Raw genomic sequence first — 121896 nt, forward strand, 5'->3', positions numbered from 1 at the left:
CCTTAAGTCAATGGGAATGAAGATTGCTTGCTATGGAGAGCTCACTTCTTGGCTTTCTATTCTAACACTGCCCCCAAAGGACACATGGATCACTGCAGTATATGCTGTAACAGTGTGTGCATGAAATGGCAGTTTCCTCAGAATGTGGTTCTGTCAGAAGGCTGAAACTCAGAAGGGACCATCTTTGGGTGATGCTTGCATTGATTGCTGTGTAGTTGTAGCTGTGTGGGTCCCAGGATATTCAGGAGACTGGATGGGTGAGGTAATACATTTTATTGGATCAACACCTCTTCATGAAAGAGGCAAGCTTTTGTGTTTGTGTTACTTACATCTTCCCAATGATGCCTGCTTTACAGGCTTTATGTAGAATCCATGTATAAGGATGGACCTTAACCCCAGAAAGTGGTTCACTGGGGCCCCTTCATGCTTATGTCTACTCTGAAGCAAATTAGCTAGTTGAATGAAAGGTCATATACATCAGGATCTTAGCACAAAACCCTGCCCAGCTTTAGTAGCCAGTTACAATGAAACAACATGGGGTCAGATACCTGTTTTATCTGCCTCTTCCAATGGGAGGGGGAGGGGAGAGAGATCCTTGTCAGTTGATTAGACTGATATTTTCCCATTTGTAATTTAAATGTCAAAACTACACTTAGAACTAGGTATGAGGAATAGCTGTAGGAAAACTGGATTCCACGAGGGGATAACCTAGAAGAGAGGTTTTCTGTGGCAAATGGTCACAAATCCTAAAGCTACAACATACATAAAAACACAGCAGAGGTACTTTCATCTTAAACTGTTGTGCATCCCCTGCTCTGGGGTGACCCCAACGATGACCCTTTGATCTATACTAGCAGAGACTCAAGGACAGGTGAATCTGCCTAACCCTGTCTTCCAAATTATGAATCCCAGCTCCTGGTTGAGAGCCTCTTTCCTTTTTTTCCTATGCTGAGGGTGTTTCAGGGATTGGTGGAGGGTGAGGGGGAAGAGGTCTTCCCCCTCTTTCACTGTAGATATTTGTACGGATCTTTCTAACCTGTGTGTTTTCTATGATTTTTTTTATTATTATTTAAGGTTACCCTCCTCTCCTCCACCCTTTCCTACTGGTATAATTTGTAAATAAAAGGCTTACGGGTATGTTAAAGCAGGGATTGCTGGGTGGTGTAATCTCTGTGGGTTGCTCCTTCCTGGTAGAGAGATGAGTAAGTGCAGACTGCACCTTGCCCTTTCCTAGCTTTTGTGACAAATCAATCTGAAATGATTACATTTCACTCTTCCTGGCAGAGCTCTCCTTTGCACTTACGGGTGGCTAGCAACTTGTCTATTATTCTAGGCAGCTGGTTTTCCTTTCTGTGCCCTCAGAAAAAGTGACCTTGAAGAGGAATTTGTTAGTCAATTGTGACTTTGTAGTAATATCGCCTTTTGACCTAAGTGCTTAGCCAAAATTTGGAATCCTATAAAGTTGTTTCCACAGTGAGAAATCAATACTAGTTATTTCTTTCATGTAATTATTTTTTCCCTCAAATGTACAAAGTCCTGTTTCCTTGAAGACAGGAGGACTCTATACAAGAGCGTTTCTTTGCTCACAGTCCAAGCCTCTTTCAATCAGCACTCACAGCAACAAGTTTTCTTTGTAGGCCTTTTCTTAGGGCCCTGCTTCCCCACTGTTGCTCTGGCTGTATGCTTGGCTTTCTTAGCTGGAGCCTGCCTGTGTCATCTTTATTGCTTCTGCCTCTGTCTCAGGGCTGGCCTATGTTAGAAAATTTAATCAACTCTGCTCTATTGTGAGAAAAATTCACACTCTTGAATAATGTAGTCAAGCTAACCTAGCCCACTATGTGGACAGCCCTAGTTTGATGGATTAATGTGTCTGTCAACCTACCTACCACGTCTCGGGAAGGTGGATTTCCAACAGTGACAGGAAAACTCCTCCTGTCACTGAAGTGCTATGCTTCTAAGTATAGAAACAGCCTCAAATGTACCCCATTCCTTCCTGTGGTCATTACCCAGCTCCAGCATTTGCTGTATAAGTCCCTGATGCACCCCTCAGTCTGTGTGGCATAGCGTACACTTAACCTTACCATGTGGGTCTGTTCTTTTGGCTAGTGCTAAACAGGGGCATTTAATTGCTCCCTTATTCAGCTTTTTTGGAAGGGTGTCTGCTGTACTGGGAGTTTTAACACAGTTTAACCTAACCTGTAACTATTATTGTGTGGGGAAAGCTTGCCTAATATTTCCAACTTTTGACAATGGTTAAGTATATACAGTTGAGGTCATTTGTGTGGCTCAAATCCTATAGCATGATTCAAAATAACACTGTTAAATTTCAGCAGGAGGGAGAGTAGGGGAGGTGTGTCCAAAGCCCTCCCACCGTTTTGCTGCCTGTTCCTCGCTTTCACGTATGAGCATGCTTTGTACTTCAAAGGAGCTTTGGAGGCTTAACTCATGTTTGCAAGGGGCTGTACCACTCTAAGATGAAACCAGGGCCGCTGCCTTTGGAACGGTAGCTGGAGGAGCTGACTTAGCCCCTGGGGCAAGAGCCTGACAAAACATTACAGCCATGCTCACAATGTCATCATGCTGTGATGAGAGAGGCAGAGGCTTTTGCAGAAGGCGAGAAAAATAGTCCCTGACCCTCCACTGCTCTGGGACCTACAGGGGGATGGGTGCCCTGCACGTGGGGGGCGCAGAGGGCTGCCAGCTGATGCAGCTCCCCGCCATGCATGTGCACATACGCCCGCCATGCATGTGCACATACGCCCGCCATGCATGTGCACATACACCCGCCATGCATGCACCCCCCTTCTGCCCGCCAAGCCACGCCCCGTGCCAGGCGGCGAGGAAGAGTCGAGCGGTCCTCCTGGCTGCTGGGCGTCCCCTCGAGCGGAGCGACGCTCGGCTGCCGCGTCGGCCTCTATGGTGGCGCCTCGTTGGTGGCGCCGGCGCTCTGCAGGGCGGAGGGGACTCGATGGTGGCAGGAAGGAAAGGCTGGGGGCGGACGCTCTGGCCGGGATCCGGGGCCGCTCTGGCCGGCGGACTCGCTGGTGTGGAGTCCCGGAAGCTGCGCTCTGGCGGGCCGGGCGCGGGCGGCGGAGAATGGCGGAGAGTCCGGCGGCGGAGGAGGCCGCGAGCGGCGGGGCCCCGGCGGGGGGAGGGGGCGGCGCGGGCGTGTTCATCCCCGCCGAGCTGTGGGCGGCCGGCTTCGGGGCGCCCCCCCTGGGGGCCGGGCCCCCCCCCGGGAGCGGCGGGGCCCCCCTGGCCGGGCTGCCCGCCGCCGGCGCCGCGCTGCTCACGCACTCGGCCTTCTGGGACCCCACGGTGAGCGGCGACTGGGACAGCGAGCGCCCGAGCCCCGCCTGCCTGCTGCGGATCAAGCGGTGAGCGAGCCCCGGGCCTCCCCTTCCCGCTCCCCCCCCCCCGCTGGGGACACCGCCCCCCCTGCCCGCTCCCCCCCTCTGCAGGGGGCACCGACCCCCCCATTGCCCGCTCCCCCCCTCTGCTGGGGGCACCGCCCCCCCCATTGCCCGCTCCCCCCCCCTGTGCTGGGGGCACCGACCGCCCCCCCTTGCCCGCTCACCCCCCACGCTGCTGGGGGCACTGACTGCGGGTCCCCTCCCCCCGCTGTCCTCCCCTTTGCCAGACTCCCTTGCCAGCCTCCCCCCACTGCTGGAGGCACTGACCGCCCCCCTAGCCCGCTCACCCCCCCCCACTGCTGGGGGCTGTGACCGCGGCCCCCACCATGCCATCTTCCAGGGCCTGGTCTGGCTGGGTGTTCTGCTCTGTGTTTTCCTTCCTTTCTCTCAGAAAAGAGCCCCCGGGGGTTCTCTTCCCCCCCCCCCCCAGACCAAACACATGTCCTGGCCCCTCATCTCCCAGCTTCTTTTTGAGTCCGAGGGGTTTGGCCTTGATGTGTCCTGTCCTATTTGCCTCTGTGTGTGTTTGTGGGGTGGGGGGGGGGGGGGGCTCTGTCTACATTTTTGGGTTTTTTTGTTAGTCTCTAAGGTGCTGCAAGACTATTTGTTGGGTTTTTTTTTCTTTTTTGAGGTCAGTTTCAGACTAAATCGGCTGCCCCCTCTGAACCAGACGATAACATTTATGCTTGGGAGAGGATGATCTCTTCCATGTTCCAGGGATGTCAAATGTCGGTTAACTGAATGGTCGAATAACCTCATGGTTACTTAATTATTTTGTAGTGCCCGGGGGTGAGCCAGCAGCCAGTGTGCTCCAGCCTCACTCCAGAGGAGCTGCCTGCTGCTCTGTGCTGCTGCCTCTGAATCAGAAGCAGCAGCAGCATGGGATGCCAGGCAGGAGCTGGTCCGCGAGGGGAATCAGTTTAAAAAGCAGCTCCCCTTGCAGTCTGGCTGCCTGTTGCCCCATGCTGCTGCCTTTGATACAGAGACAGCAGCATAGGGTGGTAGCAGCCCTTGTCGGGTGGGAGGAAGAGGTCTGAGCTTCCAGACCTGGTGTGAGCTGGAACTGCCCGCCCGGCTCCTATTATGCTTTAAATGCAGAGCCACAGCAGGAGTAGGTCCCAGACCCGTTGCAAGCCAGGACTGAGCCGGGCTGCTGGCCAGCCTGCTAAAAAAAAAAAGTACTGGCAAGTTAGGGGGAGGGAGATGTGTGTAGTCTACAGCATTAACCTTATGAGCTTTTGCTTATCAGTTATCTGTGGAACTCTTTGCCAGAGGGTGTGGTGAAGGCCAAGATTTTCACTGAGGCACCTGTGAACCTAGGCATTGGATGCAGTTCTTGATCCACTGGCACTTACAGCTTTCCACAGTGGCGTGTGGCGCTACCTTGCTCATCACCAGTTGGGTCTTGTCCCCAGAGATAGCTGCAGCTCGCTAGGATTCAGGAGGCTTCCCCAATGTTGGGAGAACGTTCAGTGCCTCACAGTGCTCCCGAGTCCCTCTGGCCTTGTTGGCGCACGTCAGCTCGCTGCTCTCGCGTTAGAGCCAGTGCACTAATGCCGCTTTGTAATTTCTAAAGCACCCAGAAGGCTCCCAAAGCGAGCGGTGGGCTGTACAGTCGTGTATCCAGGTCTTGGGTGGAATGTGACAGCTGTTCTGCAGCCATGCTGTACAGCATAGGAAATGAAGCACCCAATGTCTGGGTGGGACTTTCTGGGGAATATAATAGAATAAATTATCCACCACTGAAATGTGGCCACTCATATGGGTCAGCAACTTCTTGCTAAAACTGCCAAAGCCTGTTTCAGTGATCATGTTTATAATTTAAAGAGGGAATTGACAGAAACTCCTCCCTTTGTCCCCGCCTGGTTAAACCATTCTTACTGCTGCCAGTAGTTAAGAAAATGTCTGTTCTGTTGAGTGGCATGAAGTCATATTTTGCCACTTTCATGCAAGGATCTTAAAGCCCATCCGTTGAGTTCAGTCTCACAACTGCATTTTCCCAGGTGCATACAAGAGAGGCAACTTGACTCACCTGAGTGAGCTTGTATCAGACACAAGAGCAGCGTTCTGATCTCCTGATCCTGTCCTCTGTCTCATTATAAGATGATACCTCACCTGACCCTTTCATCTTAAAATCTAGTCTGTCGTGCCAGCTGTTTGCCAGTCAAACCAAAATTCTTTGGGCATCTGCAACTCAAGAGTTTTGTATTGGGTCAATAGGGGAAATGGTTTCTTTTTTGTCTTCCCAGATTGAGTCGTAAAAGGTGTTGATAACTGGCCCACTTCAGCCCCGTTCGTTCATTTGCCTGTGTGATGCTAGCTGAACAATCCTGCTGTCCCCCATCTAGCTGCAGTATTAAAGGATGCATGTAAAAGGATTGTTCCCATTAGCTCTGGCACGCTGATGACCTTTAAAACAATGAACAGTGTGTTACAAGTGCTGGTGTAATTTCAATAGATTCTTCCTCTTCCCGCATCTCAAACCTCCTTGCTTGCCAAATTATTGCAGAGCCTTGTTCTGTTGCCTGTTCCCAAACTGTAACTTCACCATAAGGTGGTACAAACTGTTTCCAATCCAAGCACTAACTTGTTGGATGTTGAGGTTTTCTTATCTCTTAGAAGTTCCATCTGCTTCGTCATACTACCAAAACTTTTGCTCAACTCAGTGTTCTTTACAAACAGGAAGGCTCTTTTTGCGGGGGTGTGCAACTCAGATCAACACTGGGAGGAGCTCTTTCACTGTTTAAGGTGTCATGCTTCTCATTGTCCCCAGCTTGCAAGGAGACACATCTGCTTCTGTCGGTTTTGTAACGTATCGTACGGCTCTTCTCCTGGATCAGCAGGGACAGCTTAGGCAGAAAACAATGAAACAGCAACACAATAAAACAAATGCTTTCAGTAACAAGTTCACTTCTTTTGCACTTTCTCTGACGCACCCAGGCTTTCTCCTGTTCCTACTCTGCTCCTTGGATTGGGCTTGACTCAAAGGGAGATATTAGCTGATTCCTGTTTTCTTTGTTCAGGGATATCATGTCCATTTATAAGGAACCACCGCCTGGAATGTTTGTTGTGCCTGATCCTCATGATATGACTAAGGTAAGCGAATATCCGAAACGGAACCAACTTTTCCCCTTCCATCTTGTTTTGCTGGGTGTGTTAAGATTTAATCTATGCCATTTTTGGGAGAGGAGTGGGAAAGAGTTTCACAGAGCATCCATAAAATGTCATAAAAGAATCATGCATTTTAAATTTCTGGGGGACAATGGGAAAGAATTGGGTTTAAAACTGCAAGAGGCTTTCAAGGACACTGGCTTTAGGAAGTCGTAATCCACGGTTCTGCAGATAAATCCAGTAGCGCCTCAGTGGCCGCTGTAAATTGGTCAGGTGCCAATCCAGCTGGCTTCTCGCAGCCAGTGCTTGAAAGTGATCAGTGGAAATGTTTGAAGAAACAGCTGACTCCACTGTGAGAGCCATTAGATGATGAGAATCTTCCGGCGGAGACGGGGGATGGGAAATGTTCAAACTGGGGAGTGTGGTGGCTGCAGAAGCTTCCGATTAGTGGCTGTATTGGCCATGATTCACATCCAAGCCGATGCAGAGGTGTAATTTGCACTCCTTGTGCTCGCCTGCTTCCCTGCGCCCCAGTGGAGATGCCCTTAATGCATCTCCCAGCCTCCCTGAAACAACCACTCTTTGAGCTGCCCTGTTTTCCTGTGGGGTTTGTGGTGGAGGAGAAGTTGCTGCCACCTTCTCCTGGTCCCAGCTTTCCCCATCTCTCCAACAAACGTTCCACTGCCAGGTTCCACCAGAACTAACCCTTGGCCTAAGCAAGGCCTTTGGGTTTTAAGTTACTGCAGGCAGGAATATCTCAGCATTTTAATTATAACTTCGGCCCAGCGTGATGCTGGATGCTGAAAATCCACAGACGCTTTCCAACAATGCGTGGTATTGTCGATGGTGTCCCAAAGCGTCGTCATATTGGCATTGCACAGCAAATCACAAGGAGCTAAGAAACATTTAAAATTGATCCATTGACCACATTTGGGGGGCGCACGGAAGGAAATAACCTGGTTCCCCTCATAGCCTGAGGGGAGTAGGTTCACCTGTGCGTAATCAGGGCCTTCATAGACCATTTTACAGTGAGGCGAGATTGTGAGCCTGGCCCTAGGTCCTGGCTGAGGAAGGTCAGTGATCAGTTTCAGTACAAATCAGGAACATTATCTTCAAGCCAAGAAAACGCCTCTTGCTGGTTGATTTTCAGAAGTTGGAAAATAACATGGGGTATGTCTACACTACAGCACTAATTCGAATTAACTTAATTTGAATTAGTTAATTCGAACTAAGCTAATTCGAACTAGTGCATCTAGACCTAAAAACTAGTTCAAATTAGCGTTTTGCTAATTCGAACTAGCATGTCCACATTGAGTGGACCCTGAACCGAGGTTAAGGATGGCCGGAAGCAGTGCCGGCAGGGCATCAGGTTAGAACTTAGAGCGTGGAGCTGCTGTCTCAGGCTAGCCAAGGGCTATGCTTAAAGGGTCCCGACCTCCACCCCGGACAGACAGTTCTCAGGGGTTCCCCGCTTGCAAAGCAGTCCTGGCTTGGAGCGTCCTGAGTGCCCACACACGGCACATCACAGCACTCGGCCATCAGCCCGGCTGCACTTGCCGCAGGCTGCCATCCGGGGGGGGGGGGGGGGGGTGTCAATCGGGGGGGCTGCAGGAGAGTTTCCACCCCGAGGAGCCCGCAGAGCCACCCCAGTCCTCCCCATCGGGGGCTCGTACCCCATTCCTCCCTCACCTCCTTCCACTTACCCCTCCCTAGCTCCCCTTCCTGATGTACAAAATAAAGGACACGTGGTCAAAAATAGAAACTCTCTTTATTGAACAACACTGGGGGAGACTGGGAAAAGGAGGTGGGAGAGAGGAAGAGAGAGGGTGGGAGGGGGAGGGCAACTAAAATGATCAGGGGTTTGGAACAGGTCCCATATGAAGATAGGCTAAAGAGACTGGGACTTTTCAGCTTAGAAAAGAGGAGACTGAGGGGGGATATGATAGAGGTCTATAAAAACATGAGTGGTGTGGAGAGGGTGCATAAAGAAAAGTTCTTCATTAGTTCCCATAATAGGAGGACTAGAGGACACCAAAGGAAAGGAATGGGTAGCAGGCTTCAAACTAGTAACAGAAAGTTCTTCTTCACAAAGCAAATAGTCAACCTGTGGAACTCCTTGCTGCAGGAGGCTGTGAAGGCTAGAACTAGAACAGAGTTTAAAGAGAAGTGAGAGAAAGTCATGGAGGTTGGGTCCATGGAGTGCTATTAGCCAGGGGGTAGAAATGGTGTCCCTGGCCTCTGTTTGTGGAAGGCTGGAGATGGATGGCACGAGACAAATGGCTTGGTCATTGTCTTTGGTCCATCCCCTCCAGGGTACCTAGTGTTGGCCGCTGTTGACAGACAGGCTACTGGGCTAGATGGTCTGACCCAGTACGGCCATTCTAAGCTCAGGGTCGGGGGTCTCACTGGACCACCTTGATTTTCATGCAAACCTGCTCCTGGGTGGCCAGGCTGGCAGCTATCCTGCCCTAGACGGCCACTTTCCTGTGCCTAGCGCGGAGGTCGTGGATGAGGTCCACGATGTCCGCACTAGACCAGGTGGGCGCCCGCCTCTTGCGGACCTGGGCAGGCTCCTGGGAGCTGCCAACCTGGTCCCAGGAAGAGGCGGAGGGCTGGGTGGCAGCTGGTGGCTGGCTCAAGCCGTGCCAGGTGCAGGGTCTGCTGGCTGGGTGCTGGCAGGCTTGCACCTGGCACGGGCATCGTAGCCAGCCCATGCCCCTTTAAGGGCTCCGGGGCCAGGAGGGGGGCAGAAGAGTTTCCCTGGTGGTGCCCAGAGTGGCCACCAGGGAAAGCTGGGGAGGGCTAGCCTCCCACTAGTTCGAATGAAGTGGCTACACACCCCTTAATTAGAACTAGTTAATTCGAACTAGATGTTAGTCCTCGTGGAATGAGGTTTACCTAGTTCGAATTAAGCGCTCTGCTAGTTTGAATTAAGTTGGAACTAGCGGAGCGCTAGTGTAGCGCCTAGCAAAGTTAATTCGAACTAACGTCTGTTAGTTCGAATTAACTTTGTAGTGTAGACATACCCGTGTTGAGGGAGGGGGGCAATCAGAGAAAAAGGCAGAGACTCTTTTTTCTTGTTAATCATGTGGGGTCCTTTTTAAAATCCTTGAACATTTGAAAAGCCAAGCTATTACGGCAAAGTGCTGTTTGATTTGTGTTTGGCTGCGCAGATCTGGAGTGGGTGTATGTGAAAGCACGTGAGGGGTGCAGCTGCTGCCGTCCCTTGGTAAATACGGCCAGGTGGGCGCTCCCTGCGCCCAGGTGAGGCAGAGAAATGTGCAGCAGTGGCTATGGGTAGAAGCGAGTCTTGCAGGGAGGGGGAAAGAGTGGGCCGTGCATGATGTGCTGGTGGGAGAAGCCTGGTCGTGAGCTCTGTCGCGATTTCTCGCCTTTGTTCGGTTTTGTTGAGAATTTCACCGTGCTGCGCAATTGTGAAGTGGTGCGCAAGATGGGCTTTTGTTTTGCAGATTCATGCATTGATCACAGGCCCATTTGACACGCCTTATGAAGGGGGGTTCTTCTTGTTCCTGTTTCGCTGTCCTCCAGATTATCCCATCCACCCACCAAGGGTCAAACTGATGACAACGGGGAATAATACAGTGAGGTTTAACCCCAACTTCTACCGCAATGGGAAAGTCTGCCTGAGTATTCTAGGGTAAGAGGAGACTTCGGCTGTTCCAAGGGGAAGCCGGGAGGTTGCTGCAGGCAGTTCTTTACAGTGTGTGTCCCTCTTTGCCTATTTAGGTTCCAATCCTGCAGTGACCTCTGCCTGCACAGATCCTGCATGAAGTTACTAGCAGGACAGAGGCCTTAAAGCTGCCAAAATTGAGCTAAAATGCGGGTCTGACCGTCTTTAACTCCACAAAGCTGCAAATCTGTTCTGTCACCCCACTGTGCCACTTTACCATCTCCCACATCAAGCGTTTTGGCCTAAACTTTGCATTTCTTCTGCTTTTGTGGTTTGAAGCCTGACCCCTATTGTTGTTTGAGTGTAGATTTTTGTGGTTGTAATTTCCTGTGTGTGTGTGGTTCTTACAGAGAAAATAGATATTTAAAAAAAAAGCCACTAAAAACTCCCTTGAAAGCTGTTTAACTGCTTCTCTGCTTCCGCCTGTGACTTGATGCAAAACCATGAGTCGTATAATAATTTCTAGTCACCACTAGACTATTCAAACAGCCGCTCTACGGACACGGGCGCCAACCCTACCTATGTTTAATTTTATGCAACAGTCCCATTAGCTCTGTGTGAAGATCGTGTCTGGATGGTCCCAACCCAGCAAATGCTTCGTCCCTGCAATGACATGTTAACAATGTAAGGGCACAATCTATGAACACCCGTGAGCGCAGTGCAGCTTAGCGTGGAGCCCACACAGGCTGTGGATGCTCTTCGCCTCTCGGGGTTGGATCCTAAATTAGAGCAAAGACAGAGCAACGGTTCGAGGAAGGAAGACTATTGATGTGACGGGAGGAGGTGGGCTTGCCGGGGGAAGCACTTGGTTGGGGAGACCTCCTCAAGCATTTGGGATATTCATGATAGAAGGCATAAAACTGAAAGGGCAGGGAGCTGTAAAACGAAAGGGGTTTGAAAACCTGTCGCGTGCCAGGTGCGTCCCTCTTGAAATGCTGCTGTTCCAGAGTGGGTGGGGAAAGGCTCTGGGACGAAAGGGGTAAGGGAGGCCAACCCAGCGGCCCTCTCCGTAAAGGTATGTGCATCCCTGCAGGTGGCATAGGGACCTGTAGATCTTTGCTGCTACGGAAGGCAGTGTTTCCTAGTGCACAGAGGCCTGAATTCAGATTAGAGATGTGAAATCCTGTTTAATCAGTTAACCAATTAAATGGCATCCTGCCCGTCTGGGCTAGTGCCAAAAACCATGCAAGCAAGATGCATCATTTGAAAGTTTCCTAGAGGAGCTTTTCCCAGCTGTGCTGTTCTTTTCTGTCTGCCAGGCACCTCGGTGCTGGTAGGAAAGGGAAATTTACAAGAATTGAGCCCTAATCCAGGTAGGGGGCACAGCTGGGGGAGAAGAAACCCACCCAATGAGCCTTCTGAGCATGGCCGATGATCGGGGACTCTTCCTGGCTCCTTGTTTCTCTTGCCCACTTCCTCTTCGGGGTAGACACCTTTTAGCTTTTTCTGATTTCCTGCCCTGGGCCATGTCCCACAGAGCGGCAATGGCGACAGGGCAGGTCACTGAGTCGAATCTAGATTTGGGCTTCACAAACGTGTTCTTTCTGAGGTGCTGTAAAAACTCCCGTGACCCACCCATGCCACGATAGCTGCTTTCCTGCATACAAATGCCAGGGCTGGCGTTAGGGGACGGCAAAGCAGGGCCACGAGGGCCCCACAAAGCTTTGTTGCTCCGTCTTAAGCTTGCGATGGCAGGACTCAGGCCTCCAGGCTTCGGCCCCTTGTGCTGGGGCTTTGGCTTTCTGTCCTGGCCCCGAGGAAGTGTAACGCTGGCCCTGCTTTGCCGACTCGTGGCCCCAGAACCCCTGGCTGAGAACCACTCTCCTAGATCTTGTTGTTCCATATGTTCCTGTGTTTATGGTGTTGCAGCACTTGGACTGGTCCTGCTTGGAGCCCAGCACAGAGTATCTCTTCAGTCCTGATCTCCATCCAGTCTCTGATGACGGAGAATCCCTACCACAATGAGCCTGGCTTTGAGCAGGTAAGAGCTCTGATTCTGAAATGCTACGAGCCCAGCTTACTCCAGTTCTGAAATCACTTGACTCCTGTTCCCCTGTGGATTCCATTCTGCAGAGAGACAATTAGTCATCCTGGGGCTATGCAAGTCTTTGGAGCAGCAACGGGGTGACTCCTGCTTTCTCTTCCATGCTCTTGTGTCTGAGTGACTGTGAGACGAGCAAATTGTAACTACACTAAGCCACAAGTTACCCCATGGACAGTAGGCAGGGAGCCGCCTGCTGGATTAGGGATGTTCAAATATGGATCATCAAGTAAACGTGTCACCGTTGAAAATGTCAGTGGTTACGTAGTTACACGCGGTGGACAGGCAGCTTCCTGGGAGGCAAAGCAGGGCCACTGCCTCTGGTACGGAGGCAGCAGTGCGGGAATGGGAGGGGGAGGCGGGAGCCAGTACGTGCGAGGAGCCAGCTTTTAAGCCATCTTCCCTTGTGTAACCGGGAAGGTTAAGAGCTGAGCCCCGGCTCCTCGGTTAACTGTGTACCCGGTTGCACGTTCACATCCCTAGTAGGCATGTGAATTCCCGTTGAATCGGCGAAACACCTTGTTTAACTGGTTAACCGATTAAAGGGGGAGAAATGGGGGGGGTTGGAACGCCCCCCTGCTACAGGCAGGAGCTACTCCAGCATCCTGATCGGTGTAGCCCCTGCCTGCGGGGCTCCTGGGCCCGCTGCATTGGAGCAGCCCCTGTCCGCAGCAGGCCCCCCATGGGGCTGGAGCAGCCCTCTGCCCGTGGTAGGTGGGGAGCTCCTTCAGGCCCACCGGTTAAACCTCCATGTCCCTCCTCCCTGCCTTGCAGAAGGGTTCGAGTGCTTGTAATCCCCTTTTGCGATTTTTGCTAACGGCCGCCAGTCTTCAATCCAGAGCAGGGGTGAAAAAGGCGCGAACGCTCGAGCCCGATCACGTTTTACTTCATGTTCTCAGCAAGGGGGGGGCCTTACGATAAGTGGAAGCATTAAGAAAACGGCCTGTATCTTCAGGGGCTCGGTCTAATTCTGCAAATCTCTCCTGAAAGTCAGCGGCTTCCCTGGGCCTTATTGTTGGGCTCTGTGTGAACCCAGCTGCTCAGATTTCCTGGCCCTCGGGCCGTCTGAGGGAGCCAGACTGTTGTGCTGCCTTTCAGGCTGATCCAAATCCTCAGTGACCTGAGGCCCCTGCTCTGGAGTCCCTTCCCAGCTTTTCAGCATAAGCTAGATCACTGTGTCTGGAGAGCTTGTCGGGGAGCGTGAGAAGGGAAGGGCCCGTCGCACGTCACGGACTCAGTGCCGCTATTTCCACTGACAGGAGAGGCACCCTGGGGATAGTAAGAACTATAACGAGTGCATTCGGCACGAGACCATCCGCGTAGCTGTTTGCGACATGCTGGAAGGAAAGTATCCCTGTCCCGAACCTTTACGGTAGGTAATGGGGGGAGGAGCGAATCTACTGATGGGCCCCCATCTTGCGCTAAATGGTGATAGTCTGATGTAACCGGGCACTTCTGTACACGTCACGGTCCCTGGCAGTGTCTCACGTTGGGCCGGGGACTGGGAACTCTTCATCTTGCGGTGTCTGAGTTCCACCTCCGTTGTGTCACCGTAGGCACTGCCCCGTTCCCCTACTGTCAAATGGGGACGGTGTGTCCCTGTCTTGCATGGGGGAGGACTAATGGTTCCCGGTGTGTAATGAGTCTAATACTCACACAGCATGTGTGCTAGTTCCCTGCCTGGGTTTCCTACTGCACATCCAGTTCCTTCTCTGGCAGGCCCTACCAAATTCACAGTCATGCACAGGGCGTCACAGATGGTGAAATGTGGGGTCCCCCCAGGAAATCTGGCCTTTTGTGAGCTCTTACCCTACACGATATGGATTTCCCAGGGGAGATCAGGGTTTCTCAAATTGGGGGTCCTGACCCAAAAGGGAATTGCAGGGGACCACAAGGTTATTTTTTGGGAGGGGGTCACGGATTCCCACCCTTCTTCATGGCTTTCGGAGTTGGGTGGCCAGAGAGCAGCGGCTGCTGACTAAGGCCATGTCTATACGTCTGGGAAAATCCACACTGCCACAATTGATTTTCCAGAGTTCGATTTAGCCGGTCTAGGTAGATCCGCTAAAGTTAAACTCAGAGGACGTCCCACTTGGCAGGCAGGACTCCTGCATCTGTGAGGAGTAAGGGAAGCCAATGGGAGCGTTTGCTCCTGTTGGCCTCCTGCTGTGGGGATGATACGACAACTCCAGCTACATAATTAACATGGCTGGAATTGCGTATCTCGATGCAACCTTCCCCTTCAGTGTAGACCTGGCCTAGGGCCCCCAGTGCAGAAGGAAGGGTGCTGATACGAGATGAGGGCGTCCTTACTTTTCCGTTGCTGCTAGCAATAGTTCTGCCTTCAGAGCTGGGTTTCTGGCCAGCAGCCGCTGCTCTACAGCTGCCCAACTTGGAAGGCAGTGCTGCTGCTGGCAGCTGCGTGGAAGTAAGGGCAGCAATACCCTACAAGTATCACACCCTGAATTTCAGATTAATATCTGAATTCCTGAAACTTGCCATTTTTAAAATCCTAAGACACTGAAATTGACCAAAATAGACCATGAATTTGGTGCGGCCCTACTTGAATGACTCTCTCTAGCTCCTGGGGTGGTGTGATTCAGTCAGTGTAATGATGCAAGTTAATGTAGACCCCTTGTGCGGGAAGTTCTACTGAGCAGTGAAATGGTTGTCTCGGTTGCTTGGATTGTCCTTATAAGCAGGGCTTGACAAACCGCAGTGAGATCTACTGGCCAGCCCCGCACCGCGCATGCGCCAGACCAGCAATGTGCATGCGTGCAGAGCCGGTGAACGGGGCGAACGGAGTGATGGGCTGAAATCTACTTGCCACGGGCGAGTAGAAATAGCGATTTGTTGAGCCCTGCTTATAAGTGTTGGTGGCATATGCAGTGTGTTGTGGACTAGATGAATGACAAGTTTGCTTAACTGAATGGAGCCACACTTGGCCACCAGGGGATTAGACCAGTGCATAAATGCCCGTTCATCCTGCCTTGACCATGTGCTCTCTCGTGGTGTCCCAGAGGCGTGATGGAGAAGTCCTTCATGGAGTACTTTGACTTCTACGAGGGTGTGTGCAAAGAGAGGCTTCACCTACAAGGACAGACAATGCAGGTAAGCCGCTGGCAACCTGCTTTCCGTGCTACAACTTCATGAGAAGGGTGCAGTTTAATAACCTGTTAGGCTGCAAGAAATAAGTGTTGGTTTGCCAGCTATGTGGTGTATAGTGATGTCTGCTTGATGTTGGCTCATTTTATCCTGGCTACCTTGGGTGAAGGAGATCATCAGCTTGCCTCTTGACATGACTAATTGAGGAGAGAAGAGAAAAGAAACTCCTTGAAGGTTGGAATCTCTTAATTCTCTCCAGACATGTGCTTTGATTTCACATCAGCCATGAAATAAGGCAGTGAGAAATTCCTGGGGCTGTTAATACACTGGTTTCCGCTAATGCAAAGCGTCCGCTTAATTCTTTCTCTGTTGGTGCCAATTGTACTTCATCTGAAAGTTCCCTCTAGAAGCCAGAGTTCAGGGGAGATACACGAGCTTCAGCGTCCTTGTATTTCCTCTCCATGTGTCTGGCTCAGGCCTGGGCAAAATGCAGCTCCTCAAGCCACCGGATCCAGCTTGCAGAGGCAGTGGGGAGCCTCAGGCAGGCTGTGGGGCGCTTTCTCTTTGAGTCCAGAGGGGAGAAGGGGAACATTCGGACACTGCTCCTGCCTCCAGCACAATCCCATTGGCTGGTTTGAGTAACAAGCAGCCACGAAGTACAACCCTCCTGCTCATTTACTCACTCAAGCACATGGCTGAGCAGCCAGAAACATTTTCCAAGCCTTTAGCGGGCAGGCAAGCAGGCTGGTTTGACTGCTGGATGGTAAGTCTCCAGGCCAGAACCTGCCTCTGGCATCCCAGCCCCTCCCTTCCGCAACCCTCTGTCCCCCACTACTGCCCCATTACTGCACATGCACCTATATCCCCTCCCAGATCAGGCAGCCCAATCTTCTGCTCGAGATCACAGTCCACTCCAACCATAGGTCACATCCCAAAACCCTTCACCCCAGTTCCCTACCCTATGTCACAACTGCCTTCCCCCAAACTCCCTCCCAGACTCCATTCTCCCTCCTGCACCCCAGTTCCTTCCCCCAAGTTCCCTTCTGCACCCAACCTCCATCCCAAACCCCGCACCACATCCATTAATACCATAGAATTGTGCGGCCCTCGACCACTTTCCAAAACCTTGGAGTGGGCCCCCATCAGAAATGCTTGCCCACCCCGATCTAGCTTCTGATTCATGCTAAGAGAATAGGAAACTACCCCCACTGTGGCAGTTCCTATGTCCCTGTCAGAGGTTAGCTAGCTGGTGTGTGTTCTCCTAAAATGCCAATGGTGCTCCTAATCTCTCCTTAGGGCGTAGTCACTATGTTCCTTTGATGTGTGTTAAGATGTGTGAGATGTGGGGAAGAGGTTTCTTCCTGCTGGCCAGCTGGTAACTCTTCTAACTTTTATCTTTGCTACTGGAAGTGAAGGATCAAAGGTGCTTTGCGGCAACCCGGTTCCTTGAGATCGTCCAACCTCTTCCATCCCCAGCCAGTACAATGCCTTCAGTTTCCATGAGGGATGTAAAAACCCACTAACATAGTTAACCAGATAAACTGTTTGTTTAACTGGTTAAACGCCACGGTCACGAGGCCAGTTAACTGGTTACTGGGTAAGCAAGCCAATAAGCCTACTGCTTACTGAGTAACCAGTTATAGAATCATAGAATCATAGGACTGGAAGGGACCTCGAGAGGTCATCGAGTCCAGACCCCCACCTTCAAGGCAGGACCAAGCTCCGTCTACACCATCCCTGACAGATGTCTGTCTAACCTGTTCTTAAATATCTCCAGAGAGGGAGATTCCACCACCTTCCTTGGCAATTTATTCCAATATTTGACCACCCTGACAGTTAGGAATTTTTTCCTAATGTCCAATCTAAACCTCCCCTGCTGCACTTTAAGCCCATTACTCCTTGTCCTGTCCTCAGAAACCAAGAGGAACAAATTTTCTCCTTCCTCCCTTGTGACACCCTTTTAGATATTTGAAAACCGCTATCATGTCCCCCCCCTTAATCTTCTTTTTTCCAAACTAAACAAGCCCAGTTCATGAAGCCTGGCTTCATAGGTCATGTTCTCTAGACCTTTAATCATTCTTGTCGCTCTTCTCTGTACCCTTTCCAATTTCTCCACATCTTTCTTGAAATGTGGTGCCCAGAACTGGACACAGTACTCCAGCTGAGGCCTAACTAGTGCAGAGTAGAGCTGCAGAATGACTTCACGAGTTTTGCTTAATCATATTTGCTTTTTTTGCAACAGCATCACACTGTTGACTCATATTCAACTTGTGGTCCACTATGACCCCTAGATCCCTTTCCACCATGCTCCTTCCTAGACAGTCGCTTCCCATCTTGTATGTATGGAACTGATTGTTCCTTCCTAAGTGGAGCACTTTGCATTTCTCTTTATTAAACCTCATCCTGTTTACCTCTGACCATTTCTCTAACTTGCTAAGGTCATTTTGAATTATGTCCCTATCCTCCAAAGAAGTTGCAACCCCACCCAGTTTGGTATCATCTGCAAACTTAATAAGCGTACTCTCTATCCCAATATCTACATCATTGATGAAGATATTGAACAGTACGGGTCCCAAAACAGACCCTTGCGGAACTCCACTTGTTATCCCTTTCCAGCAGGATTTAGCACCGTTAACAACAACTCTCTGACTACGGTTATCCAGCCAATTATGCACCCACCTTATCGTGGCCCTATCTAAGTTATATTTGCCTAGTTTATCAATAAGAATATCATGCGAGACCGTATCAAATGCCTTACTAAAGTCTAGGTATATGACATCCACCGCTTCTCCCTTATCCACAAGGCTCGTTATCCTATCAAAGAAAGCTATCAGATTAGTTTGGCATGACTTGTTCTTCACAAACCCATGCTGGCTGTTCCCTATCACTTTATTACCTTCCAAGTGTTTGCATATGATTTCCTTGATTACCTGCTCCATTATCTTCCCTGGGACAGACGTTAAACTGACCGGTCTGTAGTTTCCTGGGTTGTTCTTATTCCCCTTTTTATAGATAGGCACAATATTTGCCCTTTTCCAGTCTTCTGGAATCTCCCGTCTTCCATGATTTTTCAAAGATCATAGCTAAAGGCTCAGATACCTCCTCTATCAGCTCCTTGAGTATCCTGGGATGCATTTCATCAGGACCTGGTGACTTGCTGACATCTAACTTTCCTAAGTGATTTTTAACTTGTTCTTTGTGTATCCTATCTTCTAAACTTACCCTCTCTCTCCTTGTATTCACTACGTTAGGCACACCTCCAGACTTCTTCAGTTAACCTCTTCCATCCCCAGCCAGTACAATGCTTTCAGGCTTTTCCTAGCACTGCTCCTGAGCCACTCTGTTTTCCCTACTGCCATAAGAACGGCCAGACTGGGTCAGGCCAACGGTCCATCCAGCTCAGTATCCCATCTGCTGACAGTAGCCAATACCAGATGCCCAAGAGGGAGGGAACAAAACAAGGAATCCTCACGTGATCCCTCCCCTGTCACCCATCTCCAGACAAACAGCAGCTAGGGACACCATTCCTACCCATCCTGGCTAATAGCCATTGATGGACCTAACCTCCATGAATCCATCTAGCTCTTTATTGAACCCTGTTAAAGTCCTAGCCTTCACCACATCCTCTGGCAAGGAGTTCCACAAGTTGACTGTGTGCTGAGTGAAGAAAAACTTCCTTTTGTTTGTTTTAAACCTGCTGCCTATTCATTTCATTTGGTGACCCCCTAGTTCTTATGTCGTGGGGACAAGTAAATAACTTTTCCTTACTCACTTTCTCCACACCAGTCATGATTTTTATAGACCTCTATCCTATCCCCCCTTAGCCTCCTCTTTTCTAAGCTGAAAAGTCCCAGTCTTTTCAATCTCTCTTCATATGGGACCTGTTCCAAACCTCTCATCATTTGTGTTGCCCTTTTCTGAACCTTTTCCAATGCCGAGAGATCTGTATTGAGAGCGGCTGATTGCTAAGCTATTTCTGTACAAATGTGAGTTTCTTCTGTTCTAATCAGCCATCTCCCAAATGACTCATTGAAAGATCTCGCCATTGACGGAAGAGGGGGGTGGTTAATTTTACACCTCATGTCGACACGTGCCCTTTATACAGCCCTGTTAGCCATAAAATCGGAGCTCCCCCGGCGTGTCATGGCAGCAGACGGCTTGTGTTTGGATTGAACAGTGCCACCAGCCCACATGGTCTGACCCGCATCAGCTGGAATCTGGAGTACAGTGAGGAGAGGCTGCATTGTAAAGCTACCTGGCTGGAGGGGTTAGTCAGGAAAGGCTCCGATCGCACCCTTCCGTCACCGTTGTGGCCGCTGCGAGGAGCAGAGGCTCCATTTATCGCTGTAGCAGCGAGGAGGTCTGGTCATGGCCCAGACCCGTGTGGTGCTAGGCGCTGTACGGACACACCAGGCTGGTCCTGCAGAGGTAGCCATTGCTGTGCCCATCCAGAACGCCTCATTAGACGAACCATAGGTGAAAGCAAAGGTGTCAGTGTGGTTGTCGGCTTTTCCCTGTGAGTGTAGTGTGTGTGGGGAGGAAAGAAGCTTCCGTCCATTATGGTCCCTTCTGGGCCTGAGAGAAGGAGCTAAGTCTCTCTTGCGTGTTTGCCACTGCCCAGCTGTATGACTAGGCACTATGTGCCTCAGTTTCCCCATTTGTAATCTCTAGCGCTGTGTGAGGTGTCAGTAACTATAGTCCTTGGCTTTCTCTGCTGAGACTCATTCCCTCCTGCCTGGGAGCAGCTCCTCAGTTCTTTGAAACGCTGGTTCAAATCCAGCCAGTGTCCACTCCGCCTTCATCTGCCTGAGGAAGGTCAACATGAGAGCATGCAGTGTGCATTGCCTGGGTGTTTCAGATGAGAGCTTTTGAACAAGCCAAGATCCCCTCTCTCTGCATTGACACCGAAGAGCCCACAATGTGCTTGGCAGAGAACAGGCGTTTAACCAGCGTCTTTGCCAAAACGTCTCCTTGCCCTGCAGCAGGGATGTAAAATCCCCTTTAATTACTAACCAGTTAAGCGTTAAGTGTAACCAGTTAAGGGAATAAAACGGGCCAGGCAGGGGTTGGAGCAGCGGCTCCTCTTGCCATGGTCGGGAGTGCTCTGGCTGGGCTGGAGCTCCTCTGCCCATGGCCTGCTGTGGTTGGGGGCTGGACTGGAAAGCCCGTGCCCATGGCAGGTGGGGCACTGCTCCAGTCCCCACCTGTTAACCCTAACCGGTAAGCCTCCTCCATGAACCGGTTAACCATGGCGGTGGGAGTACTGCAGGGATGTTGGTATGGCCTGGCGTACTTTGTGTCTAAATCTTACTTGTTTCCAACCAGGATCCTTTTGGTGAAAAACGAGGCCACTTTGACTATCAGTCCCTCTTACTCCGTTTGCAAGGCATTCGGCTGAAGGTGCAAGAGAAACACCAGCAGGAGAACGTAGACATAGACTCTGACAGCAGCTCCTCAGAGACAGAGACGGACACTCAAGGGAGCTCCAAAGCTTAGAGGTCTCCAGATACGAGCCCCACACCCCTGGGCTTTTCAGCCTTTGTGCTCTAGAATCCCCCCGACTGACTTGAGCGCCATGCCACTTCCAGCGTGGCTACAGCGAGGGGAGGTCTGTCTCCTTTCATGCTCTGTGGCTACAGAACAAGAGGACTTGATGGTAGACAAAGCCTAGCTAGTAACAAGGCTCCTCTAAAAGGTACTTCCTCTGCTAGAAAGCTGGATCATGTGGCATCAGGCTGTTTTGGAAACGCCTGCACTGGGTTGGTTTTTCTTTCTCTGATTAAAACAATGAGATGTAGAATGCACCTCCGTTTGACAGCTCTTCTGTTCTTGACTCACCAGCATGTGGCCGGCTGTGCTGACCTCTCCGGACCAGAGCTGTAGGAGCACTTTGATGTGGAGTCCCCAATACTAGAAGGCCCACTTGCTGATTGCCCAGGTTTAATGCCTGTCTGGGGGGGAAGGTGGGGCACAGGCCCCTCTGTCCGCTGATGTCTCTTCTAGACACGTTCTAGACAGACCAAAGAGAAACGGGGTAGAATCTAGGCTTTCGAAAGCTGCATCCAGACCTGGGTGGCATTTCCTGGCTGGACTTTAGGTAGGTGAGGGAAAGGGGGGAAATGGACTCAAGCTGCAAAAGCTCATAAATCAAGTGCAGATGCTTTTACCCTGGAAACATTGGAGGGGGGGGGGGGGGAAATCACTGGGGTTTTTTCTTTTGAAAAGTCAAACCCACAATTGAAGGTTGTGGGGCTTTTTTTAAATATGTGGTGTTAAAATATTGTAGGAAATATTCTACTTTAGCTTTTCCAAGTGGAACTGCTCTGCTTCCTTGGCTGCTGTTTTCTTTTCCCGCTAATATTTGATCCAGGAGAAATAAGATGCTAGGATAAGGCATTTCTAAGCAGGAAGCCATTTTCTAACGGAGCTCTCCAGAGAAGGGGAGAAGCAAGTGTCTATAGCAGCAGAACGTTCCCTTGCCAAATGTGACCAGTTGTAAAACTAGTTCCCAACACTTGGATAGTTTTAACAGCAGAGTCTCATGTTGTGCAATTTGTACCTCTTGGCATTGGCAGCCAGGAGAAACCTGCCCTTTACATCAAGGATGTAGTTAAAATAAACTGTGGAGATGAAACACACCCAGATCAAGCAAGCAGATAACAGGCCTGAATTGTTTTTTGATACCACCAAAGGGGGTGATAAACTGCTTTAGGAAGGGCTTAATCTTGTTTTACAAGAGCATTGATTGAAAATTAAGCACGTAGTTGCATGGTATGGTGCACCAACCCCATCCCTCCTCCTTTGCTATAACCCTCCTGCTGATTGCTAGTGTGACATGGAAAGAAGATCCAAGTCAGGTAACTTTTTCGTTTGTTTGTTCTAAGGAGATTCTCTTTCTAGCTCAAATTGCACAGTTATGTCAATGTCCCATGTGCTGGTGAATTATTTTCAATACAGATTGTTTATGTAGAATATCAACTATTGTAAATGTCCAAAGCCTGCATCCTGCAGCGTAAGTAGCTTTGAGAGGTTGAAAGATGGAAACATTCCTGAATTAAAGGTGCCACTTAACAACTTATGAGCCTTTTTAAAAAAAAAACCCTCATCTTGGGCCTGTCACTGGTATGGTTTAGAATGGAACCCTGTTTTCTCTAAAAGAAAACTTACCTAAGACACACCAGCTGGAAGTCCAAGCAGTGTGCTCCTTAATATAAGGTTTTATGGAGGCATATCAGTATGAAAAGTTGAGAGCTATACTACTGTAGCACCTCTGTTTAATCCATTGTAAATCTCACTTTAAAATTAGTTAGAGATGGGCCTCGAATGCCTTCATAAGGCAGAGCTGGTTCCAAAATCTCTTATGTGGTGCATGTGGCATTTCCATCCACACACAAAAATGCCTTACTGTGGACACCATTCACCTAAGCATGTGGCTGTAAAAGAAGTATTAGTTTCATAGCTGTTACCCTTCCTGCAGTTTCTGAATGTTTCCATTTCAAAGTGACAATCCTCAATGACTGCTCTAGGCAGACATGTTTTAGTGACAGAATTTTAGACCTAATGATTTGAAAATATATGCACAAGAGTCACTATAAAATATCTTGTTTATATACAATTGTACATAAGATTTTTTTTGTGCAATAAAGTTTTGTTTTGGCAGAATCCAGACTCTTGTATTTTTCATGGGCAAGTTACAGGACGTTCGAGTGAGACACTTGTATTGATAGTAACTCCCTAAACACTTGGGCAGGGAAGGATCCCTGTTAATGGAGGCTGTTCATATCCACAGCTGATAAGGGGCTGCCCTGGTAAACTATAATGCTGAATCAAAAGAGCAATTTTACCCTTTGAGTCCCATGTGTAGAAAGAGCTGGCTGGTGCAATTTAGGAGGTAAGTTCAAATCATCTCTGCTTGACTAATTCAATGGGTAAACCTAGACACCTGTTTAAACAACTTTATTTCAAGTTCAGTGTCCCTCAGTCGGGAATACAAGCAGCAGATGAACACGTATAGGCACGCACAGCTCAGGGTATGGCCTCCTTTGCTTCCTCTGGCGTGATTTCCTGGGAGTAAAGTTCAGTAAAGAGAGCAGGCAGCCAGTACTGGGCCTCCCCTGGGGCTTGCATGTCGAGCCAGGCCATGCCTTCCTTCAGCAGGTGTTCCTGTTCAAACAGACCAAGGTCTCAGAAGCTGAAGGGAGAAAACAATCTGCAGAAGTGAAACTTGGGGGCGTAAGAACCACTTCTGCATCACAGCTTTAGCCCAGTTCTACTACAGGCCGAAGAAGGAAGAGACTCAGGTTAGCACTAGGAATGTGACAGTGTAACCATTTAGCTGGTTAACCCATGAGCCGGGACTCACTGGTTAACATGCAGCCCCCTTGCTCCTTCTGTATCGGAGGCAGCAGCAGTGGGGGGCAGGTGGGAGCTCATATATGACTAACTACAGATTCACTGCTGGACAGATGCCCCCACACAATGCAGTAAGTGAAGTTTGATGTTCAAAGTGTATTCCGGAGCCATGGGTGCCAGGGAGGACATTTTACAGAATGAAAAAAGATGCTGCAAATTGCAGCCCACATCATACGGTAAGAACAAGCAATGAGGGGGCAGGAGTGAAGAATGTTCTTAACCTCCCCTATGATAAGAAACAAGGGGGGCTGAGGTTGGACTCCAGTAAAAACTTCCTGTCCGGGGTTAAACACTGGGATAAATTGCCTAGGGAGGCTGTGGAATCTGTCACTGGAGATTTAAGAGCAGGTGAGAGACACACCTGTCAGGGACGGTCTAGAACAGTGTTTCCCAATTTTGTTTGGCCACAGAACCCTTTTCAGCTTAAAAGAATTTCAAGGAACCCCTAGGGTTGCCAGGGTAAAATTTGTCAAGCAAAAAAAAAGACACTGTCTCTTTAAGAGGGGGCAGGGGAATGCTGCATTCTTGCAGAACCTTCACTTTCACTTCATGGACCAGATTGGGAAACACTGGTCTAGAATAATACGTGGTTCTGCTGTCAGTACCGGGGCCTGGACTACAGGGCCTCTCTAGTCCTGTGCTATTTCACAGCAGCACCAAAGCTATGTACCTGCAATTAAGGGGATTCTGCTTCAGATCCTGCCTCCACTCAATCCTACAGGGCTGAAGCCCGATTTACTTTTGCCCTCGTTGGGTCTTGCAGAGTGGAGGGGATTATACTGTTTTTACTGTGATGGTGGCAAAGTTCTGACAGTGCAGATACAACCCTAAACCTGCTACAGTGGTGTTTAATCCAAGGTCTGTATACATACCAGCACCTGCTTGGCACGTTCGAGCTCCCACTTTAAACTGGACTTGATCTCACTGATGGTTACATAGCCCTTTTTCTGAAACAAGGAGAAAAGGGTGTTCCGTAGGACTGATTTCAGCACACGGTTAAAGCTCCTTACGATCTGCTAATAAGCGGGACTTCACAACATCCACGTTTTGGAAAGCCAACATGCTCATGTCTATACAAGCTGAGACTCTAGATCCTTGCTTGTATTAGCATTTACTCTTCATGCCCTCTGAGCCAGTCCAAGTGACTCAGTGGTACCCAAGGGTAGCTTGTACTAAAGAACCTCTTGCCACAGTACCTCAGCCAGCTGCAAAACCACCGTGTGATCCATGTTCAGTTCGGCTGGTACAGACTGGATCAGGTATGTCCCACCGACGGGAATGATCCCAAAGCCATTACCCAGAACTTTCAGCTTCTTGATGGCTCGGATGAGATCGTCCCTGAAAAGGCAGAGGGGAGGGAGCATAAGACGTTCAAAGAAAAGCTTCTAGTCTGCTGTTGAACCGGACACTAAGTGAGGTACAGGCTGCCTTTGCTGTGAGTCCAAGATATGTTCCAAAACACTTGGACTTACAGTAAACAACTTAAAGCGGGGAATTTTTTTCCTGGGGCTGACTTTCATTTGCACAATTTTTTGCACAACTTAAGTCCTCCCATTCCCAGCTCTTAACGCATCAGTTCCTACAAGCATCAATGACTTTAGTGGGGATGCACTGTAGCAAATAAGGGACAATAGCTGTACAAGTGGCAAAGTTAAGGGCTGGAAGGCAGAGGCCAATCATGCACATGAAGTGGTTAGTCATTTCTTCTCTTGGGAAACACCTTTGAAAAGTCAGCTGCTCTGTACTTAATTTTTCATTCATATTTACCAAGAAGCTATGGCAACTGAAAAAAGATTGATTCCCTTCCAGTTAAAGTGAGCTCCGATTCCAACAGGCACAGGAGAGAATCACTAAAACTGTTTGCACAAACTCATCCTATGCCAGTCGAGAATACTCACTATGTAAGTCATGTGAACTCAAACTCTAAGTTGCCAAAAAAACAAAACAAAAGAGACCATGTCAGGCCAATGTAGGCCCAGAATTCAGACAATTTTTTGCAAACCCTATCAGCAGAAAGGTCTCCCAACAGAAGAAAATTGAAATAATGGAAGTTCAGTAGAATCTATGATATCTGTTCAAGTAACATTCAGCAGGTTAGGGACACACTAATAAAGGAGAGGAAAGTGAGTATTTTTCACTGTTCAAGTGAATCTGTGGCAAAATATGAATTCCATTGTCATGTTACTTAACAGCTGTTCATATGCTAGCAGTCCTATTAAGTAACTAGCAATGTCAACAGTCAAAAATACGTTTTAAAGTAGTATTCTGTCAAGTACAGACAGACTACATTACGATACAGATTAAGCTAATGTTTCACTTACTAATCTTAATGTTGTAAGACTTCAGTGTATGATTTGCAACTAATATTACTCAGTAATATTAATATCAGTAAGAATACTGATTCTTACTGAGTATCGATGTATTTTGGATGCTGTAATCTAGACGGGGGGGAGGAAGGGGCCAGTAGCATGCTAGGCTCCCCCTCGCTGCCCAGGAGACCTTGGAAACAACAGCAAGAAGAGCAAACATAACAGACTCTCCTGCTGGCCAGTCTGATTTCAGTTTCTCCAGTGGTTCGGAATCAAGTTTCAGTCTAGACACTTTCAAGGCAATGGGAAGAGGGAAAAGACATTACCCCTTTAACTGCAGGAGGCCTCTCACTCTTAACAGGGCCCTGCTTGCAATCTTAATTGTGGACTCACTGCTGACAGCAGCACAACTGTAACTCAAACTGGAGTTGATTGGCAGCAGAACCACCTTCGGGTGCCTGCCTAGATTAGCTGTCACTTTTTATTCATGCTGTTTCCAGACCCCCCGGGTGACAATACAAGTCAGTAAGATCCTCACTGGCTGACGTCCTGGGCAAACTTCCCCCTTCCCTTCAGCACTTGCTGATGAAGTTCTTCCAGTGTTATGAGCCCTAGAGGGAACAAATGAGGGAGGTGACGTTACTACAGAGTGAAGGTGGAGGAGGAAGCTTCCTAGCAGCTCTGGTGGCCCTAGCACTTACCGTTTAGGATGAGTTCTTCCCCAAACGGACTCGCAGACAGACTAGAACATATACACAGATGACCCAGAAACACCCAACTACAAAACAGATTTTTCTTTGTCTATCTAGTTTTTTAAAAAACCCTCCCATCGATTACTAATCCCCCAGTACTTGCTATGAATGTGAGGTTCTGCTACAAGCCCACCGAGCATATTTTATGGCATTGTTAAGTGATATCTTTGCTCTAAAAGGTTTGGGGAGTTTACCTTGTAATAAACAAGCCGCTATTTCGCTATCAAATCCTAACTGTGGCTGCATGCAGGGAGTTTTACTGCATAGTAGCCAGGCAACGTGAACACGATCCCCTCCCCCCGTGCTTACGCTCACCTAGCTACAGCCAGATAAAGAAGCTAGAGAGCCTTGCCACGGACAGATTTTCTAGGAAAACGCAAACGCCGTGTGCGTGAGCTTCCTCGCTGTACACCCCCCACTTTTCCACTGGTGCAGGGAGCAAGCCGGAACCATCGTCTCGGCACTTTTTAAAAGCTGACCAAGGAGACCCTGCACTGAGCATCTCCCCAAGCAGGGCACCACCGGCAGCACCTTGAACATCCAATCGCTGGAAATGGGTGTTTGCGCCTGTGCAAACAGGGCCCTCACCTCCGTTTCTGTGCTTCAGAGCCAGGCAAACTTCAATAATCTGAACGCCCAGCTCATAGTAGAAGTCTCCAACTCCCAGCATCTCTGACCAGAATCCTTTACCAGCTGCAAAGGGCGGGGGGGGGAGGAGGGGGGGGAGAATCAGATTAGGCATCACCACTAAACAGCCAATTCTTCCAAGCTCTTAGCTCCAGAGCCTCAACAGCCCAGAAGAGGTGACTGGGGCTGGACCTATCATCGGGCTAGGGAGAGGAAGGGGGTAACCCCTTTTCCCCGGTGGACAGGCTGGAGACTGGCAGAGCTGTCTGCTGAGTTGCTTGATTGGGGCTTGTTCATGCCCCAGAAGAAGGGCTGGAGGCCTGCTGCTTGCCTCCCATTCCAGAAGGGTAAAACAGCCCATCTGCTTCCAGGCCCTACGAGCCAAACCCCGTCCACTGTACTCAGCCCACCTATCCACTCCAATGAGAGGTTCCCGAGCAAAGACACTACAGCTGGTCTCCAAACGCAACCAGGACGCTCAGCATTAACTTCTCCGGTGTACGTTCCTTACAGGCCAATGGATCCACGCCGATTGTGGCACACATGTCCTGGAACTGGACCCGAAACTGGGGATTTTTACGAATCTCTTGCTTGTGTTTGCTGGCAAATTCTTCCAAGTTGGTCTTAAACATGTCCAGTTGCTTAGACATCTGTGAGCGGCAAGTAAAGAGGAACTGAATGCTTGCTTGGTAACATCAGAGAAAGCCACCAAGTCCATTTCCCCGGCCTTGCTCGGGTCCTGAACTCAATTCATTTTTGTTTTTTTCCATTTAAATCATTGCTCTGGGTGGATATGAGGGGGTCAGGATGCAGGCTGCCCTGGAGGGGGGAGTGAGGGGGGACAGCCCCAGCTCTCTTCCCGCAGCAGCTTGGGGCCAGGTGAGAAGTGCCTCTCCATGGCCACTGCAGCATCAATATGCACAGCTGGGGGAGGGGTGCATGTCCCCCAGCTGAGGCAGGTTCAGGTTCATCTGCCCCCCTGCACTCCCCAGTAGAGTGAGGATGCAGCAAATTAGACACTTTCCCCTCGCTCCCTGACAGAGGGGAACAGCCGGCAACGTCTCCGTACAAATGGGGGGGGAAGAGAGAGAAGCTTCAGTTCCACCCCCCCCCCCATCCCTAAAGGGAACCTCAGAGTAGGAGGCTCCAGGCTGGGGTAGTCCTGGATTGGGGGGATGGCACCCCCAGCCAGCCCCTTTTACCTGCCTGCTTATTCGGTCTTTTTTCTGTATGGATTTAGGAGAACCAATCCCATTCCGGGCACATCCTGTTTCCTTGGCACAAACAAACCCTGACCTTGCTTTAAGTTAGAATAAGAGGAAGCTGCTTGCCGAACTTGGTGGTCCTAGTTCTTCCCGTTCAGGAGAAGTTCTTGAACAAACAGACCCACAGACAGTCACGTTTCTAAAATGTATAGCTAGATTTAAACAATTAGGGACAATAATGGAACAGAGATGGCATGGCATTTACCAGCAGTGGATTTCACCAGGTAAAATCTGGGTTTTTACTGTCCTAGAAAGAAACGAGTTTGTCCCGTTTAAGGCATTTTCTGTTTTGAAACTGTTTCACCACATTATGCTTAGTTCTAGCTACATATTCAAATTGTGGTTAGATAAGACAATGGGTACACAGATTCATTTGAGATTGCACAAATAAAAGTAAAAGCGCAGTGGGTGTAGTGATAATACAGGCAATTGACATAGTGAACATCAAAAGATCTATGTTCATTTTGGTTCCCTCAAGGAAGCTATATATGCAATCACTCATTTCAATATTTTACACCCACACACGCAATTTGAGAGAGTTTGTGCGTCTGTCTGTCCATAAGACCATTTGTTCAAGAACTCCTGTAAATGGTAAGTGCTAGGACGACCAAGTTCGGCAGGAACTTCCTCTTCTCCTAATGTAAAGCCAGGTCAGGGTTTGATTGTGCCAGGACAATGGGACATGCCTGGAATTTGATTGTTTCCCATAAAATGGAAAGGGAGGGACAGTTACACTCCTCAAAGACCACTGGGGGCAGCAAGCATTGCAGCATGACCATAGGGGGCGGCTGCACAAGGAAGAGTGGCCGAGGCAGTCCACGTTGTCAGACATGGGTAAGCGTCCCCCTGACCCTTGGCCACAGCACCGGACGGGGGGAGGGGAAGCTCCACTGGCCAGAGGCCTCCCGCTGCATCCCCCAGAAGCACTGCCAGGGGTGGGCAGCTCCTCCCCAGGAGGAGCTGGGGTGGGGGCAGCTTCAGTGCCATCCTCACCGCACAGACGGCCCCAGTTAGCCCCCTCGATCTCCTAGCCCCCTGCTCTGAGCTCCTAGCCTAAACCCTGCCCCCCAATACCATTCAGCCCCTTCCTGACTCCTGTATCCCCAAACACTCAGCCCTCTGCTAAAGCCCCCCCCCACACACCTTCCAGCCCCCTGCCCTGACTCCTACACCCCACACACCACCAGCCCCTGCCCTGAAGCAGCACTAGGCAAGTCTTCTAATATTATATGGGCAAAGACAATTGCTTAAATGAAAACACCAATAATGCAGAGTTGTATGCTTAATGTTTCAAGCCATCAGAAGCAGGTAGAGTTGCAGTCCACAAGTTCAGGTTCACCTGGTCAGGTACTATTCTGTAGTGGAACAGCTTTGATATAGTGGATCAACAGAGCTTGTAAATGGATAAATCCAAAGTTAGAAAAGGTTTGTTCTGGGCTTGCTAGACACTGATGCCACTATTTTCCCCATTTCCCAGTTTAAACTGGGTTTAATCTGGTATTTATCTGTCCCCAGTCCTAACCAATTTTTCTGCAGGAAATTGCCAGCCCTACACGGGAGACAAGGGGTGGAAATCCAGCTGCAGAGACTGTTGGGGTTGCTTATAGGGATGTGGTCACAGACCTAGAAGGGACCGACTGCCTTACTGGTGCACATAGAAGAGGAAGGCTGTTCTAGACATAGTTATTTTGAAGAATGGCCCTAAAATGTAAGTGGAAGGATTCACAGTGTCCCATGACTTCCAGATTTCCAGCCTGAAAGCAAGTACATTTAACTGGTGCAATACTTGTCTTTATCACCAGTATCACTGCACCAAACCACAGCAACAGATGGATAGTGCCAGTTTCAGAGTATGCTGCAAAATGTGACCTCCCAGCAATGGCTTCTACGCCCTAAACCCAGAGCAGGTGTCTCACCTGAGCCAGCTGGTCTTCAGCCAGAACTGTCCCTCGCTCCTTGTATTTGGCCTAGGAGAGAAAAAAACCCCTAATAACCTTATTTAAAAAACAACAATAGACTAGTAACACCAGACATCTGAAGCAGTGGGCTGTGCCCATGAAAGCCCATGATCCTCTCTACATGTTTTATAGTAATAGAAATGTAGCCGTGTTAGTCTGGTGTAGCTGAAGCAAAATACAGGACTATGTAGCACTTTACAGACTAACAAGATGGTTTATTAGATGATGAGCTTTCGTGGGCCAGACCCACTTCCTCAGATCAAATCTGAGGAAGTGGGTCTGGCCCACGAAAGTTCATCTAATAAACCATCTTGTTAGTCTGTAAAGTGCTACATAGTCCTTTATCTACATGTTTTGTTTGTCTTTAAGGTGCTACCGACGTATTATTGTTTTTTAAGTTTTGCCTGTTACAGACTCACTCTGCTCCCCCTCTGAACCTTATTTAAGTTTTTCCAGACATCTCACGGGGTCTGAGACCACTTCTCTGCAGGACCCCCCACCAGCATCACCCCCCTTGCTGCAACCAGCGGTCCCGGGGCACTTCAGAGACCAATACAAATCTATCCGATCGCGTGAGCTGTCGTGGGCACAACCCACTTCCCCAGAGGCGCCAGAGCAGGAAAACCCATCTCTGCACTAGCTCTGCGGAAGGGAACTAGAAAACCCAGCCCCCGCCCCCTCGCCCCACCAGCCCTGGCTCGGCCGCCCCCGGGGTGAGGGGGCCGCCCCACCCCCAGCTGCTTTGGGAGAAAAGAGCCCGAGGGGGGGAACGCGAAGGGGGGGTGGGGGGGTGAGATTAAGTGGTTCAAAGGGGAACTCGGGCCCAGCTGAGTTTAGGGCGGGGGGGCAGATTCTCAGCACCCCCCCCCCCGCGCAGGAAGAGGCGCCAGGCTGCAGTGGCCAGAGTGGGACTCGGCCCCCGGGGGGGGGTGGGGGGGGCTGGTTCTGCAGGGAGGGGGGCAGGTCCCGGGGGGGGGGAAGGACTCAGGGCCCCCCGGGCGGGATGGGGGGGGGTCTCACCTCCGCCAGCTTCCGCTTGGCGATGGCGCCCGCGCCCACCCCCCGGCGGTGCATCCCGGCGGCGGCTCAGGCTCTGGGGGGGGGGGGACCGGGGGAAGTGGGCACCGGAAACTCCCCGCGTAACGTCATCTCGCGGCGCCGGAAGTGGCTGCTTCTTCCTCTCTAAAGGGGCGGGGCGAGTGATTTCCCCCCCCCCCCACCAGCTAATGCGCCTGCGCCTCCTGGGGGGGGGGGATTGGTTCCCCCTCCCGCGGTTCTAGCTGGGCTAAACCCCCCCGTAATCTGGGGGGAGGGGCCCATAGCTCATCGCCCCCCCAAATCCTGGGGGCTAAACCCCTTGTGCCCCCAGCTCTGGGGGGAGGGGCTCATTCCAATGTGAACCCCCCAGCTCTGGGGGGAGGGGCTCATTCCAATGTGAACCCCCCAGCTCTGGGGGGAGGGGCTCATTCCAATGTGACCCCCCAGCTCTGGGGGGAGGGGCTCATTCCAATGTGAACCCCCCAGCTCTTGGGGGGAGGGGCTCATTCCAGTGTGAACCCCCCAGCTCTGGGGGGAGGGGCTCATTCCAATGTGACCCCCCAGCTCTGGGGGGAGGGGCTCATTCCAATGTGACCCCCCAGCTCTGGGGGGAGGGGCTCATTCCAGTGTGAACCCCCCCAGCTCTTGAGGGGGGGGAGGATTCATTCTCTTCCCCAAATCTTGAGTGTTGGCATCTGATCTCCGCTTCTACCAGACTCCTGGGCCGAGGGGGATAATCCTGTTTGCTCCCCCCCCAAAAAAATCTGAGGGGCCGACTCCCCGGATTCCTCAGAGTCCCATTCTTGGCCAACTTCATTAATTCAATCCATGATTTGCTGTCTTTTTGCACACCAGGCCCCTCTGAGCTATGCGTGACACTGCCTCATTCAGCAAGATCGGGGGTCCGAGATGGTTGCCTCCCCCGATACTTGTTCATGAACCTCCAGGGAAGTCATGCATTAAATAAGTCCTGCCTTATCGCCAATGCTTTTCTGTATTTAAAAGCAACACACAACTGCTCTCTGCTATGTACAGCAGTGTTTCTCAACCTTTTTTTTTTTAATAAAGTACCCCCAGTACCTACAGTTTTCAGGCACACAATTTTTTTTTCTAACATTGCAACACATTTGTTCAAACAACTTAATTGTAGCTGGCTGGGTGATGCAATTTTTAGGTGTAAAAAGTACAAAAATAATAAAGCGTGGTAAAACTTAAAACAAAAATTCAGTGTTCTCCAAATTTCAGTTGTGTTGATGTACCCCCCAGACTTCTCTCAAGTACCCCTAAGGATAGTTGTTGTATCACTGGTTGAGAAACACTGATGTATAGAAGTTCTGCTTTTAGTTGTCCTAACAAGCACTTAAAGCTAGGTTATATGTAATATATATATATTCTAGATTTCTAAGGGTATTAATGCATTAGTCTGTGTCCTTTAGTACTAATTTGTTCTGGTGCCAAAAAGTCCTGTAGCATCTGTGATGGTAGAATTCTAGCCATAGTCATAGGATGATTTGGGGCAAAACTCCAGGACCTCATGCTTTTGGGGGCCCTGCAGTGCCCAGGGAAGTCTAGGGGATTAGTGGAGGGCCTGGTGCTGGCAGCAGGGTGTCGCATTCACCAGTGGTGACAGAAAGTAGAGTGACGCAGCTGGGAGCTGGCATAGCAGAGCGGGTTGGGGCCAGGTCGCTCTGCTTCCCACTGCTGCTGGTGAACTGGGGGCAGGCCTGACCCCTGCTGCCAGTTCCAAGGCCCTGGCTGCATCTCTGGCTGCATCATTCCGGGAAGGGATGGGGAGAGAGAAGGCAGAAGTGGGTCATGGGGAGGGTGCTTTGTCCTGGGTCCTGCACCCTATTAGGAATGGTTCTGATCCTAGTGTGTATGTTACTGGCATATTGGGGCATCACTCAAAGAGGGCAGAGTTAAGGTTGAATTGTGGGATAGTGCATTTGTATTTCCTGTTTTTTCAGATTTAAATGTGCATTCCCGTTACTCATCAATTCCTCGCTTTCAGTATAGACACTCCTGACATTTTGGAAGGGCAAGAACTGTGACTGGGCAATCTCAATTCTTAATGAAGTTTTGGGGCATTGAATTGTAGAAGGAGTCAAGAATAAAAAAATTCCCGGTCTATAGATAAACTCCGCTGACAACCATGCTAGCCAGAGTTAACAGAATTCTTAGTCCCTTTTAGGATTCTTTTGTCCAAATATAATTTGTTTGCGGCCCATGGGTAGGAGCCAAAACAAAAAAGTAGTCAATATAATTGTCTTCTGTTGATACGGTTTTTAGTAGTTAAATTCCTGGACTGTCATTGCTCATTAAAAGCGCTGTTATATGGGTAGAAACTGGGTGAATATTGCATTTAATTAATATCAGCAGAACTGACTTAAATGGGGCCTGTGTGCTGTGTAGTCTTGCTTTAATTTTTGTATTCATGCCCATCAGTGTGAAAGAAGCTATTTGCATATATTTGCATGTCTATGCAACCACACTTAAGATGTGGCCCTCGGCATGTGCTGTGAGTATCATCGTGGCCCCCAAGGCTTCCAAAGTTGAATAGCCCTGTGCTAAAGTGATTTGCCTTCTCCTTAGACCTCCAGCAGATCATAGAATCATAGAACTGGAAAGGACCTCGAGAAGACATCAAGTCCAGTTCTCTGCCCTCACTGCAGGACCAAACATCATCTACTCTTGACCATCCCTGACAGGTGTCTATCTAACCTGCTCTTAAATAACTCCAGTGATGGAGATTTCACAACCTCCGTAGGGCAATTTATCCCAGTGTTTAACCACCCTGACAGGCAGGAAGTTTTTCCTAATGTCCAACCTCAACCTCCCTTGCTGCAGTGTAAGCTCGTTGCTTCTTGTCCTGTCCTCAGAGGTTAAGGAGAATAATTTTCCCCCTCTTCCCCACAAAGTGTGTTCTTTGGTTTATTTCAGTGTTTCTCAAACTGTGCTCCACGGAGCCTCAGGGCTCCACGCGACATCTCCACGGGCTCCGCAAGGTTGACAAACTGGAAACATTGATAGGTACAGCACATACAATCAGTGGACTGCTGGCGCTCTGCATAAATTTTTACGCATGTAAAGGGCTCCGGAGCCCAAAAAGTTTGAGAACCGCTGGTTTATTTCATAAGTCCCCCCTCTAGTGGTGAGCTGATCACACTAGAATCCTGAAACACTGGATTCAGCAAAGCTGGGTTTAATGACTTTGCTGTGTCAGGAGTCCCAGAACAATTGCAGGCAACAGTTTTTATTCCGCAAGGGATTCTAGCACAGGGTTGATTTTGCAATGGACTTTTGGTCTCAGCACTGACCAGCTCCATTGGGATAATGTGTATAGTTGAAAGAGTTTGTGTGTCTGTCTGTCTGGTCAAACACTCCTCCTAACCGGTAAGAGCGAGGACCACCAGATCTGGTCTGCAGCTTCCTCTTGTCATTATGCAAATTAAGCAAGGTCAGGGGTTGGTTGTGCCAGGCCAATGGGACAGGTCTGGAATGGGATCGCTTCTCATCAAACCATACAGAAAAGAGACAGACTCACCAGGCAGGTGAAAGGGGCTGGCTGGGAGTGTGCCCCGCCCCCATCCAGGACTGCCCCTGCTCGGAGCCTCCTACCCCCCAGGCACCCTTTAGGGAGAGGAGAAGGGGCTGAAGCTCCTGCCTCCCCTCCCCACCCCCTTGATTCATACAGGAACATTGTCAGCTGTTCCTCTCCAAGGGGGAGCGAGAGGAAAGTGCCCAGTTTGCTGCATGTGCCCCTCTCCCAGCTGTGCCTGCTGGAGCTGCAGTGGCCATGAAGAGGCCCCCAGCTGCTGCAGTGAGAGAGGGCTGGGGTTGTCGTCCTCTCCCCAGGGCAGCCTGCATCCTGACCCCCTCATCGCCAGCCCCGCCCCAGAGCAAGGATTTACATGAAGCCTGGACATTTTTATCTTATTTTCCAGAAAACAAACATGAATTGAGTTCAGGACCCGAGCCAGGCCCGGGAAATCCGGTAACACGTCTGCGTCCACAAGGTGTGGACAGGCCAGGTTTGTGCTGGGGTTAAACGAGAGGGTTGAACAGAGGGAAGGCCTGGTACCATTTCAGACTCTGCCCGAGGCTCCTGTTAACAGGCGATGCTCACGGTAACAGTTAACCGGTACCTGGGGAGCAGCCGAGTCCCCATGTGGGGCTGTCATTTCCAGCCCCACACAGGCTGGTAACCGGCAGCCCCATGCAGGGCTGGAAGCAGCTGGGCTGGAGTGGCCCCAGCCGTGGCAGAGACGCTCCAACCCGGCTGCAGCTGGGGGGGGGGACCCCACTTTTTAACTGGTTAAACGTAACATTTCACCGGTTAAATAATTGTCAAGGATTTGACATCCCTACTTCGAATCCCTCTGTCTTACAATTTGCCCATCTGCAAAACGAGGCTACATTAATAAATACTCCTGACGTGCTTGCAGAGCCATGCTGGGCAGGACACAGCGGTGGTTTTGTTTTTAATGTCGCCCTATAAAACAGTGGGCCTGCTCTGAGACTGCCTCTTTACTCAGCAGCCGCTTTCTTGCCTCAGTTTCCCCACAAGTGAGGGCTTCCCTATAAGAATTACATCCGGATGAGCATGCCAGTGCCCAGCCTGGGATACTTCAATTTTATTGGTATGGAGTCGCCTTCTGATTCTCAGAGACAGGAGGCTTCACCTTATTCTAACCCCCCGTCTGGAGACAATAGCTGTCTCTCCTTACAGTTCCTCAAGCTCGTCGACTCAGTTCTTCCTTCTAAGCCACAGTGCTCAAAGCTCAGGCATCCCACCGCCCCCTCGCCAGCCGCTCTCTCACCAGCCTTTCCCTCTGGAGACAAACGCCGTCTGTACCCTGCCACCTTTCCCCAGATGGTGCCTTCTCAGGGCTTTCTTTCTGCTGCTTCCCTAGCACATGACTCTGGACACCTCTGATTAGACTCACTGTCCTCCTTTTCTCCTCCCTGTTTTTTGTGTCTCCTCCTTATATAAAGCCCAGGGGCCATCCCTTAACCCCAATTGGGCAGAAGGTAACCAATCAGTGGTAAGAGAGTGGCTCACTCTCTTAAAGGGGTTGCCACTGTGGCATGGATGTATTCCTAGAGATTTCCTCCCGTGACATAATCTTGAATTCAAGATTAATCTTTAATCCCTGGAGACTCCCAGGGCCATCCCAGAGAGGTGGCAACTCTCCCAGACACCCCGGGAGATTTCTGTTAAAAAAACAAAAGAAAACAATCTCCGTCTCATTTCAGCTTCAGACGACCTTCTTTATTGCTTACAGTAGCAGAGCTCCATAGGCACAGCTCTACTGAACTAAGTGGCTACAAAATCCTTCTTTGCTCAACACGACCGTTGTTAGAGCAGGCAGGCAGCTTCTCAGGCGAGTTCTGGGGCTACTGCACCCTGGGAAAACAGAGAATCAGGAGATGTTGCTACATTCAAGCATTTGGGGGGGGCAGGGAGGAGCAATAATTCCCTCGCTGAGCTGCAGGTTGGAATCCATGTGGAGCCCATCAATCTAAACAGCTGTTCTGTGCCATTTTCCCTCCGGGGGTCTCCTAGGTGATATCTGGAAAGAGAGGCCCATTTCCACTGAAATCAATGGACGTTAGGAGCCTTCATAACTTTGGGGAGCGGGGCCCAGGCGTCTGCTGGCTCTGTGTGGAGGGGACCGATCGTCTCGTTCCTGACATGTCAAGTGAAACACGAGATCCAAAATCTGTCCAGTCTAGTAGCCAGCAACAGATGCTTCAGAGGAAGGTGTAAGAACTGCATAGCAGGCAAAGGTGGGATAATCTATCCCCCCCCACACACACACACCTGAGGGGGGTCAAGACTGGAAGCTGTGGGTGGGGGGGTTGCCTGAGTGAGGGTTGGGGGGTGAGGTGGGGAGGGGTCCCATCCTGCACGGACCTTTTCTCTCCCTCCAGACCCCCCCAGCTGCCATGGGCCTTTTCTCTCCCACCCCCCGGCACTGTGGCCAAGGGCTGGGAGGAGGGGAAAAGGGTTGGCACAGGGGGGCAGAGGGGCTCCTTACTCAGTGTGTTAGCAGGCAAGATGGCCAAGCCCCAGCCCTGCTGGCCACTACCTGGGTGGTGTGGCTGCCCACAGTGGTCTCTTGGCATATAGCTCTCCCCTGCGGGCTCGCTGCCCCCAGTGGCCACTCTCATATTGCGTCCCTCCCGTTCCATGTTATGGAACACAGTCTTTTTCTCAGGCCTTCCGGTTGTCCTGGCACAGGCAAGCCCCGACCTTGCTTTACGTTAGGAGAAGAAGAAGCTGCCGACCAGATTGGGCAGCCCTCGCGCTTACCATTTCGGAGGCGTTCTTGAACAAACAGACTCGCAGACAGACACAACCCTCCACAATCTGTCTCTAGAGTTGTATGGGGTGGGGAGGGACGAGGAGAGGCATTACAAACAGGAGGAGAGAGACCAGACACTCACGTCGGTCTGCAGAGGTCGGCAGTCATCAGCCACGCCAGCAGCTCCTGGCTCAGAAGGTCTTTCAAGTGGTCAGATTCTTTGGGCGAAGTAAGGCTGCAACAAAAGTACCTTCGTTACACTTCAATCGAGGAACAGCGCTCATCCGCTTTCCTTTACGGGCAAGCTTTGCGTACAACCCTCTCGGCACAAACAGCAGCTTTTTGTTTTCCTCCTCGTACAGAGAAAGTCGCTCGCTGCAGGGCTACCGGGAGAGGTTTGATCGCCAGCCCTGGAGACTGGAGGCCGACCCAGGACTGGGCAGGAGGGGCCGTGAGCAGAGCTTCCTTCTCACTGCCCCCGCCACTCTTCCTTTTCTGCCCAGCACAGAGTTTGAAGGTGAAGGTGAGATAATTTGCAAAGGAGCCACGTCGCCGTTTGCTTTGCCAGACTGCTGGATAGAGGGGAAAGCCAGTTTATAGAATTCCACTCTATATACAGGGCTGGGCCTAGATCGATGGTGGGCAGCCTGTGGCCACGGGCTGCATGCGGCCCACTGGGGCTGCACCTGCAGCCCACGGCCCCCCTGCCTGCCCTCCACCCCCATGCGCCTCTCACATTTCCTACACCTCCCCATCTCTCCCAGGACTTTCGGAGCATCACAAATGGCCTGATGCACGCTCTGTCTCTGCTCCTGCCCCTCCCTCCCAAAGTGTGAACAGCCCCGAACAGCTGACTTGCAGGACAGAGGGGGAGGAGTGGGGACGGAGTGTGAATCAGGTGATTCGCTCGGGAGGGGGAGGTGTGTGGGGAGGGGGGCAGACTAGGGGGCCATGGGGCACGTCTTCCGGCTGATGACCGCTGACTTCTGAGGTGAAAGAGGGCCACTCATGCCGCCCGCTCACTAGCCTAGGTTGCCCATCGCTGGCCTTGATCAGCCCCCCCAGATATGAAGGGGGAAGTTTAGGGTTGGATTCGAATTTTCCTCTTGTCTAAATTCATCTGCTCTCTGGTTCTAGTTGCTCAAGGACTCTCCGGTCAGGGGCAAGCCTTTCCCTCCCCCTGCATCTCTCTGTGCTCCGCATTATGTCCACCCCCCGCCAGTGCATCCTGCCGGTGGCTCAGGCTCTGGGGGGGCACCAGAAACGCCCCCGCACAACGTCATCTCGCGACGACTAGAAGTGGCTGCTTCTTCCTCCCTAAAGGACTGATCCCCCCTCTCAGGCAAGGACATTCTGATATTTCCAAATATAGCACCTCCCGCCCCCCAATCTCTATTTCAAGGAACTTTTTGACTTTTCCCTTCAATTTGTGAGGAAAGAAAATTTCAGAAGTGTTGGCTGGAACGTCTGGTGAAATGGAAATCCCAAGTTTCAGCCGTCTCTGGTTCTTAACGAAGCTCTGTAATCTGAAAGTCACCTTCAGAGCCACTGGAAATACCACCCTGCCCCGGCGAAACTACCTCCCAGTCAAACAGCTCCCAAGTCGCAGGACTCACCTCTGTTTTCTATTATTGTTTAGAAGCCAGACAAAGAAGTCCTTAGCCCCTTGAGAGGCCAGGTCCAAGCCTTGGCCACCGACAGCCAACATTTGAGGGTCGGCTTCCCTCTTGGATGGATCGATGTCATTCCTGGGAAAGCAAAATCCAAAGAGGACATCAGCTTGGAATTCCACCAGGGTGTGCTAACATGCTTCCTCTCCATGATTTCCAAGTCCCTCTCCATCCCCCTGAATCCACCAGCAGCAGGGCAGTCCAAGAAGACAGTCTGGCATCTACATACCCTCCCCCCATAGGGATAACCTACGTGAATGGCGTAGCTGAAGTTGAAATCCTTACTGTGGTGTCTTCCACATGGTAAGGTTGGTGGGGGCTGCTCTCCCATCGACTTCGGCTACTCTTCTCGTCCCGGAGTTGATGGGAGCGCACTCGGAGGTTGATTTATCAAGTCTAACCAGACATGATAAATCAAGCGTCGGTGGATGTATTGCTGCAGCATCACTCCACTGTCTAGTGTAGACAAGCGCTTCAATAGCAAAGGGGAGAGGTGCTGTGTCCCCGCACCCCCCCCACGGAACAGAAGAATTTCCTGGGGGTTAAGTCCCTAGATCATTTCTGCTGTCTGGATTCTGCTGTCTCCATACGCTTCAATTTGCCTGGCGAGAGCCTGCCGTTTGGACAACATCCACGGCCACGTGTGACTCACTCGCTTTTCTTCTCTCTTCGGGCCAAGAGCCATTCCACAAAGTTCTTCTTGAGCATGTTATCCATGGTCCGGCTGTAATCACTGGCCAGGATGGCCTCGGAGTAGCGCCGCTGGAAGGCCCGGGGGCTGGGACTCTTTGGATTGGCACTGAGAATGGAAGAGAGAGACACAGTCATGGCCAGACCGAGAGAAAATGCTGCAAAAGCCTCTGCTTCCAGCTCCAGGCAAACGCCCCCTCTCAAGGCGGGGTTCTGTGATATTTCGTTACCAGCTCAATAGCGCTAGAGTCAGGATGAGACACCCAGGGCCTGCCCAGCTTAGGGAAGTACATCAGGGCTGGATCCTTGCTTCCTGGCTTTCCTTCTATCCCTCAGGACACAAGTAACGCCTGCTGGTTTCAGTGGGAGTCATTTGTGTCCTAGTACTTTTCAGGAAGAACGGCGTTGCGCAAGAGGGGTTTTCTTGCGCAAGAAGGGGCAGCGTAGACGCTCCTTCTTGCGCAAGAGCCTCTTCTGGAAAAAAAAGGTGGCTCATTAGGTATGCAAATGAGGCTCGGTGATATTCCACGCTTAGCCTCATTTGCATATTACTCGCGCAAGAAGCCGCGAGTGTAGACGTAGCCTAGGTGTGTGGGTTACACCTGGTCATCTCTAAAAGCCACTCTCTCAGTCTGCGCATCTCTGTGTTTTGCCAAGAGACACCCCGTGGGATCAGGCTCAGGATCCAAAGCAGAGCTTGGTGAAATCGCTGGGATGCTAAGGGAGGGCTGGATGAGGTCCAAAGGGGCACAGAAGATGTTTGGTTGCTTACCTGAGGCTGTTCTCCTCCGTCAGAACAAGGCTCAAAGAGGCCAGCAGCAGAGGAAGGACTTTCAAGGACTTCATTGTCTTGGCTTGTTTCTTTAATGACAAACAGAAAGCAGCACCGATGACCAACAAGGGCAGACAGCCAAGTGATCTGCTAACAGGAAATCAAGCTGTGGGCGGGGGGTGGGGGCGGTGCTATTTGTGTGGTTCCTCCCTCCCCGCCTCCGCATATAATTCTAATGCATGAATAAGATCCCTATGCAGGAACCGCCTCTTCACTCCTGAATACAAAGTGACTTTCCCCTAGTGGTCACTCTGCAGTATAACTCTCCCTCCTATCACCCCTCTCCCCCATTCCTGTCCCAATTCCTTAGTTTCAAGTGGCAGGAATTTACCCTGGAAGAGTAAATTTTTATATCATAATCCTCAGTGCCTGGCGGACTGTAAATTCTTGAGGCTAGGGCCTGCTCTGCTCTTCTAACATTAGCTCTGTCTTGCAAAGGTGTGAAATAGTCACACCTTCGAGCAGCAATCCATGCTGACCTAACCTCCTGGCATAGACACGGCTGAGTCACCAGGAGAACCCTTCAGCTGCCACTCTGGAGTTCCTACAACAACAGAAACACCCCGATGGGGCTGTTGCCTGCATCTATGCTACAGGGTTGGAATGGCATGGCTAACGCATCGGAGCTATGGCCCCATAACAAAAACAAACTGAAGGACGCCGTCTTCCATGTTTGCAGAAGGGCTGCACCAAAGCCCAGTGAAACCTGTAGGAGTCTTTCCACTGATTTCACCAGCTTCCTTCCCTAATCTATGGCACTACTGTGGCATCCCAGGAGGAAGATTATTCGATGTAACATTTCTGCAGGATTTATGAGCCCAAACCCAAAGTTCTGTTTCAATCAAGGGGCCTTTTCCCGTTCAGTTGGATGGGACCTTGAACCTATCTATCTATTTTAGAGAGTCTGTGCGTTTGCCTGTCTGCTCGCGAGTCTGTCTGTGAGTCCGTCTGTTCAAGAACTCCTCCCAAACGGTAAGAGCGAGGATCACCAAATTCGGCAGGCAGCTGCCTCTTCTCCTGACTCAAAGCAAGATCTGGATTTGGTTGTGCCAGTACAATGGGTTGTGCCTGGCAGGGGATTGTTTTCTATCACATGGAAAGGGTGGGGGCTGACAGGAGGGACTGTTATACTGCAGAGTGACCACAGGGGGGCAGCCGCACCAGGAAGAGAGTGGCCAGCGGGGGTCAGGGCTGTGAGTATTGCTGGCCTCTGAGGAGCCCAGCTGGCAGTTCTGGCCCTCTGCCCTCCCGGAGGAGCTGGGTGGGGGAAATCAGCAGCTGCAGCACTGAGCCGCCCCCCCCCCAGCCTTAAGCCTCCTGCCCTGAATCCTGCCCCCCCCCGTCCTGAGCCCTCCACACTTCCCAGCTCCTTGACCTGAGAGCCCCAACCTCTGCCCTGACTCCTGCACCCCCACCCCTGCCTGAGCCCTACATACACCACAACCTGCCCTGCGTTCCCCCACCTCCCACCCCCCGCCCTGATTCTTGCACCCCTCACTACCTGCTTTGAGCCCCCCAAGCTCTGCCCTGTCTAGTAAAGACATAAGCCACAGTCAACGGAAGTTAACGGGGAGGCTCTTATCGATTTGAAAGCACGTTGGATCAGACCCCAAGAAGTTACAATCTTTGAGCTGTCGCTAATCCAGATGGCTTTGTCCAGGTTTGAGTTCACCACTCACAGGGCGCTGGGCTACTCTGTATATGGTTTTGAAAAACATTGTCCCGTCTTTTCATTGTATTTCTAGCAAACCACATGGACTCCAGACATTTTGTTGTTCAATATCATGCTCTTCTACAGCCATTTTGGAAGATTTGTGGCTGTGCTGAGTTTTAATATTATTACAGGTCGTCCTCACTTTAAGTCCAAGATACGTTTCAAAAACCATGGACTTACAGCGAAACAACTTTAAGCAGGGAATTTTTTTCCCCACTGCTGACTTCCATTTGCACAATTTTTTTTTTTGCACGACTTAAGAGCGGGGAATGGGAGGACTTATAACGCATCGGTTCCTACAAGCGTCAGTGACTTTAGTGTAGAACAGATGTATACCAGGGCAACTTATAGCAGGGACGCCCTGCTGTATTAACTACAATTAAAAAAGATAATTATTTATCAACACTTAGGTGCCCAGTCCAGCATCATGTTTATACGAGAGTAACTTTACTCACATAAATAATGCTACTTATGTTTTTACATATTTCCAAGATATGGATACTCTTAGGGTACGTCTACACAGCAACGTTATTTCGAAATAACGTAGTCTGCGTCTACACAGCAGGAAGTTATTTCGAAATAATGTCGAAATACTGTCAGGCTAGAGGACTTCTTACCCTGACTCCTGTAACCCTCATTGTATGAGGAGTAAGGGAAGTCGGAGGAAGAGCGCTCTACTTGGAAAGAAGTTCTGTGTAGACGCTCCCCATTTCGAAATACACTATTCGAAGTAAGCTATGCAATTGACGTAGCCCAATTTGTGTAGCTTATTTCAAGTTAAGCCCAGCTGTGCAGGTGCAGCCTTAATTATGATTTTGCAGAAATTGTGAACCTTTTAGATGCCATTTAATGAATGACACGGTTTTCACTTCTGGACAACCATGGCATTTACAAATATTTTTGCAGCCCTTTTCTTAAGTGAAAACTAATCAGATGGAGAGTGGTTAAATCAAAGGGACGGTGTTTAAATCAAAACGTACCAAAGTCGAATGAATCAGTAACCAAATGTTCCATGTTTAACTCAAATATATAGCTACAGAACAACCTTAAATGCTTACATCTGAGACAACAGAAGACAAGTGTTTGCAGAACATGCTAATGAATTACAAAAAGAAGGGACATGAAATGCAAAGTCGAGCAGCGCTAGAATAATTTTAAAAGGCACAAAGCTTAAATAACGGGGGGAGGGGTGTCTTTTTTTGTCATGCTTTTTGTAGCACAGATGAAAGTAGCTAATCTGTGGAAGAACGACTTTTAAAAAAACAACGAACAGTCCCATGGCACCTTAGAGTAACACATAAATAGCTATCTAGTCTCATGAGCTCTTGTGGGCAAAACCCACTTCTTCAGATGAGATAAGCTTCCATAGAGCATGTCTACACTGCGGAGTTACTTCAAAATATCAAGGCGAGTGTCTGCACTGCCAAGCCTGATATTTCGAAATAACAACTTCTGTTTGTGAAGAGGAATACGCTTATTTCGAAATAACCTGGTAGTGTAGGCGTAGCCTAAGGTGCCATAGGCCTAGCTGGGATTTGATTTAGTTGGGTTGGTCCTTCCTTGGGCAGAGGGTTTCACTGGATGACTCTTGAGGTCTCTTCCAGCTCTTTGAGTCTATGATTCTATGCCTACTTGTTGGGGTTTTTTTTTACTTTTTTTTAAAGTTACAGAGTAACACGGCGACCCCTCTGAGACTGTGGAAGAACAGCATCTTACTTAAAAGGTAATTTTTGGTCAAGCTGAGGTAGGGGAGAATTTTACCGTGTATGAAAGAAAAGGAAAGCGTGTCGTAAACCAGCCCCAGGCGTGGTTGTGTGTGCCCGAGCAAGAAGAAACTGGTTTCAACTGTGAAAGGGACTTTATGAAAATAAGCGCGGAGTTGGCACAGTAGTGGGACGATGTTTTAAAGGACGCTGCCGGGTTGGGGAGCGGGTCTGATGCGCCGAGTTCAAATCCCTGTCACTCCCTGCGTAAAAAAAGCTCCGCCTGCCAGCGGCGCTACCTCCTCCAGTCTCTAGTAACTGAACTGGCCTAGGAGGCGATGCTGCTGGGCTGCTCTTCCAGCGCCCACCGGAAGGGCCAGTGATCCGCTTTTCCTCTGTCCAGCGTGGGTGGCCCTGCCAGGAGTAAAATCTCCCACCGACATGCCTCCCGGGGTCACCAGCACACACAAGCCTTCCTGTCGGGGCAAAATGCTGTCCCCAGGGAGACTTTCCCCAGCTCAGACGTTGCGCTGGGGGCCTGCTGGGAGAGGCATTGCCAGGGACAGGAGGTGGCAGGCTAGGACAGCCCGTTAGTGACTCTGGCTAGCCCCACAGGCAGCGCTGGGGAGGCTGCCAAGATCTAGAGCAGGGTTCCCAACCTGGGGTATGCGTACCCCCAGGGGGTATGAGAAGCTTATCAAGGGGATACGGGGAATATTCGGTAAATAACTAGATTATCCTAATTGAAATATTCCAAAAGTAGTCGTGGTGGTGAAAAAAGTTGTGGATTCTAGAGTCTAGAATTTATTTCCTTTCATATTGACTAGAGGATACGGGAAGGTTTACTAAAAGCCAAGGGGCACGGGGACCGAAAAAGGTTGGGAACCCCTGATCTAGAGGCTGCCTGAATTGCACCAGTCGTGGTTTTGGCCCAAACAGCAGCTCGGAATTGGGACACCAAAAGGTCTCCGCTGCCTCCCTCCTCCCTCCCCTCTTCCCAGCCCTCCCTGCAGCGCCTCCGAGAGGCACAGAAGCTGAACTCCTGACAGCTGGCCTTGGCTCTAAATCAGTGATTCCCAAACTTTTCAGCATCACGCGCCCCCCCCCCCCCCAAAACAAAAAAGCTTGTTGAGCAAAATAAAAGGAACTGAGCGGGGCAGCAAATCTTGATGGGGGAGGCTGGGTCGCCTCGTGCCCCCCCGGAATTTCTTCCCGCCCCCCAGTTTGGGAACCCATGCTCTAAATCTACTAGATATTTGAGAGAGTTTGAGAGTGAGTCTGTCTGTCTTGGTTCAAGAACTCTGCCTATGCAGTAAGAGCTAGGACGAGGGATGTGAAATATCGGTTAATTGAATAGTTGAGTATCCTCATGAATTCTTATCGGTTAGTCGACAATTCTATAGTCCGCAAGGGCGGGGCCGGCAGCCACTGTATCAGAGGCACCAGTGTGGGGGGCCAGGCGGGAGCTGGTCCGCAGCAGCGTGGGGTGGCAGCAGCCCCTGTCAACATGAGGGTCTGAGCTCCCAGGCCCAGAGCACGAGCTGGAACTGAGCCGGGCCGCCTGGCTCCTAATACACTTTCAAGGCAGAGCTGCAGCAGGGGTAGGTCCCGGACCCGACCTGAGCCAGGACTGAGCTCGGCTGCTCGCCAGCCCGCTAAAAAATGTCCTGGCAAGAGTGGGGGGAGGGAAATGCGTGTGGTCTATAGCATTAACCTCTACGCTTTTGCTTACTGATTCATCGGTTAACCGACTCCACTATTAGATCCCTAGCTAGGACCACCACATTGGTCTTTTCCTTCTTCTTCCTCTTCTCCTAATGTAAAGCAGGGTCAGGGCTTGGTTGTGCCAGGCCAATGGGACGTGCCTGGAATGGGGTTGCTTCTCAGAAAGCCACACAGAAAAGAGACAGACTCACTAGGCAGGTGCAAGGGGCCAGCTGGGGGCGTGCCCTCCCTCTGGGACTGCCCCATCCCTGAGTCTCCCCCTCTCCTCCCCCGGTGCCTTTGGGGGGGCTGACACCCACACCCACCTCGAGTCGTATAAAGACATTGTCTACGGTTCCCCTTTGTCAGGGCGCGAGGGGAAAGTGCGCGGTTTGCTGCATTCCTCACTCTGGCTGGGGCGAGCAGGGGGGCAGACAAGCAGTGCACTTTGCTCTCGCTCCCTGAGAGGGACAGGAAGGGGACGAGCAACTGCCCTGGTATGAATCTCAGGGCAAGGGCTTCAGTCTCCATGCCCTCCCCAACAACCCAAACTGAGTCTCCTGCCCAGAGCCCCCTCACGCCCAACCTGACTCCTGTACCCTCCCCCCCAGTTCCCTGTCCTCAGCCCCTCCTTAAGGACCTGAGCCATGCCGGGTAAATGTGCCTGTAAGTGACACTGTTCTGTGCAATGCTGCACGGGCATTGTCTGATTCTTCCAAGGTGAACCGAGAGCAAGCGTGAAAAATAGGGAAACTGTTTTTCCGGGGGCTGGGTGGGGAGATAGTTGCCTGTATAAGACAAAGCCCCTGGTCACCCCAGATTCTTCTAATTTCTGCAGAATATTCTATATCACTGCTGCCAGATTTACTAACAAGCTTGGAAGTTTGCTATCATCCCAGGAGATTTTTAACCACTTGTGTACTCTGAGTCTAAACGGGGGAGGTGGATAGGATAGAGGTCTGTAAAATCATTGTGAATAGAGATGTGTTAGTTACCCTTTCCCACAATACGAAACCCTGAGGTCATCCAATGGAACTAACAGGCAGCAGGGTTAATACCAACAAGAGGAAATACTTTTACACACACACACACACATACACACACACACACCACTCCTTTCCCCGCACAATTAACCTGTGGAACTCATTGCCACAGGATGTTGGGATGGTCAAAAGTATATCTGGGTTCCAACAAGAACGAGACATGGTCATGGAGGATCAATCCATCAATGGCTATTAGCCAAGATGATCAGGGATGCAATTCTCTGCTTAAGCTCTCTCAGTGCCAGAGTTGGGTGCAGAGTCTGTCTGAGGTAGATCACTCCAAAAGTGCCCTGTTCTGTCATTGGCCATTGGTCTGACCAGTCAGGCAGCTCGTACGCTCCTGCTCTTTCACCTCCTTCTGCCTGAGAATGTCAAAGTCCTTTGCTGCCATCACACTGTTATTTAGGGTGCGTCTACACAGCACAGGTATTTCAAAATAACAATGCGAGCGTCTGCACAATTCCATTATTTCAAAATAATTTTGAAATAACAGGCGGCTCATTCTGACTTCTGTAAACCTCATTGCACGAGGAATAAGCCTCTTCCGAAGTAGCTACAGGCAGTCCCCGGGTTACGTACAAGATAGGGACTGGAGGTTTGTTCTTAAGTTGAATTTGTACGTAAGTCGGAACTGGTACATATTGTAGGGGAAACTCTAGCCAAACATTTCTCCAGAGCTCAGTTTTATTCTCCCACACCTCACTTCCCTCAGGCCTTTATTCTCAAGCTGAGGTGTCTGCTGAGAAAAGCCGCTCCGCGTCTCCCTGGTCTGCTGGGAGTGGGGGGGGGGGGTGCTAGCTTCGCGTCTCCCTGGTCTGCTGGGGGGAAGCAGCTAGTGCGGGGTTGCCTCACCCCGTTTGTAAGTAGGGATCCGATGTAAGTCGGATCCATGTAACCCGGGGACTGCCTGTATTTCGGAGTAGCGGTCATGGGGATGCTCCACTGCTGCTAGTTTGAAATAGCTCCTCCCCGGGGCCAATCAAAGTAATTCCTCCCCAGTGCCTCCTGGGGCTCTAAATCAAGGTGGCGTGTCCACATTAGGGAAACCTGCCTCGGACTAATTACAAGGCTTCCCTGTCATGTAGACACGCTGTTTTGAAATAAGCTATTTCAGAGTATTTCCTCTGGAATCGCTTATTCCGAAATAAGCGTGCCGTGCCGACGTACCCGTAGAGAAGAGACAACAACAATAAAGGGATCGGTTTTGTGCCTCTTACCTTCCTGGCTGTTGGATGTAGCTCTTTGGTCTCCAGCAGGTTCTGGTCTCAACTAGGAACCTTCAGGCTTTATATACAACAGGTGCAATGGGCCAAAGCTATTACCATGAAATAAACAGGAAACCAGCCAGCTAATTAAACCCAATCAAAGCCACTTAGATCAGCTACATTAGGTCCATTGACCTACCGAGCAGGAAAATACCCTTTTAAATGACGTTTACACTAATGGCAATTAAGCCCGGCTGCATGAGAAAATTAAGACCCAACACACGTTAGGGGTGTAATAGACATGGCATGGAACCTCCTCCGAGATCCTGCTTCGTTGGTCCCGATAACGATGTTATTGAATTCCCCTCACTTCCACTGCCCAATGCTAATGGCAGCCATCAGTCAATCTACAGGCGGATTCTGTTTTCAGTTGCATTGGTACGAAACCAGTGGCTCCGATTGGGTCTCTCCCACCGTGGCCCCGTTACGCTTCTCCGATAGAATCCCTGGGGAATCCACTTGGTTCCCCTGCCTGCTCCAGCCGAGAGGTGCTGCAGGTGCTGTGTGGGCTGTGGGGTGCAGCCAGTGGGCTAGTGCCCATAGAAAAGGGGTGTAGGGGGATCAACGTAGGTTCAGGGGGGTCTAGAACAGTTTGTGCAGCGGGGGAGCTGGGTGCCATTGAACCACACTGCAAACCCTGCCTGTGGTGGATCCCACTTCAAGTCACAGAGCCCTGCAGACCCCTCCCTCCCACGCTGGGATGCCCCCCCAGGGTCCACAGGCCAATCCCCTGCTGTCCGTGGCAACCGCATCGATTCACCCCATTCATAAATATAGCAGATGAGAACCAGGCCTGTTTTCACAGAACCATTGGAAGGCCAGGCTGGAGGGGACCTTGCGAATTCATCGAGTCCAGGATCCTGCGCTGAGGCAGGACCAATGAACCCAGCCCTGACAGGCCATGTAGAGCCCTACATCGAACATTGCGGGCAGCCCCCGCCGGCGCCTGGAACTCCTTGTTCTGCGAGGAGTAAGGGAAGCGGCCTCCCGCGGAGTAGACACCGCGGTGGTTGGATGGCGTACCTTAAGCCAACCTGTCTGGCCTAGTCTAGACCAGGCTGTAGGAGTGTGAAAAATCCACACCCCTGAGCGAGGGAGTTAAGCAGGTGTAACCCCAGTGTAGACAGTGCTAGTTCAACAGTGAAACTCTTCCATCCACCTAGCTAGCACCTCTCAGGGAGGCAGATTAACTGTTCCAATTGGAGAACCCCCCCCCCCCCGTTGCTGTAGCAGGTGTCTACACCAATGTGCTACAATGGCGCAGGGCTGCTGTCGGGTTTCAAGCGTAGACACAATCTTGTCTACACTCAACAGGTTTGCTGATAGTGCTGTAACCGATCCCTCTGCCCCACAGCACAGAGATACAGCATAGCCCAGCAAAAGGGCACTTTTGTCCGGGTAAGGTACCTCCATTCCAGGAATGAAATAACGTCTCCTAACTGAAGCAAAAGACAGGACTATGCAGCACTTTAAAGATGAACAAGCTGGTTTATTAGGGTTTGTTTGTCTTTAAAGTGCTGCATAGTCCTGTCTTTTGTTTCAGCTAGACCAGACTAACACAGCTGCATCTCTGTCACTATCCTAACTGAAGGACACGGTGCCCATATAACTACAGCTACACTAGGGCTTTTACTGGTAGAAAAAAGGTCATTAAAATATGTTTTTTAAAAATCTCCCCCCCCCCCCCCCCGAAAGTAAAATCCTGGCAAAGGCATCTAGTGAAAGCCTTTATTTTCCTTTTACACAAAACAGATTCTGAAGCGCAAGCCAGTAGCTTTTCAAAGCGCTGCTGTGCCCATTCTTAATTAGGTGGGCCCAGAAGGACAGGTTTGAAATGGAGAGATGATAACAGAGTAACAACAGAAAACATTTTGTGAGTCACCCCAGCAGGGTAAGAAACACAACCCCGTTTTGCACTGCCCTGCATCACACTACACCCTTGTCACACCATGCCTGACAATGTCATGGTGTAACATGGATCCGTGCCACTTGGGCTGGTCAAACATTGGAAGCAGGACGAAGGATACGCCTACACAGCAACATTATTTCGAAATAACTCAGTCCGCGTCAACATAGCCGGCAGTTATTTCAGAATAAGGTTGAATACTGTCACGCTGGAGGACTTCTTACTCCAAATCCTGTAACCCTCATTGTACAAGGAGGAAGGGAAGTCGGAGGAAGAGGGCTCTACTTCGAAATGAGTGCTGAGTGGACACCCAATTTCAAAATACGCTACGCAATTGACGTAGCCCAATTTGCGTTGCTTATTTCGAGCTAAACCCTCAAAGGGTGTAGACGCACCCTAAGAAAAATCTGTGTTATCCACCATAAGACAGGAACCGTGACGGTCTCTTCAAATGATTTTGAGCTTCCATAAGACACGTCACCTCTACCTCAGTTTTCCCATCTGCCTAACTTAAAAGAGTGCGAAGATTTTAATCTTTAGCATTTGAGATCCTTAGGTAGAATGGGTGAGAGGAGGGGAAATTATTTATTAACCAAATACTCATGACTTTTAGACTGGCCAGGATTTGAACTAATGACCTAGAACATAAGAGCCTCGTATAGTCCATTATGTCAGCCCCCACCTAAGCAAACCAGCCCTAACCCAGAGAGCAGCTGTAATGGCCTTGTAATAACAATGCAATATAAGAGCAATAAATAGCTGCAAATAAGCAATTTGCGCTCGGCGCACGGTTGCTAATCAATACGCTGGAAGAGTGTCTTTATTACATGTGTTCTAGGAACTGAACTCCCAGCAACTCCGATAGCGTGTTTCTCCAAAGTGCAACACGTTTGTTTTCCCTTCATTAAGTTCCTTGGTATGGCGTGAAGTTAATAAGGTGAAATAAAAATCCATTAAAAATCCATCGAAAAAAACATTAAATAGTGCCCGGCTGTTCTGAGCTATGGCGATTTCAGTGCAATGGGAGCCAGTGGCAGCAGCGAGGGGCAGTGCCTAGGAGGGGTGGAAGGCACAGAGCCAGGTAAGTGCCCCCCAATCACCCTACTGCCCAGATCCCTCATCCCCATCACCCTCTCACACACACCCTCCTGCCGAGACCATGCACCCCTATTCTGCCCCTGCACCACCCAGCCCACCCTCAGCCCCCTGCCCCTGCACCCTCCCTTCTACCCAGACACCCCCACCCTCAGCCTCCTGCCCCTGCACCTTCCCTCCCACCCAGATCCCCACCCTCAGTCTGCTCCTGCACCCTCCCTCCCACCCAGACACCCCCCCTCAGCCCCCTACCCCTGCACCCTCCCTCCCACCCAGACCCCCCCCCCTCAGTCTGCCCTGCACCCACTTTGTCATCATGAGGGGTTGGCTGATGGTCCGCAGAAAGGTCTGTGTTGAGCGGGATGGGCTATGGGCCAAACGTTTGAGAACCGCTGCTCTAAAACTTTACACCTCCGCAGCCCCCTTCAGCTGAGGAGCTGAAATCCTTTGTCACACTTGCAAAGTAGGTCCGCATGAAAGGACGCACCCGGGGAGGGACTCAGGGGACTGTGGCTGAATTCCCTGCCTTGCCCCAGACTCATCGTAATTCGGGAAAGTGGGCAAGTCACCTGCCTTCACGGCGTGATTCACCTGGGCTCCTCTCTGGGTTTTAGCTCAACCCCCTGCACCCAGAGAACCCTCTGAGCTGGGTTTGGCCAGGGGATACTGGTTGCTCCCAGCCTCTGCTTTCACCTGCCCCCTTTGCAGGTAGGACCTGGACTAAAACGCCTGCTGAAAGACCCCACAAAGGGCAAATAAAGTTCACCTGCAACTGATGCAATAGCCTGGGAAAGAATGGCTCCCAGAGACGAACAGGACCTGCCGCAGGGCAGAAGGAAGGAGGATCCAGTAGGGGGGGTAGCACTTGGCCGTGGACACGGTCACATCTTGGCTTGGCTAACCCGGGTACGAGGCAATGCCTAGGATCACTGCAGCCACGGCCTAGGATCACTGCAGCCACGGCCTAGGATCACTGCAGCCACGGCCTAGGATCACTGCAGCCACGGCCTACCCCGGGGGCCACTTTTTCACAAGAGCTCAGCAAATAAGCCCCAGCTGGCTTGGGAGGCCTCCCCTGTTCCAAGCTGAGAGGTCAAATGGCCGATACTTTTGCCTGTCCAGGCACAATTAAAAATTGTGTCGAGCCAGGCAAAACTACGGACCGTTTGACACCCCAGGAAGAGGTGCCTCGTCTCCGGCGCGTGCGTCGAAGCAGAACAGCCGGCTTTGTGGACAAAATGGGTGCGGAAGGGGCCTGCTCTGCCCCCTGGAGAACAGCAGCCTCATTGACCCCCAGCTGCTGCAGTCTGAGTTGACTGGGGCAACTCTGTCCGGGCAGGCAGCAGAAGGCGATGGTTGAAGATCCAGAGGTCCCAGGTCTGATCCCACCAAGGGTGTTGCGTTACCCCTCTGCTGTTGAGACAGTTCCATGCCCAGCCCCGAGGTCCTGCCCCCGCCCCTATGTTTAAAAATCGGCCAAGGAAAGAGTCAAACTTTTCCTGTTTCCGACCATGCTGACCCGGCACCTGACAGTTGACAGTCGCTGTGTCACCCTCTGTGCTAGAGCGACAGCTGCCTTCCTGCCCCGGGGGGCTGGGCTCGGGGAGGCTCAAGGGAGCAGTGTTCCTGGGAGGTGAAACACCCCATATGTCTTTAAGCAACGACATTCCCGCTAGTTGCAAATACGCTTTAGAACCCACAGAGGTCGTCCGTGACCAGCTGTAACGGGTGGGCAAATACCGGCCCGCAGGCTGGCTCTGGCCCGCCAGGGTTAGCTCCCACCACTATATTTACCTGCATGGCCACAGCCAGGTACTAGTGATCGCAGCTCCTATTGGCTGCGGATCGCCGCTCCCGGCCAATGGGAGCTACAGGAAGCGGTGTCCCACTCCGTGGCTCTTCCTGCCACTACCATTGGCCAGGAAAGGGGATCCATGGCCAATAGGAGCTGCAGTTGCCAATTCGTGTGACTGTGCAGGGAGATAGAGCGGTGGTAGCCTGCCAGGGGCTCATCCTGGCAAACCGCTGCTCTGTCATTGCCCACCCCTGAACTAGACTCACCTGCCTAGCGGCTCCAGATTCCTTCATTGCTGAAAATCCAACCACAGCCAAGCTACCTGGACAAATCTAAAAAGCCAGAGGACGACACCCACAAAGACAAAGGCTTCCTCGTCCTCCCTCCATCTTTTTGTCCGGCCCCACCTCTAAGATTGCAGGCTCTCTGGGGCAGGGGGCACCTCTTTGTTCGGGGTTTGTACAATCGCTTGGCACAGCTGGGCCCTAATCCAGGGGCTTTAGAGGGATGCAAAGAAAAAATGAAAAATCAAAGTCATGTCTTCACGGCAAAGGGGGAAAATAAGACATGTTTTTACTTCAAGCCAGCTGCCTTAATCATAGAACCCTACAACTAGAAGGGATCCCGAGGGGTTATTGAGTCCAGTCCCCTGCCCTCACGGCAGGACCAAGCACTGTCTAGATCATCCCTGATAGATATCTATCCAACCTTCTCTTAAATATCTCCAGTGATGGAGATTCCACAACCTCCCTGGGCAATTTATTCCAGTGTCTCACCACCCTGACAGTTAGGAAATTTTTCCTAATGTCCAGCCTCAACCTCCCTTGCTGCAGTTTAAGCCCGTTTCTTCTTGTCTTGTCCTCAGAGGCCAAGGAGAACAATTTTTCTCCCTCCTCCTTGTAACACCTGTTTAGATACTTGAAAGCTCTATCATGTCCCTTCTCTGTCTTCTCCTTTCTAAACCAAACAAGCCCAATTCTTTCAGTCTTCAATCCTAGGTCTAAATATAAACATCAAAGTGGAGACACAACCTGTCATTTTTATCTCAAAAACGAATAGTCCTGTGGCACCTTAGAGACTAACAGAGCCTCCTGAGCTTTCCTGGGCAAAACCCACTTCGTCAGAGGAGTTTCTCAATGTGTCTAGATGACGTATCCTCCAGGAGGTGGCATAGGGTTCACCTGGATTAGGGTCATCAAGGCAAAAACTACCTATGACTTCTCTCCATTTAGATGTTTATTATTTTCTTTCTATTTCTTGCAGTGAAGACCTAATTAGAATGAAAAAGCTAACTGAGCAGGAGAGATTCGATTGGTGGGAGCTTCAGGTAACAAGAGAAAAGAATCAGTCTGGATCCAGTGTGTACATGGCAGGGGCGAGGAAATTAACAGCGCAGCTACACCAGGAAGGAGTTGGGAGCAAGCAGCTGTTGCAGTAAAGTGAGGTTTGTCCAATCTCACATCCTTACTGTCTTTTCCTTTGGGCAAATATTGTTGCCCCAGAACAGATGTAGGGCTGGTCCATAAGACGTATATAATTTATTAAGTGATTCACAATATGAACCAGAGCACAAGGGTCCCATTCTGTGAGAGGTAATAATCGTATGCATGATTAATTATCTTTAAACAAAAATCAAACGGCGTGAGGCAGTGAGCAACTAATTTCCCAATGTTACTGAGAGTTTACAAAGGTAAGGGGGGGGGATATGATGTGATGCTAGAGACTGCTCCCTTGAGTAGAGGATTTGAATTATTACTTCAAAATACAGGGCCTTGTTCTGAATTCGTTTAGGAGCGTAAATCTGGAATAGAGGCATTAGCTTCTGAATGAGTGAGGTGGGAACCTGATCTCACAGATCAGATATTTCCCTTTTAAAAAGCGTATTTTCATGGGAGCTTATAGATACACTCTGGAGAACAACATTTATTTTGTGTTGTGCAACCCATGGCAGGGGTTGGAGGTTTCAAGAGATCCCCTCCTCCTGGAGGTAAGGCCACAGGGAGATCAGCAGGGGCAGAATTCATCCTCCTAAATGCTTTGCAAGCTGTGGAAATGTTGCTTATTCACTGTCTCAAACCCCAATCTTTTCACCACTCATTCAAGTCATGGGTGAGGGAGAAGCCCCTAGAACTACCAATAGAATTTTTCACAGCTGTTGGAGGGGGGAGGGGAAGAAGGAGCTGTGAGAGAGCCCATAACTGATAGGTTAGAACATTCTGCTGTAAAAAAAATAGTAACCTATTAATATGGGCAGAAATGTTAGGAAATATGGTATCTTTTCCTAGTAGCTCTTGAAATACAGACTTCAACTGTATAGTTTTCTACTAAAGACAAGAAAGAAGGGGCTTGCCAAACTAAAACTGAACCAAAGCATGTTTCTGATACATGTGAAATGAAAAAAAGGCATTTTGTTCTGTTTGAATTACAACCTTTCTTTGCAAGTTTGTAAATCCAAACAGAGGCTCACATTGTTTTAGTCCTAGAGAATCAAAAACTGAAACTGACCAGAAACACACCTGAAACTGACCAGTGCAGGCTGAATCACATGCAAAAACTGTAAACAGTTAGGAAGAGAAACACAGATTTAAAAAAAAACCTAACACCTCCCTCTTTATGTTTTAGCAATTCAAGTTGGTGTTAGGAACCCAGGCAAGGTATTTTTTTTTCAGATGTGATTTGGTTTTTAAACCTAAGTCCCTTTCAGGGTTTTGCTTTGTGTTTGACTGAAGCACTTACAAGTTTATAAAATGTTCAGATCCCCAGGGAAGATGCAGCTGTAACTTTTTTCATCTTAAACACTAGATCTCTTTGATGCAGACTTGTTTCCATGTTGAAATTCTCACATATATTCCTGATTTAAGTGTCCTTTCCCAAAAGGAAAGTATATTTCTGATCTTTTGTCCTGAATTGCTGATCCTCTTTTATCTCTGTGCTTTGACCAAAAAATTACTTAAATTAGCAGATTTTAATTAAAAATGTTTAGAGACTCAGAGGATATTACTAGGCTAATTCAGACCTTCATCTGGTGTAAATGCAAACTGCTAATTTAATAATGAGTTTGGATTTCAAACAAATCTCTCAGAATTAGCTTTCAGCAACCAAAACTTCTGAGAGGAGAGCTTCTTTTTCCACTCATGGATATTTTCCATACAACACAAACTTATCAAAATATTGTTAAATTGTGACTCCACTTACAGTAAAATGAAATTCTCCAGTTATAATGGTCCTTACTTCTTTTGTCTTGAGTTTTCACTTATATATTCTACAAGCTCTTGCTTTATATTCAGATCCATCCAAAGAGTTGATTTATAATTGAACTGTTTAATTGTAATCAAATTAAAAATTAAAACCATTACTACTCTTGTGCTTTATATACTGTGTATTTTATGTAAAGCTCTCCACATGTGTTTATTTGGCCCTAGTGATGAAACTCTTTCAAACTGATGCTAACTGAGACTTTTCAAAGTTCTAGGGTGGTTGTTTTTCTTAATCTAAAATGTAATGTTGTATAAACAAGCTTTTTAACTGTGCAAGCAGTTAGAGAAATAAATTCATAGGAGGTTCAAATGAGAATTTGTAGAGGACTATCCATGTTTAACCTGTTCTTGTTTGTTACTAATGTACCAAAGAGATTTCCAACACAGATAATGTATCAGTGTTAATCTGAAGCAGAAAATAATAGACTTTACATGCATCTTTTCATAGTAATCCCACATTGGGGTGCACATCTCCTCCACCCTCCCCAAACACTTGCAAGACTTGATGCCAGGAAACTTTCCTAAAATCTAAGGGAAAAAATTGCTATACTTTTAAAACTCAGTAAGGGTATTTTTTTTTTTTTGCACAAGTGAAAGGGGAAGAATAAAAAGAAAACAAGATGCCAATGATACATTATTAAAATTTATAACATCAGAAACTTTAAGCTGAGAAACTTCCACTCTGACCAATGCCTCAAGCCTATACAAATCTGAAGTGACTTTAAAAATATACACAACCTTGTTTGGGGAAATATTGGAGAAAAGCTACATGCTTAGAAACCTGTCAGAATTCCTAAACTGCTTGAAAACTGTTGCTTACAACATTCATTTCTCAAAGCCTTCCTTCCTGGGTTTTTGGTGCAATTAGTAGGAACAATTAAATTTCCACAAGGAATTGTGTTTCTCTTAGTAGATGATACTTTTTGTGAAACAGTTTCTCCCACAATCAGCTAAAACATGGAAGTTTAACATTGTATGACAGTCTCCTCCTTGAAGTGAATGAATGAAAACCTATTTTCCTCAAGTAGATCAATGATTTAGCCTCCTGGTCTGTTTGCATTCCCTAAATACCTTGCATCTGGAATGCTCCACCAAGGGAAAATCATTTGACTGATATTATTTCTTATTTCAGATCTCAATTAAAGACTTCCCTCTTTGTTTGGATTCTTTTTAAGAGAGGCTTCCTTGATTTCGTTATTTTAAAGAATAATGTTATATGGGGTTGGTCCTCTGGACAGTAATAAACTATGACAAAAGTATTTTGGTCATGTTTTGAAAAAGATCTTTGAACCAAGTAATGGTCAGAACCATTCATTTATTTGACATTTATCTCATTCACATTTCAATATGAGGTTGCAGCAAGGTTTTCAGATATGTTGCAAAGAAGATTTGAAGGACACTTTCTCTATGCTGGTAAGTTTCTTTGCAAATTTCACTGCTCTGCTCTTTTCACCTGTACATGTCAAGCTTAAACAACAATCTAAATGTTTTCATAATAAGCATATGGCCACAGCAATTCCCTTGTAAAGAGTTCTCTGATGATTTTAGTTAGGTTCATTTTTTTAAAAAGCAGTATGCACATTTTTAAAGAAGGGATCTCAGCATTTTTGGTTTAGCTGCAGTGAAGAAGGTGAAATATTGCTGTTGTTTTTTTAAGATTCTAAGACAAAAAGTAATTTACAAATGATTTTTATGATGCTACTAGATATTTGTGACATATAATTCACACATTTTGTTGGAAATAGGAATAAATTACATGCAATAGATTACTGTATCTTGGAGTGATTGAAAGTTTGTTTACTACCAACTTCGTTTTGCTGCTGCTGCTTTGCATTCAAATCTATACTATATAAATCCTATTTTAAACACAAATCAAATAATTTCAAGATGGAAATAGATTGAAAATAATCAAATTAAGCAGCATATATTATAGTAGGGCATGTATCATCCAATGTGTGTCCATAAAAACCCACCATCCTCAACAACAGAAAAAAACAATAACCCCAAAACCCCAAACCCAGTGAGCAGTTATAAGAAATGGTTACCAAAAGAAAAGGAGATGTAATGTATTGTTTGTACCAAAGTTTCTGAGTATCAAGGCAGAGGCAATAGATCTAATTCAGACAACAATCCTTACACAAGGATTTTCCAGATGAGTTTTACTTGATGGGTTAAAATAACTGAAATGTCCATCTACCTTACCAACGTGCTTTTGAAACCCACCCTTAACATAATGAAGTCCATTGTAGCTCCTTCCCCCCGATAGGAAAGAAAACACGTGTCGGTAAATGGGGTGAGGATCTGGTTTAATTCAACGCAAGGGCAGAGCCTTCTCTGCACTCTCGCTGGGAGTTTACACATCATGCGCTGGTGGCGCGGTCTGTTTCCAACAGGGGATATTTTGGGGTGGGGGAGGGGAGGGGGTTGTGTTTAAAGTCCAGCTAACTGCGAAGACCAAGCCGCCGCCGCCGCCGCCTTTGCGGGTCCCGCAGCAGTTCGTGGAGCATTTCAAACCAACACACACACACTCCGCGAGCATGTGGCCAGGGCGGAGTTGCTGGTGCAGACACTTTTCCAAAGGGCCACGCGCTGCTGGGAGCGGTTCTCCGAAGGAAGCGCTCGGTGGCGGGCAGATTTTGCGCACAAGTCCCCGGCCTCCTCCCCTCCCCCTGGGGGGGGGGGTGCGGCGTGGGAGGGAGCTGCCCTGCCTGGGAAGAACCGGCGCCTCTCCCCGGGCAGCGCCTCCGCCGTGGGAAGCGGGGACGGGGCTGTAAATTATTTCGCCGCCTGCTTCCCACCCTCCTTCCTTCCTTCCTCTCCCGGGGTTTTACTGGCCTCCCACCAGGCGATTGTAGGAGCCGAGGGACCCACCCCGCTCAGCCCGCAGCGGCTCTTTCATCCCCCCCCCGACAATGAAGGGAGCGCCCCTCCCACGAGGGGGGGGGTTGTTGTTGTTTTCCTGGCGATCGCTACTACGACGCGCCGGGCTCCCATTCATGAAATCGAACCTCCGCGGCCGGGGAGCGCAGGGACGCCACCTGGAGTCTAGTCCCCCCACTTTGATTTAAAGGGGGCGGGGGGCGCCGCTGTTGCTAGTCTCCACGGCTCCCAAAATGAAAGGGTCCGGAGAAGAAAGGCAGAGACGAGGACAAGCAGGGAAGGTGGGGGGGGGGGGGGGCTTCATGCTAAGCAATTCCCAGCCCCTCCCCCCATGTGGCCAGGATTTGGGGGCGCGGGAATCCCCTTCATGCTAAGCAATTCCCAGCCCTACCCCCCATGTGGCCAGGATTGTGGGGCACAGGGGGACACCCCCTTCATCCTAAGCAATTCCCAGCCCCTCCCCCCATGTGGCCAGGATTGTGGGACGCAGGGGGACACCCCCTTCATGCTAAGCAATTCCCAGCCCCTCCCCCCATGTGGCCAGGATTTGGGGGCGCGGGAATCCCCTTCATGCTCAGCAATTCCCGGCCCCTCCCCCCCCATGTGGTTAGGATTTTGGGTGGGGTCTACACTCTGGCTTCTTGGCAGATCCAAACATGCGCCCTTTTGGAGGGGAGAGGTAGGGGAAGACCATGTGCACTTCTGTCCCTTACTCCCTCCTCCCCCTCCGGTTCTCAACGCCCGCACCCTGCGAAAACCAACGGGGGGCGGGGAAGCGAGAAGCAAGGATTTCATTCACCCTTCTCAGTCGCGGCAACGTGATCTGCCCCCCTGCCTCAACCTAGTTCCTGGAGAATTTCTCCCAGCCCCCTCCCCCCATTCCTCCTTTTGTGGCTTCAGTTCTCCTCCCTTCTCAGTGCTCCTCCAACAGAAGGGGGGGGGCAGGGTTACATCTTCCTGTCCCTCCCAAAGAATCTCTTCTTATCGAGTGGTGTTTAGGGCCCCCCACTGATCCCGGGAGGTGGGTTACCATGCCCACGGAAAGCCCGGGACTCCACGTTTCCCCTTTGATTAAGAAGTTTACACCGGGCAAATCCCATTCAAGCCCTTGGAAGCCATGGGGGGAGGGGAGGGGAAAGGGGCAGCTGTGTGTGTGGGGGGGGGTGATGTTGAGAGAAGACTGAGGGGGGCGAGGAGACGGAGATGAAGTGGGGGGGGTGCCCCCCCCCCCACTCTAAAGCCTACCTTGGGAAATAGTAAATAAAATAGTAAATTTTGTTCTCACCACCCAGGGCCTGCCCAGCCCGCATGCCCCTCCCACTCCAGGGGCCGGGCCTTGGTCCCCACCACGTGGCTTCCTCTTGCAAACATTTTCACTCATTTTTCCAGGTCGATTTTATTTAGAGGCGGGCTCCGAGCGCGACTCGCAGGAGTTGGAGGCTGGAAGGAACCAGCCGCCGCACTTTTCCCCAGCCCGCCATACCAGTTGAACCCACCCCCTGCCCCCATTGTAAGCACGAGGCATCCCACCTCCCCCGGCCCCTCCCTAGAGGACCCCCCCCTGGAAACCAACTCGCCTTCCCAGCTCTTGGGCTCCAGTTTGAACTGGGAACTTTCCCCCTTTTTTGGAAAAAAAAAAGGGCGGGGGGTGGACGTGCCAAACCCGCCCCCCACCAAGAATCCGCAAAGAAAAGTTGGTCCCCCCCCTCCCCAGCCCTCAGAGCCCTCCCTCCCCCTTCCCCTCTTCACACCCACCCACCTACCAGCCACATCGCTGGGGCTCAACCATGAACAAGCTGTACATTGGGAACCTAAACGAAAACGTGACTCCAGCCGATTTGGAGAAAGTCTTCAATGAGCACAAGATCTCCTTCAGTGGCCAGTTTCTGGTGAAATCGGGCTATGCCTTTGTGGATTGCCCCGATGACCAATGGGCCATGAAAGCCATCGAAACTTTTTCTGGTAAGCAGCTTTTCTCCCCCCCCCCCCCCCTTTCCTCCTGGTGCGGCACCACATCTCTTTTAGCCTCCCCCGCCCCGCAGAAATAGCCCCACTCAGGAAAGGGGGGGCTGCTCTTCTAGTCCCCCCCTTCCCTGCTTTCTCCTGCCCCCCACCCCCGTCCATCGCCTTGGTGGACACGCAACTCAGGCATGGCCCTCCCATTTCGCGAGTGGGCCGGATCCTCTGGCGTCTCTCGGGGCCTCCCAACAGCCCAAATAACAAAGCTGCCCCCCCCCCGCAGCGAGTCGCGTGGGGGCCGCGAAGGCCACGCGGGGCCAGCACCCGGGATTCCCCAGCCAAGTCCCTAGTGGGGACCTGAAATCCCCGATTCACCCTCCCTGCCCCCCAAAGAGCTGGGCCGGACCGAGTCTCTCCCCTGCGTTCAATCAGGGAGCCTCTCTTCCTCCCCCCTGCAGCCAGAGCCCCCCACAACCGGGCGGGGGGCCCCCTGAATCCAGCCCCTCGCTTCCCTCCAGCAGCACTGGGCCCTTCGGGGCTTCCCAGCAGCCAGCCCCCGCCCCCCAGCATGGCTCCCCGCAAGGCGTGGGGGGTCGCGATCGGGGTGGGGGTCCCGTCTGCAGCGGGGTGGGGGAGGGGGGCGTTGGACTGAGCCATTTTGATTCGAAGCTGGGGCTTGCTGGGGGCATGTGGGCTGTGGGTAGCGCGGAGGTCGCCATGCTGTTCTCCCCGAGAGAAACTAGGAGGGAAGCAAACACGTTTCTGAGGATGCCAGGCGCGCCCCAATCCAAACCCTCCTGTGCCCCCCAGATGAAAACCAGGGGCAGGGCGGCTCTCCCCGTGGTTTCAGGGCGAAACCCCTTCGTTCCAGGGAGGGACATTTTTTTTTCTCTTGTGTGACACAATTCTGCCCCAGAGAGCTTCCCACACAAAAGCAGCAGCAAAGACTCGAGCTGCCCATTTAATTCTTCCCTTTTGCTGAAGCAGAGACTTCCCTGGTCCAAACACAGCCCGGGGGAGCGAAGGAATCCAAGAGCCCTAGCCCACATTTCCCTCCCCACAAGCCCCTATCCTTCATGCCTTCCCCCCCAGCTTGAAACCAGTTTTGTATTTCACAAAGTGCCCTCGCAGAGGAATCAGAAAATGCAGTTGGTCTGTGTAGGCCACTGGCATTAAAAAAGAGCCATGGGCAAGAATGAGGCCCAAAGCTTTCTGCATCCCACCCTACTTAGATTTTAAAAAAGACACATTTTGTTTTTAGGGAAAGTGGAACTGCATGGAAAACAGCTAGAAATTGAACATTCAGTGCCTAAAAAGCAAAGGTAATACAATGATTTAATTCCTCTTATTTTTTTTCTCGTTGCAAAGATACAGCTAACTTACTGGGAGCTGGGGGAGAGGTTTATCCTCACAATTAGGTGAATGTGAAATTAAATTGAAGAAACAATTATCTCTGCCCAAAGCTAGGCATGAATCCGTTCTGGTGATCCACCTTTACATGTCATCTTTGTCTAAATTAATTTGGAAGTAAGTTTACACACACACACAAACAAAAAAGGAAAAAAAGTAGGTGTGGGCCAAGAGGGTGAATTGCTGAGATCTTGCTAAAGATACTGTGCAGTTCACTGCTCTTTTGTTCACTCCAAAATCCTTTTTTTTAATTTAAAATTTTGAATATTTAAAAAGAAATTGTTTTATTTTTCTAAATGGGAAGGAGGGCTTATTTTCTCATTTTGGGCCAAGGTGTAGTTTAAAGGAATTGAACTGAGGAAAATAGCCCAGTTTCTCAAAGATAATAATTACAGCACAGGGAGAAATCTTCAATTTCCTTTCTCTCGCCTTTAAACATGGAAAAAGTGTCAAGTATAATTTCTTCCAGTAGATTTTTTTTTTCAGAAGCCCACAGACTTCTCCATGCTCTTGGCCTTTTGTCGTTGGTTGCTCGCACGTTGAGCTAACAGTTTATTCTGGTGACCCAGCAGATATTTTGCAACTTAGGGGAGATGCCACATTTAAAAAAAAAAAAAGAAGAAGAAATGTTTTCTAGAAAGGCTGAATTTTCCCTACCCCCAGGAAGCAGGCCAGTGGTCCCCAAATCCAAATAGGCCATGCTGAATTCTAACAGAATCTGTAATATGTCTGGTCCACGTGACTAGGCAGTTACTTCAACAACAGAGCAGAAGGAAGGTGGCTCTTGAAAAAACTAAAATAATGTTTTATGACAGAAAAAAACATACCCGAAGACTCTAGTCTAGTCTGTTTTGTGAGCAAAGGGGTAGGCCTTAATTCTTGCTCTCCCCCTCCCCCCCATTTGTTGGCTTTTTAAAATTACACACCAGTGTGTTCATTGAATTCCAGAGGCTGCAGGGCTGAAAGCAAAGTGTTTAGTCAGATCCAGTAGGTATAGCTCAAACCCCAAAACCGATCTCATAATTTTAATATAAAGCATTTTAGCAGGAATCCCTCCAATTCATGCCTAGGTGATCAATATTGCTTTTTTACCTACAACGTTCCAAAGACTTAGTTGTGGTGTAAATTTCAATGGAATGAAATGTTATTGGAAAGGCAATTACAGGATGAAAGGTAACATTATAAAATCGAAAAAAAAGTCTGATTTTTTTCTTAGCACTGCTAGAAAATCAATAGGTTGTGTAGAACACAGAAGACTTCAGGATATTCCTTAGTTCACTTTCTCCCAATCCTTTTCAGACTTTATTAACAGTATCAAAGTGCAACTCTACTCAATGGGTTGCACAGAACATGGTAGATTTCAAGCTTAGTTCACTTTCTCCTAACCCTTTTCAGACTTTATTAATAATGTCAAAGAGCAGCAATTCTTAAATGTAAACACTTCCTGACAGTGTAATTCAAACAAATTGTGGTTTAAAGTTTATAGTAAGAGGAATCAGACCTAAGGTTAGTTAGCCAATTTTAGTGAGAAACAAGAGAAATAAAATTAATTACATACAGATCCTATATGCCCTAATGTGGTGGTTTTATACACACACACATATATAAATACACACATCATTTGCTTTATTTAAAGCTACAGAAGCCATTTTTTAATGTTGACTTTCTCTTTAAAAGTGCTTAACTTCAAGTAACTTTTATTAGTACAAGATTGGGGTGGTGTTCAATTTAGATACATTCTTCTATCACTTAACTATGGTTTCATAAAGTAACTTTGTCTCAGTTTCCTAAAGTAGACTTGTATTTGTTTTGTTCTAAAAATGGTAGTAAACTTGAAAGTTGTTAAACATAATCTTTGCTAGATGGTGTACTGTATTTTTTTCTCCTTTTAAATAGAGTGATACTATGTTACAGGCTGTGTTTCTGAGTTTGTTCTTCTGGTTGTTTTGAGTTTGGATTTTCCAGTATAAGGAGGTATAGAACAGGAATTAGTTGGCTAAGTGGGATAGGCAATTACTCAATCAGATGTTTTTACTATGATTTCTAAAAATAAAATTAAATAAAACCTGACAAGGTTTAAAAAAATAAATTACATTCACTCATTCACCTTTCTTAGAATTTTAAAAATAAAAGTTGACTTATGGATTGGATATGTTTGATTAGAAACTAAACATAATAATGCTCAATAATACTGAAGGATGTTTTTTGGTAATGAATACATTTGATTAAATTTCATTCAGTGAATGCATCTTTCATGATTGTTTCCTTTCTTTAAAATGTTTTTTCTAGTCTCCCCACTTCTAATATAAATATGAATTAAAATATGCAGAATCAACTAATAGTACACAAGAGAATTGTTGGGATACATTTCGGAGGCAGAAATACAACACAAACACTAATTTATTAAGAGCAATTTTGTGAATGGGTATTACAGTGTTTCTCCAAGCAACATTTCAACTATAAAATATATTAATGCTGATGGGAAAGCATTTTAAATAAGTACTTTTAAAAGATTAGGTTAGAAAGAAAGAAAACTCTCAAATGCTAAATACACAGTGTAATTGTTTGGAGATAATATTTTGAAAATGAAACTTTTATTAAGTTTGTTGTGGTTCAAGTTTCTCTTATTGCTATTCTGTGACTTGACTGAGAAGAAGTTGGCAAAATTAAGAATGATGGTTTAAAAAAACTCTAAAAAATTGAGTGTGTGTGTTGAAATGCTTATTAAAGAAATGATCCCTTCAACAAACAAGTTTTTACCCAAGCCCCCATAAGATTAAGAAATGTTTTAGGGGAGTGTATCTGTCTGAAACTGAAAGGACTTAAGTGGATAGATTTAAAAAAAAATGAATGAATGAAGGGGGAGGGAGGGAGAGAAAGAAAGAATGAAAGAAGTGAATCCATCAAGCAAACATTCCAAATATGAGGAATGTGGAAGTGAGTAGCCCAGAGAGAATGAAACTTAGTAATTGGGGGGAAATAGTGAATATGGCTGATAACAGCCAATACACTTACAAACTGAAAGGATTTGCACAGGTTATTTTTAAGCAAAGGCAACTTGTGACGAACAGAGACAGTTAGAAAAGTTTGTGTCCCCCCCCCCCCCCAAACAGAAGGAGAAAAATGATTAATTATAAGCAGATATTTAGTTGTCTGCTGCATTGCTGTGTCAAATGTTAAGAACTTTGCTGGAGGGGGATTGCATTACCTTTATTTTCCAGTTTTTGTTTCAAGTTAATACCTGTGCAGAAATACTATTTTGTACCCACATGATCCCATTATTAGTGTGTTCATAATGAAATATTTGAAAACTGTGTGTAAGCAGTGAATGGCACTATTTTCTTTTGAAGTATTAGTTGACAAAAATTGCATTTTGTTCACTTCTGATTTCTTGGTTCTACAAAAAGTTAACAGAAAATTTAGGTAGCTTTTTTAATTCAAGAAAACTTTCTTGAATACTGAGACAAATTAAATTTATAATCCACTCTTGAGGTTATTCACCTCCCTCAAATCAGAGGTTAACTTTTTAATGGCTCTGCCTTTCAAAAGAAGTTAGCAGTATTCTTGTTCAGAGCAATTTTTTAATAGTCTGAGTTTTTATTTAAGATCTCCTCTTTGGCTATCTTACTAGGTTCTCTCTGGGCTTAGTATATTTAAAACAGTGATTATTAATACTTAGTTTACAACCTCAACAGTTGTTGTAAATGACCACTGTTGGTGATTTCCAGCCATGAAGAATGGAAATAATTTGTCAGTTCAATGTTTTTCTGAAGTAAGTTTGAAAACTTAGGTTTACAGTTTAAATCACAGGAGATGTGCAGACTTTTAATATAATTGAAAATAAAAGGATAATCTTAACATTCCCCGTTATCTCTCAATCAGAACTATGACTGGCAAGTGTCTACCAGAAGTTGCATCTTAATTGCAAACTTTCTAGCTTCAGCTTTTGAACCAACCAAATAGGAGACCTGTAGATGCCCTTTGTTAGAATTTGATGGTATTTCTTACAGAAGAAGAGCAAATTGGGTTCTTAAGAGAACATCAGTAGTAGTTGCTGGGTCTTAATCAGTTTCTCCGGTGTTGATTGATTCTCCTCTTGCCTTTTAGACACACACCATTTTTAAACTATAAATATTTTTTCTCCCTAAAAAAGTCTCAGCTTTAAAAATTTAGACACACAAGAAGGCATCTATCCGCCTTCTTTCTTCCCCTCCCCCCCATGAGATAGAAATGTTAATGTTTTCCAGAGTGTGCCACCAGGACTTAGGAAAGTTCAGAAAGCAGGAGTGACTGTTGAAAAATAAGATTGAGTTAGTCCAGTGTTTGAAATTCCAGGCTGAAGAAACAGAAAGAGTCCCTTTCTGCAAAGGGATCTGACTCTAGTAGAAATGTACAGGTTTTGCTGACTTAATGAATGGAAGGTACCTTACTCAATGTCAGCGGGTAGAAGGTTTTCAGTCTGCATTATTAATGATGCCATTGATTTAAAAAAACAACCCTAAACCCAGCTTTTGTGGCAACTTGAGGGTTTCTTAGAGATTAGATGTTGCTTTTGCAAACAAGAAAGTGTTAACAAATGTTGATGAAGAAATGATGCGTATAAAACTCTTTTGTGACTACCAAGGGATTCTACAGAGTGTTTCTTTTACACTAAGGAGGGCAGACAAACTGGGATACTGAAGATGTTTAAAAGTGATCAGAAAAGCTGAAATGTCACTGCACGTGAGTTCCTAAAACCTCACAAAAAACCAAACCAAACCTACCCAGAAAGTCATTGATCAGTTCTTTTCTTATTTAGCTGGAGTGATATTTTCAAAAGGGGGTAAGTGACTTGGGAGTCCAGACTCATTTTCAAAAGTGACCTAGACATTTGGTGACCAAGACACTCAAGTCACTTTTGAAAATGAGATGGAAGCTTCTAACTCAGTCAGGGTATGTCTACACTTAAAAAAACACAGTACTTCAGTGTAGGCAACTACTTGTGCTAATGGCAGGGTTTCTCCTGCTGGCATAGGTATTAAATCTCCCTGAGAGGCAGTAGCTAGCTCAAATTCTTCCACTAACCTAGCATTGCCTGCACAGGGATGGAGGTGGATTTTCCACAATCCGAGCAATATTGTTGTACCGCCCTAATGATCTAGTGTAGCCCAACCCTGAGACCTGTTTGGAAGTTCTACCCCATCTTGTCAATGTTCTTTCAATCTCTGGCTATGAGGAATTTACCCTGGAACTGAGATAAAGGGGAATTCCTAGTTTGTGGAAGGAGAAGCAGCAGAAATGGAAGTGTGTAGGCTCAGTGCAGCATTTCGTGTAATGTGTAAGCTCAGGCCCTGGACCAACGAGGGTCAGAGGGACCATGGAGTCTTCTGAACTCTCACTCCACCTGCTTTTGGTTTGAAAATTGTGACCGAGCAGGGAGGGTCTTTCAGAAATGACTGTTGATACAATTAAAAAAAACCCCAAAGAGTCCACATGCAAAGTTTAAACAAGTGTAAAATAAAAAAGCAGACAAGAAGCGTCAGATTTGTCATGTTAGTTAAGACCAGGGGTTCATCTAATCCAGGGACCTGGCTGCTGTGGCAGTACCGGCTGTTTGAGGGGGAGATGTAGATGTAGATATAGATATACAGAAAGTCTTTATGGGCCAATCTGATCAGGGAAAGTTTCTTCCTAATTGTATCTGTTAGAGACTGGATTATGTCCTGAAGCTTGAGGGTTTATATCAACTCCAAACTTTTTTGTTTAATTCGTGCTTTAATTCTGGGTGTTCATGTTATTTTCAAAAGTGTCCAGGTCTCTTTGGGACTCCAGCTAGGAAAACATTTTTCGGATTTAATTCTAGCTGCTTGTTTAACTCTACCACTTCCAAAGTATAGAGGCAAGGATGCAGGCTTGTGCGAGGCGTGTATGCTTTGTTAACAGACTGAATATTGCTGGCAAATATTTCTGAAACTCCTTAGAATAAAGAGTTTTGGTTGGTGAGCACATGGAAGAGAGAAAACTCTCCATGTGTTATATTCATTGATAATATGATCAGCAGTGATAGATTTTTATCATAGCTAGTCAACCCTCATTCACTTTTCAGTAGCACCCTTCCAATGTCTATCAGTCCACGCTTTGAAACTGGATATTTATAAGGGTGAAAGAATGGAAAACATCAATGACTTTTCAGCCAAACAGACTCTGTTAGACACTTCCCTGGTGATGGTGTCCATGAGAAATTTGAAGACTTGCCTCCACGAGAAAGTTATTTGAAAGGGTTACTTTAAATTGATTTAATTAAATCCAGAGCAAACTCTTATTTTGATTGAAAAGTGACTTAATGAAGGTTAGCTTAGACCAGGGTTCCCAAACTTTTTTGGCTGCGGAACCCCTACGGGGTCCTGAAAATTGGGCAGAGCCCTTAAAACAGTGTGGTTTTTAATTCAATAGGTACCCAAATAAAGAGGCACAGTTTTGGAATTCTGTTTTTATTTCTTGCGTGATTCTTATCCATTCTTTTTTCTTCCCCAAGATGGCTAGCAGAGAATTAGTAACAAAATAGCAGGGTCACACAATTGCCATTCATATTTTCTCGTGGAACCCCAGGATCCATGGAGTTCACTTTGGGAAATCAGGGCTTGGCAGACCAATTCCTACTAGTTTAAGATCAATTACTGCATGCTACTCTTAGATGACCACACGGGGCGACCCTACAAAGTGGGCTGGCTGGCTTACCTTGCTTGCTCAGAGCTCTGAGAAATTCCCTGACCCCTGCGCTGTAATTCAGCCAGCCTCAGCCCTGGCACAGATCTCATTAGGTCAACGGAAGAACCTTTTGTTGCAGTGGTGCGGCTGGAGCGGCTTAAATGTAGGTGGAACTGAAGTGAAATGAGCAGTTTTTCTCGGGGCTTGCTAACGCCGGCTGCAGTTTGGTTTGCAGCCAGCCAAACACGTGTTGAAGCAACGAGTAGTTCCACTGACTTAATTGGACTGTTCGTTTGCTCCACGCTAAGCACTTGCTTGCTGTGCTTTGGATTGGGGCCAGACTGCTCAGGCCCTCGCAGGCTGATTGAGTTCGTCCCCTTCCCCCACCTCCTTCCGGGGAGCAATGCCCAGTGGTTCCTCAGGGATCTGTTTGCTCAGACTTTGTCTAGCCTCCTTTTACAGAGTCCCAAAGGATGGGGCAGCTTCTCAGTTTATTATGGGGGAGATTTTTCAAAGGGGCAAGGAGAATCTGGGTACCAAGCACTTTTGAAAATCATACCCTGCCTGCCCAAGTCACTTAGGAGCCTACATCTCATTGAATGCCTATGGGATTTAGGCTCCTAAGTGTCTGTCCCTTTTGAAAGGCAGATTTAGGCTCCTAAGTCAGGTGGGTGCTTTTGACATGTCTAACCCCTCCTATTTGTGCCTTTGAAAATCAGCCCCTGTAGCCTCCTGCTTTTGTGGATGCCCTGAATTTGTCCCTTTTCCAGCTTTCTTTCCAGCCCAACACATGGGGGCTTCCCCAGCTGGTCTTGGAATAAACTCTGAACAGTGGAAGGCATTTTACTGAGATTCTTGGCAGAGGCAAATTGCCCAGGAACCTCCTGATGGTTTGGGGGAAGGGCACAGATAGGACCGGGGCGGTGGAGATGGGCCCTTTCTTTTTCACCTAATTACGGGGCATGTGAACAGGCAGGGGGGCGGAAGATGGAAAAAATTCCCTCTTCGCAGCGAGATGAATGGAAATGATTTTCTAGGGCCTCGGTTATACTGTCGATTTTGTAAACTGCTTTTATATCGTGGGTTCTGCTGCCCGTTTATCTCCTGAGTGAGACTACAAGGGGCTTTGTGAATAACTGTGTCGTTTAGCCCTGCTCAGGCTAGTTTAGTGCAGTGTCTACCTCGACAGGAGCTGGTCTGCACTAATTAGGACAGGTGGGGACTAAGCCACAAATACAAGGATGGGCAATGTTAGGAGGGAAATGCCAGTCTCCGTACACACTTTGCCTCATGATGGCTGCATGGTCCCAGAAGAAGAGGATAAACATTTAATATAGGCCAGATTTGCAGAGTGTTCTGCAATGGAGCAGTCGCCCGGCATACGCACCGAAGTTCCAATCCTGAAATGTGTGGCAATATTAATTAATTACGCAGCTGAGGTTCCTAAGAACCCCAGTCGCAGGCCAGCCTGCCCTGGCCCTAGGTGCTGTACAAATGAGTAAACTCATTGTCTCAACACAGCAAAACCTGTCCCTGCCGGATTAGAGACGTAAACTCCCATTTAATTGGTTAACTGGTTAAACACATAGTTCAACTGGTCAACCGGTTAGAGGAGAGATAGGCAGAGGGGAGGGCGGTCCACCCATTAACTGGCAAGCCTCGATTATTAAGGGTAAGAGATACGGATTAAACATTCACATCCCTATGCCAGATCCTCTAGGTCAGGTCAGACCAAAATAATTTGTAGTGCTATCGTAGACTGGGTCAGGCTTCCTTAAAGTCAAATACTTTTCAGTAGGTGGCTACTGAGCATGCTCAGACTAGCAGTGGTCCAAATATGGCGGAAAAAAAAATCTTGAAAATTATCCAAGTCTTTTCCTGTTTTTTTGGGGGGAGGGGGGGAGAGAATTTGACATTTTTTTAAAAAATTGCCCTGTTCTACTTATAACTAGCTATTTTCCCCTTCAGACTAAGCAATTCAGTAATCCACAATGAGGATTTTCAATGCCAAGTTTCCAACGTCAGCCATCAAAGAAAAGTGTAGTTAATATTGGTGTCGCAGCTCTGAATGTATAGAGAGCTTGTGACAAGCCAGACAAAACCCCCCACATCCCTGGAATTTGTGATCAAGGAAACAAACCACTGATCCGGCACTTTATTTTAGTTCATCCAACCCCCAGATAAATCCTGTCCACCATTTCTCAGAAAATTGGATCAGGTCCTTGTCACAGATGCTTTTTTTAAAAAAATTGCATAATATTTATGCTTTTTTAAAGCAAGATGTTCTGTTTTCCCTTTGCTTCCAGTGAACACCACCCTCAAGTCCTATCTTCTTACAACTCTCTCTCCATCTGAGGAAATCTAGAGTATATATACCTCCTCATTTCCCAGCATGCCTTGCCCCAGCCTGGGACTACAATATGGCCACCAGAAAGGACTACATTTCCCAGCAACCCTATTCCCCTGGTTCTTAAAGGGCCCAGCTGGGCTTAGGTTGTACTTCCATAATGCTGAAGTGTGTAGCCATCAAACTAAATTCAGCAGCATGGTTTCTTTTCAGACAAATCCAACGGCTTCCCTGACACCACTCCTTTCCCTTCAGCGGCTGAATTTCCTGTCTCACAGGAGAGAATCGTCTCCTTTGAAATGGCTGGGGAATTTTAAGTTGAATAGAGCTTTTTTGTTGTTGTTGTTAGGAAGGAAGTGGGGGCTTTGGGGAAGGTGGAAATGGGGGTATATTTCTCAAATCATGACTTAGTAACTTAAAACGAAAGCTGTTTTTCAGTGTTCAATGGAAGCATTTCTTTTAACAAGAATGACTTTTTGACCAAAATGAACATTTTTGTAGAAGATTAGTTGCCGTTGAAAATTTTCACTTTTTAAATGAAAAAAAGTCACACGGTGGGGTGGGGTTTTTTGGATGAATTTTGTCGGTTTTTTTTTTCATTTCCCCTTCCTTTCTCCTATTTTCCTTTCTCCTTTTTTAGTACAAAGCAGGGAGAGGAAGAGGAAGAGGGCCCGCTTTTCCCTCGAGCAGGCGTTGGTGTATTTTCCCCTAAAATTACAAACAAAATGCAACTTTTTCCCTCTTTCATTTGAAAACTTTCATCCTGCTACTCCCATCTCCCTTCCTCCTCCCATCTCTTTTCCGGGGGTGGGACAGAACGAATGAAAAATGTCACATGAAGTGAAAAATGTTCCTGCAATTTGAAAATGTGAAGGGAAACGGCCTAGTTTAATTTTCAGCCCGCTTGGCTTAAAATAGTTACTTCTCGGAGGCATGTTCTAGAACCAGGCCCCCTGGTTTGGGCTCAAACTTTTGTGGTTGAGAGAGAGAGAGAGAGAGACAGACAGACACCCACACGCCCTTGAGCCACACACACCCTTGAGCCTCAGTCTTCGGAAAGTATCAGACGGGTAGCCATGATAGTGTGAATCTGCAAAAACAACAAGAAGTCCTGTGGCACCTTATAGACTAACAAATTTATTGGAGCATAAGCTTTTGTGGGCAAAGACCCACTTTGTCAGATGCATCTGATGAAATGGATCTTTGCCCACGAAAGCTTATGCTCCAATAAATCTAGCCTATAAATAGGGTTGCCAGGTGTCCGGTTTTGAACCGGACAGTCCAGTATTTGAGCTTTCTGTTTGGGAAACAAAATGAGAAAATAGAACTGTCTGGTATTTTTGTGGAAACCACGTGGCAACCCTACCTATAAGGTGCCACCAGCAGCGGATATCGGACGGATATACTTCCTGTTGGCTGTGGCCGTGGCGCATGCGTGAAATTGTGCTGGCCCGGGTCCCACGCTTCAATAGGCCCCGTGCCCTGGACCCCGCAAAACTCTCATCCACCCCTGGGTGCCACAGGACTTCTTGTAGTCTTAGGAAAGGCATCAAGATGGCATCTCAGTAGTATTACTGATTCCTCTTTCCAGTTTCTGTGTCTCCTGGGGTTTGTCTTCGTGCAGTCATTGCGCTAATTTAACTTAAATTGGTTGAAAAACCGATGTAGTTTAAAGTGGTCCAAAACCCTGTGTGGACACTCTGCTTAACTTGCACCTGCACATTTACCTGTGCAAGCTGATCTAACTGATCTGATTTAAGAGTGTCCACACACACAGAGTTGTACCAGATTCACCAAGGAACGATACAATCACAGCTGCACTTCGGTTGATGCAATGCCACGAGTAGGCTAGAAATACCCCCCTCCACTCTCCCAGCTCTCGTGAGCACTTTGCTCCATCTTTCCCCCGTACATAACTCTTGAGGGTCTCTCAATCCACATCAATGGTCTAGAAAATGTTTTGCGTTTCCCCAGGCCCTGGAGTTTGCCATTCTAGTCACCCAGGCTGTGAATTGTGGAGCTATTTTCAGACAGACCAGTCCTCCCTACATTTGGGGTGCTAGGTACCCCCAAGGCAGCTGCGTTTGTGGGATCCCAGGGCTGGTGGCAGCTGGGAACTCACATGAACCCCGCTCCTCCGTTCCCTCCCCCCACCTCCAAATAGGGAACCATAAACCAGAAGCCCGGCCCTGCACCAGCGAATTTCACACGGGCCATCGAACAGCCATGAGGTGGTACCAACTTTTGGCCCTTTCTGTCCTGCGCTGGGTTTCAAACTGGCAGCCCAGGCGATAGCAGAGCTGTCTCCTGCTCCCGGTGCCTTTAAGCCACCCTGCCCCTTTTCCGACATGGGGTTAGAATCTGCATGCTCGCTGTAGCTGGGGCTGCAGTTCCTGGCTTCGGCAGAAAGAGCCTTTCAGTGTGTGGCAAGTTGCCAGCAAATTAGAACTGGCCAATAATGCAAAGTGGGCACCCTGTAGAAACCCATCTATCTTCCCTCCTATTACTTACCGTTAAATTGGCCTTGTCCACAGACACTTGGGATATTGACTTTGGCAGTAACTGTACGTGAGATTATTAGATAGAGCAGTGTTTCTCAACCTTTTTTTATAAAGGAACCCTTAAACAAATTGTAAGTACCCCCAGTACCTACAGTTTTCAGACACACAATTTTTTTCTCTACCATTGCAACACATTTGTTTAAAAAACTTAATCATAGTCCGGCGGACTATGACATTTTTGGGTGTAAAAAGTACAGATATAAAACTCTGTAAAACTTAAAACAAAAATTCAGTTTTCTCCACATTTCAATTGTGTTGACGTACCCCCCAGACTTCTCTCGAGTACCCTTCAGGGTACTCACACGACTAGTTGAGAAACACTGAGATAGAGTTCCTCTCTGGGCAAGTGCAGGATACAATTTCCTGTTAGAGGCAGCATGGGGTTCCTTGTGCTTTTGGAGCATCTTGTATTGGCCACAGTCAGGGACTAGACACTAAGTCAGATGGATTACGGGACTGGGGTAGCAATTCTGATGAGCTACGTTGATGTTAATATTGCATCTTTCATCCCAGGATCCCTACCTGCTTCACAAAGCCTAATGCATTTAGTCTTGCAACCATCTGTCAGGTTAGGAAATAGTTTGTATCTCCATTTTACAGATGGGGAAAACTGAGGCCGGTGATATGATGACCTAACAGAGCTGGGACTGGAACCCAGATCACTCTTTGTCTTCTGGCTGCCCGAGGGCACCTTTTCTTCTGAACTTATCTCAAGAATGGGTAAGGGAAAAACAGGAAGTAATTTAGGTTGTGCCTTTTCCTAAGGGATCTAAAGGACACTGCAGTTTGGATGCCTGAATCTCTTTGTTCCTTTGGAAACAATCTGGGATCGGTCTACCTTGCAAGGGTAGACTGAGCCAGCAAAGTCACTGTGAAAAGCATACACCCCAAGACACCTAGTTTAAGGTGACCTGAGCCCAGTTATAGACAGAGCTGGGTCGAAGGAAGAATTCCTCCACTGACCTAGCTGCCATCTCTTTTGGAAGTGGCATGGTAGCATTTCCAGTGGAGACGTACCCAGAGCCTTGTTCTATTGACCACCAGCTGCGATTCTCTCTCGCCGCAGATCAGCAATCGCTAATCCAAGCACGGGTGCCAGATGCCACGTGCCCGTCCTTTGCCAAGCGGAGGGATGGGAAAAAATGAGTGCGCTGCTGCTTGCTTGCCTGTCAGCAATAATTACAGGCTTGGGCCAGTAGAAATGTGCATGTGTGTGACACACACACACACACACACACACACACACACACACACAGATATGTGCATGTCTGTGTCACACACACACCCCTGCAGCGCCAGATCTCTTCAGCAGGGGTTTGTCTTTGTACCAGTGATGTGCCAAGGACTTAGTTCTATTTTCTTTTTGTGTTTCTCTAGCCTGGCGCTCACTGGTCTGGCCACATCCGTGGTCCGGCAGGATTTGGTTCAGCCGCTGGCCCACTTAGCAAGGACTGTGGCCAGGTTTCCTACAATCTGATAAAGTTTGTTTGCAGCCCCCAGTCCTGGCTCTTTGAGTTCTGCGCTGCTATTTAGCTCTAATCTACCCCTCAATGCCTTCCCAGAGCCCGGCGAGCAGTGGCCATGTTGGTGATGCTGCTAGACGATATTGACCTCCATGGTTTGGCAGATTCTCTGGTTCAGAGGGAGCCGACTAGAGAGGTTCAACCTGTACTTACATCTGAATAGAGCCACTAGCTTTCCTCCTTGGGTTAGCTCCCTCAGCTTCCTCTTTCTTGTACCCCTGCCCGCACTGCTCCGTCAGCCCCCTCTGTTCCCCCCTCTGTTCCGGTTTCCCAGTTATATGCTGGGATGTAGCGTCAGGACCTTGCTGGTTGCTGTGCTTGGGCTGTGGGCGACCCCTACTGGCCTCTGTCTGTGAGTGCTGCCCAGCTGGGGGGGAGGGGGGGCGCCTGGAGGGCCCCCCTGACAGTGACCGAACCGGTTCTACCGGTTAAGGGAAGGGATGGAACAAAGGAAGGTTGTGTTGGGGGAAGGCTGGAATCATGAAGGAGACGGACTAAGGAGGGGGGCTGGGAGTCTAGGGGCTCAGGCGCCCCATCTCAAGGGGGCTGAGGCATCCTGGCCCAGACTCCTGTAGCCACGTCACGTCTAGGCTGGGCTGTATCCTGGCAAAGCAATAAACCCTCAGTTCTACTGGCTGGCGGGGCCTGTTCTTGCTGCTACGGGGGTGCAGGACCAGAGGGACCCCCGACTCGCCGTCACACATGCGCACTCACCCAGCCCGTTACAAGGGTTTGCCGCCTTGGCTCCAGTGGCCACACAGAGGCACTTAGAGCGGGCGGGTTTGCAAAGGGATCCTACAGGGCCTACTGACTCTGTGGGTTTCCGGGGCTGGAACACCCGCGGGGAAAAATTGGTGGGTGCGGCGCAGCTACCAACAAGCAGGCTTCCCCTCTGCCTCCCTCCCACCTGCACCTCTCGCCCACCAATTCCTCCTCTGTCCCCCCAGCGCTCCTGGAATGCTGCGAACAGCTGATTTGGGGCCCTCGGGAACCTCCAGGAGCACCACATGGGACAGACGGTCGCACCTGTTATGCCCAAAGCTGCTTCCCGGGGGCAGTGGAACAGCTGATCAGCTTACAGGGGGAGAAGATGGTTGACATGGGAGTCGAAGTCTAAGGGGATGATAACGGGGGGCAGGGCTCCAGGGCCAGACGTTTGAAGGCGTTTGGAGCTGGATTTGAAATGCCGTCGCGGACCCTCAAGGCCAGTTTCTCACCAGGCTCTCTAGGTGCCTCAACACAAGCCAGGAAATCAGCCCCTGGCATCTCCCCTGTTTCGGTTTTAAGAGCTCAGCACCCAAGCAGCTGCTCTCTCTCAAGGCCCAGCAGGTGCCCAGGTGGACACCGAGTTCTCTTTGCACGCTGGCCCCATGGCTGGCGGAGCCGAGTTTGCGCCCCCAGGGCAAAGACGAGAGCCGGGAGCGAGTTCATAATTGCTCTGGGGCCAGCGCCCCTCCAAAGCGCTCTGAGCCCGTTCCGGAGCCGCGTCGTGGCGCGTTGCTTGGCTGTCTTACGGACGCAGCGTAGCCCTCCCGAAGGCACGGCCTCCATCTAGAGAGCTAGATTGGCCGAGCGAGGTTAACGAGTCTGTTGTGGCCTCCACACTTACAGAGGGGACATGTGCAGGCTGGAGACACCTGCTTATGCAGCTAGAAGTCCTGAGATAGGCACTGACATCCCATTTTGATGGGGCGGGGAGGCTCGACCCCCGATCCAGGCCCCGATCCTCTCCTTGCGTACCCCCACCCCGCCCTGCCTGTTCCCTGCCTTCTCCGCTGAGCGTGCCCTGTCCCCTGTGCCTCCCCATCCGTCCCGGAGCTAGATCGCTGTGATCAGCTGTTCGCAGCACCCCGGAAGTGCTGGCAGGGAGGGAGAGAGGAGGCAAGTGGGAGGGGTGCGGCGGGGGAAAAGCCTTAGCTGCCGGTGACTCACTTTCCCCCATGGTGCTCCAGCCCCGGAACGCCCGCAGCATCGGCGCCGGTGGGTCCTGGCTTCGAACCCCAGTCAAGGAGTGCAGTTTCAGTGGTCGGCCGTGTCCCGAGTGCAAGTGTCTAGTGCGGACAAGGCCTGGGCCGTACCTCCCTCCTGCCCTCTCCGAGAGGCCAGAGGGACGCCGCGGCCGAACCTCTCCTGCGGCAGGCGCTCGTCTGAGGTCTGGCACATGCCTGGCTTTCTGCTACAGCTGGCGTCTCCCTGAGCTCTGCCAAGTCTTTGTGGCTTGCCACAGGTCCATCCCCTTTGGTTCAGTTACACGCCGGCTGTCTGCCAGCACCAGGCTCCCTTCCCTGCCGCCCCAAGCCCTCCTCGCCGGGAGCAGCGCCCAGGGGAAATGCCCAGGGCTTTTGACATTCTCCTCCTTTCGATCGCGCGTTAGCACCCGGCCGCCCCACCCTGCCTCCCGTGCCTTTGGCAGACACGAGGCCGCTCGTTGCTGACACTTCGAGCATTTTTCTTCAGTAGATCACAGAGCAGGTTGGTATCGTCCGCCCTGTTTCTGCAGGTGGGGAAACTGAGGCACACGGCAGGGGAAGTGGCTTGCGCAGGGTCCCCCAGCAGGAGCTAGAAACAGAGCCTGGATCTGGGTCCCAGCCCCACGCTCTCTCCCAGCAACAGTCTTGTTGTGAACTCTTCCCCCACTGCTTTTAGGAGCACTTTGGGAAGGGGCGGCCGTTACTGTGCTACGGGGGCCTGCAGCCTTTTCCCATTTCTGGACCCCGAAAAAAGGCCGGCTGCTGGCACGGTCCCCTTTGGAAATTGGAATCTGCAGGCCCCCGAGTATCCACGGACCACTGTGGAAAACCACGGTCCTTTTGTGGCCCCCTTAGACACAGTCTGCGGCCGCCCCGAGGGGCTGTGGGCCACTGGTTGAAAACCCCTTTCTATTTGAGTTTGTCTGCGAGTGAGTCCGTCTGTCTGCCCAAGAACTTGTAATCGGTAAGAGCTAGTGCCCCCAGGTTCGTGGGCAGCGTCCTCTTACCATACCTGACAGCAGGCGTGTCAAACTGGCGTTTGGGGGGCTGCTTGCGGCCCTATCGAAATTTTTCACAGCCAGCCGGGCCACTCTGCGCCCGCGCTCACGGCTCAGGCGGCAACATCGACTCCGGGACCCAGATATTAGGTTGGGGGCAGCTGGAGGAGCCTGACTATGGGGGAGGAGGGAAGCATTAGGTTGGGGGGGACCTGGCTCTGGGGGAATGGAGGGGGATTGGGTTGCAGTGGGGGTATGGGAGTGCCTGGCACTGGGAGAAAGGAAGGGGTTATTTTGTTAATATTTTGTGTTTTAGTTATTTATTCCCAAATAAAATCACAAAATGTATATTAATTATATCAATAAATATGTCAATTTTTTGCAATTGCATGAATAATTCTATCTTTATGCTCAGGGCTTGACAAACGGTGGCGAAAGCCTCTCGTTAGGCCCGCATTGCGCATGCACGCGCCGCCGGTGAACGGGGCGCTGGGCTGAAATCTACTTGCCACGGATGAGTAGATCAGTAGTTTGTCGAGCTCTGTTTATGCAAAATCTCAAACTTACGAAGTGTCTGAAATTTTCACAGAAGCCTGTTCCATTTGATTAACCATAGTCTATGCTTGTTTTTATTTCAACAAAAGAAGTTATGTATCATACACACAATTTAAAAGACCCTTAAATTTATATTTAAATTACAAATTACGTAAAATTAATTTAAAAATTATTTAATATGAACACATAATTTTACACCTCAAATTATTGTAATATTATAAAATATACCTCCCCCTCCCTCGATGCATAGGACATAAAACGATACAGAAAAGAGACAGAACCACCAGGCAGGCGAAAGGGGCCGGCTGGGGGGTATTCTGCCCCCTCCCCGCCCTGTGAGAGCGTGCTCAGACCTGCCTCCAGGCCCCCGACACAGCCCCCTGACACCAATACCAGTTCTCTAGCTCTGGACGATGTCTCCTAAGTCGACTCCACCCCAGTCACCGGAAGGGGATGGCCTCTTGCCTAGACCATCAGCGTGGTGCAGGGGCAGCCTGCCGGTGGCCGGCGCAGGAACCTTATTGGCACCGGTGGGGTGTGCTGGTCACGGCCATGCCCCCTTCATACCGAGCTCCATGTGGCACTTTCGGAGGCGCCCTTATCGACTAATCGAATAGTGGTTGCAAATTACACCGACTATTCGATTAGCCAATTAATCGAAATTTTACATCCCTAATTTCAACACGTGTGCACCATTTCTATCTGTGATCATCAAACTTCACCAATAAAGCAAGAAAAATGGTGTTTGAGAACTTGGCATTTGCTGTGTGTGTTTGATATGTGATGCGAACAGTGGTTGTAGAACACTAGCTTTCTGAATCCCAGTGCCAACTATCGTTAAATCACAATTATCTGGTCCCCCACCCTCCCACAAGCCCTGGCTACCCCATAATTTCCAACAGCTGTGAACGTTTAAATAAATACAAATATACAATGTTTAAACCCAGAACTTTGCCCAACTGTGAAAAGTAAATTGATAAAAATTGGAGAAAAAAGCTTAACATTAAAAATCAATACTATTGGTCAAAATTTTGTATATATATAAAAAATTCTGCCTAGCCTCATTATATTGTCAACATAAGCCTTATTTTCACCCCGACTCTCTTTTGTTTATTCCCCAAAGTCTCAAATTGAGGGGTTCTGCCACATACCAGTACAACATCTGCTGGTCACGTCACTGCTTTGTGCCTCAGTTTCCCCTTGGTAAAGCAGGGATAGCAATACGCATGTAAGCCGCTCTGAGACAGTGGAGGTGGGCACACTATCCGATAGTTACGTGCCCACTCATACTTGCTGCAAAAACTCTGCACTTGCAAAAACTTGGACCGAAGTGTCATTTCGTGGTTAGGGTGGAAAACCCGGAGTCCCGAGACGTGCGTTCCATTCCAGATGGCTTCCAGATTGCCGGGTGACCCCGGGCCAATCCTTTGAACTTTGCGTCTCTTCTCTTTCCTGTCTGTGACGCGAGGCCAATGAGGATATTTAACCTATGCCTTTGTCGATGGCTGAAAGATCCATAGATGAAAGGGGAGCCAGTTGGAACGTAATGCCTTTTTTTTAACCGTGCTTTTCATTGTGGGGGGGTAGAAACAAGATCCTCTTTCTCCAAACCGCACAGGTCCTCTCCTTGGAGAATCTCTCTGATCTGGGAGCAGTACGGAGCCTTTGACACGCACTTGAGTGGTTCTGAGTCTGTCCAGTAGAGGGCACTGGGAAGAGGGTTGATAACTTTTTATTACAGTTCTCAAATGCAAAGCATAGTAATGAGCATTAAGTTCTCACTGGCCACAGATTTGGGAAACAGGTGGAACTAACCTCGAGCTTTCACTCCATGCCTGGATCTTTAAACAATCTCCAGGCTAGAAATGCCCTGCCTTGTCTCCCCTTGCCCCACCTCCGGAAATTTGCAGAGCACTGGTTCAGGGGTTAGGACACTAGTCTTTGCCCTGGGAAACCTGCGATCGAAACCCCTGCCCTGTGTGGCCTTGAGGAAATTGCTTGGCCAGATGGTGCCGCCGTTCTCTGTAAAATGAGGATACTGTCACCTCCCTAACTCCAATGGGTCAGTGAAGATGAGTATTTTAGAGACCGGGAGGTGCTCTGTTGCTCTGAGAACAGGCCGTAGAAGGACCTAAGGTTGAAAAAAGTTTGCATCTGTGCTGATTAGGCCTCAAATGCAGGATTGTGTCCTGTTCTGGGCATCACATTTCCAGAGAGATGTGGAGACACTGGAGAAGGTCCAGAGAAGAGCAACAAACACGATGAAAGGTCGAGAGAACATGAGCTGGGAGGGAAGACAAAGAATGGGGCTTGTTTAGTTTGGAAAGGAGAAGACTGAGAGGGGACATGAGAGCAGTTTTCAAGTGTCTAAAAGGGTGTTACAAGGAGGCGGGAGAAGAATTGTTCCCCTTGGCCTCTGAGAACAGGCCAAGAAGCAATGGGCTTAAACTGCAGCAAGGGAGGTTTAGGTTGGACATTAGGAAAAACTTCCTGCCTGTCAGGGGGTTAAACACTGGAATAAATTGCCCAGGGGGGTTGTGGAATCTCCATCGCTGGAGATATTGAAGAGCAGGTTGGACAGACGCCTGCCAGGGGTGGTGTAGAAGATGGTGCTTGGTCCTGCCGTGAGGACAGGGGACTGGACGCGATGACTCTCGAGGGCCTTTCCAGCTCTTGTGTTCTGGGATTTGGATTTCATGAACAGGTGGGAGTCAGTGACGCCTCTTTCTGGAGGAGGACGCAGGCGGAGGGCGTTCAGAATGAGCTGCAATCTGCGGCTGGCATTTTATATTTAATACATGATGCAAAATCGGGACGATACAAGAGTGTTGATGAGCAGGGAGGCATTTCTGGGGTTGCTTGGTCCCCTCTCTCCCCCCAGAATATCCCCGCAGCTGTTTTTTTTTTTTTTTTTTTTAAAGCAGCAGCTTATGACAGAGAGTCGAAGGGAGACGCATTTTACCAGGTGGGTTTGCCGCTTGCAGCATAAGGAAGGATTGGAAGTGGGATCTTGCCGTCAGCATAAGACAGATCGCATTGACCGCACCCACCCTGCCCTGCCCTTAGTAGCCGATAGCGTCCCAGGAAACAGAGTGCGAGATGATTTTTTGTGTTACGGTGCTGCTTACTGGTTGCAGCCTCGGTCAGGGCCCTGGCATGCTTGGCGCCGTTCCAGACACACAGGGAGACACATCTCCCTGCCTCCAGCGAGATGAAATTGATCATGACACCTTGCGAGGGTCTCTCAGCCATGCAAAAAGGAAGAGGTTCCAGGAATCGCTGGCTTTGCCCCATCATGAATTGAATGCCGGGGAGCTGCCTTACTCGGAGGTTATTCATTTGGGGTAAAAGCCGGGCTCTCAGCAGAGGGCTGAATGAGCAGCATTGGAACCTCCGCTTCAGTGTTGCGGTGACTGGAGTCCCGCGGTTGGCATTTCCTGCAAGCAGATTCTATTGTGTGTTTCAAAAGAGAGAAAAAAAACCCAGGACTATATAGCACTTTAAAGACTAACAAGATGGTTTATTAGGTGATGAGCTTTCGTGGGCCAGACCCACTTCCTCAGATCAAATAGTGGAAGAAAATTGTCACAACCATAAAATTGTGACAATTTTCTTCCCCTATTTGATCTGCGGAAGTGGGTCTGGCCCACGAAAGCTCATCACCTAATAAACCATCTTGTTAGTCTTTAAAGTGCTACATAGGAGAGTGAGAGTGTGTTATTTATACGCTTGTTTACTTGTTACTTCCCCCATAAGACAGAGCGTTGGAAAGGGACTGGATGTGCATAAGGACATAAGAATGGCTGTATTGGGTCAGACCAACGGTCCATCTAGCCCGATAGTGGCTAATACCAGGTGCCCCAGAGGGAGGGAACACAACAGGGAAGCCTCACGTGAAACCTCCCCTGTCACTCATTTCCAGACAGACAGGCTAGAGATGCCATTGATCAACCTAACCTCCATGAATCTATCTAGTTCTTTTTTTAACCCTGTTAAAAGTCCTAGCCTTCACCACATCCACTGGCAAGGAGTTCCACAGGTTGACAGTGCACTGAGTGAAGAAAAACATCCTTTTGTTTGTTTTAAACCTGCTGCCTATCAATTTCACTTGGTGACCCCTAGTTCTTATATTGTGGGAATAAGTAAATAACTTTTCCTTATTCTCTTTTGCCACACCAGTCATGATTTTATAGACCTCTAGCATACCCCCCCTTAGTCTCCTCTTTTCTAAGCTGAAAAGTCCAAGTCTTTTTAATTTCTCTTCATGTGGGACCTGTTCTAAACCGCTCATCATTTTTGTTGCCCCTTTCTGAACCTTTTCCCATGCCAATAGATCTCTTTTGAGATGAGGTGACCACATCTGTTTGCAGTATTCAAGATGTGGGCGTACTATGGTTTTATACAGCAGGCAAGAAGATAATTTCTGTCTTATTCTCTATCCCTTTTGTAATGATCCCTGGCATCCAGTTTGCTTTTTTGACTGCCGCTGCACACTGTGTGGATGTTTTCAGAGAACTATCCACAAATAGCCGATGGCTATTTTTCCAGCGATGTGGCATGTAGGCCGGTGTTGGGGGAGGTGTTGGAAGGTTTAGACTTGAAGATAACTTGGAAGCTGCAGCTGTCTTAGGCCTAGTCAATGCTACCCGCTTTCCCATCGATCTAAGATACTCAACTTCAGCTACACACATTCTTGGACCTACTTATTGTGGTGCCGTCCATACCGTAAAGTCGGCAGCGGATGCTGTCCCGTCAACCCCACCTGCTCATCTCGTCCTGGTGGAGAACCGGAGTTGATGGGAGAGCACTCAGCAGTTGATTTATTGCATCTAAGCAGAAACGATCAATCGACTGCCAGCGGATTGATTGGAATTCAATGGAAAATGCATAAAAACAGCATTTTCACATTGGTTATGTTAGTTAAATCATCTTTAATGTGCTAGAGAATGTTTTGTATTTAGATGATTTGTATTTAGAACGAATTGGTATAGGAAACAAAGGGAACTGTAAGTGGTGAATTTTGAACTGACTGGCCTGGTCATCGTGTCCTTCAAGGTTTTAGAACTAGTAGATGTTATCCTCGCGCACCCTCATGTTTATTCATAGATTGCAAAAGAGAAACAAGCTTTCCTGCTTTTCAACTTCCAACTGGTGTCTTCACTTTGAATGAACTTAGTCCATTGAGCTGGAGAAGCTCATGAACAGAAATGAAGAAAATATTCTCTCTGCATTGATGAGAAACAGCGGTTAAAGTTAAACAGTTAACCGCTTAAATGAAATGTTTAACGGGTTAATTGTGACCTGGTGGAGCAGGCTGCCTGGCCTGGGTCCTGCTTGTCCCCGCTGGGGCTGTGGGGCTGGAGTTACCTCTGCCGCAGCGAGCTGGGGTACCACCTGCCCCTACCTGGGCCATGGGGCTGGGACCTGGGCCATGGGGCTGCTGCATGGCTGACCCAGGGCCCCACCACCCGGCCCAGTTAACCTAAGGCTTACTGGGTAACCGGTTAATTGCTTACATTCCTACTCGGCACCTGCAGGAGACGTTACTGCTGTCCAACGCTGGTTTAACGCTTCAGCAAACTCTGGTTCCAGGTGCTAAAGCTTTGACTTCTATAAGCTCAGTGGTTTGGCTTTAAAATACCAGCAGTAACATGCATTACTGGAAGATTATTTTCTGTTCATGTAAATGACTCTACTAAATGATAGCGCTGTTAGATTTTAGGCTCTCATAATTCCACAGTGGATTTTAAATAGGGTTTATTTTACAAAGAAAACGTATGTAGTTAATTTTGTATCTACATTTTTAATTTAAATCCAGCGATGATTCTTTTTTCTGTTCTGCAGGACGGTGTGCAAAGCTCTCCAGCAGGTTTTTGGAATGTTTTCATACTTAGCCCGTTTATTCGGCACGGCTCAGGTCCTTCAGGAGGAGCTCAGGGCAGGGGGCTGAGGAAGGAGGGGGCAGGAGTCAGAGTTGGGGGGTGAGGAGGGGTTCTGCTTTGGGGACTGTGTGTGTGTTGGGAGGTGGGCGGGGTTTGGGGGGGCTCGTCCCCTTTCTGTCCCTGTCAGGGAGCAAGAACAAAGTGCACAGCTCGTCTGGCCCCTGCGCTCCCCAGCCGGCGTGGGGAATGCAGCAAACCGGGCACTTTCTCCTCACTCCCGTATGAAAGGGAGCTGCCAGCAACATCCCTATATGAACCTGGGGGGTGGGAAGCTCTGGGCTGGGGCAGTCCCAGATCAGAGGGTGGGGGGGCTTCCCCAGCCAGCCCCTTTCACCTGCCTGGTGAGTCTGTCTCCTTTCTGTGTGGTTTGATGAGAAGCGATCCCATTCCAGGCTCGTCCCATTGGCCTGGCACAACCAGCCCTTTACGTTGCCCTGCGTTCTCAGGGGAAGCTGCCTAGCGAATGGGTGGCCTCGTTCAGGAGGAGTTCTTGAGCAGACAGACACACGCTCTCCATTTGATAGCAGAACGAGCCAACCCGCTGGAACCGGTTCCCTTTGCTCTCTCCCCGTCTGAGCGCTGTTGGTCGACGCGCTCTCGGGGGGAGAACTTAGCTACCGTTCTGCTCGCAAGTCGCCCGGCGTTTCCGACATCGAAGGAAAATAAAATGAAAACACGGAGGGCATCCTTAACCCTTCCCTTCCCGTGCTAGTCAGCAAATCACCTGTTCAGGAGCACGTGGACCTCCGTGGACAAAGCGCGTCGCGTGCTTCCATGCCCCTGCCCCGTCGGCGCCGCATCGGAGCACAACACACAGGGCGAGACAGAAGTGCCGTTCCCCCCGTTTACAGCCGGGGAGGCGAGGCTGGGGTGCGGCCCTCCAGAGCCCGCTGCTCTCTAGCTGTGTGCCTGGACCCGCTGCTGTGCAGTAGAGGTTCCCTGCAGAGTCCGGCAGGTCTGTGGCTGCCCGTTCCATCGCCGTGGAGGTGGACACACATTTTCTATCTAGAACAGGGATGTGAATGGTTCACTGGTAAGCCTCACCCTTAATGGCAGGGGCTGGAGCAGCACCCTTGTCCGTGGCAGGGAGACTGCTCCAGCCTGGGCCCCGACCCACCCCCCTATTGAATCGGTTAACCCGGTCAACATCATGTTTAACCAGTTCACCTGTTAAATGGGATTTGACCCTCGTCACCTAGCGCCCTGCAAATGTAGGGCTATCCCCTTTGTATCCGCCTCTGCGGGTGTGGCTACCCGCAGGGCGCTTTTGCAGACGCGGATGCCAATTTTGTACCCGCGCGGGGCTCTACCCCTGACATGCTTTGGTCTTTGTCCATTTCAAAAGGCAGTCGAAAGAACAGTCAGAAACGTGTAGCATGTGGGCAGCCTCGTGGCTTGGCTCCCCAGCTTACGGAGCACTTGCTGCCCATCTAGTGCCTTAAGTGACTTGCCCAAGGTCAGACAGGAAGTCTGTAGCAGAGCAAGTTGTTGGCTAGTGCCATAACCAATGAAGCATACTTCCTTGTGTTGGAACACGCCGTGCCATCCTATCCAAGCCTAAATTTAAGCAAAAATGTTAAGGGGAGGGGAACACCCCCCACCCCCTCCCGTTCGTAAACATATGACTCTACGTAACAATCTATGCAACAGCAGGCTCGGCTGCTCTGCTCCCTTCTGAGACCTAAACGTCAGGAAACGCACTGAGCCCCTGCATGCGGGGCTCCCCTCAGCTGTTTGGAGCAGCTGTTGTGACGGGTACGGCGTCCAAGTGAGAGGCAGGGACGTAAATTTGGCTCTGAAATAAAAAGATTCTTTTCTATTTTGGGAACTTGACGTTGGGAGGAGCCAAGATGTGACCGGAGAAGGGGCCTGTCCTCACACTGAATGTGGGATTTTAAATTAAAATTTTTTTTTTCTCTTCTACACAAATTCTTATGGTGCAATTGTGCTCCTGGGATCAGCCGGGGGTGGATGAAATTTTAGTTTTCTGTAGAGAGGGGCTCCGGCCGGAGGGCTGGGAACTGAGGTCTGGAATCCCAGCAACACAAGCTTTGAGGGATGAGGAGCAGTAGGTTTCATCTGGGGCCTGTCCCTCATGTCTTTTTAAGATTTTCTATAACATGTCTATTGATGGATCCTTTTTCTGCAAATTATACCTTGGATTTTTAAAAAAGCGTTTAACTGAAAACCAGGATTTCAGCGGGAATAGTCTGAAAATGCAGAAGTGTTCAATAAGTATTTCTCTTCCCTCTTTGCATCATGCGACTTTTTCCACATTTATAGCCTGGGATGATGAAATACTTTCCACCAATAACTCCGGAGGTGGTTAAAGAGCAATTGCTAAAGTCAGACATCTTTCAATCAGCCAGTTCGGGTAAGCTGATGCAAAGTGCTTTAAAAGAGTTGGCTGAGGCACTTTCTAGACTATTAGTTGATTTTTCAATAAGTCTTAGAACCATGGGACTTTCCAGAGGACTTGGAGAGAGAGAATATTGTGCTACTTGTTAAAAATAGTAATGGGATGACATGGGTAATTTTAGCCCTTTCAGCTTGACAGTTATTTTAGGAAAAATGATGGACTGGATGATACTGGAATTAATTAATAAAGAATGAATGGAGAGAAATATGTTGATTGGCATTAACTTATAGGTTTATGGAAAAAAGACCTTGTCAGACCCACATAATGTGTCTAGACTGCAGTTATATCAGAAAAAAGATACGCAAATTGCAAACAGCAATTTGCGTATCTTTTTCCACTTTTTTTTTCGGGAGAGGCTTTTCCAAAATTTGGACCGTCTACACAGGGCCAAATTTCGGAAAAAACTCCTCTTTCGGAACCTCTTTTATTCCTCTCATGGGGAGGAAGACAGGGATGCTGAAAGAACACACGTGCTTTTTGGGAAACTGTTCCAAAAAAAGGACGCATTACTTGGACGCAACGGAGCTTTTATCCCAGAAAAATTCTGCAGTTTATACATAGCCAGAGACCAGATTACAAGTTTGCTTGATAAAGTAGTAGTGTTAGTATAATAAACTATGGGAAGGCATTACACTTGATCCATAACATCAGAACGGCCGTATGGGGTCAGACCAAAGGTCCATATAGCTCAGTGTCCTGTCTGCCAACAGGGGCCAATGCCAGATGCCCAGGAGGGAATGAACAGAACAGGGAATCATCATGTGATCCTTCCCCTATCACCCATTTCCAGCCTCTGACAAACAGAGGCTAGGGACACCATTCCTACTCATCCTGGCTAATAGCCATTGATAGATCTAACCATTATGTAGTTCTTTTTTTGAACCCTGTTGAAGTCCTTGTCTTCACAACATCCTTTGGCAAGGAGTTCCACAGGTTGACTGTGCGCTGTGTGAAGAAAAACGTACGTTGGTTTGTTTTAAACTTGCTACCTATTAATGGTACTGTGTGACATTTTCATTCCAAAACCGGGATGATACGAAATTAACATGGCACCCATTGAAGGCGTTTTAAAAACTCTCTTAACTGATAGGTTTCAACATTTCATTGTACCTGTGGAATTATCGTCAAATGGTTGTGAGAAAGGTCTGACTAGATCAAACGATTGGAAAGTGAAGCTCGACAAATTTAGACCAGGAATAAGACAGACATTTCTGGCAGTGAGTGTAATTAACCATTGGCACGGTTACCAAGATCCTCCCTCAGGAGAAATTTTTAAAGCAAGACCAGCCATTTCCCAAAAAGATCTAGTTAGACAGGAATTCATTCAGGGGAGCACATGGGCTGCGTGAGGGAAGTGGTCAGAAGAGATGATCAAGTGTGGTCCCCTGGCCTTATAATCTACGAGCCTAAAATTGCAAAAGCATCGTCTGGTGCTCTTGTAAGCCACACACTTGACTCTGCCAGCTGGTGGCGGCAAGGCCGCTTACAGAGAGAATAACAAGTGTGCTCTACAGCTTCGCTAAGAACCAGCTGGGTTTTAGCCCGTGGTAGAAGCTCATGTTCTAAACTCCAGAGGTCGCAGGTTTGATTCCGCCTGCAGGTGACCGGGGTCTATCACAGATACTTTATGACTGGGACAGAAATGTCATAAAGAAACCCCTGCCCGCCCCCAGCACTGCTGTCCTGGTGGATGTTCTTGCCTGGTCTTGGCCTGGGACTTTCACCTCTCTACTGCACGGGGTCTCGGCCTGCCAAACGGGACTAAGTGAAGCTGCCTCCCTCACCAAAGACGATGTGGGTCTTGATGAACTGATGCTCAACGAGTGCTTTGGGGGCAAAACCCTGTTGCTGAGCGTTACTCAGCATGGCAGGGAAATCCTCACTTCAGGCAACAACCGGAACTTGAAATGGATTTTCTTCCTCTTTCAGGAGCCGCAAAATTCAGATCAGAAATATCCCGCCCCAGCTACGATGGGAGGTAGGTGAAACAGCCGGGCAGCAGTGCCCCTGACCGATGACCGACAAACACCTAGTCTTTAGAGCCCTGCAGGTCTGCCTTCGAGTTATGGATCACGGGTGGGTGCTGTAATGGAGAGGCGGGAGTGCGTTTGCCTGCACTGTTGCTTTGAAAACCTTTTGGGCTACCCAGCCCTCTGGCCGCGTCACACTCCCGTGTGCCAAAAACTGCCCTCAGCTAGAGTCCCCAAGTCTGCTCCTTATGCAGAGAGGACTTCCCCTTCTGGAGACAACTTCCTCAGCCAGCCTCACCATCTGCTCTCCTTGAGTTCTGCCCTGCGCTGACGGCTGCTCTGGTTTGCAGCTCCCTTTGTAGGCCTTCCTGGCCCCTGATTGGCCAGTTCCTTTGCAGACACTCTTGCCTGGTTGGAGGACCTCTCTATGGTTTCTCTGTCCCACTCTGGGGCAGGGTGTGGCCGGACCACCACATCACTGATGCAGATCCAAATTTTGTATCTACAGCCCTGCAGATGTGCAGGTATCCGTGGACCATGTTTGCAGATTGGATGTGGACACAAAATGTGTGGGCCCCGTTGATCTTGTTTTCGCTAGACTTTTGTATCTCCTGTTCCTTGGGTGGGAGTGAGTCTGATCTCTAGGGTGAGGAACAAACGTTTGCGCCCTGAGACAAAACATGGGGAGTAGCCTTTCTAAACGTGTTAAACTCCTCCCGTCAGCAACCCATCCACTCAAGGTACAAACTTCTCTGGAAGAGTGATCCAAATTGTGCTTGGATCCCCTTGGCTATGGCTTCTTCCCTCTCCACGACGTCCCCAAATCCTGTTTCCCCTGATCAAAGTGTGGGCTGCCTTCGATGCATACGGCTCACTTCACCATATCTGTTGGTCTCACGGTCAATGTTCCCTCTCTTTTTTTTCCATCTGTGGGCAGAATAAATTTTGTTCTGTGCACTGAGGCATGTGCAGATGTGCACCACCAATAGACACACATGCTGCCGGCAGTGAGCACACTGCTAATCAGCTGGGCGGCGTTTAAAGCACTGCGGGGTGATTGCCCACACACTTAGCTTACAAGCCGCCGTTCCTAATGGAAGGTGTCTCAGGTTGGGCAGCAAGAGATGGAGGCACCCAAAATCACTGGCCACGGTTGGCCATGGTGGCTCTTGTACTATGAGCTGGGTGAGCGAGTGGACGCCCCCCCCCCAGACCTTCTTTGTCTTCCCTAGCACTAGGAAGCCCTCACTGAGGCTGGGATACCCTGGTGCTAGGCGCTGTCCCTACTAAACAGACAAGAGGGGGGACGGAGACACAGGGGAAATGACTCAGCCAGGGTCACCCTGCAAGCCAGTGGTAATAGAAATCCAAGTTTTCCAACTCCCAGTGCTGGGTCCTCTCCACAGACCCGCCGTTGTGGGGGGAAGCTGCTCCAGGGCCCGGCAATTCAAAAGGACCTGGGGCGCCGGGCCCTTTCAATCCTTCCCAGGGCCCTGGATGGTGCTGAAGGGTTGGCGGGAGGTTAGCCTGCAGCCCCGCCCCTTCTGCCCAAAGTCCCGCCCCTTCTGTGAGCGCGAAGCCCCCCCGCCTCCCCCCTTACCCAGGGGCCCAGTAATTCTGTCGGCCCTCCTGCCTCTCCACACACGTTACAGAACCGCAAAAGCCATGCTGCCCGGGTCCTAGAAATCGGGTTTGATGGAAGATTTTCCGTTATCGTCCAGCTACGGTTATTTGAACTCCCGTGTAATGTCGTTTCCCCTTTTCTTCCCTAGGTTTTGGATAGTTTGCTAGCTCAGTATGGTACCGTAGAAAACTGTGAACAAGGTAAGAGTGTGTGTGTGTGTGTGTGTGTGTGTGTGTGCGTGCGCGCGCGCACATGCGACTCTGTTCAGTTAGAAGTTGGACCAGACAGGCTCAGATCCAAGGTCCAGCTAGTTGGGTATCTTGTCTGAAAGTGGCCAGTGCCAGATGTTTTTGGGGGGAGAAGGCAGATGTGGGCAACTTGCCCCCGAGGATCAGTCTCACCCTGGTCTCTGACAGCAATTGGCTGGAGTGCTAAAGCAGGGAGTTTACCATCTCTCTTCTCTCCCCCCCCCCCCCCCCCGATGTTTGTTGTAGCTGTGGCTGTTCTTGCTCCTGTACACACACACGCCTCCCCCCTCCCTCCTCCCGGTCCCTTTCTGAACCTTGCCATGTGCCAGCTGTCCCGGCTTGCGCCTGGTCCCAGACTGCTGCGGCTCCGTCTTGTCCATGGAGTACAAGACCCCAGCAGCTCTTTCTGCAAGCAGAGGCCCAGTGGTCTTGGAGCTAGCACAAGTCAGGACTGCTCAGTCCCAACCCCCACTGCCCCAGGCGTTAACCGCCTTATCGACTAATTGAGTAGCCAATGGAAATTCCATCGACCACTCAATTAACTTCCTAACCGCATCGTAACATCCCGACTACTGCGGCTTGAACTAAGCAGTCAGAGGCGTTCGCTGGTTGGCCACGTGGCTCAGAGCCTCCCGGAGACTCAGGCGTTGACGCTAACGGGACTTCGGTGAAGAACTGGGCCTACCCGACTTACACTTATTTACACGATTTAGCGCCGCGAAGGAAACCAGCACCCACCCTGTGTATCACGGCAAGTTGCACTTGCGCTTCCGTCTTCAATCCTGGCAGTCTGGCTCGGAGAGAAGAACAGGGGGGAGGGAGCGTTTCTTACTTTTAAAATACAAGTTGTTTTATTTCAAAAGCTGCCCTCGCACCGACTGCTGAGACCAACCCGCCCTCGTGCACCGCTCCCACTAACTCCCTGTGCTTTGCTCGCAGTGAACACAGACAGCGAGACGGCCGTCGTCAACGTCACCTATTCAAACCGGGAGCAGACCAGACAGTAAGTGAATTAACCTTTCTCTGATGCCCCGTGCCACTCGAAGGGTGGCAAAGGAGGAGTTGCTTTTGTCCAAGCAGAAAGTGTTCCCCGTCCCGCCCCCTCCGTGGCCAACTCAAAAAGCAAGAGTCAGCCTCCCTTCTCCGCACACAGAATCATGAGAGTGGATTAAAAATCACCGCCTCTATCAAAACAATCATATTTTGAGTTCGTTTTCTTTGCCTCTTGGTTTCTGAGCCTTCCGGGGCTCTCGGGTAAGAGGGAAACCCCCTGGGAGAAATGAGTTTTCAGTTGCCCACCCCGGTCCCTAACGAAGCGAAAGCCTTGTCTGCAAACGCACCTTGCTCGTTTTGCACGAGGAGGATTCCGATTCTGCACGGCCCCTAGATGTCATGTGACCCCGCCCAGATTGAATTTCCCTCTTGCCTAGACTCCATGTAGACGTCGAAAGCTTTAAAAGAGACCGATTGAGCCAGACCGTTTAAAGCTGAAACGGGAGGATTTCATAGATCCGTGGTGTCCAACACACTAGCCACATGTGGCTGTTTGGCCGGCTGAATCATAGAACCTCCCAGCTGGAAGGAACCTCAAGAGGTCATCGAATCCAGTGCCCTGCCCTCACGTTAGGCAAGACCAAGGACTGTCTGGATCATCCCTGGCAGGCGTCTGTCCAACCTGCTCTTCAATATCTCCAGTGATGGAGATTCCACAACCTCCCTAGGCAATTTATTCCAGGGTTTGACCACCCGGACAGGTAGAAAGCTTTTCCTAATGTCCAACCTAAACCTCCCTTGCTGCAGTTGAAGCCCATTGCTTCTTGTCCGGTCCTCAGAGGCCAAGGAGAACAATTTTTCTCCCTCCTCCTTGGAACACCCTTTTAGATACTTATGTCCCCTCTCTGTCCTCTCTTTTCTAAACTAAACAAGCTCAGTTCTCTGTCTCCCCACATAGCTCTTGTTCTCCCGACCTTGAATCATTTTTTTGCTCTTCTCTGGACCTTCTCCAATTTCTCCGCGTCTTTCCTGAAATGCGGTGCCCAGCACTGGACACAATCCTCCAGCTGGGGCCTAATCAGCGCAGAGCAGAGCGGAAGAGCGACTCCTCGTGTCTTGCTCACAACACTCCTGTTAATGAGCCTGGCTAGTTCGCTATCGCAGTAGCCGCTCTAGTGGCTGCAGCGTCTGAGCTGCTTGGACGCCATGGTCCTAGATTTAAGGCCCAGAAGGAAGCTTTAGCTCAGCTAGTCAGACCTTCAGTCTAGCGCAGAATGACAGACCTGGTTACCCCTATAAAGAGCAACTAATAACCACTCAGCTGTTGGTGGGGGGAGGAGGCCGTCGGCTCTGGGGCCCAGCGATTCACAGGGGTCCGGAGCTCCCAGCTGCTGACAGTCCGCACCCCGAGCCCTTTAAATCACCACCGGAGCACCACGCCATGTGCTCCGTGCAGCTTTGAGGACGAGGGCGGCACGCTGAGCTTTGGGCAGCAAGGTGGACTGGCTGCCCCCAACCCCCAGCCCCGCCCGTTTCTGCCTGATGCCCCACCCCTTCCAGAAGCACAGAGCCTGGCCCCTTCCTCCCCACACTTTCCCAGGGACCCACGGAGGCTGTTGGCTCCCCGGCCACTAACTTGTGCCTGGCAAAAGCCCATCTTCCATGAAGGCCTCCAGTGGTGCCCGGAGGACATGAACGGATGGAGAAATCGTCCTCCTCCCTTGATAGTGTACCCCCTGGTTAGTCGCTGTCCCTGGTAAACGTCCGTGTGTTGATTTCTAAATTGACTTTGCCCGGCTTTGTGACTTCGCTAGGTCTCGGGACGCCTTTCTCCCCACAAAGGTGCTTCCAGGCTGTAATGGGGTCGCTTCCTTATCTCCTTTCTGATGACCCCTGAGCTCAGTCAGTCTCCCGCGGTTTGGCGCTTAACCTGAGTAAGGAGCCTCCGCCTCTGGGACAGGGTCGTTTAGAGGGGACGTTCCACTTGGGGGAGCCGATAGCAAGCGGGAACCATCGGGACTTGATGTTTTTCCGGAGCTTCCTGTATCAGACAAAGTCCCGAGTGCTGGGACGGCCCTGACAATATCAGGACATCTGGTCAACCCGTGTTTCTCGGGCACAGGCGGATGGAAGGGCTTTTGGGGCTCAGGGGACCGCGTGCGCCGATCTTTGAACCAGCGCTGTCTGGCTGGGGCTGTCTGTGGCTCTTGATTGGGCACGTGGCGCCATCTACTGGTAGCCTTGTGAAACGGCAACCGTCTTAAAAACTAGGCCACCGTTGGTCAGTGGTGGGGGTGGGGTGTGATGCCGGGGTGTGATGCACGGATAAAGCCCTCCAGCCAGAATGTGCCACTTAAAGATCTGCTTCCCCCCTGGCAAATCCATGTGAAGACCTGGCCCGGCTATCCTGTTGCCTTCTGGGCTGTGGGGGGTCTGGTGCCCCAAAGGGTGAAAGTCTGGGCGGGATGCTATGAAGCTTGTGTCGTAATGCACAGCTGGTTGGAACTGCACCGGGGAATAAAGCAGAGCTTGAGCAAGCCCCTTTGGCACAGAGTGATCTCGGAACAGCACGCCTGCCGCAGCTGGGAACAAATGGCCCGGAGAGCCAGGTAAGAGACATGACCAGGGATATTCTCATTTTCTCTCCGCACTAGAGCCATCATGAAACTGAACGGGCACCAGCTGGAAAACCATGCACTGAAAGTCTCCTACATCCCTGACGAGCAGTCGACGCAGGGGCCGGAGAACGGGCGGCGGGGAGGTTTCGGCACCCGGGGGGCCCCCCGGCAGGGCTCGCCCGTCGCTGCAGGGGCGCCCGTAAAGCAGCAGCCGGTGGACATACCGCTCCGCCTCCTGGTGCCCACCCAGTACGTGGGGGCCATCATTGGCAAGGAGGGAGCTACTATCCGCAACATCACCAAGCAGACACAGTCCAAGTAAGTCCCGCCTTCTCCCGCCTGCCTCCATGTCTGTCCATCCCCAGCCCCTAGCCTGGGAGGGGCTGCTTGGCATGTAGGCGTGGGGGAGGAGTTCAGCGTATGGGCCATGTGGGTGCAAGGGGCTGGATTTTTCCTGCGGGAGAAGGGTTGTGATTAAATTATAAGAATTACCCTGGAGCCGCCAGTCCTCCAGTATCCCTACCCTGGGTGTGTCTGTCATGGAGTCACCCAATGAAATGAACAGGCAGCAGGTTTAAAACAAACAAAAGGACGTTTTCCTTCACGCAGCGCATGGTCAACCTGTGGAACTCCTTGCCAGAGGATGTTGTGAAGGCCAGGAATTTAACAGGCTTCAAAAAAGAGCTAGATAGATTCATGGAGATTAGGTCCATCCACGGCTATTGGCCAGGATGGGTAGGGATGGTGCCCGAGACTCTGTTTGTCTGGAAGTGGACAGCCAGGGAGGGATCACGTGAGGATTCCCTGTTCTGTTCCCTCCCTCCGGGGCACCTGGCCTTGGCCACTGTCGGCCGATAGGACACTGGGCTGGATGGGCCTTTGGTCTGACCCAGTGTGGCCGCACTGATGTTCTCGTATCCACTCGTTAGCAAATGGAGATGGGGACCACACGGCTCTCCCTGACACTGCGCCCTGCAGGCGTGGGCTGTGCTGGCTGAACCGTCCCGTTCCTATCTCCTCTCCTAGAACGTACTTTGGTAACGGGCCCCCGCAGTGTTTGGAGACAGCCGGGGTCTCCCGCTTGCAATGCTCGATTTCTAAAGCCAGAGGAGGGACCGTTTGGTTGTCCAGTCGGCTCTCTGGTCGCGGGGCGAGAGCACGGCGCCAGGCTACGCCTGCCTCAGCCCGTTGATTGGGTGTCTTCCAAGAAGACGGCCGGGCTTGAGCTGAAGATGTCAAGGGATGGAGACTCTGTCTCGTCCTCGGTGCTTGGCCAGTGGCCAGCCATCCTCACCCGGTTACAAATCTGAGCCTCACTTCAAGGCGGAATTTGCCCGGCTTTAGCCTCCAGCCATTGGTCCCTATTGGGGCTTTTTCCGAGGGGACCTTGGAGTCCAAGACTTCAGAGTCGAGGTTCTGCCCCAGGCTCTTGGTGCAGGGCAGCCGGTTCCTGGGGGAGTCCTGGGGCACTAGCTTTGCCCACGCACGGGGACTCGAGCCGTTGAAAGGTGACTGAGCAGGATGCCCTGGGGGGGTGTTTCCCTTGTGTGTGTTTTGTGCCCGTGCAGAATTGACGTGCACAGGAAGGAGAATGCAGGGGCAGCGGAGAAAGCCATCAGCGTCCATTCTACCCCCGAGGGCTGCTCGGCCGCCTGCAAGATGATCCTGGAGATTATGCAGAAGGAGGCAAAAGACACCAAGACGTAAGGCTTTCGGCTTTCTCGCTATACGTCTCATTCAGCGGTCCCTTTAATTTTTCCATCCATGTGTGGAATAATTTTTTGTGCACGGAGGCATGTGTACATGTGCACCACCCACAGAGAGAAATAACCTAGCTGTGGGCACTCTGCTAATCTGGAATCTCTCAGCACAGCCTACAGGGAATGCTGGTTTCATCCTGCCTCCGCTCTCTCCTTTGGACTCACCGCACCATTATGTCTTAGTAGCACCACCTGTCAGCTGGGCGCTTGGGCAGCCACTCAGCATAGATTCCAATGCCACCCAGCTGATTAGCAGCGTGCCCGCAGCATGTGGTTCTACTGGTGGTGCACATTGGCACATGCCTCGGTGTGTGTAAAAAATTATTCCGCACATGGATGGAAAAGGTTAGAGGGAAAGTTACCGAGCGGGCGCTGCAGGGCCCAATTGATTAGCTCATTGGACCTTGAAAAGCTTCCGAAGAGGCCTGGCCCAGGAAAGAGGATAACGGCCCAGGACTGGACTTGCCCCTGAGCCCTGCAGCCCTCTTGCTTTTCGGCCCCCACCTGAGATCTGAGGCTGACTCCTCAGCTCACACCTACCCTGATCTGCCCCCTCAGCCAACAGGATGCTGGGGGCGAGGGGGCGGATCCCAGCCTGGTACCACACACCCGCTGGATGTGTTTCCGTGCATGAGAAAACGAACCCCGACCGGAGAGCCGTGGGCTCTGTTCTGCGCTGGGGAAGTGTCGGGGGCCCATGATCCTGTGCCGGACCCCGCCGCCAAGGGTCTGCTCTGTCAGCGCTTTCCACCGCTCTGACATCCCCTCCCCCGCAGCACGTCAAGCCCCCCCCCCCCCCCCCCTTCCCCCGCCTCTCCTCTGGCGGCTTCTCACGGGCGCCCCCCTCTCCCCAGCGCTGACGAGGTGCCCTTGAAGATCCTGGCCCACAATAACTTCGTGGGGCGGCTGATCGGCAAGGAGGGGCGCAACCTGAAGAAGGTGGAGCAGGACACGGAGACGAAAATCACCATCTCGTCGTGAGTGCCCCCTCCCCTCCCCCGAGCGGAGCGGGCGCGGAGGGGAGGGGGCGCCTTGCTCAGAGTCCCCGTCACGTGTCTCCGCACCCGCCGCAGGGCTGCACCCGGAGCCGTCCCAGCTGAGGCGTAAACACCCCCTCCCTAGGGAACCCATCCCAGCGCCCCCCCCCCCCCGAAATCGTTTCTCCTAATCTCCATCCTCGACCTCCCCCGCTCACCTTGACTCCTCCCCCCTGCAGGGGCTGGCGGGTTAACGGGTGGATTTTTCAGGCTGCCTGCGCCAGGAGCCGGTTGGCTTCACCGTGGGGGGACTCGCCCCTTCCCCCGCCCCAGCGCCGTAGCCGGGTCGGCCTAACGCTCAAGTGCAGCCTGGGCCTGGCCGGGAGGGTGTCGGGGAGGCGAGCAGGGCCCGAGGGTGGGGCTGAGAAGGGAACCGCTTCCCTGGGAAGCATGACCCTTAACAGGTGAATGGGTGGGGGTAGGGCGGCCCTTGTGGGGGTGGGGGGGCACTCCAGCCTGGCCATGGCAAGGGGGGGCCCTGCTCTAGCCCAGTGGGGTGGGAATTACCCCCCCCCCGTGAGCCCTTTAATCAGTTAAACGTAACGTGTTAACCAATGAAATGGGGTTTTACAGCCTTAAATGGCGGGGGGGGGGGGCGGGTATCTCTCCTTTCCTGGGGGAGAAGAGGTTGTGAAGCGGACTGTAAACAGCACAGCTGCACTGGGCGGGGGGGGGGGGGCTGCATGGCAGTACCCCCCCGGGAGGAGGCAGTGCTGTGGGGGGGCGGGAGAGTGCCCCGTTACCCAGCCTGCGTTGACATGGCCTGTGTGAGTCCGTGGGCACGTGGCTCCCTTTGCGTGTCTCGGCCTGACGCCCAGGGCCGCGTGTCGGCAGCTCAGCCACTCGCCTTGACGGGCCCCGGGTCAGTGGCGCCCCAGCCGGCCCCGGGGGGAGCACAGGCCGCGTCGGGGCGCTGACGTTCCCCCTCCCTGGGGTGGTTCCCGGCTGCCTCCAGTCTGCAGGACCTGACCCTCTACAACCCCGAGAGGACCATCACGGTGAAGGGCTCCATCGAGAACTGCTGCCGCGCCGAGCAGGAGATCATGAAGAAAGTGCGGGAAGCGTACGAGAACGACGTGGCGGCCATGAGCGTGAGTGCGCAGCAGGCGCCTCCCCCCGGGTCGCTCTGCCCTGGCTGGGGGGCAGCGGGGCTGTGGCCGCGGTGGGGGGGGACACGGAGCCGTGCTGTATGTTGCTCTGGCAGCTTGGTCCCCGGCGGGGCGGTCCATGGAGAGCGGGGGTGGGGAACCTTTCTTGGGTGGGGGGCCGCTGACCCACAGAAATATCAGTCGGGGGCACCCAAGTGAGAAGCAGGAAAAAACCAACCCCTCGCTGACTGAGGAGAAAGACCCGCCCCCTTCCCCTCCCACCCCAGAGCCTGGGGGGCCAGCCTAGGAGTTCTTGTGTGTTCCAGCCCCCGGGAGCAGCAGGGGGGCTGGAGCACCAGCATGGGCTCCCCAATGCTGGGGATGAGCCCTGAGCCCCGGGGGCCGGTTCCTGGCAAGCCAAGGGCCACATCCAGGCTCTGGGCATGAGGTTCCTCACCCCGATGTAGAGACTCACCCCCCTTTAGCCTGGCTCCGTTTATCCAGTGGTGCTCAGGTCCTTAACTCAAAACGTTTGGTTTTCATTTCAGTCCTTGCTCGGGGGTGGGGGGTGGTTCAGTTTGCAGGCTGCCCCGGGGCGGGAGAGGACAACCCCAGCCCCCTCTCACCGCAGCAGCTTGGGGCCAGGTGAGAAGCGCCTCTCCGTGGCCTCTCTGCGGCCGGGGGAAGGGTGCATCCCTCCCCGTGCGAGGACAGACAGACAGACAGACACACTCTCTGAAATACACAGTAGCTAGATGTCCCTTTCTCTGCGCCTGCCGCCCTGCTGGCCCAATGGGGTTATTGCAGTCCTGGTCCCCATGTCTGGCCCCTTGCTGCCCCCTGGTGGTCGGTCTGCAGTGTAACTGTGCCTGCTATCAGACCCCTCCCCATCCATTTTATGAAAAATAATTGAATTCCATACACATCCCACACCCCAGGGAAGCTGCCCACCCAATGTGGCGGTCCTCGCTCTCACCATTTTGGAGGCACTCTTGAACCAGCAGACCCACAGCCGGACAGACTTGCGTTTCGAACGTGGCTAGGAAGAAGGCGGGAAGTCCGGAGTCTGGGGGGCTGTGCGTGGGCCAGATGCTCAGTCCCGGATGCCCACCACCCACCCAGGGGCGCAGCCACACTGACAGCGCCTGGCATGAGGGGTCTCCCATCCCAGTTGGGGGCCGCGGTCGTTGCTGCTGGGATCCAAATCACAACGCGCCCCTGTGTCCCCCTCCCTCTCCCCCCCGGCCGCCTCTTGTTTTCTCAGCTACAGTCTCACCTGATCCCCGGCCTGAACTTGGCTGCAGTCGGGCTCTTCCCGGCTTCCTCCAACGCGGTGCCGCCGCCGCCCAGCAGCGTCTCGGGGGCAGCGCCGTACAACTCCTTCATGGTAGGTCGCTGCCAGCGGCTGGGCCCGATGGGTTTGTTGGGGGTCCTGGGGCGGGACTGGACGCGCTTTGCCTGTCTGCTCCGCACCGATTCCCTGATGGCGCCCTGCGGGCCAGGTCCCGGCCTGGTTCTGCTCTGCAAGAAGAGTCCAGGAAGGACCAGCACCCACGGGTGCCCTCGGCTTCCGGCAGAGAAAGGGTTGTCTGGCCCCAGCTCTTCCGAGGGGCAGATCCCTTGGCCTGGGTGTCTGCGATGCGGTCTCCCCTCTGGTTCTCCTGGAAGGGGCTGGCAGCCCCACCCCCTGCCGGCGGCTCTGTCCCCTGCAGATGCAGCCCCTTGCTGTTGACCATCGTGCGCTGGACCCCCGGTGGTGTCGGTTCGGGGCCTCGGCTCCTTGCCGATGGTCCGTCTGTGCCCGCGCCGTTAGGCAGAGGCAACCCACACGGGTGCGTCCGGTGCCCTTTGCCCCTTAACGGTACCACGGAGCTTTCTGCCGGCAGCCGCCGGAGCAAGAGACGGTGCACGTCTTCATCCCCGCCCAGGCCGTCGGCGCCATCATCGGCAAGAAAGGGCAGCACATCAAGCAGCTCTCCAGATTCGCCAGCGCCTCCATCAAGGTAGCCTTGCCCAGGCCGCTGCGCCGCCGCCACGCGGGGGGTTTCCTGCGGCACGTAAAACGCTGCCGGCCACAGAGCCGGGGGTCGGGGGAGCCCCATGGGCCCCGCCACGGGGGAGCGCCCTTGGAGAGCTGGCGGGAAAACCAGCGGGGCCGGCTGCCCTGGGAAGGCTTCTCCCCAGGACGGAGGCGACTCCCTGGTGCTCTCGTGTTCCATCCTCACGGCCCTGGGGCGCTGCTGAGGTCATCGGCACCGGAGCCAATTCCTGCAGGTTGAACCTCTCTAGGCCGGCACCCTGGGGACCTGGCCGGTGCCGAACCAGAGAATTTGCCGGACCACGGAGGTCAATATTGTCCGGCAGCATCTCCAACACAGCCACCGCTTGCTGGGCTCTTGAAAGGCCTTGAGGGGTAGAGTAGAGCTAAATAGCAGTGCAGAACCCTGAGAGCCAGGCCTGGGGGCTGTAAACACACTTTATGGGGCGGCCGGAAACTGGGGCGGCCGGAAACTTGGCCACCCCTGTGCTGCGTGGGCAAGCGGCTGACTCCCGTGACGCCGGACCACGGATGTTGCCGGACCAGAGCGTGCCGGGCTAGAGGTTCAACCTGGACCAGCACCCGTGGTTTCTGCCCTGCGTCTGCTAGGAACGGGGCTGAGGCCCGACAGACTCGTTGCACCAGGGGGCCGGGGGACAGGGCTTGTTTGGCCCCTGCAGTGACGCTTTGCAGCCCGTTCGTGCAGCAGCCCTGCCTGGGGTGAACAGAATTCCCAGGTCGGAGGGGTGTTTCCAAAGGACTTTTCACGGCAGCTTTCTGCCCTGGGAGCGGGTTAACTGCGGAGACGATTCTGCCCAGGACTCTGCCTGTCCCAGTCGTGCAGATTTAATAGCGGGGGAGAGGGGTGGATTGGGGAGCTCAGAGCCGGCCGCGCCCTCGGGCTGGTTCTGCGTAATGCCGTGGGAAGGGTCGACTCACAAGAGCAGGCGGCGGACGCTTGCTGCCCCCTGCCTCTGTCCTCCAGCTGCCTTTCCTCTCCCTTTCAGATCGCGCCTCCCGAGACCCCGGATTCCAAAGTGCGCATGGTTATCATCACTGGGCCGCCGGAAGCCCAGTTCAAGGTTCCTTCCTCCGTTACGCCTCCCCCCCCCCCCCCCGCCCCAGGGCTCGTCTGCATGGGCACGGTAGCCTCGGGGGTCGCTGCCTTGGTGCAGACCCTAGTGCACGTGCCACCTGCCCCACAGCAGCCGTGCAGCTTGCACGCACTCAAGGGGTGGGCTCTACCACCGCACTGCGGGGCTCTGATCCCAGCGCGAGCCAGGCTGGCATCCGGCGATGGACACGCGATAGTCCCACCCCACGGGGCAGAGTTAGTTAGTTATTGAGCAGGTCGTATAAAGCGTTTTCCTTGGAGGTAGCGTGGTCCAGGGGTTAGAGCTTAGGTGTGGCAGTCAGCGGTCCCGGGGGGTCTATTCCTGCTAACTTGCTATTTGACCATGGGCAAGTCACTTAATCTCTTTGGGCCCTTTTGCCTTATGGCAAAAGTTCTATCAATCTGGATAGGGTCCCATTATTCTTGTTAATTAAGGATTAATCAGCCTCAGGGGTTGATTTTTTTTCCCCAAAGGTACAGCAAGGAGCTAGCCCGTGGTGCCTTTCCCAAATACCCCATAAGTGTCTGGATGCTCCGATCCAGACTGGGATGGCCTTGAGCTAGGTGCTTTATAAACACAAAAGTAACCTAGTTGCAGGCCCCAAAGATCTTACAATCTGCAAGCAGTGTACAGGAGGGGCATGTGTGGGTGACTTTGGGGGACCCAAGGAAGATGGGACCGGTGACCCCTGTGTGCTTGTGCGGCCACTCAGGAGAAATTTGAATGCTGCCCAGCTGGTTAGCAGAGTACCCACAGTTTTGTGTTCCTATTGGTGGTGCACATGCCTCAGTGCACAGACAAAAATTTATTCCACACGGGATGGACCAGATTAGAGGGAACTTTGGGCAGGACTGGGTGTTGTAGTTTGCTTTGAACAAAGCCCCGTGAGCAGCCGTTTCTTCTGTGAGATCTCTGTCTTACGAAGAGGAGAGTAACCAAAATGATCAGCGGTTGAACCAACCTGACCCCCCGTGGAAAGGTTAAGAGGAAGGGGGACTGAGGACAGTCTTCAGAGGGGGGGAAGGTTTGTTACCAAGAGGACTGGGATCTATTGGTCTCTGTCCAGGCGTGACCTGCAGCAAGGCAGCTGTGGGGTGGACCCGAGGGACCTTTCTAACTGTAAGGACAGTGAAGCTCCGGGCGAGGGGGAGAAGTCGGGGTGGGCGTACCGCATGGTGCCAGCTCTGGGCAGAGCTCTGAGTGCGGGCGGCAGGGGCTCCCTGGGGGCGGGGCTGGGAGCCGGTGCATGTAGGCTGGTCCCTGGCACGCACCGGCCCCTGGCTGCTGGCTGTGGGCCGGGCTCGGCCGTATACACGGGGCGCAGATCATCACTGCGGCGCCTCCTGCTGGTAGCTCCAGGGAGTTCGCTCTTTTGTCAGTAGGGCGCCGCCTCCTCGCTGGTGTCTCCCATGCCCCCGCCTCGCTCCCCGTCCTCATCAGCTCACTCCAGTGGCCCCTCGCCCGCCTCCCGGGGGCTGTCGGCCCCCTCAGACTAGCCCCTCCCCTCAGGGACCAGCCGCAGCCCACCCGCCACTAGAGACTAGACACAGTGCAAGGGGGGGACCAGGCCTGCCCCCCACTGTGGGTCCCGAGCTAGGGACCCTCTGGCAGCAGCCTTGTTCCACCTCTTGTTCCCGGGGCCACTTCCCCGGTGACCCTTTGCAGCTTCCTGGCCTTGTCACAAGGCCACAGTCTGGCAGGGATCAGGGTCCTCCCTCTTTACCTTCCCCCCCGCCCCCCGAGCCTGCCTAGCCCTGCTCCCCCAAAGGTGCCTCTCCAGGAACCAGGTCCTGCCCCTTCCCTAGTCAGGGCTGAACTGCCTCTTCTTTGCTGGGCAGCTCCTTTTATACAGGGCTGCTCCTCTAAGCCCTTCTCTGATTGGCTGGGGCTCTGAAGCCTGCTTTCACCCTTCTCGGCCACTATGGGGCAGTCAAGGGCTTATACTTGACAATTTCCAGCATCCCTTTCTCCCTAGTCCCACCCGGCCAGAGATGGCTAATCGTGTAACGCTAGAACTTTTACTTTTTAAAACCCTTTTTACATCCCTGCTCCTGAGTGAAGCGCCAAGCGCGGCTCGCCCTCCCATCGGCACCGGTCCCCATGGTATCCGGGCAGCTTTGTTATTGTGTTTCTTGGGGCCTTTTTTGTGTTGTGGCTTGTCTCCCCGTGGCTCGTCTAGCAATCGCGCAAGGAGATCGGCTCTCGGGTCGGGCTCCGGAGAAGCGTTCACCGGGATCCAGTGCTCTCGTGCGGCGCTTACCTGCTTCCCCCGCCCCCTCTTGCAGGCACAAGGACGCATTTACGGCAAACTCAAGGAGGAAAACTTTTTTGGGCCGAAGGAAGAAGTAAAGCTGGAGACGCACATCCGGGTCCCGGCCTCGGCCGCCGGGAGAGTAATCGGCAAAGGAGGCAAAACTGTAAGTGAGAGCCCGGCGAGAGAATCGGGGCTGCCTGGAGAGGGGGAGAGGGTGGCAGTTTTTGAGGATTAGCGAGGAAGAAGCCATCCGGGGACATTAAGGGGGGGAGCTGGGAGGCAAAACTGGGTGGGTGGATCTTTGCTGGGGCTTCTGTCTTCCAGCTTCTCGGATTGCTCTCCTCCTGCAAATGCCAGCTCCTTCCTTGGCCCAGCCGGGGTGGAAGACAGGAGGGTCAGGTTGGGGCAAGGAGGAAGGGGCTGGTAACCCACAAGAGATGGGACCCCGGGCAGGGCCAAGGAGTACATGGAGTTTTCGTAAGTTTCAAGGGTCAGTTGCGGCCCCCGAGAGGTGGGCAGCTCCGGAGCCGAGGAGGGAGGAGGCGAGATGGCTTTTTAGCATTGGTTTTGGCCGAATGGAGAAATGCAAAACCCGGGGACCGGTCGGCGGGTTGGTTACGATTCTTCTGCCTGACGTGGCGCCGTGGGCTCTGCCGCCCCCCTGCAGGTCAACGAACTGCAGAACCTGACGGCCGCCGAGGTGGTGGTGCCGCGGGACCAGACGCCCGATGAGAACGAGCAAGTCATTGTAAAAATCATTGGACACTTCTACGCCAGCCAGGTAGGGCGCGCGGGGTCACCCCTCCGCGGGGCGTGTGCTGGGAGGGAGGAGGGGCTGCCGGAGGCTGATGGCAACCTACCCATGCTGCTAGCCAGCAGTTGTATGTTTGTACGTTCGCCATCCCTGGGGGAGAGGATGGGACCCTACATAGTCTGGAGAAAGGGGGCAAAATTTGCAGATGATACCAAACTGCTCAAGAGAGTTAAGTCCAAAACAGCCAGGCAAGAGCTTCAAAAGGCTCTCGCCGAATTAAGTGACCAGGCAACTAATTGGCAGATGAATTTTACTGTTGATAAATGCAAAGTGATTCACATTGGAAAACATCATCCCAGCTATCCATACAATATGATGGGGACTCATTTGGCTACAACTACTCAAGGGCAAGATCTTGGCCTCACCGTGGAGAGGTCCCTGAAAACATCCACTCCGTGTGCAGCGGCCGCCACAAAAGCAAACAGAATGTGAGGAATCATTAAGAAAGGGATCGAGACTAAGACAGAGAATCTTTTACTACCTCGGTTTAAATCCCCGGGGTGCCCACAGATGTGGTGACCTCACCTCAAAACAGATCTCGTAGCACCGGAAAAAGTTTCAAAAATAGCAACAAAAATGCTGAGGGGTTTGGAACAGGTGCCATATAAGAGAGATGAAAAAGACTTTTCAGCTTAAAAAAGAGGAGAGTGAGGGAGGATATGCTAGAAGTCTATCAAATCATGACTGGTGTGGAGAAAGTGAATAAGGAAAAGTTATTGGCTTGTTCCTGTAACACAAGAACGAGGAGTCACCCAATGAATTTAATAGGTAGCTGGGTTAATACTAACAAAAAGACATTTTTTCTTCATGCATCATTGCACAGTCAACCTGTGGAACTCCTTGCCAGAAGATGTTGTGGAGACCAGGGTTCACAAAAGAGCTAGATAAATTCATTGAGGATGGGTCCATCAATGGCTATTAGCCAGGATGGGTAGAAATTGTGTTCCTGGCCTCCGTTTGTCGGGCTGGGAATGGGCGATAGGGGAGGGATCACGTGAGGATTCCCGGTTCTGTTCATTCCCTCTGGCGCACCTGGTACTGGCCACTGTGGGCAGACAGGACCCTGGGCGAGATGGACCTTTGGTCTGACCCAGCCTGGCTGCTCTTATGTTCTACAAATGAAGTGACCTATCACCAGTAGAGGGAACCTCTGAGCCTCAAGAGAGACTAAGACCAGAAGAGACAAATTCCCAAGGAAATGAATTGAGTCGTCATCACCTTCACAGGACCCCTCAGTTCTCGTTCTTTCTCTGTCACTCACTCCCTGTGTGACCTTGGCAGGTCACCTCCCCGCTATGTGCCTCAGTTTCCCCGTCTGTAAAACAGCACTCACGAGCGCGCGGGGCAAAGTGTTTCGAGGCTTCGCTCAGGAAAGGTTGCGAGGTGCTTTTGAGCTGGAGGGAAAAGGCAAGAATTCTTGTGCAGTTTGTTATTTAATATTTGTATTCAGCAAGAACCCAGAGGGTCTGGTCAGCCTCGAGGTCCCCTTTTCCGAGCACTGAGCCCTACATGGTCTCCACTCCCAAGAGCTAGAGATCTAGGAAATGCGCATTTCCGCAGTACTCCCTTGGCTTGAGTGCCTTGCTTGAAAACGCCCCTCGGTAAGATCCCACCGATAACGCATGCGGGAAAGCAGAATGGTTTGCCAGGTCCCGGTGGGACAGCGGCAGAGAGGGTCCCCTTACATTTCAAGCTCTCATTTCTCCTCTCTCCCTAGAACACCGTCCCGGCCCTCCTCTTAGCACAGCGGTAGCAGCCAGGACCGGCGCCCCGTTGTGCTAGGTCAGGGGTGCGCAATCATTTTTGACCGAGGGCCACTTTACAAATTTTTTAGGTGGCCCTGGGTCACCCCAAAGGGGTGGGGCCTAGGGCAAAAGGGGCGGGGCCAGGATACTTCTGTGCTCCCCCGCCCACAGACCCTGATTGGCCAGAGGATGGGGGAGCACATGAAGTCTTTCCTCTCGCCTCCCCTGGCACCTAGAGAGAACTGTCAACTGTTTGAAACAGCTGGGGCTCGTCGTCGACTCCGAGAAACGTAGGAGCCGCAAGAGGTCATCTGGTCCGTCCCTCTGCACGGGGGCAGGATCTCCTAATGCCCAGTCCCGTGTTCTCACCGCTAGGCCGCGCTGCCTGTTGCTAACTCGGCCGCGGCTTTTCTTCCTCCAGATGGCGCAGCGCAAGATCCGCGATATCCTGGCGCAGGTGAAACAGCAGCACCAGAAGGGACAGGGCGGCCAGACGCAAGCGCGAAGGAAATAAGAGGCGCCCGCGTGCGACGGCCGTGACACATAGTGGAAACCGAATGAGTCGATGCCGGGCTTAAGAGTGACTGGGAATCAGTTACCGTAGACAGATGTGCAACTTCCCCTTCCCGGGTTGAGATTAAAAGGCAGTTTGATTGGCTCCCCCCCAAATCGATCCATTAGCTCAATACGCCGCCAAGCCTGCTTAAATGAAGCGACCCATGCTGGGGGGGGTACCACCCCCAATCCGCCCCCCTCCCCTGCTGCTGTGATTGGCCATTGCCTAGCAACGGCGCTTCCCCCATTCCGTGCTGCAGTGAATCCAGTGCGCAGTCATCGTGCTTGGAAACCCCTCCCCCGCACTGCAGCCGATGCAGCAGTGATGCTCATTTAAGTAGATTTTGGCGGACTGCCCCCCTCTTCCCCCCCCCCCCCCAAAAAAATTCCTAGAGCAAAGCAAAGCAACCCCCCTCAGTGCTGGTTTTAGAAATCCGCCCTGACAGGATGGTTCCCGTGCCCAGGCGCAGTGAGATCCTGCCTGGGCGAAGGTTTAGAGGCAAATGGACTCAGATAAGCCGGAGCCCTCCCCGGATCCGTCTGAGAACGTGAGGGAGGAGAGAGCTCTCTCTTCCTCGTGCACCACGCTCCGGGCGACGCGTTGGCAAAGCCTTCTCAGCCCCGAGAGCAGGTGTATATTCCAGGATGGATTTTTTTTAAAGGAAGCCTATGAAATGATGGCAGAATTGGGGAGAATTAGCCCCGGCTCATCGAACAGTAGCCTTCCTGGAGGGGAGGCCCTGGGAACAACCACGCACAATGCCGCATCCTCCCAAGCGACACTGTTTGCCCCAATCAAATCACCTGAGGAAGAGAAGTTTTGATCCTTCCCTCCCCTGCCCCCGCCAAAAATTTGCTTTGTAGGAAACATGATTCAACATTCCTCCATGTCCAAACCGCAGTTGATTATTAAAAGCCAAAGGGATTTTCAACCCACCCTGAGCGTGACCAACTGCAGGCAGGATTTCACATCTCTCCAGGGGCCAAAAACCGGGGCACGCCTTCAGAAGGGAACGGACAGGCTCCTGCCTGGGCGGCGGTATAGAATCATAGAACACTAGGACTGGAAGGGACCTCGAGAGTCATCGAGTCCAGTCCCCTGCCCTCATGGCAGGACCAAATACTGTCTAGACCATCCCTGATAGACATTTATCTAACCTGCTCTTCAATATCTCCAGAGATGGGGATTCCACAACCTCCCTGGGCAATTTATTCCAGTGTTTAACCACCCTGACAGTTAGGAACTTTTCCTAATGTCCAACCTAAACCTCCCTGGCTGCAGTTTAAGCCCATTACTGCTTGTCCTGTCCTCAGAGGCCAAGATGAACAAGTTTTCTCCTTCCTCCTATTGATTGGGGGAGAGGCTGCTGGGGAACGCCGACCGGCAGAACCGAACTGGGCACCCCTGGAGCTTAGTGCATGAGCTTGGGCTAAAAGCCAGCTGCCTCTCAGCTGAGGCTGTCGCGCTCCCTCACTTTCTCTCTCTGTAAGGGGTCTCAGGGCCACTCCATGGGACAGTGTGTCTCACGAGCACACCATGCCCTGCACTAGGACAGGACACCTGGGTTCCATTCCCCACCCTGCCAGTGACACTGGACAAGAGTGCGTGCCTCAGTTTCCCCGGGTGCCAAAGCCTCCCCATCTAGCTCTGGTCTACACTAGGGAGTTATTTCAAAACAAGCGGAGCATCCACATGACCAAGCCCGTTACTTCGAAGTAAGAACTCCTGCTTTCCACAGGGAATAACGCTGGTTTTGAAATCGTGACTTCGAAAAAGCAGTCGTGTGGACGCTCCGCTGCTTCTATTTCGAAATGACTCCCCAGAGTCATTCAGAATAATTCCTCCCCAGGGCTTCCTGGGGCTCTCCGTTGCGGTAGCGCGTCCACATTAAGGGAGCCGGCCTCGGACTCATTTGGAGCCTTCCCTGCCGTGTGGACGTGTCATTTCGAAAAAGTTCTTTCGGGGTTGTTATTTCGAAATAAGTCCTTTTGAAATGATTTCCTAGTGTGGGCCAGGGCCTACCAATGGGGACATGATGCTTCCTTCCTTTTGTAAAAGCTTTGCGATGTACTGATGATACAAGCCAGCTGTTGCTAGTATCATTGTCAGACACCTGCTCACATCACTGCAGGCAGCAGGCACCCCATGGCCGGTGAGCGCCCATTCCCCCTGGCCTCCGAAAACTGCCGCCTAAACAGAAAAGGCTAGACCAGTGTTTCTCACCCTTTTTTTTTATAAAAAAATTCTAAGTACCCCCAGTATCTAGTTTTCAGACATACACAACTTATTTTTACCATTGCAATACATGTGTTTCAACAACCTAGTCATAGCCGGGCAGGCGATGAAATTTTGGGGTGTAAAAAGTACAAGAATAATAAAGTGCTGTAAAACTTCAAACAAAAATTCAGTTTTCTCCAAATGTCAGTTGTTGATGTCGCCCCTAGACTTCCCAAGTGCCCCTAAGGGTACTCGTACCACTGGCTGAGAAACACTGGGCTAGACTCTTTGAAAACGCAATCCCGAGCCATGTAAACTCTCCCCGGGGGTTATCTGTCTTTGCCTTTCCCTTTATTCTCTCTAGGGGACGGGGGAATTCCTGCAATTTGGCACAGGGGGAAAAAAAAATTAAACCCACAAGCAAAACTTTTCTGCAGTAAAAATGCCTTGTTTCCATGAGACAAAACCAAATATCGAGGTCGAAAGAATGTAATATGGTTCCTGAATCCAGTCACTCTTATGTGGGATTTTTATATTTTAAATGATGTTTTAATGGTTTGTTTATATGAGCATTTGGAAGGGACAGTAACTGCTGCGATGACATCACAGCGAGGTCTCGTCCCCCTTGGAACGGCTCCCTCCAGCTGTCCTCTGGGCCGAAAGCAACCCCGTATGGGCGGCTTTTGCCCAGCGCCCATGCAGCACCGAACCAGCCGGGACGGGCAACCTTCGGGCCAAACTGTCCCGCTGAGGTCAGGTGGAAGTGGCTTCAGCAAAGCAGGAGGATGTCTAGGGTGCAGCTCCTGCTCTCTCGCCCGCCAGGGCCAATCCAGAGGAGGTCTGTGCTTTAATTCAAGGCCTACACCAGGGAGTCCAGTTAATTCCACTGGATTCAGTGGCCCGGGCAGTCCATGACCTTCGGCCTTCCCCCAGTTACACCCGTGCAAAGCGGGCCTGCCAGGGCCCGTTCGGATCCTGCTGATTGTGCCCTGAAGGGCAGCGGAGAACGGGCAGAAGCAGAGGAGACACGAGATCTCGCTGTGTCTGGAATGGGACGAGCGAGCGAGGCTCCGACAAGCGAGCCGCGGGCGACCCCCTTGCGTTGATTTGCTTCGGGAGGGGAGACCAGACCTTGTCTGCCAATGCATTCCTTGGTAGCACTCGCGTGGGCTATCGCTACGCTGCGACCGGAGGGCTGGCTGGAGCATGGTGGGGCACGCTCGGGCAAACTAGCACAGCTCAAAATAGCAGTGAAGATACATTGGCACAGGGCTAGCAATGTAAGCAGGGCCCGAGGAAGACCAGCTGGGTTAGCGACGGCCACAGGCCCCTATCTTCACTCTTATTTTCCATCCTGCTGGCTACATCGACGTCCGCCCTGGTGTGGCTCCGTAAGCTGCTGTCCCGCAGGGTAGACACAGCCCACGCCAGCGCTGGCTTGGCATTTGGACTCCGCCGCGGCCGCCACGCTCGCTCGCCTTGAGAAAGGGAACATCCACGCAGTTACTGTCCTTTAAACATTGCAACAAGAAGATGTGGGGAGGGTCAGGTCGTGCGGTGTGTTTTAGCAACAAGGGGGGGAAAAAAGTAAGAAAAGAAAAGGAAAAAAAAGCTACCTCAAGGTATGAAGTTACCTCAGCGATTGATTTTTTTTTTTTTTTTTTGGAGCTTGCTGATATTTTATATAAAAGCTGATAGTCTTGAATATTTTATTTTTTTAATGAAAAGAGAAGTTACGTTTCATAATTTCTTATGAGCCAGGAGGTATGTGCAGGTAACCAAGTGTTATGAGCTCTCTATTGAGAACGACAAACTTCGGACATAGTGGAAAAGATGGTAGCCGCTGATTTTTTGGCCTTTTAAAACGGGGTGGTTAATTTCACCCTGACGCAAGCGTGATTGGCTGTCAAAATTCAGGATGGACGTAGCGGGTGGCAGCCCACCAACTTTTTGATTGGAAACACGTTTGTTTTTTAACTAGCCCTTGGAATAAAGTCCATGATTGACTCAATTCCACCGGGGAGCCAAATCGTTAAAGAGTCTTAGATTAGACCCGTTTCACAAAAGAGAAAGGGAGTTGAATGGATTTACTATCAAGAGATCATTGTTAGCCATTGCAATTGGCAAGAAAGCATGACGGGGGTGGGGGGGGGTTGGCTGGCTGGTATATCTCACACTGGTCCACTGTGGTCTAAATAAGTAGCCTAAATAACGCACTAACCAACTCAAATGGATCGGCCTCTCATGTCTAAACAGACAGCATCAGGCCATCTTCTCCACTATGATGCTTTAAGTATTTTACAGAGATTGCCTCAGTTTTACCGAGGATAAACAAATAATTAGAGAGAGAGAAATGGGAGCCGACATTGTATACGTGCAGACAGCAAGGAAAAAAAGAAAAAAAGAAAGATGTGAACACAGCTATCGCTATTAGAAAAGTTCACACTTTTAAGCCACATCTTGCTACTTTTTTTATCATACCTGCAGGAAATAACCCTTTTTAGGATGTCATGTTCAAAGATCCGCGGTGGTAAAAATCAAGTCTACAGAGGCTGAATCTGCGTCCCTCACCCCCCAAAACTCAGTGGGAATTCTGGGTGTGTGATGAACGCTGGAACGAGCCTCTAAACGTGTGCGGCTTTAAAGAAGTAATGACCCTTTTTCTGTAGAGACAGGTAATAGCAAACAAACCAAGAGTGATACATTCCAAAATGTGCATAAAGGGAGAGCAGGGTCCTTAATTCTGCCTTTCACCACTGGAAGGTCTGGATAGTCAAGGCCTTTGTTTCTGACTCTTTGCACCTGTCTCCTCAGGGAAGAAAGTTACAAGACGTGGTAGGAAAGAAGTGGAATAGATTTCAAGTCGATGCAGTTGATTTTTTTTCTCTTTTAACTGTAGTTGTCATCTTCTCCTATGAAAAATGGTTTCCTACTTCTTTAAATCTCTGGCTCTCGACTTTTTACAGACTTTCACAGAACGGTTTATTCAGACATCGGTGAATTGTATTTTCCAACAGCAAGCATTTTTGATAACTGGTTCAAACTGTATCATCAAGGGGGAAAAAAAAAGAACAACCCCACAGGACTGTGAATCTGATTGTTGCAGTGTTCTGCTGCGAACATCCTGCCACTTACCCAGAGTTTGATTCTTCAGTGGAATTGTTTCGTGTTTTCCACAATACGGGCCAAGCCCTGTAAAATCTCCAGAAGCGTTGCACCATTTTAATACCGTTTCTGTGTGTTCAAGGGGGCTTGTTTGCCACCCGCAGTTTCTCTTAAGATCAGTTTTGATGACTCGGGTGCTAAAAGGCTGCTGGGATCAATGCGTTAGGAATAATATCCTTTCCATAAAGGAAGGCAGCATTGCCTAGCAGTTTCAGGACAGACCAGGAACTAGGATATCCCGAGTTTGCATTCTGTTTCTACTTTGTGGACTTATGTAAATCACTTCTCTCCTCCCAGAGGCCTGAATTCAGGAAAGCACTAACATAGTGTTTCTCAACCTTTTTTTATAAAGTACCCCTTTAAAAAAAAATGTACGTACCCCCAGTACCTACGGTTTTCAGACGCACAACATTTTTTCTACCATTGCAACATGATTGTTTAAACAACTTAATCGTAGCGGGGCGGGCGATGACATTTTTCGGTGTAAAAAGTACAAAAATAATAAAACACTGTAAAACTTAAAACAAAAGTTCAGTTTTCTCCAAATTTCAGTTGCATTGACGTGCCCCCTAGACTTTTCTTGGTACCCCATAGGGTACGCGTACCATTTGTTTAGAAACACTGCACTAACACATGCTTAAGTCTTTTGACTTTGGCCAGATCTACACTCACAGGGAAGGTTGAATCAAGATTTGCAACTCCAGCTACTTTCATTACATAACTGGAGTTGATGTACCTTGTTTTGAATTTCCCTGCCATCCCCACAGCCATCTCCACACCCATTGGCTCCCCTTACTCCTCACAGAAGCACAGGAGTACCAGCACCCTGCAGGGGCACTCTCTGAGTGTGATTTAGCGGGTCTTAACTAGACCCTCTAAATTGAACTCTGGAAGAGCGATTGTGGCAGTGTCGATCTTCCATCTAATGAAGACCTGGCCTCAGGGAGGGCTTAGGAACCTGTTTAAGGAGTCAGAGAGAGCTAGGCCTCCCAATGCAACGTCCCATCCAGCCAGGTTGCTCTGAGGATCAGTGGAGTTATTCCCAATAAGCGACAGGTCTGTTCTGTGCAGTTTCTTGTCCCATATCCCGCCTCACGATATCTGCACCAACGGGATTTCTCTGGCACTAGCCTGAACAACAAGTCATTATACAAGGAGCCCTTTATAGGAACCAGCTGCAAAGCGCAGTGGGTTTTTTTTCCTCTTTTAACTGTAGTTGTCATCTTCTCCTATGAAAAATGGTTTCCTCCTACTTTAAATCTCTGGCTCTCGACTTTACTGACAGAAGGAGACTTGACTGAGCTTTGGCTCAGGCCTAAATGACAAGCAAGTAAAAGGAATCTGATGATGCAACGAAATGTCTAGTCCACCAAGAATGAAAAAGAAACCGGAACAATCTCTCCACAGGCCCGTTAGTTCAACAGACAGTGGCAGCCCTGGAAGCAAACTCTTGTGAAGTGGCAGGATCTTTAGGAGCATTCGTCTCTGCAGAGCCAGGGTTGGCTTTGGAGAGTGGGAGGCGCCTCATGTTCGATAGCAGCAGCGTTTCCTCGACACAGCGAATTTCGTAACTTTGGTTTCTGTAGGGTCTGGACAATGGTTTGCTGGGTTTTTAACCTGAGAGGGACGGACTCCGGGTTCGTGCTGGAGGCCGGGGGAAGCTGCCCTGCATTAGGTTGCTCCAAGGTGCAGAATTGAAAGTAGAGAAGCAGTGCAGTCTAGTGGTTAGAAGATGGGGCTCTATGCCTAGCACTGTGGCCTGGGAGGGGGGGAAATAACCAAACTTCTCTGTGCCTCAGTTTACCCATCTGTGCAATGGGTGTAATGATACCTACCTCACAGGGCTGTTGTGAGGATTAACAAATTAATGTTTTTGAAGCACTTTGCGATCCTCAGTGCCATATAGAATGCAAAGTATTATTAGTAGAAGTAACTACAACAACATTATATTTTTGGGTTCACCTAGTCCCAGCGCTATCATAGTCTTGTCTTGCTGTTCAGCAAGGGGCAAAAATGACTAACCCAGCATGCGCAGTATTTTTCTCTTCTGAGCTCTGAATAGTTTCTCAGCAATTAAAAACACACAGAGCCATGGTTCGGTAGCTGACAGAGGATATACTCTTGCTGGCAGTGAGAATTACAACCTAACCAAACTGACATACTTGGAAGGTTGTTAAGGCATCAAAATAGACTAAAATTCAGTGTAAATATTAAAAAGAAACTGCCTTGCTACATTTTCTGTTTCCTGGGCATTAGATTTTGGTTTGGTTTGGGTTTTGTTGTTTTTTTAGCAAGAAAAAAAACCAGTAAACATTAGTAATAGAGTTAATCAGTACCAGAAAAGTTTTTTGTTTTAATGTTTAGCTCCAAATATTTGGATTATTTTTAGATTCTGGGGAAAAAAATATCAGAAACGCAGACTTGGTATGAAACAGTTGAAGACTTTTTTAATTTAATTTTTTTTTAAATAATAGGATCTGTTTTACTGTTCCCTTAAAAAGGTACATGCATCATAGGCTTTTTTTTAAAACTTTCTTTTTTTTTTAAGCATATAGTAACCAAGAGGGTTTTTTCTTTTTTTTTCTCTCTCTTTTTTAATGAAATTGGTGCGATCCTGTGAAACACATTTGCTCTTGAGAGGGCACGGAAAAGTTTTTAAACCCTAATTCACTCTCTTGCTGAGATCGGTCTGGAAGGAAGGAACAAATCTGTTGGCCTGCAAACATGTCAGCAGTGCTGCTCTGAATGCCGGCCGGGGGTTTCATTCGGCAGTATTAAAGGAGTTGGGCATCTAAACACTGCTAGGGAATTGAGGGCCAAACCTGTCAGAAGAGACGTGATTTGTGGATGCCTCAATTACTGGGTGTCCAAACTGAGATACGTTCAAGGAGACCCAGTTTTCAGAGGGGTGGTGCTCGGAGCCAGTTTCAAATCAGCCCCTTTTCAAGTGTCAGGACGAGTGATTTTAAAAATACTGCCCCGGCTGCCTCGCTCCCTTGCAAATCCACAGCCTTAGATTCTGCTTCAAAACCCACTGGCAGGCAAAAAAAAGACCCCAGTGGGCTTTGGGTCAGGCCCTGACAGTATTGTGTAGGAAGAAATTCACCGTGACTTGGTTGAGTCTCTTCCCCCCCCCCCCCTTTTAAGTCCTAGTTTGTAAAATACAGAGCGGATGAAATAAGCAAGAGGCTCTCGAATCAATTTATTCCTGAGAACATGCAGGTGCTGCAAGCTTGAAATGTACGTGTGCAAACTACCTCAGACCTTACAATAAGATTTGAACTGTAGATGGGAGATTGCAGTTTTGCCCAGCCTCAGAAATGAGCCCCCAGACAGACGCTTCTCTGAATTGAAGAAAAGGATCTGCCTCCGCCCCTGCAGCGGTAGGGTTCCTGGAGGGCGAGGTGGTGGCCGGGGACACAGTTGGTGGCGCCTTATTTTCCACTGTTAGTGTCTCGTTGCTAGGAGTCCGCTGAGGAGGCCTACTTTGGGGGGCTTGTACCGTCGCTAAAATCAAGGGCTATGTCTACACTGCAGGGTTTTGCGCAAAAAGTCTTTTGTGGAAGAGTTCTCGCGCCAAAGCGCGTCCGCACCTCAAAGCGATGCGCTTCGGCGCAAGAGAGCGTCCACGCTGCATGGCCGCGCCTGCGCAAGAAAGCTCGGCTGGCCGTTCACAGAATGGTCGTCAGAGCACCTGCGCTTTCTCGGATCGGCTCTTTGCGCGAGAAACCCCCGTGGAGCGTCCACCCCGCCTTTCTGCGCAGGAGCTGTCGCACAAAGAGGAGTGATCCCTTGGAGGAGGAGGGGTACCTGCACCGCCAAAAGCCCTGGGGTCTGCCGTTTTACGGTCGATTTACTTGCGCCAAAGCGCATTTGAGGTGTGGACGCGCCGCGGGTTTGGGCGCAAAACTGGCCATTTTTACACAAAAACCTTGCAGTGCAGATGTAGTGACCCAGGGTGTGGACTGCCCGGAGCTAGAACAGCCAGGCAGTGGATGGCAGGGTCTGAGAACCACATGGGGATTGATTCCTCTCCCCCCCCCGCCCCTCAAGGCACTCTCCAGAATCTCCAAAACCAGTGCTATGGCCGGGAAGTCCACCCCAGCGCCTGCTGCACCACAGCGAGGAGACGAGGGCTCTCCTAAGGAACACTGGGACGGAGCGAGACGCTGCCACCCCTGTGCTAAAACATGCCTGGTGGTAGAGGGAGGTGTAGGTGACTGAATCAAAACGACCCAGCCAGCTTGAGGGAGACGGGGCCTGGGGAGGGCAGGAAATACCGGCTGCCGTGCCCTGTGGGCCCCCGAGGCTCAGGCAGACTTCTGGGCAGAAGGCTGAGCATCAGAACTTAAAAAAAAAAGTCGGCCCATTGTTAATTGAAATATGCATCCGAACCCTGCTGCTTTCAGAATTGTTTTAATTCTCTCTGGCGTGTAGTGGGTTCGGGACCTGGCAGGTGCAGAGCAGGCCTGTGGGAGGGGGGAGAGCCCCCCGCCTGCTCCCCATGGTGCAGGGTACCACTGTAGGGATCTGTCATCGGCAACAGGAGATGATCCAAGGGAGGGGGCCTGGTGACTGCAGGCTCACACTGGCACTTTCATGACCCAAAAAGCAACATTTGGCCAGACTGGGACTGGACTGGTTCCCTGGAGGCTTTTTCAAATTAAGATTCATGGGAGAAACTTGTATTTCACCCCCTGAAAACAGCAGAAGCCATAAGGGTGAGGAAAGAACTGATGAAATTGACGCTGAACAGTCAAACTTTTTCAGTGTCCAATCAGACCACAATGCAAAAGGAAAAGAAAACCCCGCAAATAAGATTGTTCACCAAACTCGCTTTAGATTTAACACCCTGGGAGAAGACTAGGATTGTACAGCCTGCAACGCGGCACGGAGCTGGTCTTTACGAAAGTATTTAGCTCATGTTACAAAAGTTAAGGAAAGCTAGCCAGGTTTTTTCAGGGGCACCAGATCCATCCTGTAAGCGCCACTGGTTTCAAGATGAATTGTTCCTCTCGCACACACACCATTAAAATCAGCTGACCCTCCTTCAGTGAGATCTGTCCCAGTGAATTATAAAATCTACAACTCTGCAGTTTCACTTCACATCAGTTAAATCTGTTCCTCCCCCGTGAAGCCCCCAGCTAATCCTTCACCAGCTAGACCCCATGGAGCATGTTTGCTTCACTGCATGTCAAGGGGACATGACCTTATGTATAACCAATTCATTTTTGTTTATCTACCTCTTAGTGACAATAGAATTAAAAATAGGTAGTGGCAACTCCACAGGCTGTAGTGTAGAGGAAAAAATTACTCTCTTTTTCCAAAGAAAAAAAAAAGTTCTTTAAAAAAAATAGAATTTATGGGCTTTCTTTTCACTTTAACGTGTTCATTAGTCGTAAAAGTTCCAAACTTCCGCAGTGCTAAATTGTTCAATTGTGACTAATTTTTTTGAAATGCTCACTCTTCCATTACTTTCCCCCCCTTTTTAACTTTGCTATTTACTTCTGTCAGCAGTACAACTTCTCTTCGCTCTTCTTTCTCGGTGTACGATTTGGCCGTGGGATGGCTGGTCACTTTCCTGTAGGCTGGCGTTCAATTGCCGTTCGGACCAATTTGCCTATAGCAGCCCCTTTGCCTTTAAAACTGGCAAGCGTCTGGAGGTGGGGTGCTAGCTGGAGGAGTCGGGTCAGCGTGGGCTAACAGCAGAGCAGCTAGGGCAGGATTATAAAAGCAACAACCAAACAAGAATGGCTTGTGGGTCGACCGTGCCTCCTTACACCATCATCTGAGAGTCGGGACAGGCCGATTGATCCCGAGAGGTAGACTTAATCCCCGCTGCAGTTATCCTGGTTTTGAAATCCCCAGTCAGCTGCCGTGTTGTTCTGTACTCCCTCGGGGGAGCCGGGGGGGGCCACGGAACAGCTCGTTCACCAGAGCGATTTACTCCAACAAAATTGTAAGTGGGTGGAGCAAAAGGCGCTTTTGCCCTGCCCCCCGGCACTGACCCCATGCGTGTTCAGACTCTGCCTGGAAAAGTTGTACTTTACTGTCATGATCCGGTTCCTCCCTTCAGTTGCTTGTTGAATTTTCTCTCTATCTCCCCGCCTCCCCCTTTTCTGCTCCATGTCCTTGACCTTGTACTCTGGGGAGACAGGCTGAGTGGCGCAGCTCTGGAGTTTGTGAGGACGGATGGACGTGGGCTCCATTTTGCTTCCAGCTCGGGTTTGCCACAAACCGCTTGACTCCACTGTTTCATTTTTAAAAATAAAGCGCAAAAAAAAAAAGTTACACAGCCTCCGTGTGTTTAATCTCCGCTGTTAGGAGAAACCCAAGTGGCGAGGGTAGGGCCCGATTAACTCTTCTGGGGCCAGAGGCTATTACATTTTGGGGGGCCCCCAGCTTTGGGGTGGAGCCAAAAATGGGGGTTTCAGAGTGGGGGGGGCTGTGGGTTGAGGCAGGAGAGAGTGAGGACACTGATTAGGGTGTGAGGCTGGGGAAGAGGGATTAGGGGTCCAGGAGGGGGCTCAAGGCTGGGATGCCGGAGGAGGCTGGGGGGCAGGGATATAGGCAGGGGTTGTGGGGGCGTGGGCAGGAATGTGGACAGGGGTTGGGATGCTGGACGAGGCTCAGGGCTGGGAGTGCGGGAATAGGGCAGATGGCTCTGTGTGCTGTCCAGCACTTGTGTGCAGGCACCACCTCCTGCAGCTCTCATTGGCAGCAATTCCTGGCCAATGGGAGCTGTGGGGGGCGGAGCCCAACACATGGAAGGGCTTCCTGGCGCTTGTAGCTGGGGAGGCAGGAATGCCAGTGCATGGAGCTACGTGTCGTCTCCTCCCCCACCCCAGCGTGCAGGGGCTCTCAGCGGCTGCAGCCCAGAGCCTCAGGATTGGGGGGGCCCTGCAGAACATTATGCACTTTTGGCAGCCTGGAGATCTTTTTGCAGGGCCCCTAAAGCCCCTTCCTTCCGCCAGCCCTGGCTCAGGGATGCAAAGGCCTGCGTGGGCGGGCGCTGGCTCACAGCCTGGGCATAGTGGGCGGCCCGCGGGGCTGCTCCCCCAAACACTTCACCCGCCCCTGGGCTGGGCAGGGCTGCAGCGTGGGCCCTCAGGTGAGCCAGCGGGAGGCAGGAGCCATTCCGTGGCTTCCCACGTGGTTGCCTCCCTGGCACCATGCCAAGCCAGGCTGCAGAAGTGTCACCGGGCCCTGGGGAATGGTGGGGGGGGGGCCTCGGCTTCAGCCCCGAGTGGAAGGGAGGGGGCTAGGGCAGCCAGCCCTCAGTGCAACTTGGTCAGCATGGTCCCCAGGTAGCCCTCCATTCCAGCAGCCTTTTAAAGGGCCTGGAGCCCGGGGGGGCACAGAAGCCTTCTCCGATCCCTGGCCCACGCTCTCTTCTCTACCTGCTGCATCATCCAACTCCCTCCTCTGCCCTCCGTGAGCTCCGTGGCAGACGAGAGCGGGGGCTGGACGATGCAGAGGGCTCCGGGAGCAAGCGAACACGCTCAGCGCCAACACGGAGCACGGACTGTTCTGGGCAGCACCGAGCTCCCTCGGGGCCCCCGCGTTGACTGAAGGGGCCCCGTGGAAGGGGGCAGGCTGCCGTGTCAGCACTGGGCAGGCCCTCTAGGAACGGCGCCTCCGCCGGCTCAGCTGAAGCGAGAAGCCGCTTTTCAAAACCTCAGCGCCACTTGGCTGCCCAAGACCATTCGTGCCAGCAAAACTGCAGCCCTGTTTGGGCCCCGAAGCGCCGCTCTGCCGGCTCTGTCTGCACGGAGATTGTAAGCGCCCTCGGCAGCGCCGGTCTCGGCTACTATTTATTGTAGAGAGCTGGGGAATCGGCGTGGCCAGCTCTCCGTGAATCACGTTGTTCCTGAACTCCTAATCGGTAAGCGCTAGGACCACCAAAATTGGGATGCAGCGTCTCTTAAAGCAGGGTCAGGACTTGGTTGTGCCAGGACAATGGGTCCTGCCTGGAACGGGATTGCTTCTCATCAAACAGAAAGGGAGGGGTGTGATAGCGGGGACAGTTATACCCCAGAATGACCACATGGGGGCAGCAAGTGTCCCAGCCCTGGGGTGCAGCTGCTGGCCAGCAGCATGGCCCCTGCCACCCCAGCCGGCCCCGGGGGAGAAGCAAGTGGGCAGGCTGCACGGCCCCTGCCATCCCACCCCTCCACCCCCCACTCCTCCTTTCCTGAACCCCCCACATCCCTAAGCCTCTACCTGGACTCCTGCACCCTCCCCCCCCCACACCTACAGCCCCCTTCTCTGAGCTCCTCAATGACCTGAGAGCAACGCTGGTTAAACTTGCTAGTACTACGCCCCTTTGATCTGGATTGATGGTTCGGAGACTCCAGTAATCAAGTGGACCCAAGGGATCGGATGTGGCAGCCATCCCTGTTGAAAATGAGTGTGGGTGCCTGGGGTGCTGCCTTATCCCTACCGACTTCAGAGTCTGCCACCACCCCGAAAGCCGCCTACTGACACGTGAGACGTCCCGGCGCCTCTTCCAAAGCAGCGCGGAGCCCGGCCGCCCCTTAAAGATGAACCGAGTGATGTGGGCACCAGTGTGTGTGGGTACAACCCACGGCGCCCGGTGCAGGGCGGTCACGGCCGTGGAGAGACATGTGCTAGCACATGGAAGGGGGGGAGTTAATTATCAGTGTTAACGAGACCGATTCAGGCAGGGGGAGGCGACT

At 50.7% G+C, this 121896-nt stretch overlaps 4 protein-coding genes across 6 annotated transcripts; 2 read left to right on the forward strand and 2 right to left on the reverse strand.

The window, feature by feature from the left end:
• The first annotated feature begins 2955 nt into the window (after positions 1-2955).
• UBE2Z (ubiquitin conjugating enzyme E2 Z) lies at positions 2956-23023 on the forward strand. Its single transcript, XM_075911635.1, has 7 exons — positions 2956-3377; positions 6437-6509; positions 9995-10182; positions 12085-12196; positions 13516-13628; positions 15277-15367; positions 20687-23023. Exons 1-7 carry the CDS (start codon positions 3097-3099, stop codon positions 20855-20857), a joined length of 1029 nt encoding a protein of 342 aa, XP_075767750.1. The 5' UTR covers positions 2956-3096; the 3' UTR covers positions 20858-23023.
• Positions 23024-23302: 279 nt separating this feature from the next.
• On the reverse strand, positions 23303-31838 carry SNF8 (SNF8 subunit of ESCRT-II). Of its 2 annotated transcripts, XM_075911636.1 has the most exons (8): positions 31705-31838; positions 30643-30693; positions 27973-28111; positions 27423-27527; positions 26621-26693; positions 24970-25111; positions 24646-24720; positions 23303-23524 (listed from the first exon to the last, which is right to left on the reverse strand). In XM_075911636.1, exons 1-8 carry the CDS (start codon positions 31756-31758, stop codon positions 23387-23389), a joined length of 777 nt encoding a protein of 258 aa, XP_075767751.1. In that variant the 5' UTR covers positions 31759-31838; the 3' UTR covers positions 23303-23386. The 2 variants fall into 2 exon arrangements, with proteins under 2 accessions (XP_075767751.1, XP_025039058.1); XM_025183273.2 differs by lacking the exons at positions 30643-30693; positions 31705-31838 and having other exon boundaries at positions 27872-28011.
• Positions 31839-36984: 5146 nt separating this feature from the next.
• GIP (gastric inhibitory polypeptide) lies at positions 36985-48707 on the reverse strand. Its single transcript, XM_075911506.1, has 6 exons — positions 48604-48707; positions 41163-41251; positions 40353-40499; positions 39647-39778; positions 38173-38265; positions 36985-37129 (listed from the first exon to the last, which is right to left on the reverse strand). The coding sequence occupies exons 2-6, from the start codon at positions 41234-41236 to the stop codon at positions 37120-37122; spliced, it is 456 nt and encodes a 151-aa protein (XP_075767621.1). The 5' UTR covers positions 41237-41251; positions 48604-48707; the 3' UTR covers positions 36985-37119.
• A 12249-nt stretch (positions 48708-60956) lies between these two features.
• On the forward strand, positions 60957-119488 carry IGF2BP1 (insulin like growth factor 2 mRNA binding protein 1). Of its 2 annotated transcripts, none has more exons than XM_075911557.1 (15): positions 60957-61546; positions 62805-62865; positions 89885-89933; positions 91698-91749; positions 92737-92800; positions 95445-95726; positions 96977-97111; positions 98023-98145; positions 99161-99296; positions 100564-100680; positions 101180-101296; positions 102339-102413; positions 104732-104863; positions 105368-105481; positions 107681-119488. In XM_075911557.1, the coding sequence occupies exons 1-15, from the start codon at positions 61372-61374 to the stop codon at positions 107771-107773; spliced, it is 1725 nt and encodes a 574-aa protein (XP_075767672.1). In that variant the 5' UTR covers positions 60957-61371; the 3' UTR covers positions 107774-119488. The 2 variants fall into 2 exon arrangements, with proteins under 2 accessions (XP_075767672.1, XP_075767671.1); XM_075911556.1 differs by having other exon boundaries at positions 60960-61546; positions 100558-100680.
• The last annotated feature ends 2408 nt before the right edge of the window (positions 119489-121896 follow it).

This window comes from Pelodiscus sinensis, chromosome 29 (genome assembly GCF_049634645.1).
Source record: "Pelodiscus sinensis isolate JC-2024 chromosome 29, ASM4963464v1, whole genome shotgun sequence".
Taxonomy (NCBI): Eukaryota; Metazoa; Chordata; order Testudines; family Trionychidae; genus Pelodiscus; species Pelodiscus sinensis.

Excerpts from the sequence above, each read along its gene's own strand:
- UBE2Z (XM_075911635.1), top strand. The coding sequence starts at position 3,097 with ATGGCGGAGAGTCCGGCGGCGGAGGAGGCCGCGAGCGGCGGGGCCCCG. Across the intron at positions 10,183-12,084 it reads GTCTGCCTGAGTATTCTAGG|CACTTGGACTGGTCCTGCTT; the intron begins GTAAGAGGAGAC and ends ATGGTGTTGCAG. Across the intron at positions 15,368-20,686 it reads TACAAGGACAGACAATGCAG|GATCCTTTTGGTGAAAAACG; the intron begins GTAAGCCGCTGG and ends GTTTCCAACCAG.
- GIP (XM_075911506.1), bottom strand. The coding sequence starts at position 41,236 with ATGAAGTCCTTGAAAGTCCTTCCTCTGCTGCTGGCCTCTTTGAGCCTT. Across the intron at positions 40,500-41,162 it reads ACGGAGGAGAACAGCCTCAG|TGCCAATCCAAAGAGTCCCA; the intron begins GTAAGCAACCAA and ends TTCCATTCTCAG. Across the intron at positions 39,779-40,352 it reads CGAAGAGAGAAGAAAAGCGA|GAATGACATCGATCCATCCA; the intron begins GTGAGTCACACG and ends TTGCTTTCCCAG.
- SNF8 (XM_075911636.1), bottom strand. The coding sequence starts at position 31,758 with ATGCACCGCCGGGGGGTGGGCGCGGGCGCCATCGCCAAGCGGAAGCTG. Across the intron at positions 26,694-27,422 it reads TCTGAAGCACAGAAACGGAG|GGCTCATAACACTGGAAGAA; the intron begins GTGAGGGCCCTG and ends TGTTCCCTCTAG. Across the intron at positions 25,112-26,620 it reads TTTGCCCAGGACGTCAGCCA|GGACGATCTCATCCGAGCCA; the intron begins GTGAGGATCTTA and ends CTGCCTTTTCAG.
- IGF2BP1 (XM_075911556.1), top strand. The coding sequence starts at position 61,372 with ATGAACAAGCTGTACATTGGGAACCTAAACGAAAACGTGACTCCAGCC. Across the intron at positions 62,866-89,884 it reads TCAGTGCCTAAAAAGCAAAG|GAGCCGCAAAATTCAGATCA; the intron begins GTAATACAATGA and ends TTCCTCTTTCAG. Across the intron at positions 89,934-91,697 it reads CGCCCCAGCTACGATGGGAG|GTTTTGGATAGTTTGCTAGC; the intron begins GTAGGTGAAACA and ends TTTCTTCCCTAG.